This window comes from Megalops cyprinoides, chromosome 21 (assembly GCF_013368585.1).
Source record: "Megalops cyprinoides isolate fMegCyp1 chromosome 21, fMegCyp1.pri, whole genome shotgun sequence".
Taxonomy (NCBI): Eukaryota; Metazoa; Chordata; class Actinopteri; order Elopiformes; family Megalopidae; genus Megalops; species Megalops cyprinoides.
In genome coordinates this window covers 16,825,457-16,957,306 of record NC_050603.1, presented here as the reverse complement: position 1 = coordinate 16,957,306, position 131,850 = coordinate 16,825,457, and the positions used below count along the sequence as shown (strand labels likewise).

General features: G+C 43.3%; 10 protein-coding genes and 1 non-coding gene across 13 annotated transcripts; 5 read left to right on the top strand and 6 right to left on the bottom strand.

The window, feature by feature from the left end:
- Nucleotides 1–11,453: 11,453 nt before the first annotated feature.
- LOC118796542 (palmitoyltransferase ZDHHC3-A-like) lies at nucleotides 11,454–15,587 on the bottom strand. Its single transcript, XM_036555487.1, has 2 exons — nucleotides 15,549–15,587; nucleotides 11,454–11,814 (listed from the first exon to the last, which is right to left on the bottom strand). The coding sequence occupies exons 1-2, from the start codon at nucleotides 15,585–15,587 to the stop codon at nucleotides 11,599–11,601; spliced, it is 255 nt and encodes an 84-aa protein (XP_036411380.1). The 3' UTR covers nucleotides 11,454–11,598.
- LOC118796541 (palmitoyltransferase ZDHHC3-like) lies at nucleotides 13,749–30,738 on the bottom strand. 3 transcript variants are annotated; one of them, XM_036555484.1, is made up of 8 exons: nucleotides 29,982–30,738; nucleotides 28,941–29,011; nucleotides 23,845–24,173; nucleotides 23,021–23,145; nucleotides 21,153–21,249; nucleotides 20,230–20,311; nucleotides 18,815–18,945; nucleotides 13,749–16,247 (listed from the first exon to the last, which is right to left on the bottom strand). In XM_036555484.1, the coding sequence occupies exons 2-8, from the start codon at nucleotides 28,969–28,971 to the stop codon at nucleotides 16,089–16,091; spliced, it is 954 nt and encodes a 317-aa protein (XP_036411377.1). In that variant the 5' UTR covers nucleotides 28,972–29,011; nucleotides 29,982–30,738; the 3' UTR covers nucleotides 13,749–16,088. The 3 variants fall into 3 exon arrangements, with proteins under 3 accessions (XP_036411377.1, XP_036411378.1, XP_036411379.1); XM_036555485.1 differs by lacking the exon at nucleotides 28,941–29,011; XM_036555486.1 differs by lacking the exon at nucleotides 28,941–29,011 and having other exon boundaries at nucleotides 29,991–30,738.
- Nucleotides 30,739–30,788: 50 nt separating this feature from the next.
- Nucleotides 30,789–35,595, top strand: exosc7 (exosome component 7). The gene is made up of 8 exons (XM_036516012.1): nucleotides 30,789–30,887; nucleotides 31,139–31,240; nucleotides 31,578–31,672; nucleotides 32,682–32,847; nucleotides 33,298–33,368; nucleotides 34,120–34,243; nucleotides 34,615–34,770; nucleotides 35,491–35,595. Exons 1-8 carry the CDS (start codon nucleotides 30,831–30,833, stop codon nucleotides 35,593–35,595), a joined length of 876 nt encoding a protein of 291 aa, XP_036371905.1. The 5' UTR covers nucleotides 30,789–30,830.
- A 2,561-nt stretch (nucleotides 35,596–38,156) lies between these two features.
- On the top strand, nucleotides 38,157–41,409 carry LOC118768907 (tetranectin-like). The gene is made up of 3 exons (XM_036515875.1): nucleotides 38,157–38,254; nucleotides 39,106–39,204; nucleotides 40,249–41,409. The coding sequence occupies exons 1-3, from the start codon at nucleotides 38,158–38,160 to the stop codon at nucleotides 40,647–40,649; spliced, it is 597 nt and encodes a 198-aa protein (XP_036371768.1). The 5' UTR covers nucleotide 38,157; the 3' UTR covers nucleotides 40,650–41,409.
- A 200-nt stretch (nucleotides 41,410–41,609) lies between these two features.
- On the bottom strand, nucleotides 41,610–56,073 carry LOC118796230 (CUB domain-containing protein 1-like). Its single transcript, XM_036555026.1, has 11 exons — nucleotides 55,877–56,073; nucleotides 52,396–52,620; nucleotides 51,831–52,187; nucleotides 51,197–51,412; nucleotides 50,278–50,634; nucleotides 49,094–49,462; nucleotides 48,399–48,590; nucleotides 46,935–47,300; nucleotides 45,435–45,791; nucleotides 44,771–44,858; nucleotides 41,610–44,024 (listed from the first exon to the last, which is right to left on the bottom strand). The coding sequence occupies exons 1-11, from the start codon at nucleotides 55,947–55,949 to the stop codon at nucleotides 43,493–43,495; spliced, it is 3,132 nt and encodes a 1,043-aa protein (XP_036410919.1). The 5' UTR covers nucleotides 55,950–56,073; the 3' UTR covers nucleotides 41,610–43,492.
- A 4,776-nt stretch (nucleotides 56,074–60,849) lies between these two features.
- On the bottom strand, nucleotides 60,850–60,922 carry trnar-acg. Its single transcript has one exon. It is a non-coding gene; the product is annotated as a tRNA-Arg (tRNA).
- Nucleotides 60,923–60,989: 67 nt separating this feature from the next.
- LOC118768897 (phosphatidylinositol-3-phosphatase SAC1-B) lies at nucleotides 60,990–79,621 on the top strand. The gene is made up of 20 exons (XM_036515865.1): nucleotides 60,990–61,186; nucleotides 65,519–65,616; nucleotides 66,920–66,994; nucleotides 68,175–68,302; nucleotides 69,569–69,718; nucleotides 70,432–70,491; nucleotides 70,642–70,675; nucleotides 71,263–71,364; nucleotides 71,679–71,764; nucleotides 71,972–72,058; nucleotides 72,410–72,478; nucleotides 72,606–72,685; nucleotides 72,892–72,990; nucleotides 73,379–73,517; nucleotides 73,948–74,017; nucleotides 74,135–74,207; nucleotides 74,390–74,483; nucleotides 75,264–75,356; nucleotides 75,583–75,640; nucleotides 75,887–79,621. Exons 1-20 carry the CDS (start codon nucleotides 61,071–61,073, stop codon nucleotides 76,021–76,023), a joined length of 1,848 nt encoding a protein of 615 aa, XP_036371758.1. The 5' UTR covers nucleotides 60,990–61,070; the 3' UTR covers nucleotides 76,024–79,621.
- A 676-nt stretch (nucleotides 79,622–80,297) lies between these two features.
- LOC118769278 (small nuclear ribonucleoprotein Sm D1-like) lies at nucleotides 80,298–82,932 on the top strand. The gene is made up of 4 exons (XM_036516325.1): nucleotides 80,298–80,405; nucleotides 81,085–81,161; nucleotides 81,479–81,670; nucleotides 82,784–82,932. The coding sequence occupies exons 1-4, from the start codon at nucleotides 80,392–80,394 to the stop codon at nucleotides 82,858–82,860; spliced, it is 360 nt and encodes a 119-aa protein (XP_036372218.1). The 5' UTR covers nucleotides 80,298–80,391; the 3' UTR covers nucleotides 82,861–82,932.
- A 2,007-nt stretch (nucleotides 82,933–84,939) lies between these two features.
- Nucleotides 84,940–94,758, bottom strand: LOC118769186 (sodium- and chloride-dependent transporter XTRP3-like). The gene is made up of 11 exons (XM_036516214.1): nucleotides 94,635–94,758; nucleotides 92,263–92,403; nucleotides 91,203–91,294; nucleotides 89,933–90,160; nucleotides 88,790–88,900; nucleotides 88,357–88,598; nucleotides 87,963–88,125; nucleotides 87,035–87,239; nucleotides 86,398–86,557; nucleotides 85,587–85,752; nucleotides 84,940–85,116 (listed from the first exon to the last, which is right to left on the bottom strand). Exons 1-11 carry the CDS (start codon nucleotides 94,756–94,758, stop codon nucleotides 84,940–84,942), a joined length of 1,809 nt encoding a protein of 602 aa, XP_036372107.1.
- Nucleotides 94,759–97,409: 2,651 nt separating this feature from the next.
- Nucleotides 97,410–99,926, top strand: ggcta (gamma-glutamylcyclotransferase a). The gene is made up of 4 exons (XM_036515867.1): nucleotides 97,410–97,670; nucleotides 98,284–98,429; nucleotides 98,750–98,882; nucleotides 99,217–99,926. Exons 1-4 carry the CDS (start codon nucleotides 97,560–97,562, stop codon nucleotides 99,340–99,342), a joined length of 516 nt encoding a protein of 171 aa, XP_036371760.1. The 5' UTR covers nucleotides 97,410–97,559; the 3' UTR covers nucleotides 99,343–99,926.
- A 941-nt stretch (nucleotides 99,927–100,867) lies between these two features.
- On the bottom strand, nucleotides 100,868–131,454 carry LOC118768929 (E3 ubiquitin-protein ligase znrf2-like). The gene is made up of 5 exons (XM_036515906.1): nucleotides 130,257–131,454; nucleotides 111,096–111,191; nucleotides 103,919–104,024; nucleotides 103,270–103,349; nucleotides 100,868–103,137 (listed from the first exon to the last, which is right to left on the bottom strand). Exons 1-4 carry the CDS (start codon nucleotides 130,684–130,686, stop codon nucleotides 103,292–103,294), a joined length of 690 nt encoding a protein of 229 aa, XP_036371799.1. The 5' UTR covers nucleotides 130,687–131,454; the 3' UTR covers nucleotides 100,868–103,137; nucleotides 103,270–103,291.
- Nucleotides 131,455–131,850: the final 396 nt, after the last annotated feature.

Here is a 131,850-nt window from a genome sequence, read left to right as displayed (position 1 = left end):
AACTCTGGGCAACCATTGTTTCTGATGCCTCTCCTGTCTGTGCATGTGTTCAGAACTATAAGGATGTGCATGCATATGCGTGTTTTATACACATGTATGTGTATGCATGTGTGTAACCAGCAGAACCAAACTGGGCCAACAGATGCACCTCACAAGGTCTAATGTTATCATTGTTAGGAAATTCTGGCATTCAAAGATGACAAAAGGCAGGGTCTCTCCAAGCAGCAGTATAGTGGTTAAGGAGCAAGATGGCTGACCAAAAGGTTGCTGGTTTGATTCCCCATGGGAGCACTGCTGTTGTACCCTTGGGCAAGGCAATTGCTTCAGTAAATATCCAGCTGTGTAAATGGATAACATTGTATTTTAAACCTGTAATTAATGCAAGGTGCTCTGGAGAAGAGCATCTGCTAAATGTCAATAATGTAATTTATTGTACACCAAATGCAGCTATGAGCGAACTGAAAACATGCAGTTAGCTGTGAACATGTATAGACTACTTGTTTACATTTCTTCACTTTTTCTGTGCTGTGCAGCTTCCACACAGCAACACCATCTGGTCCCGTTTTACAGGAGGTTGTCCGAATGATGCATTTAATGAGGCTGTCGCCCCAGAAGGACTCACATTTCACAAGACGTGAACCTCTACGGGTCACGTTCCCCCCAACTCTTTAAGGCTCTCATCTCACGGGGTGTAACCCTTTACAGTGGGGCCTCATGCACGGGCTCACCCCACGGTTACAAGCACCCTGCGTGTGACGTAAAGACACTCTTAAAGGAAACGTTATTATAAGCACACTTCTATTATAAACCACACTTCTGTTATAAAATACATCCAGACTTAGCATCATTTGCCTCTGTGGAAAGCTCTGACGCTGCTTAGAACTCCTGTGGGATCTTGTTGTGGCAGCGCACCAGCACTTGGACAGCTGCAGCTAATGACAGCAATTGAAATGGTATCAATCGATTATACCGCATTGTCTGGGAAGACAGTTTTTGTTTTCGGTCTCCAAACATTGCATGGCGACGCATCTCAGCGGCAGCTAAAGACAACGGCGTCGAGGAGAAAATTGACGAGGGCGTATTTTTGGCCAGGCAGAGCCCAAACTGGAGGGAACGAGCAATGACACAGAGCCATTTGTCCAGGCTTCAGCGCGGAGGGGAGCAGACAAATTATCCTAAAAAATTGAAATGAATCGAGTTGACCGCGAAAGCAGATCAGTATAGCAGATGTCACGTTGCGGTTCTTTTCATTAGTTGATGGTGCTCCCTCGTTCCGTTGGACAGGAGGGATTAACGTGGTGCTCGCACGCCTGCTCTCCTGGCCTGAACCAGCATGGGGATGGTGGGAGCACGGCATTCAGCCAGTAGGAGGAGAGACTGCTGACCTTGATTCGTGGCGCAGTCCTCTCAGAGGTCACGTTTATACAGAGCATCGGAATCAGATTAGGGTCTGTCTTATCATCTGCTTGCTAACATTGCAGATGGCAGAGAGGACACAGACCTAATGTTCAATTTATTTAACTCTCTGTCTTTTAGTAAGCATGATTAGTAGGTTTTTTGTTCTTTATTTATGTGTTATATTGTATACACATTTTTATAACGACATATATAATTGTTCCTTTTTAGATGTGACTAGGGAAAGCAGCCTGAAAACAGCAGTGTCATGACTCACTGGATGGCATGCTCCTGTAGTAATGTGTTTGACCATTAGAGGGCGACACAGCAAGCAAAACAGTTACAGTAAGGTCAACATTGTCCATTTGGTTGTTGTTTTCCAATTTGTTCTTTGGTTCCCTTTCAGTGTGTGCTGTGAAGGTGTGTCTGGAAATGCAAGAATAAGTGATATGTGCTTGCAGGCCCAAGCTACAAGGGTTGTGGAGGATAGGTGTTGCACTGCTGGTGCATGTCTGAGTATCCTATTAAAGTACATCTGTTCACACTGCAGAGAAGCAGTTATCATTATTATTCTTAAAGCAGTGGGATCCCTCATCTTTCTGCTGCAAAAGTTGATACCTGAGCAAAACCTTTTTACCTCATCCAGCCTCAGTTCGGATAGATTGCTCTCCTGTGTCATTCTCAGGCAGATGACACAGAAGTAGATGAATGGCGTAAGGATTGTCCGAGCACATTTCACGTATGCTCATAGTTTACCATCAGCCCAGGCAAATTGTAATTGACTTCCTATTATAAAACAGTCTTCCTGAGGTGTGGACAGCAGGTGACTGTATACCTACAAAGCAGAAAGGACCGAGAAGCTGCACAAGGTAGCATGGCATCTGCTAAGCTCTAGCCTAGATGATGATACAGTCTGGAGGTGAGTCCATTGTGCATGGCTGTGTGATGGGCTGCCACGTGCCAGTGTGGGCTGTTGGGTTCTGTGCTTATCACTGTTCACTTTTGTGCTCTCACTGTGTGAGTGGCTGTGGATAAGAGCATCTGCAAAGTGACTAAATGTGAATGTAATGATGTGCACAGGTCACAGCTGATTACTGCTTGGAGACGGGAATGCGGAGCCAGCCTGGATTAGACGGCTCATGGATCTTCAGTAGAGGGACGAAAATAGTAGATTGGAAAAAAAATCTGATTGGATTTCTGCACCTTCTAAATGACAGTAGCAGAATGGACCAAGACCAAGTTTTATTCTTACTCAGTCCGTACATCCACACATACGTTTCCCCTCCAGTTTGCATGTGCCAAACTGGAAGCGCTTCAGATTGGGTAGAATGAAATTCATTCCTACAAGAGAAAAAATAATAAAAGGCACATTTCAAAGAAGGGTTTCAATTTGTGTCCTAGAGGGAGGCCAGAGTTTTAAGTGAAGTCGATCGCTCTCCACGTCCTCTGTGAAAGACAAGACATCTGGTTAAGGGCCTCTGGTGATGCGGTTTGATCTGATACAGCTTGCTGATGTGTGCACATCATTATTCCCGAGAAGTGCTCTCCAAAATAAACAGCAAATGAGCTCGGGGAGCAGGAGGAGGCGACCTCATGTGAATACTAATGGTCCTCACCTCCGCGCCATGTGGCCGTGATGTTTAATTATCAAAATAGCCAGCAGCAAGATGAATGTGCCCCTTGTGAAAAACTGTTACATGTTAAAACACAAAGACTGGCATATGAGCAACATACCTCAGTACGTGTCAAAATACACTGCACATATTCAAAACCAGTTAAAAGGTTCTACTAGTAAGTAATTGCACGCACATGTTCCAGAATTACTAAATTATGAATTTTGTCTTTGGAAGTGAGGCTGGGGGTTGCCATACTTGAGACTAGTCATATCTTGAGTAGATGTGTTTCGTTTCCATCATTTCCTTGATATATTCCCTCAACAGAAAATCTTTTACAAAAAAGTAATATCTTACATGTTTTTTACTTATTTGATTTCTGTAGCGGAATATCTTATTTGCAGCCATGCGGGTTAAGTACCTGCAGAAGCATATGCCAGCAGTGCCCCATCCATGACTTAAACCTGCAAACCCTGATCAACTTCCCTGACTCTGACCCCGTGGTGCTTCTTGCTCTATGATGCTAATCTCTTGCACTCCACTCCAGCCCCTACTCTAGACTTAAATATCAGTCTTTGCACTGTGTTTGCAGGAAGCAGTTAACCTTATTAATGAGTCAAGATCCATGTCTCTTGGAAAAAGGGCAGTTAAAGTCCTGCAGAATGGATGGCTGGACTTGGAGTTGTACAGTCGGAATTATTGTGACAGTCAAAAAGACCGATGGGCAGAGAGAAACCCCCAGAGAGATCTAAGGACCCAGCGTTGTCTGTTCTCCATGGACTCCTGTCCTTTCAGCAAGAAGACAGGACACCTCATTAGAGTAGCCATTTGTACTGCTTTTGGAATGCGCTCTTCCGACGACAAGAGACCTTGCTTCTCTGCCACAGAGCAGTTGCGCTTTCAGGAAAAGGTGGAGAGCTAATTACCCCAGTGATGTTACTTCGGTTATGATTTCTGAGGCGTCAGTTGAGAGGTTTTTACGCAACAGGAAAAGTCTTGATTGGGTGACGTTTCTAATGGGTGCTTGCTTGGTGCTTGTAACATGATCAGGGTTTATGTAACATGATCAGGTATTGCAGCGGTTAAGGGGCTGGGGCTCAGAACTCGAAGGTAGCAGTTTTAATTCTTTCAGTGGCAGGTTAATGGCTAACTGCCATTCTACCCTTGAGCAAGACACTTAGCTAAACCAGATTGCTTCAGTAAAAATTCCGCTGTACACATTATGGATTAAATGCAAGCTATGTAAGTCATCTTGGATGGCGGCATCTGCCAAGAAAATAAATAATGATAATGAGAGTTCACGGGGAGGTACGGCTGACGAAACAGACTTCCCCGCGACTCACTGATGCCGTGCCAGCAGCCATATTGCCCCTGATTTGCAGTCTCCTCTCATTAAACGGCTGAGGAGCCGGCCGGTACCTGACTGGAAAACATCCCAGGCAAACATTTAAGTGCTTATTACCTTAAAAAATGCGCAGCTCTCTGAATGCTCATTGTGATATAGAACATCCACCTGTTTCCTACCCTATTGGATCTATTGCGCTGTGCCGTATTGAAAGGGAATCTGCTGTATCACATCTCTGTTACTACGTGCTAACATTCTGACTCTTACGATGAAGGACCTTGACAGAGAAGAACAATAGAGACACCTACTGGCTCTGAATCAGATCTGCTCCTTCAGCGCCACATTGGAAATCGGATAGTCTTTAGTGATGACCGAACAAACCTGCCGGCATGGAGGTTTTCCACAGCTGGTAAAGACGTGCGATTGTAGCAGTCCCCCAGGCCACAACCTGATGAATTTACTTCTTAAAGAAATTCATCCACATCTTTACCTTAGCATGTGTACTTATTTTTATGGAGGATTTGCATGTGCACATACACACAAAATGAATGTTTAATTAAGTGCAACAGTACCATGCATAAATATACTACATGTGTAATCAAGAAATATGACAGAAAAACAGGAAAAAACCTGAATTAATAAAAAAATAATTGGCAACCCTCAGGACCTGTTCAATCCCAGTGATAAAACGAGGAGTGTAGTTTGGTGTAGAGGGAGGAGACCGAAAGAGACTAAACTAAACTCTGGATCACCTACCGGACAGTATTCATGTAACCAACCAATACATAGGGTTCACTTAACATTGTTGTTATCTTGTACTCATAACTGAAACACCAACAATTCCAGTTACTGCATTTCAGTTACTTCTAACTGCATCTCAGTCATTTGGCTCTCACAGGTGCATAAATCAACAAGGAAGTAAGAGAACCATTTACTTTTTCTCTCAAGTTGACCTTGCATTTAATATATTTAATGTAACGAACACTTATGATACATCTAATCAGCATGCAGAGGGCGTGACCAGCCTGTGCTACGCCACCCCCCATCACAAGGAGCTGTCTGGCTGAGAGATATAGGAGTGATTTAATGATTTTCCACAGAACTCAAGGACATCTCATTAGTATTGATTCTCCCGCTGTCAGATGTTGGGACAGAAGAGAGAACAGCGGTGGGGGGGGGCTTGCAATTTGGTGATTCTTCATTTTGCCTTCCTGTCCTGTATGCCATTACTGTTGTCAGCAAATCATATCAGTTTTGAGCATCAGATTGCTTATGTCTTGTTTTAAAACAATAATTGTCAGTGCTGGCTGTTCTCTTAATAAAAAAAAACAATGGAGGTCACACCAACAGCCCCCCGTGACTTTTTGGTACAAGCCAAGAGACACAGACAGTGAGACCTGTGAATGTTCTTTGAGTCGCGTGCACCAGTCCAGTCGTACTATCTTATGACTCCTCAGAATGCTGCTCTTTCTTTTACAGGAAGAGCTCCTTCGTGGTAGTAACACAGTAGGCTTGTTCATGCACAGGCTGAGCATGTGTCTGTCCAGCCCTCATAAGTATGGTATAACAGAGCAGCATCAACGCTGACCTCCATCTGACATTCAGACCCACAGAAGCAGGGGCTACTTTCTCCTCATATCGACCCAGAATCTTTTGCAGTATCTGTGGCCGCCAGCAGCTGGCATTTACACCTGCCCCCCACAGGGTTACGACCCCTGCGGCTGTTCTGTGCTTCGGCCCGGGCCAAGTATATCAGAGAGAGGCTTTGGCATTGAAAATGTGCTCCTGAAGCAGGAAGTTCGTCCAAATGCAGCCTTGCTCTCAGAGCATTGTGTTCTGGAGCAAAAAAAGAGGAGGCGGGTTTTGGAGGTGCCATGCAACTCCTAGGAAGTGAGTTTTGTATAGAGGAGCAAGTTACTTTTTTGTCTGCAAAGCACAGCACTTGGCACATATGGCAGCGACGGTCAGGCTGCCATTATGGCTCAAAACAAGACTACATCAGCATCCTGACCTTTGAATTGCATCCTGGGTATTTCCTCACCGTCCGCGTGACACCGAAAGGGGCTCAGAGCATGGGCAGAAGGGAGGGGGTTTAGGCAAACAGATGAAACCACAGCCAGAGGACCGGGTAAGCTAACACCGCAGTTGGAACCTCTTGAATAATTAATACTCTGGGGCTCAGGCGGTTGTAAATAATTGAAATTCTGGTCCATTCCGCGGGACGCGGTCCGCGCCGGCTGTGACGCACGGCGGAGCAAGCTCATCAGGCATCTGTCAGGCCAGAGTGCATGCTGGGAGCCTCTGCTTGCACTGGGCCAGCAGGGGCGACAGGCAGGCTATAAGCATTCACATGCAACTGTGAGTTACACACACAGCACTGAGGGAAGGTGTCCTCTAGAATTGGTCCTCCTCATCCTTTCTAATGCAGTTTATTTCAGCTTCAAAGACTGGGGTTTTGAAATGAGTCACCACCTCCCTCCACTGTAAATTATTCTGTGATCCTTGAAAGGCACTCTGTGCATCCAGTCCACTATTATTATTATTATTATTGTTAGCAGTAGTAGTAGTACATTACGTTACATTCATTTAGCAGATGCTCTTATCCAGAGTGACTTCCAGAACAATAGAACATAAATATATCCATTCAACTTGAATAATAGTACTATCATCATTATTATTTACCTGCGCAAATATTTGCAAACCAAAACAACCTCCATACGATTTATGTGTGCACCAAGGTAGGCCATTGCTTCATTAAAGGCTTAATTAAAGGCTTAAAGGTAATGATGGGAGATAGCATTAGCTGCCTTAAAATGGCATATAACTCATTTAAAAGCCTGTGAAAGTGTTCCTGTGGAAGTGCAGAGAAAGGCTATAACGCTGATGCTGATGCTAATGCAAGAATAAATTGAGCAGTTAACGTTAAAACATCAGATCCATAGTTAATATCGATTTTAATTAACTGTAGATTGATGTAAGTGGTACTCGTTCTGTGGCGGATACAATCTGTGCTCCATGTTTCACAGTCACGCATTATTCTTGGTCTGGAGCGTTAGACAGTCACTGTAAAAAGTGCACGCCATTGAAAGGCAGTCATTGAAAAAGTGCATGTACGTCTTTGCTGTGAAATGGACCCTCCTCTTCCTCTGCCGAAGCCACTGTTGCTGGTTTCAACCTCATATCTTCCGTTTGCACCCTCTCTGTAGCTGCTAAGGGCTGATGCCTCTCTAATCTCAGCTGTAGCGGAAAGTGGCACATCTAATCTTTCCTTTCTCATTCTCCTCAGAGTGACAGTGGTTTTAAATTGGAGTTTAGATTCTACTTTTTTTTTTTGGAAGATGGACATGAATCTTATGGGTTCCAATTACATGTCCATCAAAAAAACTGCACAACCTAGAAGAGAGCCTATGTATGAATAAATTCAACTTGTTCCAGCAATCTATTACAGAGTCTTAACACAAAAAAATTGAACAGCTGTCTGTTCATTCTCCTCTTTCTGCCAGCATTTGCACGAACATATACATGTTAGATTAATACGAGTCTGTGACATCACTGGTCAATTCAAGTGAAGGATGAGCCCTGTCCCATCACAAAGTTACATAACTGTTTAAAATTCCTGAGAAAATGTGAGGCAATGTAAACTCACGACAATAGTTAAGATTCATACAGCCTGGTTCAAATAAAACTGTTAATTTCTAATATTTTGTATTCACATTGCTTATGAGACTGGCTTAGTCTCAGCTCCGGGTGCTGTTGAAGTGAATTTTTGTACAGAGAGAGGTTCTTCTTTGGGGCAGCAAATATGTGATTTTTGCTCAAGCCTTCCTGGGCCAGCTAACCATTGGGGAGACCCATGTGCTCTGGTGGGCGGGAATCTCTGTAACCCTGTCTGATGAGGACCTGATCTGAAGGTCTCTGCTTCCACTCGTGGCAGTGAAAATCAAAAGAATAGCAAAACCAATCTGTCAGATACCATGACAGCACTGAAGGCATGAGGTCAAAGTAGCTGTCGTGTATTAACCAGAAGCCTTTATATTGTGCACAATGCAAATGAAAGGACAATAATTGATTTTAGATATTTCAGACATCCTTCACTTGGTAAAAGGACTTCATCATTCACTGTGGAAATGTCCAAAGTCAAATGATAAAGCCTCCCTTTCTTCCTGGCATTTTAAGACTGAAGAGTGCTAGCCTAAGCAGATTATAAATGTCAATTAATGATATTACAGTGAAATGAGGTCTTTATTGTTGCTGGCCAAATGCAAGGTTTAAAATGAGGTAGCATGAACCAGTAAAAGTCCCATACATGCAGCAATAACCATATTGGCCCAGATAAGGTCATAGCCTTGATATCCTGATGTACCTGTAGATGAACTGACTGCAGATTCAGGGACAATTTCATGAGAATAACCGACCAAGTCAGAGCAGACACTGTAGAAATACCTGTCTGTCTTTCTTCATGGCACTGTGCATTATCCTGATGCATTGGGGTTACGGCTGTGCAGCTGGGCCTGGAGGTAAACTGCCCAGTCAAAATCCTGATAAGTTCCAAGCATCTCAAGAGCTGCTTAGGATCAGACGGGACTCACAACAAAGTAGATCAAACAAAACATCAGCTGTGTTCATCTAAGCCAATAATGAGTTCGGCCAGCAGCAAGTGCTGTACTACTCTACCAGCTGAGGTGATATGACTGATGAGTAATGATATATACTCTATGCACGTTGTATGTTCAGATGATCCGGTCTGACAATTATTTCTCCTGAAAATGACAGAGGCAGGGCCACTTTGGAAGAATGAGAACAAGCTATTTAGCCGAAAGATCGAAGCTTAACTTTATCGCTCCCAATAGCCCAATCTGCAGGAGATCTCCTTAGAAGGTTTTTTGGCAGTGTCTGGGGAATGAGTTATACCCCTTTTGCAGCCATCCAGACCCAGCATTGACCTGCTGGTATTTTCTTATCCTGCCAGTAGGCAGACTACTGATCTATATCTTATCATGCAGATCAAGTGGGAGAGCGTTAGGTGGGGCATTAGTGTTCATTAAATGTGCACCAAATATTTAAAACAACACAGTTTGCAAAGCAGTGAAAGATCTCAAGCTGGCACTATGCAAATTAATTACCCCCCCCTCTTCTGTCCTGCAGAGAGTTTTATACAGAAATGTGATCAGAGGTCAGATGACAGCAGGTCATGTTTCAGTGGGGTTCAGCCTTGAATGGGTTTCCTTGGGGACATAACCGTGTTATATAGAAGCTGGCGGTAATGCCACTAGAATTTCTCCATTAAGATCAGCTCACACTTTCTTGTCAACATATTTTGTATAAAAAATACCATCTCTCTCTTAGGAGGACAGTAAAAATTCCAATTTTCACACCTTCAGCATGTTTTTAGGAAATGCAGAAACTTTGACAGCAGTCTTCCAAGGAGGGAAGTTTGTGTGTGTCTCAACAAGCCTCCTCCTCAAAGGGAATGGCAGTGTGTGGGGCTTAAAAGGCACCAACTGGAGGTTCTGTCAGGACATACAATTCAACAAAATTTTAACAAAATTGTTAAAAAACAAAAGTTTTAAATACACTTACCTGGGATACCTGCTCATGTGCACCTGTTACTAATAGGTGTGCACTGGAAGTAGAATATAAAGTAAAATACAAAGTTTGTCTTTCCTACATGTTTAATTATTTTACATACATCCATTAGATTTTTATAGTCTGTATTTGGTGTCCATAATTATCCATTGAAGATTAAGATGAGGGTTATAAAATGGTGAGTTCCATCCCACACAACATGCCACCAGCTAAAACAAAAGGGAGAGACATTAACCGATAAGGTTAAACAGTTAAAGGTTAAAAGAGCAATGTTGTTCCTTTTTGCGTGGCAATAGCTCTGTTGTCAGCGCCGTGCTTGTGCTTTTTTTTAACGTTTGAGCAAAAGGTTTTTAAATAAACCACCTCTGACAAACATTTGATTAACAGTAATCTGCTGGGCTGCAGCCTGTGAAAATCCCCATCAATCATAGCTTAAATCCCTGCTATTTAATGGCACAGGACTTCTCCAAAAGCTGTTTTTGCCGTGACAAATCCTCCAGCTTAATAACAGATAGATGTTGAACGTCTCTCTAGCGCACTGGAGATGCTACGGCACACTAGAGGGTCCCTGTTCCAACTTCACTGCTTAATGTTGAGGCCGGGCTCACAGAAAGCAAAGTACCGACTAAGGCATTTACTTGAAGGCTTTGTGGTAGTAAATCATATTGAAGGTGGTGTAGTATTAGCAGTTGGTAAAAATATCCAGTGGTTTGTTAGCACTGATGAAAAGGGCACTGAATCGTGAATTGGAATCAAATGCTGAAAATGGCCCCGTCAATCCGAACGTCTCCTGTTGAAGCCTGTGTGTAAAGGGATTATGTCTTCCAGTCAGACTTCGTGATAGCCAAAATAGAACTAAACTAACTAAACTAAAGCTGTAACGATCAGGAACTTACTCTGGGTTCACAGGAACTATTATCAGTATATTCATTTTGACATGGAGAAAGCCCACTAAGTTATTTACTCAAAAGTTGCTCACTAAATTATTTGGTCTGTGTGAATGTATGAACCTGAAAGACTCCTGTGTCTTATATTAAACAAGGCAGAAAGCACAGGCAGAATGCTGCATTGTTCTCTTTATTGCAGAGTACAGCTGACAGAGGACTGATACACCTGCTCCATCTGTCTTTGTCATATGATAAAAAATTGTGCCCTTTACACGTGTCCCTACTCTTACTGTGTCAAACAGATATGGACCTCTTTCGAACTATTAGTTTCCCCAGCCACATTTCTCACAGCAGCTTATATTGTCTAAAACACAAACGATTGATGAGCATCTTTTAGGTATACCTATTTACAAATGGAATGCAAAAACTGAAACCATATATAAGCTTATTCTTAAAAGGCATTGTGTTTGTAGTGCAACCACTACAATAACAACCGACACAAACTTGTTGTGGAGTCGAAAAAAAAACAAAGACCATCGAAGCTTTCAGAAAAATGATGAAGTCACACTTCTAACTGATCCTGTATGGAAGGAACTGCATACAAAATAGTGATGTTCAGCAGCGGGGAGCTTAGGAGGTCCATTCAATATGCACCGTTAACTGAAATGGCCTTTTCCTTGTTACACTTCACACCAGCACTGTGTTGAAGAAACATTCATATGAAGAGCAGTGACAAAGCAAGGCACTGTGGGTAAAGTGTCCTTTCGCGGGCTCAGCACTCCAGGGGGATCTCGATGATGTCGGCGGCGGCGGCGGCGTCCTCCTGCGGGGCAGCGTGGACGCGCGGAGAGGACTTCCTCCTGCAGGTGAGCTCCGGAAAGGGGCTGAGCCAGGCCAAGGAGGGCGGGCCTCCAAACGCCGCCTTCATGCCCTGCCAGCACGGCACCCTCTCCCAGGTGGGCGTCTCGCCCTTCAGACGCTCGATGCCCTGTGGTGACAACAGCCGCCCCCACCCCTCTCCCTGTGAGCTGCGGTCAGGCTGACACGGGAGCTTTTAAATAGCAGGAGCTCGCCAGCGGCTTTAGAAGTTAGCGTGTTTGTGGAGTTTTCATGGCAGGAAATCAACTCGAGAAGTGCTTAGGGGAACCGCAGGGGCGGAGGTTTGCATCAGTTTCCCAAGATTTCCTCACAAAACCATGGAAATCCACAGATTCTGTATTTTGAGCCCCCACAGCTAATCTAACAAAATAGAGCTGATATATGTTTTATAAGGTAGCATTATGGGGAATTCTACAGCTTTTTAAGAGCAGAATACATGCTTTTCAGCTTTATTTCCCCAATGTCACTCATGCCAATCAAGTACATTGGAAAAAAAAATCTTGAATAGCATGCAAGGTTAGTTTGTGAAGACTCCCACAAACATTTATCTAGACAAACATGGACACTTATCATGTTTCAAATCAATCTTCCTTTGGACAAATATTCCAATAACCATTTGCTGGAGTAATTTTCCATACCTGTACAGTAGTAACTGTATTTCTTACCTGATCAAATCTTCCCAGATAGACAAATCAACACGTTCACCCACCTCACCAAACATCTTCAGACAGCCACCCAAACATGCACACCACACAGTAGCTGGCCAGTTAATCTGTTGCACCACTTCAGCGATGGCAGTAACTCAGCCGACTCATTAGCAGTTGTGTGAAATAGCAGGCGTTTGTCCGTTAGTAATCAGAGAGAGCGATGATACTCTCCCGCTCACACACGACCACACCGCATACCAGTAATTAAATCGAATGTGAAGGGGGATTTTAGCGCTTCGCTAATTAGGTCAAGCAGCCCACAAACTGCCGGGCAGCACACACACTGCTACAGCGAGGTCAGCAGCATTAATTAGATGTAACAATGATCTTGCTTTCATTAAAAGGACAACCCTGGCGCTGTAATAGCATATTTAATTTTGTTATTTGCACACTCTCAAGATTGCCTGCCAATGGACTTGAAGTAGCTTTAGAACACAATTCTGATTGAGTTGAAATTCAAAGCTTAAAACGAAGCATAATTGCTATTATTCTAATAATTGATGTCACCACCTTTCTTTTCATTAAACATGATACAGAGAACAAAGCCAAAGGTGAGGGAGGGCTGGGGAAAAGGATGGAAAAGGAGGAAGACACTATTGGAAAAAAGGATTTTATTGCACGTACTTTCAAAGTGAAAGTAACTGAAATGACAGAAGCATTTTGCTGCATCTTGACAGAAATTTGAAATAAGCAGTTATGTTATGAATATGCAGATAGCCGGGGGGAGGGGGGGAGGTTGCAGAGAAAGAGAGAGAAGGCGAATGAGATGGCAATCTGCCCGCATTTTCAAACAGCAGAGAAGCGAGCGCAGAATACACTTCCAGCACTGCCACCAAGGGCTACGGTTCAACAGCTGAGCTACATGAATATACATGATCATTGACATTAGTGTGAGAGGAGCCACAGAAAACTCAGATCTGCGGTGAGTTTGAGATTGCGACACGGAAAGGGAGCTGAGAGAGGGTGAGCGATGGAGAGAGACGCATCTTATACCTGCAAACGCTACTCCATTCGAGCAGGTACTTAAAATTGTTCCATTGTGGAAAACGTGACGCAGGCCAGTTCAAGCCTCTTTACTTCACATTAGATAAAATACAGTGATGCTCAGGACCAGCGCATGACACCCTTACATGTTTATTTCACCCACCTTCAACACAAAAAATACAAAGAACAAACAGAATCATGGTGTCATGGATGCTGTCCAACTGCAACCATCCCTCATCTTTACATCATGGCTTACTGAAACTTACACCATCTACTAGAATATCAGCGTGAAGTGACCACATTTAACCGTTTCATAATCGCAGTGAAGTTTCAGTATGATAGTGTGTTGTGCATGTAGTAAAAAAAAAAAGGCAATCAATTTTTAAACATCTTTAACAGTGCCCCCTGCAGGTCGACTGGTATATTTCAATTTCATCGGTCGATCCATTCATACCCACAGGGGAGTCTGTAAACTATAATCTGTGATCCTCCCTTTTCAAAAAAGATAATTTGGCAACTGCGTGTTCGCAGAAAACATGATCACTTGTCCTTCTGTTCACAATGTCCCAAGGCCCCTCTATCATCAATAACAAGGCTTGTGAATATACAGGGGAAGGTTTGAGTCCTTTGCCTTTTCAACAAATCACATCTAGACACCAGGATGGTAGACAGACAGTACCCTGGTGTGTTTTAGACATGCGGAGACCAATGTGTCTTACCTTCCCATTTGACAACACTTGCTCTTCACTAGTGGCAGTGACATGGCCAAGTTGTGAATGCCCTTTTTCAACACGGCCGACAAAGCTTAAGTAAGACGAATGACCCTGTGCACTTTACCTTCAGGAATCTGTGCTTCTCTGATCATATGAAGTCCAGTACATAGCATTCCTCAGCTCCAGCAAAATGTAATGTGATGCTTTCCCTTTTGTGTTTTATGCCTTATTCCTGAGATGGTACCATGACAACCACAGGTATATATAACTGCAATACGGCAGCCAGTTTGGGCAGATCCAGCAGTGTGACTCATAGCCTCTCTAGCCGGAGAGAAGCATCTTTCATTATCAATATTTGCTTAGCAGAGCACCTGGGCGACTTTCACATATAATGCAGCCGGTCATTTTACTGTGGCAATTCAGGTGAAATACCCTGCTCTGACCTGTGAATAAAAAACACAATTATGTGTTATTTGAACAACTCCTTCATAACTACACAACACTTACACCCCATTTACCTGCACTGATACCCATTGGACATGAGTAGTAATCCCCAGGGTCTAAACCCCAATGCATCTTTCTATTTCTGAGTGCTGAGCGGAGAGGCAGCAGACTGGCTCAGCAGGAGGCAAATGCCTTCCCAGCACCCCGCAACATGGCAGACACTGCAAGCAGTGGAGGGTTATTCCTAACACATGGGGTAACGCAGAACGTTCAAAGTTTGTGTCTGATTTTCCGCCATAAAAGTGTCTGACTCTAAAGCCACAACAAGGTCTGACTCTACAGACACAACAAAATGGCGTGAGTTAATTCAACTGTGAAGAAGCTAACAACCCACCAGAGTTCACTTTACCAACTCTGTCGGTTGATATCAGGGTTAGTTTTGCCTTGTCGAGCCGTACTGCATTTTTGGACGACTGACAAAATTTGTTCTTCACGTTGCCAGCAATCCTGGAATGCTTGTCTAAGCTCCAGCAGCAGTTAATAGGTTTTCCTACAGACTATGAGCTGCAAGTAGTACTGCTCTCTACACACTGCCCCCTACAAGCTCCAACTATAGCTGTTCCTCGTCACCAGCGATATGGCTCAGTATGAGGCTGTTACTGCAGTTGAGGGACTTGTCTTTCCTCCTAGCACTCTGTTCAACCAAACAACGGAATCTACTCGAGCTGCAACCGCTATACCCCTCCCCCAACCAGGGCCACCACACCATGCCAACAAAAGCCTGGGCCAACCCACAGCCACAAACACACCACAGAGCCACTCTGTTCAGTAAATGAATTCTGATGGGTCCAGCCGTTAAATGTTAGATGCTGTTGGGAGTTCTCAGCCAGCTTCTCTTAGGAGACATCCTCATGCACACACAGTAATGTTGGTTGAAAAGCCATGCTCAGAACAGCAGTTATTTATTTTTTTTCAACTGATGTAAAGTGCTTTACCGTTTTAGAGAGCAGAGAGCAAACTGAAATTCCACCCATGCATCTTCTCCCTGACAGGAAATATCCAATGGCAGGAAATACGTTGGGTCCTATAATTGATACATTGCAAGAAAGCTCTCATTTCCCCCTTTCTAGGCCAAATACAAATCTCATTTGTCTGGGCATTCAAGGCTCTAAATAGAGAGCTGTGTTTGCAGTGATTTCACAATTGAATCAGAAAGCACTTTTTTTTAAGACTGAAGGGTTGGAGGGGCATTGATGTGAACAGGAGGAAAAAGTTATTACAGCATCAGGCAAAGAAAAGCAACAAAACAGATTTTTAAACAAGCAGATAAAAAGTCAATTCTTTCTGTCTGCAAGTGCTTACACATAACCAAAAAAAACAACAGGTTTTAAAACAGTCAGAGTAAAATAAAACAGCGTCAGAAGTACAGGCTGCAGCTGCGTCCTGCAGAGTCAGTGAGGGGAGCGCTGCCTGTACGCATCATCAGTCTGCGCCCAAGGGAGGCGGGAGGGGTTTGCAGTGCTGACCTCCGGGTCTCAGACAACGTATTGGTACGGGTCGGCCTTCCCGTGGTCGGGCGTGGAGAACGGGCTGAGCCACGCTATAGAAAAAGGGTGGCCAAACACCACCTTCATGTTCATCCACTTAGATTTTTTAGCCCATCTTCTCTCTTCCTTTTTCAACTGCTCTATCCCCTGAAAATAAGAAACAACCAAGACTTCAGTGTGTAGGAATCACAGGCTTGACAGCATCCTCAGCTTTCCATCCCAGGGTGTAGCACACACCCTAAAACCACTGCTCTTCCAAGGACACCTTCTAAGCTCCATTTAAACGCCTTTAAGAGCCAGCATGCTTTTGTGCTGTCAAAGCAAAATGAAAAGTTGTCCGTTTTCTGGTTTTGGTCACATCTTGATTGGCGTTGATTTGATCTCTTGATTCAACCTCATTACCGTGGCCATCGTGGCCACCTACTGTGGTCCAAACTGCCTAACTGCCCGCCTGTCTTACTTAAAGCATTTGTAGACTGCATAGCACATCACGACTGCAGATCATCTGAGGCCTGACACCACAGCTCACACGACTCCACTTCAACACGTGGCATGCAAAAAATTAATTAGACAGAATGGTTAATGACAGGGCCTCTAAGGCTTCCTGCTGGCATTTGGGATCAATTTTGTTAAACCCTTAAAAATTACACCAGAATTACCTGACTAGGTGTCTACTACCAGCAAGGAAAACTCAGGACATTTTCAATCGTTTTGGCTACTGTTACACCTTTTTTCTGAAAGGTCCAGTCTGATTCACTATTTCACATAAATAACACACCTTATGCCTGTTCTCACCACTGCAACACATACAGCCCTTATGTAGAGGCAACACTATGGTGTGGGCAGACATCAGAGGAGCAATTAGAGGAAAAAATAGGTTAAGAATATGAGAAAGCAGGAGATTAATAAGCATTTAACAGAGAGAGAAACAACAAGTCCATAATCCCAAAGCAAGCACAATGCAAGTGTTAAAAATAGCATGTATGCAGTTAGGCCCCGAACCCATTTATCCTCTGATGAATTTCTCAAGTTGCAGCGTGCGTTGAAAATACATATTGTGCAATCTGTCATTTTCATCCTGATCTAATAGCTACTGGACTTATTTTGGTTATGCATGTTCAAACATAAACAAATAGACAGCACATTGTGAGTCATTTAGAAAGGATGGCCTGAGACCATTATTCTGACAGTTGTCAGAAAAATTGTTCCCATATTTCTAATATCCCGTTCAAAGTACTGAAAAATCCTTCCCCTGGTGGCAATACTGAAAGAAATAAATCTGCCTGATCGAAACACCCCTGTAAAAACAAACATATTCTCAGTATGCCTTAAATCACAATACAAGAATCGTGATAACAAAACACTAGCAGACAAAGACATAGCCTGGACTGTTTTTCCCCCAGATTCCCCCAGATGAGGAAAAGTGATGTCATAATCACATTGTTTCCATCACTCTTCACACTGGTCAGTGCTTCCAGATGCTGTTTTCACCACTGTTCCCTTCCTAAGCCTTAACTGGGCCACGACTATGTATGCCTGGAGTTTTCTTCAATACAAAGACTCCTACCCAAGTCTCCATAACCGGGATACTCAAAAACTAAACAAGGAGTGAACAATGGCAGGAGAAGGCATTAGAGAGGGGGATGACCATGCTGAAACCATCTTTACTTTGACTTGTGTCATCTTATGCCACTTGTGGTTTCATTTACATATGACTCCCGATCTCTTGGTCTGCCAGTGGATTTTCAATATATTGAACAGTCTCTGAGCTACTGGTGAAGCCTGTGATGAATACTTGACCTCAACTCTGTGAAGACACACAATATCAGTCAAAAGTTTGGACAAAGCTGATTAAGATATTGGGAAACATGCATTCAAAGACATTTTAATCTAAGGACATATGCTTAATGCTTAGTTTCTTAGACAAATACAAATAGTGAAGCTGATGCCTGTGTATGAATTTCTTTACAAAAAAATCAATTTCATTAAATATTTTGGTTACTCTGAAGAATCTAAAATACAACATCGTTTTGATTTGTTTAACACTTTTTGGTCACTGCATTTGTATCATTTCATAGTTTTGATGTCCCTACTTTTATTCTAAAATGTGGAAAAGAGTAAAAATAAAGAAAAACCCTTCTATGAGTAGGTGTGTCCAAACCTTTGACTGGTACTGTATATAGGAAAAGGAAAGACTGTATGAGAAAGGGAGAGATTGGAAATACGCCATCATGGGTAATTTTCTCAAGTCCTCTGGTGGCTGAAACACATCAAAATGATGTTGTAATGAAGTGGGGCAGGGAGGGTGCTGGAGATTGCTATAGCTGGATACTGTGACACTCCTCAAGATTAGGATCTGAACACAAAGCGCCACTAACAGGGTTACTAGCTCATTTAGCCTTTGGAAAGGAAAAACTGTGGCGATGCCAGGGTGTGTTTTAGAGTGTAGGATTTCAGCCTGATTGGATTGCGACCATAGCTTCAAAATGCACCTTGATAAGGTTCCCTGTCTGCATGTGTGTGCAGTCATTTGAACGTACAATCAACTCTGTGGAAACACAGGACCAGGCTGCCAGTTAACCCCCCGAACCAGACTCATTCAGAATGAGGAAGCCTTGCCCGTAGAAGCTGTGGAGTCAGAGGTTAGGGGTTGGCGGTCAGGGTGGTCGGGGGTGGACTGTGACTGCTATGAGAGGCGGAGGCTTGTCACTTACTGTTTCATCGGTACAGATGGAATGGACTTGGGTCCCGAACATCACAGATGTGAAAATGAGGAAGAGGAGCCCCTCAAAACACAAGAGGATGAGCAGGATGACAGTCGCTGGAGGCGAGAAGGTACTGCACTCTAGGGAAGTGGGGGGGAGACACAGATGTTTACACTGGGAGTGAGGGAGATGCCAGAGAGCACAGCCAGCCACTCTCACTGCCAGACTGACGCTGGGACATTTAAAACTCAGACCGGCAAAAACCTGGTAATGAGATACGAGTTCCTAATAGACCAGTCGACATGACAACTTAATATGCCGTCTCTCATTTCCAAACATAAGATTTCTCTCAGTCTGAACTGGCCCCAAGGCTACAGCATCAGGCTCCTACAGGTGACTGCATTCAGCATCCTTTTGCCGGGTAACTTATAGGACAGGACACTCTAAATAAGCCAATCAGCTTGACATCTTATCAGATTCCTGGGTGAAAACCAGAACTGACTTATGCTATGATGTTGGCCTTAAGATAGATCACAGGTGAAGGGAAGTACTCATTATCACCAATCAGCACAGCAACAACTGAGCAATGTAATGATCTGCTGCACACATTTTTCCATCCACTTAAAAGTAACATAAACATACAAGTGAGGCTTATATATAAAGCACTCTGCAAAGGATGATGACTGAACTTCTTACTATACACAGTCTCACTGCGGGTGATGCCAACAACGATAGAGACCCTGGGGCACCTTGTCGTTACCTCTGGCTAACCCACAACACCTGTGCATTGAGTCAGAAGTGCTCCCTGCACAACAATGGATGCCTGAGTAGTGTGGGTGTATGATCAAAAGCAAGGAGGAGTCTTGATGTCAAGAGAGTACAACAGCAAAAATCATCAAACACCACCGTCTTCCCTTTGGATGCTGTGCTGTTGGGGATGCATCCTTGATTCTGTGAGAACTGGCCGTCCACTCATCTTAAATTTAAGACATGACAACGTGACGCCCCTGCGGTGGTCTCTGGCAGTGAGATGGGTCATGACCCCTGGGGAGTTATCACTGAGAACGCAGCTTCGCATTTAGGATATGAGAGGTGTACGTAATGCTCAACATGACAAGGTGACTTTAAGTAAAATTTTCCCAGCACAGCTTACTTAAGGGTACACTCTAACCTGTTAGCTAGAATTAAACTGTTTGTCTCTGTCAGTTCACCAAAAAACTGCTTGTCTGATCATAAATCACTGTACTGGTGAACTGGTGGATATAACTCCCTACGCTCACTGCTGGCCTCTTGGTCTCAAATCACATCATAGTCTGGACATGTGGCCATGTTTTTTTTTTTTTTTGAAAGACTGTGGTTTAAACGGCAAATTTATGAAACCATTTCAGTAGAGGCCGACTGTAACAGATGCATTCTTCACTTACTTGTCCAGTCTTCCTCAATGCAGAAGAGGAAATGAAAGACCACCATCACCAGGGCATGCAGTGATATCAGCGCGATGTACATCTGGAACAGAGCAAAGGCCTCATCTTTACAGAGCAGAGGCAATATACACATACTTTATGACTGGGAGAGTCACGCCTTTTCCCAAGTGATAAATAGAGATACAGAGGCATGCACTGGGGTCTGCCGAGCGAGAACTCTGAATGAACACTCAAGGGATCACAAGGGAACATCTCACACAGCATAATTCAAGACATTTTGTGTACTGCAGAGTAGCAGCACATAGTTCTAAAGATTCTAGCCAAATTCCACTTCTCAGACACTGCTGGCTACGGAGTTAGGATGGAAAATTTCACATTGTGTCATACAGTGAATCCGTAGTTACAAATTTAGCATGTGCCAGTTAATTGCTTACTATCAGCCTGTGTAAGTAAATGCAGAAATTCAAATCAGTCTGCATAAAAAGAATTCTTTTGGTGTTGTTCAGAAAGGGCCATACTGCAGATCTGATTGGCACCTGCCCAAGTGCATCCTGGGAAAGGAGATGAGGACACGGTCCCAAGAGTTTACTATGGCGTCAATGAGATCCAATACAGGTAAACAGCTTGTCCCTTGGAATGTAACACCATGGAAGAGTGTGTATACAAATGTGCATACAAACATGAAAAGGTGCGCACATGCATGATAGTATGTGCATCTGTGTGGTACATTTGTATGTATGAGATGTGTATAACACTAAGAGTGCGTTCTGCATGCAGCAGGGTGCATGAGTGCATGTCAAACTATGAAAGAGGGTAAATGCATGTGTGATAGAGCAGATACGCATGGGAGAGCGTCTGCATAGGAGTGTGTTACAGTGGATCCGCAGCAGCAGGAAGTCCAAAGCGCCCTGGCTGGAACTCACTGTGAAGAGTACAAAGTACTTCTGGTTGTTCTCTCCCACACAGTTGTTGACCCAGGGACAGTGGTGGTCCATTTTGCGGATGCAGCGCTTGCAGACACTGTCAAGAGGAGACACAGGTGCACGCACGCACGCACGCACGCACGCACGCACGCACGCACGCACGCACGCACACACACACACACAGAGTCACATTTCAGGCAAGAGGGGAAAATGATAAAGCTGGCTTTCCTTATCGGCTTTCCTTACCAGCACTGCTTCCCTGAAACAGGCGCTGCATGTTGACCTACACGCCTAGCTATTCACAAGAAGAACGAAGCCCAGGTGCATGGTTAATTACTCAAGGGTAATTAACAAAGCTGCACAAAAGAGCAGGGTTGTAGAGGAGGAGAGGGGGAGGTCTCCTTGTATTCACCTTCAGGTACCGATGTCAGGGGAACTTCAGTCTGAGCACACCTACTGAGCCAGGCCAGTCGCTGAGTCACACTATGACTCACAGAGGACAAATATTTTCACTCACAAGGGAGAAAGATCCTGGACTCACCAGCTACCATGAGTACTCTACACCATACATTTTACTCAGGATATAGCCAGGATTTGAGATTTGAGACTTTCAAATCCAAAGACTTCATTTTCTATATTTAAGCTTCATGAGGCTTTGTTCTCCTCACAAACTACATTAACAACTTTAAAATCAATTATATCCAACGCAGTATCCAACAACTCCCCAAACACTGACATTTTGTCCTTCAACTTTTTTGCTTTTTTTGTTTGAGCACATCAGTGACAAGGTCCCCACCAGTGCGAGAGGGATCAGATGACACAGGGCAATGTTGCCAATTTCTCAGTGTAGAGCATAACTGCTGGCAGTGACAATCCGGTCCTGACGAGGTGACACCTTTGCTTAGAGGAGAGGTACAATCTGGGAACACTTGTAAATCAATGGAACATCAATCAAGACCAACCTCAGCAGACCTCTCCGGGCTGCCATAAATATGATATAAGTTACTGTCACCCACTCTTAATTTCTTACATTCACTAGGCCAATGCAGTGTACTCCGCTTACAAGAAGTATGGAGTAAGAATCAACAGCAGAACAATTTGTTTGCTAACTAAATGGAGTGGAATGGCATAAAATCAGTGAAAAAGCCATTAGAATTTGAATACTTTGCACCTCTTATCTCATACTAATTATCAAAGTACCTAATGTATAAAATAATGTATGAGTTATTTTTCAGTTGTACTTTACAGTTAGGTACCTGGCTGCCTGACAACATAGCAGGAATAAGAAAGATGCTTACATTGACAGTGAAGACTATATTGTCTAATGTTCTAGACGTAAAGAGGCCTTGCATCCTGAAAACAAATTTCACTCCAAGGCACCACAGCGCAGTTCATGTTTTAATTTAGGGCGACAATCCAGCTCAAACAGCACATGGTGGCACTCAACCAATTATAACGAGTCATGCTGAACACTCAAATGTTTCATTCCACGTGTGAAAGACGGAGCTTAAGACATTTCTCAATTAAGATAAAAATGTTCACAACATTAAAATCCATTTCAATCCTTCATTTGGAAATGCACTTTTAAGAATCAAGCACAAGCAGAATGCACTGTATCTGTCAAAAATTCTGAAACCCCAATTCCTACCTGACTCAGGAAATCCACAAACCTACTGTAAAAACCAGAACTTAACACTACAACTTAAGTTAAGGGGACTCCTTAAATTCTAATTGATTGAAGTAGAAAAGGCATTCAAGGCTAACAGCCCAGGAAATTGACCATTAGCTTGACAACAGCATGGTCGCCCATTGGATATGCAGACAGCTGCAGTGCAGTGAGCTTAGCTCTCCTGGCTGGCTCTCCATACCTGCAGTGGTGTGCTCGGTCAGGCTTGATGCTGCAGCACTTGGGACACTTGTAGACCACCTGGCCTGGCTTTAACTGCAGGCTCTCAATGAACTCCTTAGTTGCGTTTCCTTTTGGCACCGCACCCTGCAAAAAGCCAAAAAAGGATTCCTCAGTGGCTGCTGACAGTAACAATCTGTAGGACTTGCAAAGATGACTGATCAATCGAAAACGTGAAAATGATTTCACTAGCTAATCAGATTTGCATGCTAAATGAAAATTATCAATAAAATGCAGATCCTTTAAGACAGTTAGGAAATCACCAGGGCTTGGTTTCATATTTGAATCATCCATGTCACTGTCATAGGTGACTGCACAATATGCTTTCTATTAATTAGAACCACACCATCTAGCAGCTTTATCAGAGCTACCTCTGTGTGCCATGCAATTCAATCATCTAAAGTCGACATCAGGTGCAGCTGCATTAATGTATCCTTGGAGACGACAAAACTTATTCAGTTTAATGAGCGATCGCGTTTTTCAAAATATGCTTCTAGAATGTTCACATTTCCATACACGAAAATACACATCTGGCACTACAGGATGGTAATGCAGTGAGTGGGGTGATGACAAGACTTTATTTGATGACAACAAACCAGCCTGACAGAATCACAAACTGAGGATGACACTGGGGATTTAGCAGGCTGCCCACTGACTGAGCATAGTTCAACAAAATCTGGACTGACTATCAATGATTTTATTCATTTTACCCCCACATAACCTTATCTGGGGCAAGGAGTGGCAGAGGTCAGTATTAAATTAAGCAGCACTGAGTGACTGGCTTACGGGGTCAGTGCACATGGCCCTGAAGTGGGAGGCCAGGGCGAGGAAGGCCAGGCCGTTGAAGAGGGCCCCGTTGATGAGGCTGTAGGCCAGGTTCTTGGAGGGCAGGAGCATGACGAAGACCACCACAAACTCGGCGTAGAAGACCAGGAACCAGGTGATGATCCCGCACACGATGCCGCAGCCGTCCCGGATGAACCACATGGTGTCCGGGTCCGTGCGCGGCGGGGGAGGGGCACAGTGCTCGGGCTGCAGGTAGCCGGCTTGCCTCTCGATGTCCCTGCACCGGTGTGCCGGGCTCCCCATCCTACCAAAGGATCTCCATCGGCATGCTGGGAAGGGGGAAAAGAGAGAGAGAAAGTCAGTTCACTGACTTGGGAGACAGGGAGTGAGTACATGGCTCATTACCCTGCGTATATACACACACTAACTGATAAGCACAGGCCAAAATTCCAAGTTTTTCCTGTCATCAGCATTAAAGCAAACCAACTGTGAAAATGTCCAGCTAAATCACAAAGCTAACATGACTGGACTGAGACTACGCGCTGAGTGACAAGTCCAGAGCAAGCGCCAAAGGGATTACGCTATTAACATTTCAGTTTGTGTTTCTGTATTTGAACATTTTTTCCCCCAAACAGAGCACAGACACACAAAAAAGCTCCATTACTCTATTACCACGAGACATCCCTGTACAGCCAATATAAGCAGAAATTGGTAAAATAATGAATGATTCAGAGCTGAAGGGACATACCACAAGGGAGTATTAACAGTATGTTCATTGTTTTGTCTGCAACCCAAAAGAAAATTTAACACATTTCTGCATATCTGTAGGTTTGTAGGTTTACATCTATTTTTGTAAATTCAGTTTGTTCTATCTGATTTTGTGATTCCTAAAATTAATAAACTTTTTTTGCAATCTAGCATGACTAAAAAACCAGATCCAATTGTTTTATCTTGCAAAACAAAAGCTAAAAAATATAAAATTACAATAATTATTAACCTGACTTTCCTAACTTTATTATTGTGAAAACTGTACTAGCATTGATACTAAAACCCACCATAGCCAATAGGTATATTTAAACATGCATCGCGCAAGAGGAGATATTTAGGTATTAAACAATGTGTCAAGCAAAATAAGGTATTCAGGTATTAAACATCAATGTGGTCTTTGCTCTAAAGTCAGTGGCTTTTAATGTGCCAATATAAACATGTTATCTACCTACAGCCCCTTACCTTCACTGATCAACTTCTATGCATTTTAAGCAGTGGTTTTATCAACTTTCTCGTATGTAATCATTTCAAAATCTATTCACTATATTTGCCATGTTTAGTAGGTAGACAGACCCAAGGGTCATAATGGTATTTTGGGTTTTAGACTGTATGATAATTGGTGAAATTTATAACCAATTTAATAAGACCGTATACAGGTGCTATCAACCATAGCTACACCTCACAAAGCCCACCAAAATGCATTAATTCTCACTAATTCTATTTTAACCAAACTATCACAAAATGCAAAAGACTAAATCTGAGGCTAAAGTGTAGATACTAAATCACTAAGATGAGAATGTTAACACATAGCAGATGCTAAAAAAAAAACAATACTAAACGACAACTAATCAGTCATCAGATAGTCCCATTTCTACTCCTTCTGGGTAAATGACATCTAACCATGTTGTCAAACCAATGGCAGCATATGCACCCGCAGCCAACACTATCACTACACATGCCTGTGATGACATGTTGTTGTAATTAACCTATTACAACTGTCATGTCCTTTTTTCGCCAGTCTAAATGGTGCCAAAATCTTCTGCTTCACAAGCTGTAATGTTCAGCTTCTGGTATGCATGTTCGTCAACCAATTCCCTTGATTGGGTTATACAAATAGGGGCTGCGTTTTGAAGAGCCATACGCGAGGGAGACATGCCAATTACTCCACGCACGGCTCACCACATCATCATTAGCTCATAGAATCAGGTCCTCACACTCTGCCATCTGGTCAGACATACAGTGCACCAAAAATACTATACAGTAATCATTTATCCATGATGTTGTATGGGGCACATTCCCAGTAGGCACTAAAATCCCCCTTGGCGGGTTGCCAGGTATGGATATAAACAGGGAAAAACCCTGCCTTAGCTGACTGTTTGCTAGATTACCATGGAAACAGCAATGCTTTGTCTCTCTCTTGCTGTAGCTCCCCAGGGATGGAATGAACTGTCTGCCAACATTAGAAAAGCAATATCTTATCATGATAGTTGGCTGCAGATTATAAGAGACGCACCTCTTTGAATAACTATCTCTGCATTACCCCCACCTTCAAATCTTTCTTCCATTCACACCTGCTGTATCAATCTATTAAATTTATGTTAGTCAAATCTTCCAAATATCCCCTTTTTCCTCTAATAACCCAGAGCCTTAGTCCCTTTCAGATAATTCTCACTGCCTTATTTTAACCTGAATGATAATACATTTGTTTTATATTACTTGTATTTCTGTTACACAGTCCACAATGCTCCTGATGTATAGATTTGTATATTGTATTTATTGGGATTCTCATGCTTTTCAGGTTGTCCTTAAAAAGGATGTGTGCTGTATGACAAAATAAATAATAATAAAAGTCATCGTAATGATAATAATAAGACATGAAAGTCATTTTGATATAAAACAAGATTCAGATCCATAAAACAACACTGTTGCTTGGAGGTACTATTTCAAATAATTATTTCAGACAGGAACAAGAATCTATGCATAGACAGAACTTCGTATAAAAGGGATCAGACTCTAAAGGGACATATGTGGTCTGTATTGGCCTCTTCTGAAAGTGGGAAGGTCTAGTTAGAGCCAATGTGTGCGCCCACAGTATTTTCCACAAATCCTCAGAGTGTCACCAGCTCTGGGCCACCCCTGACCTCCAAACCATGCATGGAAGACTATGCGCTGCCCGGCTTGCTGAGCCTCTCACCGCCGCCATCCAACAGGCCTATCCGTGTTTGACCGTGGGTTCAGGCCAGCGGAGGGATTAGGGCTTCCTGCTGCGCTGTGTGTGAGAGTGTGAGATGGACTGCGCTCTCCAGAGATCTGGCTATCGCTTTCATTGGGCCCAGGGATTACCCTGGCTCGCTGCTCAGAGTTTTGCAGGAGGTCCAGCGCTCGAGGTATCCCATTAATTCCTGGGTCAGGGTGTGACACACCGCTCATCACATGGGCCTCTCTCTGTTGCTGGCCATTTCCCAGAACTCAGGCACTGAGCAGCAGATCCACATGACTGCAGGCAGGAAAGATCCTACTTGACAAACACTGATTAAGAACTTCAAGTAAAGGCTTTGTTTATTTTGTCTGTTCTTTTTACCATTCAACCATTTTTACCTTTTAACCATTCCTCTCTGTATCAGAGACAGCCACACTTTGACTGCCACACACAGACTTAGACAAGATAAATCAGGAGGAAGGAACTACCTTTTGACACAAACCTGACTTTCCAATCAAACAAACCCTAATAAAACTGGGCCTAACCTAAGGATGTGAAGCTATATGATGAGAACTGCTCGGAATAAACTCCACCCCATCCATCGTCGGGGGAAATGCCAACGGTCTATATATGCAGAAGCTTGATTAAATAAATAATACAAAAATGTATTTATTGTAATTCAGGTAAAACTACTTTAAGAAGAAATGCAATGTAAATACCTCATGTAAAGTCAATTTACTGTTAGTTAAGAGGAGTGACAGTCCCTTCTGGACAAATATAACTGACTCTACCCAACATTTACTTTAAAGACACACTGTCAAGACACATTAAAGACTACAATGTCCAAGTAACATTGTAAGAAGGACTTGAGTTGGTGTGGTCTACCTCCCTTAGCACCACTAAGTACTATAGAAGTCTGGCACTCACACAATGGTTCATCTATTACTTTAAATTTAAATTAGTATCATCTGCACACTTTCTAAAACTAAGCAGATGCTTTTTAAATAAACACCACAGCTTTTCAGTAAACATATATTTTGTTAATAAAACTGTAGCCTTTAGAATGAGTTCTGACATAATGTAAGAGGATCCAATGCAATAAAATTAGGCCTAGTTGTCAAACAAAAACAAGCTGCATACTGTACAGCACTGAAAATGTAGAACATTTGCATTTACAGTCTGGATATGAAAATGATGGGGCAGAACTCTTTCCATTTGAATGCGAGGCCTACAATCAAAGGAAAAATAGTTCTGAGGAACTCAGTTCAAAACTCAATCCAAGTAGGCCAAAAACAACTTCAAAATGGCTGAAAAGTACAAATACATACTCATTTTTCTCAAACAGCCATTAATCCAGTTTATTTATGCCTAGTCCTAGGACACATTACTGGACTGCATATTTACTTGATGAATTTTATGGAGCAATATGATGAAGGAACTGAGGCACTGCTATTAGAAAATTGACTGCTTGGATTACACTGGATTACAATCACATTCGGTCTCATCAGCAAACCAGAAAAACACATCAGCTCCAATAATGGGACAGAGATTAACAAAGGGCACTACAAACTATTCTATTTCCCCTTGAATGTTCAGCCAACCATGACTGATGACAGCTATAATACAAACTGCCTATTTTATATACAACTCTGAGGATGACATCTCAGGTTATAGTAAGGTGTCAGATACTGCCATGTTAATTTCTCCTTTGTGATTTCGAATTACACATAATTAATTAACCACACAGGGCTATAAAAGGTGGACCTAATAAGAAGACACACCTAACTGAAAGCCTCCTGCAAATATCAGTTCATTACATATCATTATTTCATAACCAGTGCTAGAAGCATTGTCCACTCCTACACAGCCCCATAAAGTAAGGAAGAGGTCTTTAGCAGGAGTTGAGCTATCACTGCTCATTAAGAATATCATCAGTGATTTGTTACAAAAGAGGGAACATTACAAGAGGCACTGTTCTTGAGAAAGTACCAATGGCTGGTTTAGGCACGGACTCTATGTTAAATAACATTAACAGATAGCTGTCTTTCTTCACGGCACCGTCCCTTGCAGTTTTTACACTGAATACTAACAAAGAGCGATGTTTAACACAGCAACGGAGGTAAGGTACCTGATTCAATGGGAAAACAGCAATGTCTCATTTGGGATCCAAACCCTCAGGCTTCTGACTCCTGCGCTGGTCTGTCTCAACAATATCAAAGGCATGCTCAACGACTGTACCAACAGGCCAATAAAACTACTATAAACAAAACTTAATATACTTCAGTATGCTGTATAACAGATTATATAAATAAACTATACATATATACATGTTTGTGTGTGTTTCCTTAGTGGCTATTTTGTTGACAGAGTCTTTTTGCTTTTATTTCATAAGCCAATAGCTGGTATTTTTCAGTTTGTCTTTAATTTGTAAAGAGAGCTCATGGTTTAGACTTTTATTGTTTGGTAATAGACGATAAGGTGATTTTAGATTTTAAAATCAGAATTGCAACCCTAGCTATATTACGTTACCTGTCGAAGGCTAACGTTGTATAGCTAGCTAATCTATAACATCATTTCCATATTTCTACGGTGATGATCTTGCGTTATTTGAATTTATCTAAATCGACATACTGTGTCGCTAACTAGCTGGCAATATCTGCGGTCTTATTATTATAGCTAGCGTTAGCTAGGTAGCTAGCTATTATGTTACCAGATACAGTGTCAGTAGCTAAAGAACTTATGAATGGATGAATACGCTTGTATTCAGTCAAGTAAGCTATCATGCTAATTAACCACGTAAAAAAGCACTGACAGCTAGTTACTAGATGACATTTGATGGCTGGTTATGTTTCACTTTTCATGATTCATGCTGGTGTCTCCAAAGCCTTTTAGATAGCTATATCTCACTAGAATATGTGTTGTTATGGTAATTAGTTATATCATAGAACAATAAAATGTGGCTAGTATTAGGTGAGAACCTAACCTTGGCCTGATCGTAATAAAGTAGCTAGTTAGCAAACCAGCTGCAAGAACTAACTTTAGCGAACACTCTCCTCAAGGCTGCCACCGCCTAGCAAGTGACAAAGCACACAGCTATCCAAGTTACCCAGCACGGTAAATGAACTAAATATGGAACTTTGTGTAACCCAACTTGCAAATGTTAACTTACGTTTATCACCTTCGACAATGATTTGCGGATCACCCTCTTGCTTGGACGATGGTAGTTGGACGAGTTCTCCGTTGGCGGGTCTATCGACGCGCACCCACAGCCTCCACCTCCCTTCCCAAATTCACCATCCACGCTCTTCCTCCCGAATAGGATAAACGGAACTGCAGTTATGGATAAATGATTTCGATTTCGTTACAGCCCGTTTATCTGCGTTATCCAAACTATGTACCTAACAATGTCTTCCGCACAGTTGCAACCCCGTGTGCTTCCTCGTCCTGTTGTTCGCCTTGACCTGTCCTACCAACAGTCTGGAAAAGTCCGTCCTACCAAAAAACAATGAGGAGAACAAGGAAGTCTCCTAGGTGTATTCCCGAGCAAACTTCCTGCACGCTAGTGATGCTCGGGCAGATACACACAGCAGTTCAGATGGCCGACTATTAGCGTAATATGTATGAACTGCAGTATACAATGTGTACAAGAACTCCACACAACTATTGTTAAACAGTGTCCACGTTATGGAAATGTCTCTTGCGTGGTAGCTTTGGTAGCTAGCTAGCTTTAGCTACTCTAGTCTAGTACTCCAACGCTAAGTTTTAAAAGGCACGTCTAATAATTCATTGCAACTGGCTCTTGATATCAAATACAGTTCTTAACCAAACATCAAGCTCTCTATTTAACGTATTTTACATAAAGTAATAGCGACTAAATGAACCATAAAATGTGTACCGCATTGCACAACACGGTTGGTTACATTCACGTCACCATTTGTCATCATATTTGTGTCGCTGTTTGATGATGTAAGCAGTTCTCAAACGAAGTCCATTGCATGTGCGGTGGTGTACCAGAAACATGGCTACAGTACAAGTAAGTGAAGCGGAGAAAGTTTACATCATGCACGGTGTGCGGGTAAGTGTTCCAATATCCTTAATATTTGGTTTTGAGCTTTTGCTCATCAAATTTGTTTGCATCCGCGTGCTGTCGTAGTAGCTAGCTAGCGAGGTGCGGCTAACAAACATTCTAGATACATGTGCACTAGGAGAAAATGTATTAGCTGTAGTCGGCGGTGCAGCAAATTAGATTATTAATCGTAGCTGATCGACAAGAATTTTATTCACGGCTAACTTGTACAGGCTATTTTAAATTTGTCCATGTATTAGGACGATCTACGTGTTGATGGAAGGGGATGCGAGGATTACAGGCACATGGAGATCGAAACCGATGTAGTATCAAATACAGACGGATCAGCCAAAGTGACATTGGTAAGTGTTTTTTTGCATATAGCACAGATCAGGATTTCCAAATATGGTGTCACAAGTGTGAACTGGATACAAATTAGGTATCTGGGCTATATGTATTCATTGTCACAAGTCGAGGGATACAGTGATACAGTCGGCAATTGAATGTCATCACATCATATGTTTGCAGAGCATCATTATCTGATACCCTGTAGATTTATTGGGACAACTGGGACGAAGGGTCTGCCTTAAAGTTACAGCAGTAATCTACCTGGGACTGGCATCTATGACCCCAGAATGTGATTTCACCTCCACTGTCTCCTGAAAGCTTTGATATTTTGGCCGACCCGTGTTTCTTCAGGGGCACACAGATATCCTTGTGGGAATTAAGGCAGAGATTGGGAAGCCAAGGCCAATGGTCCCTGAAGAAGGATATTTGGAGTTTTTTGTTGATTGGTAAGTCATTTTACCTATCCACAGCAATAGTACAGCAGTACGTAAAGTCCTGACATATTTGGTGGACCACAAATCTTATAACTGTTGCCTATGTTTAACTGTTCTTCAACTTGAAAGTAACACATTCTGATATATCTCAACCAATGAGTTTGTTTTAACTCAAGCTGTGCAATCCAAGCAGCATATCATAATGTCATAATAAACAGAAATGTAGCATTTTCACAGCATTGCCAATGAGGAACTGAATTTGGCTCGTTTGTCACTACTGTGTCAGAACTATTCTGCTCTGCTGTATGGCTTTCTCAAGGGACTTGACACGCCAAGGGCCAGACAGTGAACCAAATTGATTGAAATTATCTTTTGAAGTACAAAATATACAGCCTGTCCTTCATCAAGACAAGGAATTTATCAGTGGTTCACATCAATGTATTTCTACGCCTCAGGTAAAATTTATAAGAGCTACAATGAAGTGGTACGTGCGTGCTGTATCACCTGGTCAGGAAACAGAGAAATCAATTCACCCAGGTCTGCACTAGATGGCAATCATGTTCCACAGAGCCATGCATGTTAATATAAAGCCTCCATGCCATCTTCTGTGGGTTTCTCTCTGTTGTTTTTGCCTTTGGAAAATAACCAGGTTTTGCATTTCATGTACTCCATCTTCTCAATGGTAACAGAGGAGCTAAGCTTCCCAAATTGAGGAAGCAAGGAAGGACCCTGTTATCTAACTTGGAGAAGTGATAATGAAAGTTGTTTTGTTATGAGATTATCAACAGCCAGCCTCCAGATCAGTATTTTTCTACACTGGCAGAAGATATTTGTCCTTGCCTATCACATTGCTGGTTTTATGTCAGATACCACCTGTAGATTTCATGCATGCCCATGGCAGCATAAGCAGAAAATCTTGCACGGGAAATTTATGTCACTGTGTCTTTGTGTCAGTCTCTGCTAGTGGTGTGTGCTGCTCTGGGTCTTCAGTGATGCTCCATGTCCTTATTTCAAACTACAGCTCAGCGAATGCAACTCCAGAGTTCGAGGGCCGGGGCGGGGAGGAGCTGGGGACAGAACTGAGCAACACCCTGTACAAGGTGTTCAACAACAGAAACAGCATCGACCTGAAAGCGCTCTGCATTAGCCCAGGGGAGCACTGCTGGGTGCTGTATGTTGACGTTTTGGTGAGTGACTCGGTGAACGCGTCTCGCAACCGGTTATGGCACAGAGGCAGTCCTATAACTGCCAGTGCATACTAACATCAGTTCTCAGTCAAGCAAGCTGCAAAGTTTATGTGAGGTCCTGTACTCAGATCTTCAATTGCCACCCAACAGACTGGGATTCTTGCTTCTAAGAAAGAATTTTATTCACCCGTGCAACATAGATTGGTATATTATTTGCACTCATGCCATATTGTTAATCACATAATCTTTATACTTAATTTCAGAGTAACTTTGAGTGTGGATCGTGTTGTGTCAGTCAACAGGGCTTGAAGATCCTAGTGGGATGGACTTAACTCATGTGTTTATAAACAATGGCACATTCTGTAATTGGAAAATTGAACGTTATTTGGAAAAAAACAGACGTTAGGTAAGTGCCTGGAACTTACACAGTGCTGTTGTTTGTGTTCTCAGCTGCTTCAGTGTGATGGAAACCTGTTTGATGCCATCTCTGTGGCGATTAAGGCAGCACTCTTCAATACGCGGTAAGTCTATCACAATGCATTTGGGAGCACTGGAAATGCATTTTCCCTCATCTAATTGAATGCATGCATACCCTTCACAGCAAGATTGAATGTAGCCTTTTACTTTGTCTTTCTATACTGGAGAAAGTCCTGCCACAAATTAATTAGACAGTAGAGGGTGGAATGTAGTTTAAAACGGATTATAGTTTGTCATGGATTCCCGTAAGTTGATGCTAGTGTAGATGCTAATCAGGAAACTGGAGATGACACTGTTGGAACGTAAACTGATGAGCAGGGGTTTGAAGGCAGTGATTTTATGCTAAAGTTAATTTTCGCATTGCCATAGCCGTGAACTAGGGTTTAGCTTTGTTGTTAATCAAGGATTTTTCAAAACACAAATTTTTGTTTTAATCAAAAATTTTCGAATTGACTTCTAGGTGAAGTGATTTTCGCCATTGCTTTTTAAAACTGATAATAAAGATCATGTAATAACACATGTAGTCACCAGCTTGGTGGCCTCGCTGTCATTATGAGAAAGAAATTATTGTATTTGCTGCTATGGATATAAGCTAAAAACTTTTTTTTTACAGCAAGCACATGAGTTCACTTGAAATGAATGAAAAGGTCTGTTTTGAAAGCACCGAGGAAGAAATTTACTCTGAAAACCTTCAGTAATAACACTGATGTTCTGCCAGAGGTGACGGGTTCCTCTCCTTCAGTTCCCTTCCACACATGTGTCAGCTGAGTTCTCATTTCCATCTGTCCCAAACAGAATCCCGAAAGTGCACATCTCGGAGGACGAGGAAGGGGGCAAGGAGATCGAGCTGTCGGACGACCCGTACGACTGCGTGAGGCTGAACGTGGAGAACATGCCCTGCATCGTGACTCTGTGCAAGGTGGGACCGCGCCACCTGCAAATGGAAACATGTCAGATGACTTAGTGACTGGCAGGACTAGGACTAGTTGTTGCCAAAGCAATACCTAATGAGGATTGTGGTTTTAGTAAGTAGGAAACTTATGTTTGGCTCTGTGTGTGTATGTGTCTCTATGTGTCTCTATGTGTCTGCATGTGTATGTGTGTGTGTGTGTGTGTGTGTGTGTGTGTGTGTGTATGTGTGTGTATGTGTGTGTATGTGTGTGTATGTGTGTGTGTGTGTGTGTGTGTATGTGTCTGCATGTGTATGTGTGTGTGTGTGTGTGTGTGTCTCTGTGTGTCTGCATGTGTGTGTGTGTGTGTGTGTGTGTGTGTGTGTGTGTGTGTATGAAGGTGGGTCACCGGCACGTGGTGGACGCGACACTGCAGGAGAAGGCCTGCTCGGTGGCCAGCCTGCTGATCTCTGTCACACAACGGGGGACAGTCACCTGCGTCCGGAAAGTGGGAGGGGGCAGCCTGGACCCGGAGAGCATCTTCGAGATGACAGAGGTTAGCTGATAATGCCATGTGTTACCATCTCTCTGTTTCAACTGCATTAGTGCTGTTATTGAAGGGCAACAGCATTGCCTTATCCAAAAGCAGAGTGTTAAGTTAGATCATATTAGAAGCAGACCTGGGTAAAATGCGTAAGTATCTCAGTATCTGTATTTTAAATTACAACTTTGTCTGTGAATACATCATGGATTTCAAAAAATCCATAATCAATAATAATAATAATAATAATAATAAATAGTAAATCAGTAAAATAATAATAAATAGTATCAGTAAAATAATAATAAATAGTAAAAAAAAAATAATAAATCCAAAATACTTTGCTAATACATCAGTATTGCAGCTAAATGTTAAATTTAGAAGTATGTGAATTTAAATTTAACATTAAATGTACTTTTCTAGCACTATCATTATGTTGTATTACATTACATAGATGAGCTTTATTAAGGGCAGTTTGCATGCAGTAGCTTGCATTTGGCATAGCGTCCATAGCTGGATATTTATTGAAGCAATTCAGACTGAATACCTTGATCAGTGCCCCAACAGAACTTAATGGTTACAAAGCCAGTTCCCTTGTCACCTCTCCACACTGATAGCAGTAGCTGTAGTTGTAGTGACCGGCGTCACAGTGACTGAGACCGTGTGCCCTTTCCATGTGCCCTAACAGTGGGTAGGTGGGTGTGTCCGATGCTGATGTTTTCCGTTTCATCTCCTCAGACTGGGAAACGGGTCGGGAAGGCCCTCCACGCCCCCCTCATGGAGCTACTGCAGAAGGAAGAGAGTCTGGGCAAGAAGAGACAGAAAGTGGGCTTCTTGGGATGATCTTGCCTTCGGCTGCTTTTGTATTATGTGACTTTTGTAATAAAGTTGTTTTTTTTTTCATTAGAATTGCAGCCGGTCTGATTTTATATGGTTCTGTCTGTCTGTTATGATGTGGAAATGACACATCAATCTCACTAAAATGCACAAGATTGTCTTAGACGTTTTAGCGGGTAAAGAGAGCTCATACAATCGGAATTTGCGTAAAACGGATGCTGTAATTTTAAACTTTGTTCTGACCCTAATTTCAGAGCACAGGCTAATTTTTCATGGGAATATATGTTCCTTGTCAGGTCAAGTGGAAGTGGTGTTTACAGAAGCCCTGAAGAGGCTGTTGACAAAAGCCAAAAGAATTATTCATAATGACACCTTTGTTGAATGGCGACTGGCCTTCCTGTGTTTTGCACCTCCAGAGCAATCCTGTCTATTTCATTCTTAATTTTGGGAAAAATGCTTTTGTTTTCTTTCCCAGGAAATGATATGCCTGTGTGAAATTGTTTTTGTTTACTTGAGATGGATGAAAAGAGTGAGGAAAAGGCCAAAAATGTTGTTTATGCAGCAGTGGCCACTCCATACCCATCTGTATAAACCAGACCAATGGGTAAGCGAACCTTTCAGTGTTTAATTTGTAGGGTTATAACGGTAGTGCTGTAATTGAGAAAGCTTGTCCTTTAGTATTTTTAAGAAGTTGGCCACGAAAAAACATAATTCAATGTCTTTATCTTTGAAATTTTAGGTAATCGTATTCCATCTTGGGTGTCTAAAATCAAACCCAGGAGAATTTTTCAGGGATGGAGAGAGAAGTAAAGAGCATGGCATGAGTCATCCAGATCAGTTAAAGATGTTCAATGGCTCAATGTTCTGCACGGACACATAGCAGATATGCTCTGAAACAACTGGAGAAATGAAACTGATTTTTTTAGGAAGGGAGCATGTCAGATCATGACATGTATAGTGGAATTTCCCTTGGCCTGAGCAAAAAAAAAAAAAAAGAGTCAAAACAGCAGTAGACCAGTGTCGGAAAGAGTAGCCCTGTGGTCCATGATAATGGCATCCCGCCACATTTGGTGGGTGTGTGGTTTTCACAGAAAGAACAGGAGGGTAATGGAACTGTTGAAAGTACTCTGCTGCCCTCTGCTGGTGAATGGTATGCCCCTTCTTGTGGTCTTGGTTGGTCCTGACAGACCTGCCACGTTTCAGCTGAAGAGCATCCAGCTGAGGGCCGAGGACCAGATGTGAGGCTGGACCACTTCCACTCTTTAACAACCTCTGGGCAGGATCAGTCCAGATGAAAGGAAAAGCACTGTGTCCCTCTGAATATAAGACTTCTCATTCTTCACACACAGCTTTGTAAGAAACCTTTCTGAAGACGTTCAGACAAAGGCACCTGTCTGGGCATTGAGTCTTTGGAGAGTTCAAAAGGTGCTGAAGGTGAATAACCAGAATTTAGCTGGAACAGATCTAGAGTCTGGCAACATGCTGTCAGATTTGTCTTGGAGCCACAGTGCCAGTTTTGTTCTCTCCAATAGTAGAGTGTTCAGAGGTGTTCTCTGAGAACTCCTTGAAAATAGATTTCAGAATGATTGTTTTGTTTCTCTGAACACTGGCCTGCCCAGTCTTTCAAAAGGACTGTATTATTTCTGTTTTTATTCCCTCCAGTTGGATTTAATAACTAGATGAGGGAGTGGCTCTTAGTCAAAATAGCATACATTTCTGATTAAAAGATTGGGAAAATGAGAAATTCCAGAAACATCCACTCACAGTCTCAGAGTCTTCTAGTTCTGTGTCCTCCACTCTCCAAATAGTCTGAAAGCTGCAATGCACTGTATGAAGATGTAAAGCCAGTGCATGGCTGGTAGCAAATGCAGACTGTTTCGTGCCTAATTGGAACTCACCTTTTCATACCCTTCTTAAGTTAAAAGAACAGGTGAAGGATTTTCATACAAACATTCATATTTCATACATTCAGTTCTTGTGCTGCACATGGGAGAAGACTCAACAACACTATGGATATGTGTCAGGGTCTGCAAATGAACGATTCACAGCATATCTGCAACAATACATACATGGACAATTCCTGCTTGTCTTTACAAATTATACCATATAACACCACAGGCGCTGCTTTATGAAACATGATTAAAGGAAGTAATTCGATTTTAGATATTTTTAGATAAGTATGAAGTAAATTAAAATTCCCAAAGCAGTGAAACACCATCAGGAAACACAGGTCTCAAGCTATCTTAATGAGAGTTAAAACGCAGCAACACACACAAATGAAAACATGGAGGAGAACAAAAAGACAGGGGAATCTCAAAGACATGAAGCTTCACCTGGATTTCAGCGCCCTTATTTTTCAACTTACTTACCTTGTAAAATAGATTGTCTGGCAGCAGATGAGGTCATACATACAACTTTTTTTTTTTGTTTGTTTGAAATTGAATTCCCAAAATTTGGATGGGTCCCGCGAGCAGGAGTTTCTGATTACAGTGTTTTTCCACTTTGTGGGAATTGAGAGAGATAAATTGCCGTGCGCGGCGGCGCGAGAGTGCAGTCCCAGACTTCACCATGGATCTCAGAGGAGCGCGCCTCCTGCTTTGCCTTCTCTTCCTCGTCCACTCCTCAATCCAGCAGACTCCCCCGAAGAAGAAAAACGTGAAAAAAGGTAGGAGCCATGCTTGTGCTTCCCTTTTTCACTGACAATTATGATCAAAATGGATGCTTTCACACGCAACAGTGCATGTGATTGCTGGCCAAGTAAACAATGCAGGATCATGCAGATCAGTTTGATTTTACCCTGATTTACTGTGGTCTAACCCATCCTTAATGTAAAAGGTCTGAAGGAAGGTGCATCTTGGGCTATTTTCTGAGAAAAAAAATCACTAGTTCACTCTGCTGTCATCATTACGGATTGAATTATTAGGAGCTTTAAGTTATTTTTTAAATTGCAGAGTAACAGATTTTATTAATTTGTGTCAAAAAATCATACCTGCCGAGAGAGTTCGGGCTGCATGTTCTGAGCAAGGACGAAGCAATTGGCTAGTACAATGTCGGTTTATACATTCTTGGTCTAACCAAATACTTTCCCCAATGTTTAATGTTTTTTTCAGGGAGAAAAACACTATTAGACTTTAAAAAAATCTCTAAATGTGCACTTGATATGTGCCATGACGGGTCTATTGTGTTTGCTCAGGCCATAGCTGTTAACAAAAAAAAGAATCAGATTCAGACAGTGAACAATTGATACACCCATATTATGAACAGGATTTATATTTAAAGTGACTTGGAAGAAAAATGTTGAATGCTTGTGGTTCTGAGGTGGACCAGAATTCATGCAAGGAAGTGCTGACATTATGAGCTTTAGCAAGAACGCTTTCCTCCGCACTCCACCTCCCCAAACAATTTTCTGGAGAGCTTTCAGCCACCGCGGCGGAGAGCTCGGCACAGAACATTCCAGCAGGTCATTCTGGGGGAACTCCAACTTCTCATTCACCTTTCCGTTTGACCAAAATCCAGACTCGGGGAGCACTGCTGCCATTGAGGAGCTGCAGAAGCAGATCGATGACATCGTGCAAGAGCTGACGCTGCTGAAGGAGCAGCAGGCCCTGCAGACAGGTGAGACCCCGTGCATCACATGACAGACTCACGCCAGAGGGTCTTCCTCCACTGCTGAGAAGACCACCCCCGTCACTGTCCACACAACAAGGGTGAAGGAAACCTGAACTGTGTTGTGATTCTAACTATTTGATCATGAAAGTTACCAGGGCTTATCATTTCACTTCTGATGCATGACACATTTGCACAGGTGGGTCGTATTCAGCACAGAGATTGTATCTCTCTGACAATTGCTGCCCAAAACCATGGATGAATATTGGAGTACCCATCACTCAAGACTGCAGCTGTAATCAGCCAGTGAGCAGGGAGGTTGTATTGCTTATTTGTTTCTTAGTGCTCACCATAGTCCTTGCAGCCCACATACACTGAGTGTCGGCCGACGCCCCAGCTGCCGTTTGCTGCCGTTGCCAGGGGGATGTGGGCGGCGGCTTGTGTTCCCGTCCCACGGAGGGTTATCCTTATGTAATCCCGCCATGTGGGCCGCATCTGCCCCTTTGAAGTGAAATCCTGAGGAGTAACGTAGGGTCTGCTCTGGTCTGGACAGCACATAGTAGGGCTTACAGTGGTGTGCCAGGGTCTGACTGTGGTCTGGGCAGAAGATGTGTACCAGGAACATTTGGTTGTCTTGGCTTGGTTACAGCTCACAGCCTTTTCTGTGCCAGAACTGAAACAAGTGGCCTTTGATACATTTTGAAACGTAGAAGCTCTGTTATGGGTGGCATTGATTCTGAGTATTTGCATGTTCACAGTGCTGGTACATATGGCGATGGGCCAAGGAAGAACTCTCTCCGCCTGATACAGTATGATTTCTTGTGCTGTGGGTTGTGCCCTCTATTAGGGAAAACCTGAAAACAGTTTTTTTGACTGAAAACAGCACAATATTGGTATCCTTTTGAGAACCATGATAGTTCAGATAGCACGCTAAAAATTGGTTCAAATATGTTTTCTTGTACTACTTATTTATTCATATTTGAATAAATAATAAATACTTTGGTTTAGAATTTTTAGTTTCAGATCTTATGATCCTTTCTGGTCTCCTCCCAGTTTGCCTTAAGGGAATGAAGATCCACGGCAAGTGTTTTCTCGTGGACAAAGTGAAGAAGCGCTACCATGCGGCCAGCGACGACTGCATCGCGAAGGGGGGCACCCTCAGCACGCCCCTGACGGCCGACGAAAACGAGCAGCTGTACGACTACGTGCGCAAGAGCATCGGGCCGAACGAGCAGGTCTGGCTGGGCATAAACGACATGACGACCGAGGGGAACTGGGTCGACCAGACGGGCTCCACCCTGCGCTACAAGAACTGGGAGTCGGGGGTCACCCACCAGCCGGACGGCGGCCGCTCCGAGAACTGCGCTGTCCTCTCCGGCGCGGCCAAAGGGAAGTGGTCGGATGAGAACTGCCGCGGCGAGAAAGCGTCCGTCTGCGAGTTCAACATCGTATAAGCGCACCATGCTCCGCAGCTGCCGGTGTAGCGCAATTTCATGCTACATTTCACATTCTCAGAGACAAAATGCACATGTTCGCCCAGAGCGCCGTCCATCTGCTCAGTAGTCAAAATTAGGAACTTTAACAATCTTGAAAGAAATTATTATATGAATAGATCTGTACAATATAAAGACGACTGTACTATATTAAATACCATTGTATTAAATGGTTGTACAAAAATTGGGAGGAAGACAGCACTACACCGGCAATCATAATCCTTTACTACCCTTTGATGTCATACACCACACTTAACTCTAATCTGCGGTTTCTACGCTGAACGCTTCAAAGATGACTATGCAAATCGCTCATTTTGTCTTCCTTTAGCATCGAACATTAATATTTTCCTCATATGATTATTTGAATTCTACGAGGACAGCATCGTAATCATCAAAGCAGCCTCAAATCAAGTTAAGACTGCTGGCTCCCTAACCTAACCAATATTAGCGAGTCCATATTTCTGTAATTTAATCGGCGTATGTTTTTAAAATTAAAACGAAAAAAACAGGGCTGTAAGTCTATTGACACTGAGGTAATGTCGAAAAAACTGGATTAAACTGGGTCAAATCTCATTGAACCATAATTTGTTGCAAAAATCAGCGAGGATTTCATCATATCCAGGTACACTGAAAGTTGTACGTTGTTGAACAACGTCCTAAACTGGCTAATTTCTAACAATCCCCCACCCCCTTCATTGATAAAATGAGGATTATTTCAGTTAGCTAGCCTTGTATACTTGTTTTCTAAACAAAACAACTCTGTCTAGCCTGATATAACTCATCAAAAGTATTACTCATTTCAAAAATGAAATAAAACTCATTTGAAAAAAAAAACTTTCATTTTATTAAGAGTGTCTAAGCGATTACTGCATGGCAAGTGAAAAAACTTAAGCTTTGCACCTCAGGGGACATTGTGTTCTGTAGTTTTCAAGCTCCAGATGAAAACTCTAAATATATTCCATATAACATGTTGGTTGAAAAAAAATCCCATCTGGCAGTTACTCAGCCCAAACCCTAGCTTTCATAAACAGAAAACCTTTTATTAGATGTGACAGTATTTTTGAAATAAAAGCACATGCAGCTGTGAAAATGAAAAAAAAAAAAAGTCTTGAAAAAGCATTCTCATGATTTTAAAAAATAAAATTATAGCTTGATGGCCTTTGGAAAAACATCAACAGTCCCCACAAATACACACAGGTTTCCAAACATGTTTTAACAAGAATTACTGCTCTGTCTGAATCCTTTCATAAATAAGAATCCCAATACGAAAACACATGGTACACCCTGAATAAATAGAAATTCTCAGCTACACAAATGAACATAATCCAGTTTTTCAACATTCCAATGAATCAGATAAACTGAGGAACAGGGTGACGCAAGCTTACTACTATCTGAAAATCTGACATTGTATTTAAAGAATACAAATCACGGGTAAACAACAGCAGATCAGAGAATCCAGTCAATGACTTGAAGGAACCTCACACATTCACTGACAAAAGCATTAATCCATGGTGTGTGTCTAGTTACCCATATCTGAGGATTCTCAAAGTTGCACTTCCCTGATGGGTGACATGGTTAAGGCAATCAGATAAAACTGTGCAGTGTGTGCACTGCCGCCTGCAGGTTTGTAGAAACCAATTCAGTTCTTGAGGAAGAAAATCACCAAACATCCAGAGGAGCCATCCGACGGTATTGCACAGAATACCCATGATGTATTGTTCACATACAATGGTGTCACTCAGATACTGTATATTCACCAGGCAGTTAACTCCACGTGCTTCACATTTGAAGTCCCATCTCTCTCACTGTTGAGGCTATGAGCATTCTGATTTGCTGGCTCGTTATGAAATGAATATTTTTCTAGAGGTGCGGTCTTCTAGAGCACGGGCAGACAGCAGAGAAGCACAGATGGTGTTGGAACCTCCTGTTTCCACTCTGACCCTTCAGAATAAGCAAGGAAGTACAGAGAGCACAAGGAACATAGGCGCTGAATTGCATGTTATTATAGACTGTCTGCAGTGCTTGGCTTGGACCCACACGTTCGGCTGCCAGCTCTGACTGTCATATAAAAAACGGTACCTGCACATCAACCATCATCCTAAACTCTGTATTAATATACAAAACTTTTACATATTGTGAAACATACATTATTATATACATCAATTCAACTTTAGACATTAATATGATTTTAAAACTGAGAGTCAGGGGAGCAAAAGACATGAACAATTTTAAGAAAAAAATATAAAACCAACAGCACAAGTGGTGTTTAAACTTTTGGCACTTGATCATTAAAATATGCTTAGCTGACACCAAAAGGTTTAGTACATGATGGCAAAGATTTCACTTTTCTGAATTTGCTCGGTTTCTGCAATACATTCATACAACGGGTGTTGAAAGAAATCTATTTTCATGAAATGGAAGATGCCACTGAAGCCCATATCACTGATATTAAAACCATGAGCTATATTAAAATACTACACAAACCTAAGACCTGCCTCATTCAAAAAGACAGAATACCATGAAGATTTCTAAGTCATTTGTCCAGGACATTTGGCTTGGTTTAAAAAGGAAATAAAACTATTAGGACACCTGGGTCCAATAAGAAGATGCCGTAGAGGTAGGCTTCATTCAGCAGGCTTTTCCTAGTTCACACACTGGTTTCCCCTTTCCCATCAATACTGTACCGTTTAATCCCGAGGCAGGCATGGACCTCTCGTTCTTTTCAATGCCTGAGGGGACCTGGAGCGGAGGGAGGTGCTCCACAGTTAGTAACAGCCATGTTTGTCCCGTGACCACGCCCCTCTCTACACACCCTCCTCCTCCTCCTCCTCATCGCCGTCATCCCACTCCTCGTCCTCCTCCACAGCCGATACTGGCTCTACTGCTGAGAGGCGCAGCGGGGTGATGTCTCCGTTGCTCTTGAACGTGTTCAGCTCGTTGCCCACCATGCGGGTGTCCACAAAGGCCAGGCTGTCCTGGCGGCCCAGAGGGGTGCGGGGACGGGGCGGGTCGGCGGCCTGGGACGGGTCGAGGAAGGGCCGGTAGATGCCGACCTCCGCATCAAGGGCCGCCTTCTCGCCCATGGAAGGGTTGTCTGTGGGCCCGGCGAAGGTCCGGTACGCGTCCACCTGGGGCCCCTGGTACTGACCCTGCAGCGGCCCCGGATAGCCCTGGTCCTGCAGCAGGTGGCCGTACACCATGGTGTCCTCGATGGAGGCGTAGACGTGGGACTCGTTGTTCGCCCGGGATTTGGGGAAGGGACTGTCGCCCGGGAGGAAGATGTTCCCTTTTGGGATGTAGATGGACGCCTGCTGGTCTGCCTTCTGTTTTTTCTTCCTGTTTGACGCAATGGTCACATGCAGAAACATCACAGCTTGATTAACAAACTCCCTAAGGAAACTGCCTTCCAGCGGACTCTCATTCCTAACTGTCTCCCTCTAAATTAATAGATTGAAACTTCACTCTCTCTTGCTTTCACTACACTGTCTCCTAAAAACACACTATAAACACCACTTCTGCATTCCCCTTACTCTGCCATTTCTCATTTATGGCCTTTTTCTCCTAAGAAGCCATTACATTCCCCTTGGGGACAGTTTATCAGCTAATATTTTTATTCTAATCTGCAGTTGACTCCATACACATTTACAGTTTAATTTTCATTTTATTTTTAGGTCATGCAGTTCTTCATATATTTATTTTTTCTCTAGACTTTGTGGTGCTGAAAATACAACTGTGAACAAATTGTGAGTCACCCAGCGTAAGTGCTTGTGCTAAGTGAAAACAGCAGCAACAGCTGCAACAGCAAGATCAGCAGCATCAGCTGCAGCAGCAAAAGCAACAGCAACAGTCCCTAACAGCAACAGCAACACCAACAGCAGTAGCAACAGCATTAAAAAGACCAGTAAGCAGCAACAACAGCAGTAGCAACAGCATTAAAAAGACCAGTAAGCAGCAACAACGGCAGGAGTGGCAGTAGAGGCAACAGCAGATGCTTCAAAACCGGCAACAAAAACAACAGAAAAAGCAACAGTGAAGCAGACATCCCACTGCTCCGTGGCAAGTAGTAACGTGGCAGGGCCTACCTGACAACCACACACACGACAATCAGCATAATGATCATCAGTAGCAGCAAGGCGCCCACCGTCCCCAGAATGATGCTCAGGAGGTGGCCTGTGGAGAGTAGCAGGACACGCCCATTAGTGACAGTCCATTACAGCAAGGGACAGAGGGGGCACAGTCAATGACAACACTGCACTTCAAGAAGCGATGCTGGCTGCTCTATCTGCAGAAAGATCTGGTTCACTTCTCTTGGAAAATGATGACAACCAGGAGAAGGACATTATTGCCCAAATGTTGCTGGCTCGATTCCCCAGAAGGGTACTGTATAGTTACACTATTATAGTTGATAATACTATACAATGAAATTACAATGATATTGCACTATAGTTCTGGACTGACAATGGCAATGGCATAAGTTCATAATGATACTGTGTACTTCTACCTTAATGACCATTATAATGGCAGTCAGTGAGCGTGTAATACTCCTGTGTAATTTATCTATAATAGTACATTGTATAATGGTGCTATTATGACAATAAGGATAAGGTAAATGTATAACAACACCGTCCAATTATACTTGAATGACCAGGAGGGAGCGAAGTAATATTGATCTTATATACTGCAATTCTGATAATGGCACTGTGTGATTGAGGTGTGCTGGTGATGGAGACAGCAGTGTGCTCTCACTCCTCCTTTTCTGCAGGGTGATAGTGGTCAGCAAGCTGAAGTGGCCCTCCTCAGGCAGGCAGTTGGACGTGTTGAGGAAGAAGCTCTGTGGGACGGTCAGCTTGCTCTCCCTCTCCTCGTCCTCCCGGCGGCTGAACATCTCCTCCAGTGACCCCAGGGTCTGCACCTTGATGGAGGTGTGGCGCTCGGCGCACTTGGGCTGGCTGACATTGGTGAACACCAGCTCGGCCTGGTACTCAGGGGGTAGCATCACGATCCATGAGGCGGTGGAGGAGGGCTTCATGCCGCCGGGCCAGTTCGGGCTGCTCACTACAGCCGAGGTCCCCACCGTTGGGGTGACAGTCAAAATGTAGCTCTCTGTTCGGGGGGGGGGGGGGGGGAATAAGCATGTCAGCACTAGTAATTATCCCTAGCAATGACAAATAAGTTAAGGATAGATTTCTAAAGAGATATGAGCTGAGAGAGGATATCATCTTCACGGAATGTTAAGACCAAATTGTCTGGCAGATCTAACCTCAAAGGACTGATTGCACAAAAAAAAAACATGTTGGATAACACAGCAAAAATACTGGCCCATTTAATTTATAATTGAACTATTCCATCTTCCTTTCGTAATCTTTCACTGCAGCCACATTATACTGACACCACTCCACAAATGGCCTTGAGTATCACGTCCATGCAGTGCCCCCTAGTGGCTCATATAAATCAAGGCTAAAGACTGTTGAACTGAACAAAACACAACATTCACATTACGTTCCATCACTGAACACATGGAATTTTGGGACCAAGGAGAAACCAAAACAGAACAGATTAACTGTTCAAGATGCTCTTTCACAATGACAGATAAAATACTCTGAAACACCACGACTAACTGGTGATTTCATGCAAAAATCAACTAAATTCCGTATTGTAACACCCCTTTTAATCAAATAGCCTTTAAACGTGCCTGAGTTCTGTGGATATTCATGATCAAACCAAGAAAATAAGAAGAAAGACAAAGAAAGAGGGAAAACTCTTTATCACGTTGCTGCATGCCATTGCTATGACAAATAAGTTTTTGCCCTCAGTGCGCACAAAAGAGTTTCAACAGTCAGAATGTTTACCAAAGATTTCCTTTTCAAAAACAGTGAATTGAGAATCTTATTAATATCCTAATCCTGAACATAAGAAGACTTAATGCTTATTCCACCTGAAGCACAGGTCACATATCACTGCCTTAATCCCAGGAGAAGAACAGAATCAGACGGCCCTTTTACGTGAATCCGATTACATAGCAAAATATAGCAAACCTTTTTAATCCTGATGCATCTTTTGAAACAGCAACCTGAGGCTGACATTTAATATGCATTAATGCAAGTCTCCGAAGAACAAAAAGCTCATAGTCAGCCACATTTCCCATTACTGTTTTGTATGTTAAACTTATGCCCACGCTGAAGTTGTTCTTACACATTTGTTCATTACAGTATTACAACGTCCTATAGCATTGTTACATTCCCCTACCCTTGATCTCTCTGCTGAAAGAGATGTTGAAGAATGTCTCCTCTGATAGGCTGCGGGCCTTGGTGGGTGTGGCAACGACGGTGACGTTCGAATGGATCTGGACTTTACTGATGGCGCCCCCGGCGCAGAACTCTCCGAAGGGGACCCCGCCGTCCTCGGCGACGCGCACGGTGAAGCGGCGTGTGCACAGCTGGCCGGGCAGCGACTGCCGGAGGCTGCCAGCAGAGGGCAGCAGCTCCACGGTGCCGTCCTCAGGGACCCGCAGCTGCCAGGTCATGCTCTGCATCGGCATGGGCAGACACGCTTCCAGGGTGGGGAGAGAGAGCTGGGACATGCCCACCGGACACGCCTCCCACGGCCGGCATTCTGTGATTTGTCAACAGAGACAACATGCGAGAGCGTTACCGGGGGGGAAGAGCCAGTGCTGGACATGGGCTATTACTGAATGGTACCCACATGACTTAACATGATAACAACATGACATAATTTAAAACCTTTGCAATTAGGACATCTTGGTTTCAGATCCGAGTACCACATCTTTCAAATTATCAGGTGAACGTGTCTCCACTTTGAGGTTCCTGTCCTACTGCTTCCTCAGCCAGCAAGTACCTGCCATCCGTTCAACCTGACTTTGCAGTTCCTGCTTCTCACTAATATAGCAGCCAACTGCCAAACTCTGGAATTTGGCAGCAGTGTCTCATTCAACACTTAATCAGTCACAATTTTATCTAACACTATATTATTAACTCTGTATACTATTAAATGACAATTCTTTACATCAGAAGTCAGACAGGGGGACAAATAAATATAGCTATAGCCAACTTCATGCTATCTGAATCACTTCTGGCATCTGTCCTGGAACCCAGACGATTTTATTGCCAGATCAATCTTCCACTGATGAGCAAGTTCTTAAACGGAATGATTTTATTTCATCACTCAGATACAAAGCACATTAACTGACATTCCACAGTAAATAGGCAGTGTAATGTCATTTCTAAAGCTCTACGATCCATTATCAGCAATATCAGCACAATCCAAAACGGCTCGCCCCTTGTTTGATCTTTACAGGCCTGGCTTTCCAATTTTGGATTAGTGATCCTTAAAGCCCATTTTATAATGCGGTGATATACTGCAGTACTACTATTTGTACAGTACCTCAGTGTACTGTACACATAGTATTCCACTGATGCACATCATTGGTGAGTTACTGGAGTCTGTCATTATGCTTTTGACTCCATAATACAGATTACCCAGGGTTCTGACTAGTGATGCAGGCTACCTACAGCTTTGACGCAATGGTTTACATCACCTATAGCTTTGAGTAAGCGGTGTGGGTTACCTATGGCTTTGCCCACATGGTTCATGATATCACTGGTTCTGTGTAAACCTTGCAGTGCAGGTTACCTATGGTTTTGACTCAGCAGTTGAGGTCCCATATGGGTTTGAGTCAGCGGCTCAGATTACCTATGGTTTTGCTGACAGTCATGAACAGGTCCTCACTGGAACAATCCTGGAAGGACAGGTTGGGTTTCATCCCCGACAGCAAAGTGACTGTCTCCTGGAGGACTCCATTCACCTTCATCTCACATGAAGGGTTCCTTGTCTCAATACGGATGCTCAGGCCCTCCTCATTTTGCAGATCCAGCGTGCACAGCACTGGAAATAAAACCATTACACACAATGCATTTTCACTCATGTTCTTCCTCACTCAAACTTAATGGATTATCAATACACAACTTCCTTATCTGGTGATTTACCGTGCGACAACAAAGAAAAGCAGTAACTACTCTTCAAAGCAAGAACTTTGTATGTGTAAACTGGAGATTATGTTTAGGGGTTTTATGACTGGAACTAGAATGTTCAACCATTATACTTTTATTGGAGCTGGTTCACATTTGATCTACTAGGTTAAATAAAGATGAAATTACATAAACAATAAACAAAAAACAAATTATCCATTGATTTAGTCAATAATTATCAAATGTGAAAAATGAACACTCTGAGATTGCTCACTCTTGCTCACTTGTTCAAATGAAAAGAAATCCTTGACTATCCTCGGTATCAGGCCGACACTGGCACTGCGCTGGAAGTTGCTTCGGATAAGAGCGTCTGCTAAATGACTATAATCTAATGTAAAGTAATGAAAATGCACCCTGTACCTGGGTGGCTGCTCCTGAACACAGACACCTGGAAGTTGAGCGAGAGCCCCGGCCGGTTCCCCCGCCGGTCCGTCTCGCAGTTGATGAGGCTCAGGCCGAAGCCACGCTGCAGGTTGGCGGGTTGCACGGCGCTCAGCTCCTTCCCCATGGAGAACTTCCCGCCCTCGCGCTCGTACTCCACCGTCACGTCCTTCTTCAGACACTCCGGCTCCGTGTACTTGAGGAACTGCACTGTGGCGTTGTGCTTCGGCGGGACCGTGAAGTTCCACATCATCAGGTCGTCATCCGGGAAACGGCCTGGGTAGTTCGCGGAAAAGAACTGCGGGGCCGAAGACTCGGGAGGCAGCGTGACTTTGACTATAGCAAGTTCTGGGGGAGTGGGAGGTCAAAAAAAAGACAACTACAGTCAAATGATTCCAAAAAGGTCATGAACAGGGTATTGCCAGAGAATTACTCATATCCCTATTTTTTTATTAAAACACCCATGAAAATGCAGCAGACACTATATACTCTAAACCTCAGCACCAAATCCAAACAAAATCCACATATTCAAATCAATAAAACAGGAGAGGTTTACAGAGGTTTATAAGGTAAAAACTGGTAAAATTAGTGTACAAATTAGTGTGTTATAACTGATATTTCTGACAGCATTTTTTGATTTTTATTCTCAGTTTAAATCACGTAATTTCTTTTCTCTTCATGAATTGTGTACAAATTGCACATTTATGGCCTCAGAAGGACAGTGTACTATCTGAACTGATGTTTCATTTCTCTCTGTACACAAACAGGCTATTGAATATTCTGTAATTATACACTCACTAAATAATTAAGTTGATATTTCACTCCGTTAGGGCACATAAACTGCATTCATGTAATATTTAGCTGACATATTTAAAACTAAGACCCATTTCAAAAACACTATGTTGAAATCATCCAAGTCTAACCAAATGTGAATTCTTCCTGGACATTTGCTCTTGAAAAGCCAGGGAAATAATGAAACCCAGAGGCTGATGCACTGATACCCTCCATTACTGGCAGTAAGGGCCATTGCAGTAGATTATTGTTGTAACACACTAAATTATAGTACACTGAAAACTGCACTGTTGGCAGCTCATCTCCACTGCTCTTTTATTGCTGAACTGGTACTTTCTGAGTAACCCGTCAGTCCCCCCCCCCCCGCTCACTTTTGATCTGTGGCCCAACGGAGACCTTGAACATTGCTGGATCCGGCTGGCTCTCTCCCGGGACCTTCAGGGCCAGCCGGCCCCTGTACAGCACTTGGACCACGCTGATGGTGCCGTTTTGGCAGAAGGTCCCAATATTGAGGGGCCCAGTGCGCAGGTACGTGGTGATGGAGTATGTTTGTTCGTCCGGACAGCTCTCAGATGGTAGGATCTGCCTCATTCCCAGCCCAGAGAAGTCCACCTGGAATGCTCTGGTGGGCGGAACCTTCAAGTCCCACGTAAAAGTCCTGTTGAATTCTGGGAAGAGGGAGAAGCCCCCTTGCACTATGTCTCCGATGCAGGTTGTCTCATCACAATCTGAGGAGGCAAACCCATGAGAAATTCAGGATCATGTACAGTCCTATATGGTTCAGTGCTAAGCAAACTGAGGGAGTCATGGTGCTAAAACTTTACACGATACATGTATATTCTTCTTTAACCCATTTATTGGACTGAATCTGGGTTGGCTTTAATGGCAGTGACGCAAGACTCAAAACTCCTGACCTGAAGAACATGAGTGCATTAAGAAAGAATTTGGAATACCCAATGCTTTTTACCCTATTTTTCCCCAATGTGGAATGCCTGACCCTCAGTGATTAATCCTGGAGGGCAGGGTTTGCTGGTACGTAATCCAATGGACAAACCCCTGGCTGACCTATCCAACCCTACACCCCTGGCAGAATAAAGCCAATTTGTTCCGCCACTGTGGTCTCCCAGTCACTGTCGGCTGATGACACGGCTGGGATCGATACCCAGGAAGCAGGGCTCATTCTGAGCATGAAACAAGCATTTTTACCAGCTGAGCCACTCAGCAGTCAAGAGTTCAGTATCTTAACCAGTGCTGCACTCTTTTGCTCCACCAGTCTCCCTGTTGTCTCACCAATCTCCCTGTTGACCTCTACTCTGAAGATGTCCTGTGGGCGTGTGCAGGAGAATTCCACAGACACATTGTGGGTGTCCCTCAGGATCAGGCTGGAAGAGCACTGGGGGGCTTTGGAGCCCTCGGTGGAGCAGACAGTGCAGTCTGGCCCTGCGGTATCCCTCTTGATGGTGATGATGGTGCCAGTGTCAGGGGCGACAGGAATCATCCGGCCTTCTGCAGAAGACAAGAAATCACAAGGATGCCATTTCCCTCAGAAATGCTGCCACAGGCTAAAGAGACCAGCCCATGTTTAGATCTGTCCAATTTCTGAGGAAACCGAAGTGACTATTATGAAGGGGCAGCTAGCAATAGACGAGCTTGGAAGGCAATATTGAAAACTGATGTGCTTGTCTCCTTAGCCTCTGACAATCAATCTGTCTTCCTTGTACAGATTTTGATAAAAGTGCGTGAGTACCAGGACTGTACTTTTCAAATATAGGTAATCCCTAGTGCTCACCTGGTAAATCAAACCCCACCCTTACTTTCAACTGTAATTCCAGATAAGATGCACGTGATTAAGAGAATTAATAAGCTTCAATAGTATGTGTCAACGTAATTAGAAATGAGACCCTGAATAAGTACACAGGCTTACTTTTCTTCACAGGAAGGGGAGCGATCTGGAATATGGTTGGGTCCACGTTTTCGTTCCCTGGCACCTGCAGGGACACTAAAGCCTGGTGGGGCAGATTTATGTGGGACACGGGGCCCTTCCTGCAGAATGCGTCAGTGTGGTCATCTTCATCGGGCTGGGAACTGACCACAGTGTAGCGGTACCCATCCGGACAGGGCTCTAACGATGTGACCTCCTTTAGCCCGTCTCCAGGGAAGGTCAGACCCAAACGGGCCTCCACGGGACCAATCACATTCCAAACGAAGGTCCTGTTGAAGTCCATGAACAGAGAGGGCTGGATCTCACCGACGGCAGGGTTGCAGTCTTCTTTGGTGCATTCTGTAATTAAACACCAATTGTTTCAATTTAAACCATCAAAATCTGCTTCACCATGTTCCAGTGAAGCCATTACATAAGCAAAATATGGATTCAAAGGTATTCACTGCTATATATCTATACAAGGCTATACATCATCCAAGCCTGACATGTTTTACGAGGGTAACAGTGGTAATAAGCTGGAGGGACACACTCGTATCACTGGTCTCACCAATTTTCTTGTGGATGCTGATGGTGAAGGCTTCTTGAGGAAGACTGGAGCAGTTGAAGAGGAGGTTGACATCTTCGTCTGGCTCAAGGGTCAGAGAGGAAGAGCAGACCTCCTCAGAGGCACCGTCACCCCCGACCCTGCAGACACGGCACTCCTCCACAGGAAGGGAAGTTTCCAGGGTCACAGTGGTGCCCACATCAGGGTGGACAGCCATCTGTAGGCATTCTAAAGGGAAAGAGCAGGGGAAAAGGGTTAAAGTCATGGGTAGCCACTTGTCTACCTGGCAAAAAACAGGGGTCTGAAGCACAGTGCAATCAAAAGAGACAAAGGACTTTCAGGGAAAATAAAGCTTTTTGTCATTTTTATAAATCTGACCATGGTGCAAATGCTGAGGGTAGACAGATGGAATACAGTGTAAGGGTTAGGTTATACTTTCTAAATTCACCTGAGCGCTGTCTTACTCTACATAGAAATGAAAATTAAAATTTCTAAAATGTTCAAATGAAAATGGAACTCAACCAGAAGACAGGTAATGTCTTTTTAATTTGTATCAAATATTTTAGAGATTAGTGGAAGTCATTTCTTTTGGGGCCATAATCAATCTAGCGTCCTTAAATGGTGGACCTTAAATTAGTTATAAAGAAAGTAAGTAAAGAAAGTCAAAAATTTCAAGACATTTTAACTGGGAAAGTGAAGTCACGCTTTTTTAATCAATTCATTTACACTAATTTGCATATCATACTAAAATGATCTTTATTAGTGGAAAAATGTAAATTCTCTTTGCAATTTACAAATTTTTTATTTTACAAATCCACTGACAGAATTGGTGAATTTAATTTGGCTCGTTTATTGGTTATAGTGTCTCTGTGTCAACGTAAAATGCTATACAAGCATTCAATCAGGAATTCTTGTTGGCTGTGCAGAATGCAAATGATGCATTCTGTGTGACCTCCTGAAAAATTATATTGCGTATTCTGTAAATTCCAAAAAGAAAATCACACATTCATCTGCTCACTATGAACTATGATTAAAAATGAAGTCATTAGCAAGACTGTCATATTATTTAACAGCATGTTAGAAAGTTGGATCTCAATGCACAAATTGCAGTTGAACCCCAGAGTCCAAAATGACTAGTCAACCATTTTAAAATGGATGTATCATATCAGGTATTTGAAAGAATGAGCAGACAGCATTGGGATCGGTAAACTGTAACACATTCCAAAGATATCAAGCTGAAAATTAGGAGACATACATCAATGTTCTACTGTAAGAAGTGTCAGCCACCGCTGACTCAGTTGGGAATCTTTCAAATTATGAAAGGTGCTAATGTTTTACAAAGAGGTGTTCCCAAGCCACAGTTCCATTTCCCTTTCTAACCCGTGGTATCTGTTCAAACAATTGCAAAAAAGGTTCCCAGGGAAGATACATTACATTTATTCCTGAGCGCACCCGCACGGCTCAAGTGTCACACAGCACTACAAATAGGGGAAGATTACAGGATGGTCTCATAATTCATGGTTGATAAATTTAGATTTCATTTTGGTAAATGCAATTACTATGTCATATACCAGACACCTCTACCCAGGCTGACTTACAGCAAAAGAAACAGGATTGTTTTTTAAGCTATGCAAAGGAATACAATACATGAAGTGCACTCGCAACATAAACCATAACATAATGGAACGGGATCAATCCCAAGGCCACCACAACTTCCCCTCAACTGACATCCGTAACTAGGGCTTCACCACAACTGTTTCCCTCAGGTATGTTAAATGAACTGGATTACCTGACAAAATCCCTGTCATCTGACATAGATAAGCAGCTGTGAGTAGCTTTAGCCACCATTTCACGTCAGAACAGTATATGAACAATAATGGAATAACTCACACACTCACGTGACTTACCTGCCCTAACGTGAGCCACACCGATTTCGCAAAGGTACTTCTTCTCTCGCAACACAAGCTGCGAGGCTGTGCGCTCAGCCTACACTTTTGGCCGAAGTTATTAAAAAATGACAGTTTGGACAACTTACTGCTACTAGACTGGGGTGTTAAATACTGTTCCTAGAGTACTGCAAATCACCAATCACAGCCAAAATTGACGAAATTTGACCACTGCACCAAGCTGTGTGATTGTTCACAGTTCAAAGCATGCTGAAGAATATAGTGGACTGCAGGCTTGCAAACACAAAGGCTGTTCAGTTTGGTGGACTCTCAAACACCTAACATTACAGAAAACAAACTCTGATTTCCCCATGGCAGCAACCTGTCAGCACAAATGTTCCAACACACAACCACAGCCCCATACCACAATCCTAAAACTAGGTTAGAAAGCCTTAAATTAACACAGTCAACCTGGTGGTTTCACATTTCCATGTAAACAATCAGTTGTACAGCACTACACAAATCTAAGATTTAGACACACTTCCTATAGTTTCGATTACAACGTATGTTGCCCATGGCCATATTTGGTCAACTGAAAAGAGGCTCTTTAGTATAATGTTATTTAGAATTGGAATAATCAACTAAATAAATAAATAAATAAATAAATAAATAAATAAATCCAAGACTCAAAAAAGTGGTAATGGGTTGTTACACTTGCTCCTCCTGATCTACGGATCAGTCCTTGCACCTCTTAAGCAATTGGGCTGTGCCCTTTTTTCCCCACATCAGTCAAATGTCTTTGCTCCTAACATTTCCATGAGCTATTGTGCAATACTTATGTCGTCATTTGTATCAGTGCTACACTCTTACAAGTAAATATTCCACACGCCTTTGCAGCAGACGGACATTGCCAACGGACATTGAACAAGTGGTGTGAATAGGCCTACACTACAAGCACACAGTGAGTGAAAAATTCGAGAGTAAACAGCACGCCCCTTTGTTCATCTGATTGGCGCGATTAAAACCCGCTTATCATTATGTACTGTGCAAGCAGTGTCCAGCCAAATTAATTCATTGTTTAATTCTAGCTCTCCCATTAGCTCGGTTATTACATGGAGCGATGTTGGGCCGTTGACGTGCAGTATTACCAGTACACAGCTGGACTAGCAACCTGTAATGCCTTCATATGCCCGTACATCGACAGACTGAAATAAATTACATTTTTAAAAATTCGTTCATGTATTTCCTATGGTGCAAGTAAATCATCATTAAGCATGCAGGCAACAGGCTTGCTATATGCACCGTGTGCGCAAAATGAACCGACACTCTACATTCTGAATTATTGAACCATTTAAATTAACAACTGACCACAGAATATTGTTTTCGCAATACATTTTCAGATCAATCAATTTTTCACAAATCTCTGTAAACCATTTTGCAAACATTTACTGTGAAGCATAACTATGAATTTTAAACTCTACACGTAATTAGGTATTTTGGATGCATTCATGAAAAATATGTAAACTTGCTAGAATTGGTCACTTGCTAGAATTGGTGAACTTTGAATACTGTGACGGCAGCCATTATATTTTACTCACCTGAGATATCTGAAACCAGTAACAAGAATATTCCAAGCAGTGGACGAGCCCAGACCATTGACGAAAACCGCATATTGGTCCTGATTTCAACAAACTCCTCAGAGAAAATCCTAAAATGACCGGTGAATCGGCCTTGCGGACACAGTTCAATAGTTTGACATCATGGAAATCGCCACATGAAAGTATTTCGTTGAGCAAGCCGTTCCTCGCACTTCCTGATTCTCTCCGCTTCGTACAGGTTACCTGTAAGAGAAGGGCGTGCCCCGCAACCTGTCCAAACTTGAAATAAATTGCAGTTTGATTGTGGTGATGTGCGCTCCCTTTGCGTTATGACCGCAACAGAAACATGGCAATGCTATTTATTACGACATATAAATGACATCAAAATTCTATGGTCACGGGAAAAAAAGAAGGTCGATTAATCTGCTCTTGAAACCTAGTAAAGCGCTGACGCATCCCCCTCTTCCGGTATTGTCTCAGTTGAAGCTTGAAAGCCGCCGCGATCCGGTTTTCTTTGCATTAACGGTCAATTTATGCAAAGTCGATCGTTTTGATTAATATGTAACAATGTAAACGTGTCCTCGTTCGTGTATACAGTATCAGCCTAGCGAAGTGCAGAAGAGATTAACGTACTTGCAAATATGTGGCACCTCCTAATGATAACATACTGAAAAAGTTACATATTCATTGTTATTTTTACGAAAAGTGGCGTTTGAGATTAGATTCATAGCATTTACGATTAAATTCAATCAGCGCTGTCAAATGTATTGGTTCTTTGCACAACAAACAGGGCGCATTTCTCTTTTTTTTCCTTATCAGTGTACGCTTGTCAACGATTGGCTGACACTTCAAATAGGAGAGTTCCTATTGTGAAAACAAAAGGAACAAGTATAAATTACGAATGTTCATTCATGCAATAAATGTCAGTCTTACTTGTGCCACCTTCTTACGTGCGGAAAATTACACGTCGCTGTTATTTCGTCGTGGTTTGTAATATTTTTAATATAAAGAGAGCAAAGGGGTGGATTCAATCAACAGGCTCTGTCTTGTCATACAGGTTCTGTAAGCCATTGGGGAAAAAATAAATAAATCGATACAACATATATTATTTTTATACTTAGGAACACCTCTACCCCTGAACCTGTCTTACTGTAGAAAGAACTTATCCGAAAAGACATACATTATACGCTTCAGTAGAGTAAATCTCCTCGTTGGTTATCCGCATTAAAATTTGATCCACAAATACCTCACTCCAGAGAACGGATTTCCACAATACGAAAGCCAAAATATCCTGGAAATATGACAATTGTGCTTGTGCAAATTGTTGACTAATCTTCAATAGCAAGCCGTGGGCACAATGGCATTTTCTCCATTTCTGGAATATTTTATTTTATTATTTATTCTTTTATTATAATTTACTCCCCAGGGAATCACCAACCAAGCAGTTACATATGTTCAGTTATAAAGGAAACGACACAACGCTAACTATTCCCTGCATAGCTGAGTTCTTTCCCCTTTCAGCAAAGAGGGGCAACTGTCCCTCCTTTTCCCACAGTGCACTGCAAGAGACACTCTCGCTGGAATGTACGGACATTAGGCATGACTAGCGCTTGCATTTGACTCTTTCTGATCAAACTTCCTGCCTCCACATGTCCCTCTGATGTCAGCATTCCGAAGACTGTAACAAGTGGGCCGTAGGGCTCAGGCTCTCTGCTCTCTCTCACACATACACTTTTATCTTCACATTTAAACAACTGAACAGCAGATAGTGACAAACCTTTATATCAAGCATAAATTGGGTATGAATAAATTAAGCACATTCAAGAATCTGACATGAAAAATCTTTGCCCAGTCCAGGGAGTTCTTAAATGATCAACTGTGATTCTAGTGCATCTATGTAACCAGGTCATCCAATACATACATTACTGTATTTATACATTATATATACATATATATTAGCCTCCACTGCACTCAGAAACAAAACAAAACTTTAAAACATCAGTTAAAAACAAGACAATATTTGTTGGGAAAATATAATTATGTATAAAAAGTGAGGATGAAAGTAATATGTTTTTTGTTAAAGCTAGCCAATAAATATACATCCAGTAATGCTTAGAGTTAACATGGACAATCATAGACATGAAAGGCCTTGTCAGAATAGTGATTGCGCATTAAAAAGGATAAAGTTAGATTGATATGTAATCTGTTACTGCCAGAAACCTCTTTTGGGTATTTTTATGAAGAGTATGCAATCACAAGTATATTGATAAGATCCAATCAGAAGCCAGGGAAAAAATAAACATGCAAAGCTCCTTTCATGTTGACATCGCAGTATAAAACACTGCCTTAATTAAAAAAAAAAAAAAAGATTAAGATCATTTTTAAAATGATTTGTGTGAGTCCCACTACCACGAGAGCTATCAGAAATTGGTTTGAAAGTCACAACTAGAACATTGTTAGAGTGGAAAGCAGCTCTACTTGAATCAAAAGCTTTAGAGCACGTAATTGTAATGGCAACACTTCAGTTGACTGCTGTTAAATGAACCGTGCGGATTTTAATTTTTTTCCGCTCAGTGTCTAAATACTGCAATGATGACACTTACCCATGCGATGGCAGCAACACTCCATGCAATAGTCGATCAAGCAGGGTTTCCCTCAAGTAGTGCTGAGCGACAGGCTGCACCTATGCCTGATTTTAAAACATGTTGCATTCCATTTAAGAGCATGTGAAAGCCACAGCAGTAGCTGTCTGCTCTGCATCAGTTTGCATAATGCTTTGTGCATTTAATATATTATGTGCATTTGGATGTATCTTCATGAAATGCACTGCCTTATGTGTTTTAATACTAAGCTATAGTGTTTGTAATCATATAAATGTCATAAATACTTCATTTGGCTGAAGTAAGAGATTTTATCTGAGACAGAGAATTGAATACGTTTAATTAGACCTGAGTAGGTTAGGATCTTGGAGAATATTTTTTCCACATCCGCAAATCTGGGACACCAGCTAATAATACATTTTCAGCCTTAACATAAGGCTTAGACCACACCCCTGAAATATGCTTATATGATCATTGTGACTGATCTGTTTTGTATGGTTTTTAATCAGGGAGAAACTTGAACTGTTTCTCGCATATTCTGGGAGTGTCTGGTCATTGCTGGAATTTGAAAGGCTGCAACATATGAGTAACCAAGCCGTATAACCTAACCAGCATAAATGAAATTGATCATATTCTAACCAACTAATAACATATGAAGATGGTGCAAATCAAATGTGAAGAGAAATGGTTTGCACACATGTACATATGTTCAATGTATGTAATATGGCTGCCAGATCATTTAAGGAATCATATTTTAGTATACTTTTCAAAGGGGTGCCAATACATAATATGTGAAGGCTGTTTGAATAACATATCAGGAGGAATTAATTTCAAGGAACATGGAATACTGTCCACATAGAATATGGATGCCATGGCACACTATGACCCAGGCAACTTACAATTGTGGCATTGTTAATAAAGTTTTGTGCTATTATGACTTTTTACCCCAAGACTTGAAAGTTGTGTGAGTGGGACACCAAGAGAAATGGCCCTGACAATACTATTATATATTTCATAGACCATGGTGTGGTCACAGGATCAAACTACATGACACATATAAAGGTTGTGCAATGGTGGGAATTGCATGTAATGGGCATACGCTATCTAATGGCCTGTAATAATATGAAACTGAATGGTGAAGCAATATGACAATTGAAAGTGTACACACAGAGAATTCCACACCCCTCATTTTCTTTTCCAAGGAGACTTATCAGTTAAATATGCAATTAAATATTTAAAGTCAAGGCATAAGGGTGACACAGGGATCAGAATCTCTAACCATTTTAATGTTTTTGCTCAGAAACCAACAAAAGAAAATTTTAAGTAAACTGCAAAATATGAATGTATTTGCAAATACAAAGTAGTTGTTAAGGTGAGAGAAACTGAATATTTAACTCTAGGCCTAGCCAGATCTGGCTACTTAATTGTGTCACTTGTTGTGTATGGGTTTCAACTAATTGATACACTTCCTGACGTGACCAAATATTTGTATGTCTTACATTCCACCTCTGTTAACATGTTGGCAGTAAATGTGTTTCGCTACCGCCATTTATTTACTAACCTGTTGAATTTGCTTATTTTGAGTAATGATACAAGGCTATTTCTCTCAACTGGAAACTGTATGTGAACAACAAACCATTCACGACAGCAAATAAAGCAGTCTAGGACAGATGGAGCTTTTAGAGTTTTTGTTTGTGCATAGGCCCAAGTCTTAACATGTCATTTAATAATAAACGATCTGATGAATATTTTAAAGCAGCGTTTGTACTCTTGGAATCCGAATCGACAATAGTCGATTCCAACTATTCCATTCCAAAAATCACCTCTTGCAATAATGACAAGAGCGCCTACTACTGGTGAAAAGATATTAGATAATAAAGCCTTTGCAGACACTCCAATCTACGGCAACTGCTTGCGTTTCTTAAACATTAATAAGGCAGTCTTATCCATTTGCATTATTAACGCAATACACCTTCAGCATCTTGCTCAATACAAATTGGGCCAAAAAATCTGCCACTTGCGACACGCCTTTCTCTTTTGCTAACTAGTCCGCTTGCTATAGAACATGCTGTACTCCAGTTTTTTTTTTTTTTTTTTTTTTACAAGGAAGTGAAGTTGCTCGATCTTTAAATAATCGCACTTCCACCCAGGAGCAAAACAGCAATATGGGGGAAGATCTGTAGGTATAAATGAGACTTTAAACGATTTTTAAATTGGGCAGTAGCCTGACTAACTTTTGCAAACGTTACATATCGGCTTATTCACGCGGAGACGCTTTTTATTTGTCTGAAGACATTAGTTCGGTTGAATGACTTAAAAACAAATCAAGTCGAAATAACCTGCAGTCAAACACTAATAAGTCTTTAAAAGAATCGAGCCAGCCAGGAGTCGAACCTAGAATCTTCTGATCCGTAGTCAGACGCGTTATCCATTGCGCCACTGGCCCTCTGAGTAAGTGAAGAAGGGCGAAACATTTTATTCTATGGTAATTTGTAAAGCCGATGTTATGCAATTTTGTCTATTGATTTGTAATGAACTCGGTATTCGTCAACAACGTGAACACGTTAAACAACTTATAGCATGATCGGGCTGACATGTTTAGCCATCCTGTTAGATCCGTCCCCCCTTCTCTCGGCTTATTGCTGACACGTCACGGAGGTCACGGAGACACAGGAGCAAAGATGGCGACCGCCTACGAGAGCTTCAATTTGTGAGTATGATATTTCACCTTTCATGTTTACGGTAAAACAATTTTACAGCGAATTCAAGTACAAAACATTGTTGTTACTATTAGTCAGTGCGTCCGTGGATGCTATCTTTTCCTGCTGTTTAGGCAGACAGTGAGACACCGCTGGCGATTGTCCGCACTCTTAGCGCTAGCTACTGTCATTACCATCGGCTTTGGTTCCTACTTAAATGTTAGCTTGGTAGTTGTTGCAGGCTAACTTAGTAGGAAGTGATGCTCATTGGCTGCTAGTCATATTATTAGCTATCTAAGTGAATTAACCGTGACTTAGGTAGCGTGCAAAAGTGTCCGTAGTTAGGTAACTGTGTCCGCAAGTATTCCTCCAGAACTGAGATCGTACTGTCAGCTGTGTTTTTGATTGAATCAACTTGCTGCATTGTCGTCATTTTGAAATGTTCGGGAAAACATCGCCAATCACGAGGTGGTTTCCTGTGGCTAGCGATAGCTCGTTTGATCGGCAGTCTGCTGTAGCCACTGAGTTCTGTATGATCGTGGAAAATATTTTCCCGAGTTGAATTTGGCAAGTGGCAATTATGTGTCGTGGTAAACGTGGTATATTGAAGGCAAAAAGGGGTAACCACAGTTAGTTGTCAGGTGTGTAGTATTGACCATAGTAAGCTAGATGCACGGAGCTGCGTTTACAGGCGAACTGTAGCGTTAATGGCTGCCAAGAATAATGCAATTAGACGACACCTGTAAAATAATACAAGAGAAAATATGTTGTATTTGTGGAGGCGAGGGTACAGTGGCAAAACTGAAGAAATTTAGGTTATGTGATGACAGGCTGTATTTTCATGTGACATTGTCCCAGACGACGCATTTGGACAGTCGTATAGGAACACTTCATACTGAGAATTTAGAATGACAGTTTGTCTTTCTTCAGTGACTAACGTTACATACAGTAGAGAAGTTGGTGGTTGTGACACAAATGACATGTCAGGTCTGGAAACAACCCAAAAGTAGTCGAGCCGGATGGGGGAGGTGTGGAATGGCAAACGCTGCACATTGTTTCAGGGACAGGTAACGTGACCAGTACTCTTAAACCGGCCTTTTCACTGGGTGGTTATTAGCGCAGTAGTTTATGTGAGGGGTGGGTTGAGGTATTTGGTCTTGCGTTATGTTAAATCTCAGGTTTACATAAGAGATTATCTCCTGTTGCCTGTTTTTGTTTGGGTAGTACATGGCCCCAATGCCAGCTGACGTTGTCATATGTGCCTTGCGTGATTTTACACTTCTGGCCAGCTGCATGTTAGCAAGTCAGATTAAATGCCTTGCTCAGCAGCTGCAGCTCTTATTAGCTGTAGTCCACTTACCTAACAGTCTCTTCATACTGCTGCCTCAGTGGAATTGATGGGCTATGTTAGGAAGGAAGTCATGCAATATGAAAGCAGTGCCTATTGATTCTGTCCACCATCTTCATTGCATGTTTGTTGAACAGTATTTTTCTGATATTCTCTGTCTGTATTATTTGTAAATGTTGTTGGTCAGAAGAACTGGGTAGGCTTTGTATTTCCTCAAACCACAATTCTGTGTTAATTCCTCTCAACAAAATCAGCTTTGCAGGCATTGTTCCGCTGATTATAGTTGTATCACACAGGGACTGAGGGAGCAGAGCCTTAAGTGGAACACACCATTTAGCCTGATTGCGTTTTCACTCCTTGTGCCAGGGTATCCGGTACAGCTTGCCGGACGAGAACAACCACACTGGCGGCATCCCCTCAGAGCTGACGTTGCCTTTGAATTTGGGTGCATGTTTTTTTTGAGAAGCCAGCCCTGCTCGGTGGTGGCGGCTCTGCCAGGCCCCGCCAAAGAGAGTTCGCCCGAGCCATGCTCGATGCAGCTGTCTCCAGCTGGCCCCTTTGCCTGCGTTGCGGGGTTTCTTGGAAAAAAAAGAACGTATTGTGAAACTGGAGGTAATCAGCTCCAAACGCTGGGTCTGTTGTGAAATGCACGAGACCTTAAGCCGCTGCAGCGCCCGCATGTGTGTGTGTGACGTCACGCCAAGAGCACCATTAGCCAAAGGGGGCTTCGCTTTCCACCTGCGGTCTGTGCCAGGAGTGAGCCTGCCCGCTGTCCCAGTGGCCTTTGTTAGTTGCCCGAAATGAACTTTCCATTGCCCCTGCCAGGGCGGCTGTTGATAGGGGGAATTAAAGTATGTCTTCACTGGGTCCCTTTTGACCAATATCGTGAGTTACACTGAGGGGGGAAATGTCTTTGAAAGCTGCTTCCGCAGTGAGAAGAAACATCGTTCTTATATAAGGAGATGCTTCACTAGTTATACCATTAAAACCGTTAGGCCTAGATTACAAAATGGCTTTTGTTCAATGCCACATTGCACGAAATGTCAGGCTTAAATCGACAAGTTGGTTTTGCTCTGCGGGGTTGCTGACTGCACAAGGCATTTCTGCTTTCAACAGATCTGCTCCTCAGATCTGCTTATGAGAGAAAGGAGCTCTGCGATACATTTTTAAGCGTCCCTTTCCAGGCAAATCTGGCTGATTTGCTGGCAGGGAATTCATAAGGTGCAGCGAATTCTATTCTGTTTTTTTGGGGGGTGAATGTGAGGATTAGTCTCGAGGAGAGGCGTACCGCAGCGAATCCTAATTCTCGCAGACAGCCCTGGAGCTGACACAAAAGCCTCCCCTCCAATCGGCTGCTTTATATTCCTGAGAAATGAATCGGGAGTCTTTCTGCATACTTTGATTCTGCATACTCTCATAAGGCCGCTGCCGCTTCCGAGTAACTTTCTCAGTCTGGCTGGGGGCTTTGTTTGCATTTAGTTTTGTTCCGCCGGATAGCTTCATCCAGCTTGAGTGTCTCAGACAGGAGATATGCTCACTGTGTCAGGAGGAATATTAAAGGATCAGTAAAGCTTTGGGAATGGTCCAGTGTTCTCCGATTTGCCTGTGCTTTAATTCATGGCACAACAGCAGCATATACGCTTAGGTAAAGTATTAAAACTGTTCATTGAGAATCAACAGCAGGGTAACCTTGACTGGTCAAATTCAAACTGACGTGTTATCAAAAATCCCAGTGTTTTATTTATGAGGGCCGTGGCTGTTACATTGTGTCTCTGTGCCAACATTGCACAAGGCTGGTGATTTTGGGGTGTGTCCATGGGTTGGCTTGTGAGGCTTCTGATGGATTCGTAACACAGTATGATTGAAGTTGGCACTGAAAATGACAGGCACAGCAGCAAGCCTGATGATCACTCAAAAGTGGACAAACAGTTAAACAGTTCAACAGTGGGACCACTATAAAAGATACCATTGGCTATAATGGAATGTGACTCCAGTTTTTTTTTTTTTTTTAATTAAACCCAGTGACTTGACCACTGGTGTGGATTGCATGTCGGAGATGATTCAGCATTTCAGTGCTGTAACCCCCAGAAGCCCAGAAGCTCCTCTCCATTAAGCCTGAAGCAGCCCGCCCCCGCTATACTGCTGTGTCTCGGCAGCCAGGTCCACATCATCATCCTTTTCAGCGGCGTTATTGTTATGCTGGTGCTTTGCTGTCATCACCTTGTCATTATGCAGTTTCTTCGCGTGAATACTGAGTACGGGTGCAGTTGAGGAGGTGAGGTGAACTGCCGCGCTCTGCTCCGATTCTCGCTCTGTTTAAACTAGCGCTCGTCGCTCCACCTGCTAGTGGGAAGGTGCAGGTTTAATGTAGCAGAGCCTCGGTAAATGCAGACAGATTGGGTGTAATGAGGTGCCCCGCGCTGTCAGCCTCGTCACAGAGGGATGCATTGACGCTGGCTGCTGTCAGAGGCGATGCGGGGAATGGCGGTAGATATGTGGCTGACAGCTGGAACAGCTGTGTTCCGAAAACGTGTTCCTCCACCGGCGCTCTTTCTGGTCAGGAGGTTCTTTGTAAGGACTCGTCACCATGAGTCACTCTCTCACCTTTGTAATGAATGACAACTCCTGTTGAGTGCTCTGCAACACCTCGGAGGTTACCTCCGAATGGTAAAAAGCAAAGTTAAATGCCAGATGTGCTCTCCGAATAATTAGTAGGGTATGTATTCATCTCATGGCCTAAAAAAGATCATGGATTACTGTTGATTTCTTGGTCTTTTCATTTCCATGAAAGCGGATTTTGAAATGGCCGTGTAACATTTAAAGAGCGCAGTAGCTGGGGAGCTGATTTATCATATCAAGCCTTTAATGTTAAGAGCCATGTGAGTAATTGCTGAAGGATGTGATTTAAAGAGACAGGCTCTAGCTGAGAGACTGGGGGGGGGGCTGCAGTATAATATGGTTTGTTGTTCTGAAGAGTTGCCCTCCCCTCCCACAGGCACACCACCCCGGAGAAGTTCTTCATCGAGGCCTGTGACAATGGCGCCAGTGATGTCCTGGCCATCGACAGGGTGTCCACAGAGATGACTCTCACAGGTAAGACTGGGCCGTGGCAGTGCATTTTGGGTAGTTAACCAAATCAGGAAGAGGCTGTGCCCTGTGTGCAGGGCAAGCAGTAAAACGACCTAGAGTATAATAGAAATAGCCAGTCAAATCGAGCTGTCTATGTATGCAAATAAGTAGATAGGCTCATCATTGTATTCGTGTTCACCACACAGTCCATTATTGCCTGCATTTGCTTGGACTGATGCATTCATTCTTCTCATATAATATGACAAAGTCTGAACCCCCTGCTTCTGGTCTAAACCCAGTTTATTCAGCATGTCTTTTTATACACTACCCTCATTAACTGTGTAGACATGACAGAACTATTCACGATAAGGGGGAAGGCTTCTTTACAAAGGCATGGATGGGGGATTTACAGTGAATAAAGGTTTCACGCACGATTAGCACCCTTCTGCCCAACAAATAGTGATCCGTGTTTCCCGCTAAGGAGCTACTTTGTATTAGATTCAGCTATAAGGAATGTGGGGTTTGTTGTGTTTTTAATGGCATGGAGCAGGGCAGAAAGCACAATGGGCCTTACCACAAACAGGCTGCACATGGGCACTGCCCTCAGCAAACATCAGCCCTGACAGATGAGCACTTCCCTGGAGTATGGTACAGCTTTACGGTGGCTTCCTTAGCACTCTTTAGCCTGTATCAAACAGGCCAGTACACAGCACATTGTCATCGCAGAATCATCTGGGACCTTAGTGTCATTCTGAACTTCAGTCCACACACTAACTATTTTATGATTTTGTAGCTCGGTGAAAAATAAGAGCAGTAAATACAATATGCATTTGTGTATGTGGTTCTTAAGTGGGGAAAATATTAGGCAATAGCAAAAATGCCTTTCTGTGTAGGACGCAGCTATTATTGCTTGGAATTTGTTTTTTTATGCTTCTTCTGAATCTCTTGAAATGGCCGGGCTTGAACTACTGCATGAATTATTTGGCAGCTTAGATTTTCCAAGTATAACTCTACAAGAATGCATGCTTTTTAAAAACTCTTGATTAAACTCCTGATTTATGGAGTGTGGGCAAAAATGAAAAATCAACAGTTTTTGACCAGACAACTGCCCACATATTAAAACTGTCAAAAATTTTGTCTTTTTTGTATTTCAGCATGCTATATGTATTGAATTGGAGCTCTAGATTTATTTGGCATCATTCATTTGGCATTCATTTGGGAAATGACAGCATGGTCCAGATGCTAAGCACGAGTAGCCGTCTGTAGATGTAGCTCTGCAGTGAGAGATAGTGACAAGGATGTTGTCCGCATTGTCATGTGTCCTCAGGGAGGAAGGATGTCCCTCCGTCAGCGGTCACCAGGCCCATCTCTGGAATCATGGGAACAATTCGGCTGGTGGCAGGTACGTGTGTCCCAGAACTTCGGTTTGTCGCATGGGCCCAACTCCGCAGCATAGGGGGCGGGGGTCATCAAACAGCACGTGAATGACCCGGTACAGGCCACACATTAAATGAACCTGAGGCTGTGTGCCTGCATTTGGACTTTTCTGCAGTGGTTTTAGGGTTATGGAATTCCACTTGAGAGCTACATTAACTAAAAAAGGAGATGGCCATAATTGTTTTAATGTACCATGGACAAACTGTTCATCTACTCAGGTGAGTGTGTGTTATGATACAGTTTCCTGAAGCAGTTTAGGTTTAGTCACCATGCTGACGGGGGCGGCAGGAACGCTGCACCTGGCCATCGATCCACAAACCTTTGGGTTATGATCCCAGATCCTTACCACATACTGTACTGCATTAACTCTTAACAGGACTTCCACTCCTCTAAAATGACAGCATAAAATGTACTCTAAGTGAACGAAGTGATAAGAAATAAAATGAGCATTATTGGAGATGCTGGTAGCAAAATCCCTTCTGTAGGCATCCACAGGAAGTACTGCAAAAGCCTGCACTGTAAATGTCTATAAAACTTCAAATCTAAAGTATGAAATAAAATATTGACGCAGTGACAGAGCCTTAGCACTGGTGGTGGTTAATTATGGCTGATTTGTGGATGAGTAATACACTGGCCCTCTGTGTTTATGGAAAACAGCCTTGTTCAGCCTTTAGGGGTTTTCTGTGAGGAAAAACAGAGGGGTATTGTGGGCCTTTCCAGTGGTAGCAGCAACACAGCACATCACTGTAAATCATAAACCGAGGGCTTTGTTAGTTGAGCGGTCACAGCTGAAAGCCCAGAATCTTTAAATCACGTCACGGGTGCTGCTGGGAAGCTCGGAGTGGACCTGGAGAAACACCAGTAATGGGGAGTCTATGAGGAAATGGAACCCAGGGAAAGTGATTGGTTGTGCATACCAATCATCTCTAAGTTGGCCTTGTAAGGGCCATTGGCTTGGTGTATGCTTGGTATGTCCATTTGAATGCAAGCCCTGGGTCTCATTTCAGAATCCCTGTAGACCATCCAGACAACTTAAATATAAATTCTGACTAGATTCGATTTAGCGCTAATGATTAAGACAAAAGCCCAAGGTGTCTTGAGCGCTCTGTGTCTTAATTGTCAGTTGTGACCCCACCCCCCCACAGGGATGTACCTCATCGTCATCACTAAGAAACGGAAGGTGGGCGACCTTTTCGGCCACGCCGTGTGGAAGGCGGTCGACTTTGACGTGATCTCCTACAAGAAAACCGTTCTGCACTTGACGGACACCCAGGTACCACCGCGGCCCCTAAATAGCATCCTGCAATGCTTGAGGAAAGTTTGGTTTCAGGTCTTTCCTCTCTAGAATCCTTTTCAGTAGCATACAGCAGTTCCCTGTTGATGGATACTCTTCCAGATACTTTACAGTCTAGAGCAAGTCTGTGGGTTTATGCGTCTGATGGCAGCTGTCTTTCTCTGCATGGTTTCCCAGGGCTCTCCTTTCATGCGGATTAAGAATTCACCGTCACTCTCCTCTCTCAGGATAGCAGGATGAACTCTGGTTTCACATCAACACTCCTGTGTGCATTATTAATCAAAGCTGACATTTTAGAGCCTGCTATGGAAGGAGAGGTCTTGGCTGTACCCTCACACATTGCACATTGGAATAAGGCCTTACCAGTTTTAATAACCCACTGCACATGTGACTTCATGTGGAAGGCAAAACCATGTGTTTACCAGCATGCATTACATGGGTTACTTTCAGCACCTACCAATGTTCCTGAATAATTAAAACACTGGGACGCATCTATTGAACAGCTGTGTTTGGATTAACTTTTGAACCATCTCCTTTGAGTCAGGGATGTGAAAAATAATCACGCATAACTAATTGAAAATGTCACCCAGTTAGCCTTAATTTTCTCTGTTTGCTGTTGATTGGAATTCATTGCAAACTCTCCAGACAACATGTTTTGATCTGTTTTACGTCTGTTTAATGAGGTGCTTTGATTAAGAGAGCTGATTGAGATGCTGAGGTAGTTACCATTCTAGAGACGGGAGGGGTGGAGTAAAGGAAAAGCAGGGAGCTAAAGAGCCAAGATCATGTTGTTTTGGGTTATATGGTACACTGCAAAGAGGGATGGGAAGATAGGAAGGCCTGGGATTGGCTGGGAGGTTAGTTCAGGAGGAGAGGGAGGCCCTGTACACACAGGAAGTGCAAGGGAACAGGCAGATAGTTTCTTTCAGCGGTGACACAGAGCAGGGCGTGCCGTACCAGGCCAGGGCCGAAGCAAAGGTACGGCACACTGCCAAAAGAAGAGCATGGTGTTCTACTTTCCTACACCGTCACTTTCCAGATGCGGGTTGAACTGGAAGTTTCCACCGATGACATTGCCAGTTACATAAAGTACATTGCAGAGTCAGGTGGGACGGCATAATTTTCCAGGTTTAACACAAATAAACCGTGTATAAAAATACATGTTCTTATGCCTTGCATATGTTCTCCCGGTGCTCGTTGGCTTGCAGCGAACCACTCACATTCCAGTACTTTCCCCCATCCCAGATGCAGGACAACAAGACCTTTCTGTCCATGATCAACAACGTGCTGACCACAGACGGCTTCTACTTCGCCACCGACTACGACCTGACCCACACCCTGCAGCGGCTCTCCAACACCAGCCCTGACTTCCAGGAGATGAGCCTGCTGGAGCGGGTGAGCGAGGGAGGGAGCGGGGGGGGCAGGCAGGCACGCAGGGCGGGGGAGTCTGCGAGGCCGGCCGGGCAGCTCGACCAGGGTCTGCTCTCTCCAGGCAGGCAGCAGAGCTTAGAATGACGTGATCCATAATGGAGGCCTGTCCAACAGCAGTGTCATGTTATCCAGCCTGCTAACACCCCCCTCCCCAACTGACTGAGTAAAGCAGACGCAGGCTATACCCACCACACTGCCTTTAGTGTCTGTGTGCATACACACACACACACAGACTACACGCCTACTTTAGTGTGAGTGCACTTCCACACATACACGCTCAAGCTAATCTCACCACACCTCCTTTACACACACACACACACACACACACACTTACACACACACACGCATAGACTAATCCCTACATGCACAGTACCTGACAGCTCATTAGACAGTGTTTTCCTGAGGCCTGAGCTGCCCTAGCACGCCCACGCCTGACTGTCTTATCCCTGCAAGAGTCATCAGCTCTGTTGAAGGATAATCAGAGAACACTGAGCCTCGTCAGGTCAGAGACAGCCTCGTGGCACTGTGAAGGAAGTCTGTAGTGGTGATCTCAACTCAGTCCCCTCCAACTGCTGTTTATTTTCCTCAGTAGTTTGTTCACTCACTTTGATTGTCTGGGAACTGATTGGAGGAACTGTACCAGCTTGGTTGTGACGGGTTGTTTTTGCTCTTTGTAGGCAGATCAGAGATTTGTATGGAACGGGAATCTCTTGAGAGAATTCATTGCACAACCAGAGGTAAGGATTAAAATGTGAGCAAGTAAATAAAGCAAATAATTAAATAATAATGAACTCAAGTGCAGTGCATAGGAGACAGTTATTTACTCATACTGAACCGCAAAAACATATTTTTCTGAATCTGAGCATTGCTTGTTCTTTCCCCGACAGCTCCACAAGTTTGTATTCCCAGTCATCCATGGATGTATCCTTTCTGTGTGTGTGTGTGTGTGTGTGTATGCACGCATGCGCGCGCGCTCAAACTAGTATGCATTGGGAGTACAATTTCTAGTTCCTGAAAAGACATTACATTGCATTGTGTGTTAATATTTGTTAATTCATAGTGAGAGGGAGGCCGGCTGAGGACCAGTTGTGATTGAACAGTCTGCAACAGGCCTCCCCCCTGCCTGCCTGTGCAGTTGGCTAGTTCAGTCCCTACATGGCAGCAGAGGTTTCTGTGTAACCATAAAATAATCTGCATGCGGGACAGAAGTAGGAAAGTGGAAAATAAGATTAGTAATTGAAAGTAAACTGTAATGGAATTTACACAATATCTCATGTCGATTAGATCTGCATATATAGAGAAAGACAAGATTAGGATTTGATTTAATAAGATATGCTGTGGACCACACCAGTAACAACTGTTGCTCTTTTACTTAATTGAATAATGTATACTGATTATATATACAGTTAAAACCGTAGCTCTGTTTAGTTTCTTGTATATTTTATGACTGGCTTTCTAAACCTAAGTGCATTCCCGTTTGGTAAAGCCCTTAACTCCCCCTCATTCAGTCATTGTAATGAAGTCCTGCTGTATTAATGGGAAGATCTTTGACTGGATCGTTATCTCCAGAAGGAGCTGCTTCCGGGCGGGGGTGCGGTACTACGTGAGAGGTGCGTGCGTGAACGGGGCAATGGCAAGCAAGTAACGGCTAGTCAACGGGATTTGGGAGCAGGGCATTATGGGTCTGAGCTCTGGGAGTGAGGGTGCGGTGCACAGCAGTGAGAGAAGTGCGCTGGAGTAGAGATGAGTGCTTTGACAGTTGAACCCCGGGGGCATATGGGGAAGGTGTAAGGCTCTGGAAGCCGTAGGTTTGAATGCCAGTCGGACACTGCTTTTGCGCCCTCCAGAAGGGCCCTCTGCTGCAGTGTCTCTGGTAATTATCGCAGACAATGTTCACGCCTCACTGCTGGTGTTACCTCCGTAGGCATTGACTCGGAGGGCCACGCTGCTAACTTTGTGGAGACGGAGCAGATTGTCCAGTACAATGGAGGGAAGGCATCATTTGTACAGGTGAGTTCTCCCCAGGCCCAGGGATCACAGCTGTAGAGATCGGAAGATGCAGCAGCATTTAAATGATTAATAGTGTCTCCTTCATAAATGGCAGAGATAATGTTTTGGGCTGATGGCAGTCATCTGAGGTGAGTAACCCTCCGTGATGCTGTTCTCTCTCTCTCTCTCTCTCTCTCTCTCTCTCTCGTTCACTGCCTCTTTCCTTAGACTCGAGGGTCCATGCCCTTCTTCTGGTCCCAGAGGCCCAACTTGAAGTACAAGCCCAAGCCACAGATCAGCAAAACCACCAATCACGTGAGGCTTTTCAGTTTTCATTTAAAGTTTCCACCAATCACACATGGTTAGCTTATCTTTATCTACAACTCTTACAATTGTCCAAAGTGTCACTATATCTTGAGAGATATTGCCTAGGTTTAGTATCCTTTATTAAAGAAGGAGAAAATATCAGTAGAACATTCTGTTTTTACCCAAAATTCTCACTATGAACAATTATAGTATGGAATGTTCTAAATCATATCAGCGATTGCAGTTTTGTTCAGTTCTTGGCCCCAGACCTACTTTTTGTAACTGTACAGTTGGTTATCTATTCAGAACAGCTCTGGGATTCTTGTCTGCTGGTTAATGCTGATATTTTCTTTTCAACAGTTGGATGGCTTCCAGAGACACTTTGACTCCCAGATCATCACCTATGGAAAGCAAGTCATTCTAAACTTGGTGAGTGTTTTTTTTTTTTTTTAAACATCTGTTCACTGGCTGAGAGTGTGCATTTTAAAGAGGGCTGGGAGCTGTATGGTTATTTTGGGAATGAGTATAATTCCTGGCTGTGCTCCTCTTTCACCAGGTCAACCAGAAGGGGTCAGAGAAGCCCCTGGAGCAGGCTTTTGCTAAAATGGTGTCCAACCTGGGAAATGGCATGGTCAAGTAAGTGTCGCACTTCAGGTGGAAATTTCAGGTGTAACGATACAACTAGGCGTTGCTGCATCTCAGCATTCACAGTGACCACACTTTGTAGATGTGTAAGAATTTAAAGTGCTCCCAGAAACAACCATGTGAATGACTTTATTTGGATAGCAGCTGCACCGACAGACTGTGAATGTCCCCCGTTTACCGGCCCTGTACCCTGACAGGTACATAGCGTTTGACTTCCACAAGGAGTGCAGTCGGATGAGGTGGGACAGGCTCCAGATCTTGGTGGACGCCGTCTCGAAGATGCAGGACGAATTTGGGTACATATTCACTCACTTCCTGTTGACAGCTCAGGAATAAGAGTTGCTACATGTGTGCATATGTCTGCTTGATTTTTGTTTTGATGTGAGTGAGGGGAGTTTTATACTGGCAAATGTAAAGAGATATTCTTGTGTCTGTATTCTGTCAGACGTCCCTCTGTCTCCCTGCCTCTGCTCGTGTTCCAAACTTCCTCGTAATCTTCCCTCAACAGCACTGATCTCTGATCAGTGGACTGCATCTGAGCAGTTTGCTTTGTGCTTATAGCACTAATCAGAGAACAGTGTTGCAGAGCGGGCAGAGGGAGTGAGGGAACCGTGTGGAATGTGGACATTCTCTGCCTGTGCAGCCACTTCCTACCTGAGTCACATGACCCCTCCCTCCCCGCAGCTACTTCCTGGTGGACTCGGACGGGAAGGTGCAGATGCAGCAGGAGGGCACGTTCCGCAGTAACTGCATGGACTGCCTGGACCGGACCAACGTCATCCAGAGCCTGCTGGCCCGCCGGTCGCTGCAGTCCCAGCTGCAGGTCAGCCATCTCAGACACCTCCTCATATCGATTGAGCTCTTGGTGTTGTATCTTTTTCATGTCTCATTGGTCTGGACGTTTAGAAGAGAAATCAAGGCAGGACTATCAGCTGTGTGAGATCCTTTTGTTGAGCACAGATGTTTAAATCGTACAACTACATCTGCAGTCTGGAAGGTGTTTCACATTTGAATTGATATTCTGGCATCCTGCATATTGATCATTGGCTCAGTTTTATTGTCGGACCACAACAGGAGGTTAGGAAGGCCATGCTGATCCAGTCAGAAGCCAAAAACAGACAGGAATCTCAAATTCACGTCTATTCTTGATGCCTTCTTAGCCCAAAGGGGCCAGTAGTAGAAGTATCCAGCTGCTGTTCATGCGCTGTGCACCTCCCTCCATCTTGGCTCAATGTCACTCCCTGTTTCCACAGAGGCTGGGTGTCCTGCACGTGGGCCAGCGCATTGAAGAGCAGGCCGATTTTGAGAAGATCTACAAGAACGGTAAGCCCCTTACCTTCCACTCATGGGAGTGTCGCCTGCCAAACGCCCAATCAGAGAGGCTGGACTTACCCCTTCACCAGCGCTGCTCTGACTGTGGGTCTCTCTCTGTCTCACCAGCATGGGCTGACAATGCCAATGCGTGCGCCAAGCAGTATGCAGGCACAGGAGCTTTGAAGACTGATTTCACCAGGTGAGAGACCATCCTGCCCATTTATCGCAGTCCGCCAGCACCCAACATACAGACAAAAAAGCAGAAAGGGTATGATGTACAGAGACCATGCCAAAGACCTCACTATTTGCAGGGTAGGGGGCGGGGTCTGATGGTGGTGATTGACAGCGTGATGTCACTGAGGCTGGTCTCTCCTCTCTCAGGACAGGGAAGAGGACCCAGTGGGGGCTGGTGATGGACGGCTGGAACTCCATGATCAGATACTACAAAAATAACTTCTCTGATGGCTTCAGACAGGTGCGTTTATGTGTGTATGCTTCCCCACCTGATAACTTGTCGTCTGTCCTCAGGCGGAATCAAAGAAAACCAAGAGTGAGTGGGTTCAGCTACAAAGCGATTCATTTAAAAATACACAGATACCAGAAGGGAACTACAATCAACAGAGCAGTTAGAGGCAAGACAAACAAGGAAGTTGTAATAAGAGTATTTATTCCAAACTTAACATCTGACTATATCAACATTAAATCAATAATTGGAGGCATAATCAGAATTGCATCATTGTTGATAAAAACAAAAATAAAATTAAGTGTAAAGATGCTTGTACAACTGGTAATGGCACTCCAAGACCACACCATCAGCTGAGACTCTCAGTGTATGTACACAGTGACCTAAAGGTGAGGTGTTTTTATTTTGCTATGGTGGAGCTGCAGACAAGTCTTTTTTATAGTAAAACAATAAAGGAAGGGAGTGTTAAGGAAAGAAACGTTAAGACTTTCTCAACACCAGGATGAAAACAGTATAACATGCTTGAGCTGACCCCAAAGAATGTGAGAATCCCAAAATTTGTTTTCATCCTTCCTAGGTCTGAATCCTTATATCTTCCTTATGTTGCCATTGCCACTGGCACCAGGGCAGCCCTAGGCTATATTTGGATAGCTCTCAGCTGTGAGTTAGAGATTCTGCTCTGTGTGTGCTTGGTCAGCCCTAGGCCATGAGTGCTCTTGTTTGCCCTGGGCTGGTGGTGGTGAGAGTTTGCTCAGTCTGCGTTTGGTCTCTCTCTGTATGCGTGGTTTGCAGGACTCCATCGATCTCTTCCTGGGGAACTACGCTGTAGACGAGGCAGACGGACCCACACCGCTCCATGTCCAGAAAGACTGGAAGTTCCTCACGGTCAGTCCTGACGCTGCCCCCTGCTGGGAGTATGAGGGAGGAGCGGGAGTGACTGGTCTTTCTCCAGACACTGAGCTCCTACTGTTCATACCACCAGCAGCTGTGGACGTCTGAATGCACTTCAGCAAACAAACAGCCTGTCTTTACAGATAGTGGTTTGTAATGTGTGCATTCCCTGGATTGTGTGAGTGATTTTAATTATTTTCTTTTTTCCCGGTACCATTAGCTGCCTATCATCATGGTGGTTGCATTCTCCATGTGTATCATCTGCCTCCTCATGGCTGGTAAGTGGACCATTTATTAGTATGAGTTTTTTACAGTTCTTCTTGGAGGTTATGCCACTTTGATAAACCTTGATCACTGCCAGTACTGAATGTTTCAGCATATACTGAAACTTTTTTGCTACGTGCTCCATATGAAGTGGTAATACTGTGTGAAGACAGCTTCTTCATAACGCGAACTTTGCCTCAGTGGCTCCATCCTATCCCTAATGTAACATGGCATTGGTGACACTCTGCCTTCTGTGCCAGGTGACACGTGGACGGAGACGCTGGCCTACGTGCTGTTCTGGGGCTCAGCGAGCGTGGGCACGGCCGCCGTCATCCTGTTCAACGGCCACGAGTTCGTGGATGCGCCCAAGCTGGTGCAGAAGGAAAAGATGGACTGAATGTGTGTGTGTGGAAAGCAGCTCGGTCCTGCAGACTCTTCCTCTTCCACCTCCTCCTCCTCTTCCTCCTCCTCCCAACTGCACCAGGCCTGGAGTCTGTACTGACCTGCTCTCCACACTGTCCTCACACTCGAGTTTTCTGTTCCAGAGCTGCTGTCTCTCCACCAGGGAGCACACGGACCCCGCGCCGACGGTCCCTTCCACGCCGCTGCTCATCCGCATCCCACAATTCCTTGCTCTCGTCCGGCACCGGGCCTGGTGTCTGTACTGACCAACTCCCTGCACTGCTGTTAGTTTCCAATCCCACGATTCCTTGCCCACATCTATGGGTCTGGTGTCTCTTCCAGCCTGCTCTCCTCTCGTATGTCTATCCCAGAGGCCCTTTCACTCTAACAGGGAGCACCTCATTTGTCTCCAGTATTTGTCACTATTGTCAGAGGGGTCTGTGTGTTTATTGTCTTTGGTGAGCAGTAGGAAGAGGGGCGTTCTTTCTTAGAAGAGGTGTTTCTTATTGTCTCTTTAGGGGAGGAAGAAGGCACCTGTACAGGGAAGCAGTCCCGGTCTGCCTGCTCTGTCTGTTCAGGAGATTTTTTTGAAAACTTCGGACTCAGATGAGGCTCACATGAGTTTCTCTTAGTCTACCTTATGAATTGCTGTCACAGAATGCTTTTACACCAGTGTAGATTTCATACAAGGTTACCATTACATGCACTAATAAACAGAACACATCGCTTTGATCATGTCTACAATGCTGTATAGTCTCGTTGTGGTTGAGGAGTCCACAGGGAACAGCCTGGCACATACAGTATTTAGAAGAATTAGAATTTTAGAAGTGTTTACAGTATAATGTCAATTTTTTATTTTTAGTCTTCCTCCTGATTTCAGCAAACCTGAAAATATTCATATTTAATGGTGTACAAAAATCATGAAAACAGATCATTCCTCTCTCTCATGAGCCCACCTTCACATAAAGATTACCAAGGGACTCCTGGAGAAACCAGTCATTTCCCTCACATTTTTTAAGCAGGACTGTTTGAGAGAAATCGCACAAGAGTGGTGGAGCCTTCAAGATAATACAAGGTTAAATTAGGACCACTTCAACACTTCAATCAGAACTAATGGTGGTGTCGCTTTGCCATTTTTCCTCCACTACGCAACAGCGCCCCCTCTGGCAGAGTGGTGGTTTGCTTGTTAGTTTTGAATTAGCTCCTCCCAGTTTCCGCTCCCTGCTGTCTAAACTCTGCTCTGACTACACACCATTGTGGAGCCCTATTGTACATGTTTGCCCAGCAGTGTGGGAACAGGGCGGACTTGCTGAGGGTTGTATTTTATTGGAATTCACTTGTACTATGTTTCTCATTCTGACACTTTCAGGAAGGATTCAGACCAATCAGAATGTAGAATATTTTACTATGCCTTTCTCATGTTGTTGCTCTGCTATCGATTTAGTGGTCCAAAGTGCGATACTGTACATAATGCAGTGCTGAGTGCATCCATCATGCTGTACTATAGTTGCCATGTTTTACGGTCTTTGGTATAAGGATGATGTCACTGACTTGGCTGCTTTAGCTAGTTTTAACCCTTTAGTGCACATAGTTGCAGTGTACTTCTGCATTTACAGAGAATACTTTTATTCTTTGTAAGAAAAAAAAGCAGTTTACCATTATTTGCAATAAAAAAAAACATGCTCTGTTAATAGATAAAGATTTTCTTGAAGCCACATTTTAGGCTTGACTGCTTTGCTAAGCAAGAAAAAAAGTGATGAATTCTCAACCAACTTAAGCTTGTCTACTGTGCAAACTCTATGTATAAATGAGACCTGTAAAGTGTACATTTTAGGTAATCTATGTATCATATACATTTCCTTGTAATTATGTACTGTATATTTTACATTGGGATCTGTATGCAGAATAGTTGTCAATGCAAATCATGTACAAGCAAAGATGGTAAGGTTGGTGCTCAAGCCACCTATTTAGATGACTTGTAATTTGGTGACATCCAGATGGCATGGAAAAGATGAATAGATTACTTGTGTTTCCTTCATTCCTGTTGACAACTTTACTGCATTTGAATTAGATTTTTTTCAGATTGTTTACTATAGTTAAATATGACTTCAATTATATAAATCTCCATGCTGGGAAGAAATTAAAGCAAGCAAGATACTTCCTTCCTCTCAGTTAGTTTTATTTTGCATTGTAACTCTCACCAGTATTTTCTCCGTTTTTGAAAATGCAATAATAATAGTTTGCTTGGCATGATGGGTCTGTCTGTATTTTTTCTGAAATCATTTTGAATGGTATTTAAGAGGAAGGATTTTTTTCTTTACGTTTCTTTGAGTAAGTCATACTGAGATCACTGTGTGAATCAGCATCCATTCCAGTGTTATTTGCATCCAGTTATTCAGTTCTCCCCAGTCCAGACTATTACACAGGTGTTCAGAGTGAGACTTATTGTACTGATTCCCCTCCTCCCTCCGCACATACGCCCCTGACCTAGATATTCACATTTTGCTTAAAAGGCACCTAGCGCTGGCTTTATGAGAAAGTAAAAACAAATTATGAAAGTACTGGCTTGGTCATACCAAGGATTTATAAATCAGCCTTATACTGGCCATTGGCTTTGTGTGTGTGCTCACATCCAGCTGAACACTTTCTCTGGGGGCTGATTACAAAATACTGATTTTTGTCCTTTCTTATCTTTGTCCTTACTCTGAATTTTGTCCTGAGTCAATTTCAGGTTCCAATATACATAACATACCATGTGTCTAATATGAAAAGACCTGATGATTGAAAACTGTCCTGGGTGCCATTTAACACTATATTAAAAGGGTTTATATAAAATGGTGGGCTGCATTCCAACAGTCTTCATATGATTGGTTTAGTATGGCATAATGTGTGTATAAAATAATAATGATAAAATGGGTGTAAACTTACATATACAGACTAGATAAAAGAAAATGATGTAACTGTTTTAATGATACCAGCTTGCTGGTTGTTACACACATTTTTGTTATTCTGAACGACTCATCATGAATGATTTAAGAAAAGGGCATTTGAAATTAAGCCTGAAATCTTTGTCTTGTTTTGTTTTATTTATAATTTTTTCTCATTATTTACATTCTGCAATAGATGGTCATAGAGGGGGATAACAATCGGGGGATGAAATACTGGGATAATGGGTAATATCTTTAATGAGTTTTATGTCTTGATTTTTTTTCTGTACATTCCTTCATTCTGAACTAAATTCTTGTCATGCAGACTCCACATATCCACTTATGTTGACTGGAGTGTCTGTTGCTATGGCCGTTGCTTAATTGCAGAACTCACTTTTCATTGCTGTTTGTCTTAAAAGCAAAGAAATACCTTGATAAAGGAGGGCTCGTGAAAAACATTCCAATGGTCCAGGTTTGTTGCATCTCTCCCCTGTTCTTATTTAAATGACAGTAGTTACAGTGTGAGACTTATTCTATTCTAGGTGTAACCCAAAAAAAAAAAAAAAAAATTGTTAGGAAACCATTTTCTCTGGTACTGTTGGTTCTGTCACCGGTGTGATGTATACACATGGAGGTGTCAACATTACTGAAAAATCTTTCTCTTTCCAGTCCACTGTTGTTCCATGTTTGAGGTGATTTGCTAATGGTTTATTTTATTTCGAACTGAATAAACTTGGATGAAAAACTAACCAAAGGAGTTTATTGCCTGTGTTGCTTCAGAGGAATTGCAGGCAGTTACAAATAGACACATTGATTTTCTTGTCATTCCTTGAATTTCTGACCCATGAAAGATACTTAAACCATTTGGTAGATGTTGTTTGTTGCCATTACGTTTGTCTGCAAATAGTAGTCTTATACATTTTATTTTTGTATCTATTAATAAATCTGTTCAAAATACATTATTGTTATAGACTAATCAAAGTACATGTATAAACAAGCGTGGCAGGAGAAGTAATTTTCCAGGATCCATTACCCAAAACCACTACAATGTGGCACTCATACCAATGCACCAAGCAGATCTGTTGCTTTAACGTTTTTGTCCCAACGTTTGGTACTTATTTCATTATTTAGCCATATAAACAATTGTTTTTTTGTTGACATTATTGTCAATATGTGTCACCTCCGCATATTACTAACCTCAGACACACGGCAGCTTCAAACTTTCATATCTTTGAGCACGGTTGTATTCCTCCAATGTTATCACGGCCCTGTGATGGCGCTGTTAGCGAGTGAAGCGAAACTGTCGTTTTTTAAATTTCCGGGTTAAAAGGCAACCTGTCCTGAGAGCGGCGTATCCGTGTCGTTTGAACGATAGCTAGCCTAGCTAATTTTTCCTGGATTTGGTGGGGGATTTCTTTTTGTAGTCTGCTGCCAAAATGAAACTCGTACGGTAAGGAATGTTCAAAACGTATCTTTCATCGATATGTTCCAACGAATATTGAAGGAGCAAGTATGTTATGAAGGATGGAACTAGATTGGGTATTGCCGGCTAGATTTGCGCTAGGATTGCAAGGAGGCGGGAATTGAATGAATGGAGTGTTTTCATATTAGCTAGCCGGTTTATAGTCTGTAGACTCGTTCATGAAAACGGAGTTTCTGATTCGGCTAGGTACAATGTCTCCCTAGCTAAGCAACTAATGATGAGTTAAAATTGTGAGTTAAAACGGTAATCGTCACTAAAATCTGTAGGAAGGCTGCATATTTGTTAATGTGCAGTGCAGATGAGCTAACGTTAGATCGATGGCAGTTTCCCCCCACACCATTATCAAAAGGGTCGCTTACCACTTTGCCAATAACAATAGCTACTGAGTCATATGTAGCCACCTAGCTGTTGCATTGAGGATTCGTCCACCCCTCCTAAAACCTAACTCCGCTCAGTGAAACCCGTCTGGTCGATCAGCTGTTTTAAAGCTGTCTGATGATGTGGCTCCGTAGGGAGAAGGGGAGTGCAACTTTTATCTAAGCGCTATGCATCGTTACTTTACAGCGTACACTAGAAGTTATGATATGATGTCTCAATTAATTCACTTGACGTTAATTTGTTTTTAATTACATTATCCCCTGTGCAGATTTTTGATGAAATTGAGCCATGAGACGGTTACCGTTGAGCTGAAGAACGGCACCCAGGTTCACGGCACCATCACAGGTGAGACACATCTGGCCTGCACACTTTAAATGCACAAAAATACCTTCTTTGGGTCAAAACAGATCAACAGTCTGCCAGCTTCATTGATCTTAGGTGCCCACTTCAAAGTCACACATTCTTTGACATAAACTGCTCACTGATGTTTACTTTGCAGTTTTGAGTAATAAAGGCGAGTTATAGATTTTGATGAAGCAAAGGGTGTAGATCAGAGTCAGTGGTTTGTTCTGGAAACCCACACCTTTAGTGATGGTGATGGTACATGTCAAATGTCTGACAGTCTATGATGCTGATGCTCTGTGTGTGTGTGTGTCCTGCAGGTGTGGATGTCTGCATGAACACGCATCTCAAAGCTGTGAAGATGACACTGAAGAACAGGGAGCCCATCCAGCTGGAGTCCCTCAGTATCCGTGGCAACAACATCCGCTACTTCATCCTCCCCGACAGCCTGCCCCTGGACACCCTGCTGGTGGACATCGAGCCCAAAATCAAGTCCAAGAAGAGGGAAGCAGGTAGGAGCTCTGTAGGGTCTGGGCAACAGTGCAGGCTTGTAAGGCTTACCAGATGCTTTCATAGTACGTCCCAAGGACTGTGGGCTCTGGTGTGACATCACCATGTGGCCTCACTGTAAAGACTTACTCAAAGGTGGTGAATCTGCTGTGGTTGCGGATGTTTAAGGACATGTTGGTGCAGGATATTCTGAGCAGCTTCTCTGATCAGAACATCATGTGGATATCTTGTCCCTGTCAGTGTGGCCTCCATATCAGCCAATCCACACACCACAGAGTCAGCAAAACAGCAGAGTTGTGCTGCCTTTATGGTGGAGGTGCTGGTTGAGTGATGTATTACATGTAAGTGGTACCACTTGCTCTGGTTTGGGCTCCTCGACTGGCCACATGGTTGTCAGCCATGACACTAAATGTCACCCTGGCATTGTACAGAACCTGCAGCTTTGGACATTTTCAAATTTAGTGTGTCAGGATTCACACCCATGGAAGTAGCGGTCACAAAATGAATAGCATAGTATGCCTACGATTTCTTCATATGGAGAAAATCTGTGCAACAGAATTAGACAATGCATATTTTGAAGGCCTAGTTCAAGTTTTCATAGTAAATGGAGACATCTTGAAAGAGCACTCAAGGCTGATTTGTAAAGAATTATGCATCTTAATGATTCTTTAACATGGTTATGCAATGGATTACACATGTAAGTGTCAAAGTGTTTGAGCTACCAAGCACACTTCAGGTTAACCCTGGATTCATAAATACCTTTTTAGGTCAATCTAACCATTTACCTGGCTTCTGTTTTCTCAGAAATCACTCGCGGTGCCTTTTGAACGCTGCCATTGTTTAGACTTTGTATGCAGTTTTTATCCCAATCATTTATTCATTTACATTTATTCATTTGGCAGACGCTTTTTTCCAATGTGAATTACAAGTGAGGTAGAGAGCAACACAAGCAAAAAATCATGACTCCCATTGATTTACTTGTAATTAAGGCTGGATAAAAATAGTACCTTTCCCAGCTGGAGCATTCCAAGATTGTTAAACTTGACTGCAGGAGGTGTGATTTCAGCATACCCAGAGAAGACAGGTGTATTAACCCTTGTCTCTGTCTCTCTCAGTGGCAGGGCGAGGCCGGGGAAGGGGAAGAGGCAGAGGGCGTGGCAGAGGACGAGGAAGAGGCGGTCCAAGGAGATAAACCCCTCCCACTGCCACATCATCATCAGGGCCTGCTGTTTGTACAGTTTTTTTGGTTTGTTTTTGTATTATGTCATGGAAATATTTTGACAACCTTTGTTTTCATTTTTCAATTTTCTATAATAAACAATAACAAAGGATGATCTTTGTTTTGTGTGGTTGAATATATGATGAAACATTTTACATGGAAAATGCATGCAGCTGTTTTTTTTTTTGTCAATTTCTGTATTAACTACCTTTGCAAGTTCCATACATGTGAATAATTCAGATAATTGAGTTCTGAGGTTGCAATGCATCAGAGCCTTTTGTCTGATTGTCCTGAAGGTGAATACTTAATTTTCTTGCTGGCCCCATTCTCGTTTAAATCAATCTTCAAGCTGTTGGCCACTGGCATACAGGACCAGACCCAGTCAGACAATACAAAATTAGAGTGGCGTTTTTGTGCAGTCAGCGTATTTCTTTGGTCATGATCAAATGTACAGCTTGTCTTTACAGTTCAATAATGAGTGACACAAGCAGCTGAAATGATCAGCAATGGGTCTTGCTCAGTGATGAGCATAGTACAAATAGTACACATAACCAACCATTAATAATGAAAAGGCAGAACGATTTTATTTTTGCAACAAAAGAAACATGAAATTACTATTGGTTGAAAAGCTGTAATTCCATCATCTTGGAGAGACGGGCAGATATGCTCTTCTTTCGTAGTTCCAGCCCAAAACATTCAGGCCAAGATGTTCAGCGTTCAGGTCGTGGTGACATTGATGTTTCGTTTCAGTAAGTTTGTGTGGTTGTCCCTTTACTAATCTACAAGTGTTTACTTTAAAACTCCAGTCAGAGCAAACCTGCTCTGACTTGGTCAAGGTTAGTGTATTTATAGTGTTACTGGAATAATGGACTCTGGCAAGATGTGTGTCAGCCTTTGCTCAAAGGAGGTTGTGAATGTGTAAATGATGCATTATCTACGTGTGTGGCTGGAGAAATTTATCTGATCAAGGCAAGGTGAAAGTGGGGGTCTGTTGAATGTGAATTGAAGGCCAGGATTTGCAGTACTGTACAGTATGTTCTGCAGAGGCACATTTTAATAACTTACTATTCACATTTTGGTGATTTATATCTAACAGATGTATGAAGAAAAAACATAAGTGGTCAAAGAAAAGGATCAGCTGAACCTGGATGTGGATTTTCCTATAACCCATTTAAAGTTGTCGGAAGTTTAACTCCATATATGCCAGCTGCTGTATCTGAGTGTTTACAATCCATCCATTTTCTTTCAACTCAAAAAAGACTGATCAGAGTTTGCAATTTTGAAGTTTGAAACAATGAAACAGGTAACTAACATGAGATATTAAACTTAATGCCCAAATTTGAAAAATTACTTTAAATTTGTGTGAAACTGACAACATGAATTCTTTTTTGTTTGTTTCATTATGCCGGGGGTGGTGTAACATGAACAAAATGGAAACACTAGCATCAGGACTGTGATGGCACCAGCACCAAAGAATTTTCCCTTGCCTTGATGTAGTAGGTGTTAATGAAACCTGTTAACTCGGTACAGGACAGTCTGTTTGGAATGAATGCTATGTTGAACAAAATTGTTTTAATGTCAGTCTGGTCCATGGCAGTAAAGTGCAGTACCTGAAAGTGTATGCGTTTCAAACTGTAGGAACCTGTAGTTGTAGATTCGTTCAAACAAGAATAAACATGGGAAAGAAATACCCAACTCAAAGATGATATAAAAACTGAATTATTAATTCAGCTCATACAGTATTACAAAATGAATTCCAGCAATAGAACTTGAAATTGATAAAAAGGCCTATGTGGAATCTGACAACGACAGAAATCTTAAAAGTACAAAACCAAATTGGCACTCAACCTATCAAAAGTGGTGACAGATCAGCAGTGGTGTGCACTGTGTGTGCTTTTCCATAGGGGTGTATGTATGTGTGTGTGCGCGTGTGTGTGCGTACGTGTGTGTTGCTGTATTCAGAGGTCTCGCTGCGGTTTGGCTTTTGGATCGTGCCGCACACAGGCGTATCCTACCAATCAGGAATGAGAGTCTCTTGGCTCCTCCCCTCTCTCAGAAGACCTCTTCGGAGGTCAGAGGGCAGCTGACGACGCTTTCTTTGGGCTCCTGCTGCTTCCTGCTGCAGTAGGTGTAGAGGGCAGTCAGGGGGATGCAGCAGACGGAGGACAGCAGCAGGAGCACGATGACCACCTGCGCGCTCACGGGGTACACCCTGGGCACCGACCTGCCCTGTTTTCCCAGGTGGAGAGAGGAAAGGAGAACCGCTTAGGTCTGCGAGGTAGGACACACTGTTGCTGTAATCTGCACTTTCCACTGCCAATTTGCTGGCAAGTAGATAGTTGGATAGCTATTCCTGTAGGTTGCTAAAGCCACACCCTCAACATTAACCCTTTCGTACGTGACTTATGTTATGCTGTGTAGCGTGTGTGTTACGTTACATGATTAGTTGTGTTTTCATTAGCGTTATTGAGCTTGTTGTAGTTTTCACCTCCGCATTTGCTATACTTTGTAACATTAAATCACTCACTGTTTCCTCAAAGCTAATGTTAGCTGGAATTTATCCAATCTAGCGTTCTAATCACACCGGTTTGACTGTACGCTCAAAAGGGCCAATCACACCGGTGTGGCCGTACACGTGAAAGGGTTAAAAGCTCAAATGATCCAGAGGGCACCATGAAGAAGAGGAAGTGGGGCGTTACCAGGTCTTTGTCCCAGGCCTGGTAAGTGGGCGTTCCGCCCATGATGTAGCTGGAAATGTAGAACACGAACAGCCCGATGATGATGAGCGGGCTGACGCCCGCCCACACGATCTTCCAGTACCAGCAGGGTCGGTGGCCAATCATGTGCTCGATATCTTTATCGAACCTGTCACGGACAGAGTGGGACATGTGGATTCGCTCTATGGTCCACGAATGAAAAGTGAAAAAGGGTTGACCACATGGTCATACATTAAATAGGGAATTGTGTAACCTGCCGATGCTTAGCAATTTTGTTTAGGACTATATTTTCAAGGAAAAGCCAGCTTCATGTCTGCAGTTATCAATAAGTAATGAGAGTATCTTATTGTTTTGCGTCCAACGTCAAGGAAACAGCCTAGATCAGTGTTAGCTGACAGTATACAGTACCAGTCACACCTACTCACAGAAGGGTTTTCTTTATTTTTACTATTTTCCCCATTTTTGCAATAATAGTAAAGACATCAAAACTATGAAAGAACATAAATGGAATTATACAGTGACCAAAAATGTGAAAAAAGTGAGCAAATCAAACTCTCTTACATTTTAGACTCTTCAAAGTAGCCAGATATTTTTTAAAATCAAATTTTTTTGAAAGAAATTCATACATAGGCATCAAATTCACAATTTATGTTTGTCTAAGAAACAAATTTCAAGCATTGCAGCATAAGTCTTTAGATCAAAATGCAAGTTTCCCACTATCTTAATCAGGTGTGTCCAAACTTTTGAGTGGTACATGTGTATCTCTTGTTCTCACTCTTTCTCACACACATACCTTTTCAGCCCATAGATGTAACAAACGCTGATGATCTCAATGAGCACGATGAGGAGTAGGGAGAAGGTACAGGCGTAGTCATTGAATATGGCGAACCAGTAGTTTCCTGAGCGGGTGGTGAAGCCCAGGCCGAGAAGCAGACAGAGGAGACACACTAAACCTGCCGAGCCAGCCAGGAGATACCCAAAAGCGGAGAGATAGATGTTGTTTTTTTCCCACAGTCAAATCAGCAGCCAGAACAAAAGCACAATTAATTCAACTGTAACCGTATGTTCCAGGCAACACTATGGTCAACTTTAAGCAGACAAAAGTTCTTTGTGACCAGATCAGATAGGATAGTTCTCACAGTATTGCCAGGCATCTAGAGCATACCAGTATGACATTACATTACATTCATTTAACAGATGCTCTTATCCAGAGCGACTTCCAGCACAAAAGAACAGAGGTGTATCCATTCAATTTGAATGAGCAACAGTGTCAGACCAGGCTAACAACACTCCCAGACCAGTGAGTGTGAGCATAACACTATTCAAGCCCTACCACAAGTTAACTGAACTGAACTGAACTGAATTCGTGACATCATTAATGTGTGAAGTGCTTGACGGGACTCGCGGCCTGGGCTTGTTCATGAGCTCACCGTTGAGGGTCTCCTTGTTGAAGTGGCGGGACAGGAACTTGGAGTCGCGCAGCGGGGTGGTGATGCCCGTGACATTTCCCAGCATGCTCCCCACCCCCAGCATCAGCAGCATGAAGAAGTAGAGCACGGACCAGAGCTGGGACAGCGGCATGTTCTTAATGGCCTCGCTGTACACGATGAAGGCCAGGCCCGTGCCTTCCACAGCCTGGGGACAGAGGCCACCCGGCCTCATTAACTAAGCAAAGCTAAGCTTCTCTAGTTCTCTGTTTAATTCATTAATGCCAACTTGAAATGTATGTTCCAAGGCTTCAAAATTCCCCCGCAAATAACATTTGTAATATATGGTGTGTTTAACTCCTTGTAACTGTACATTTTTTAACATGTGTCTTGTTCTAGGGACATGCAAAGTGTTATTCTGGAATTTACTTTTTTTTAAATAACATCTTACAGCTGGACACAGGCACCTGCTTAATATCAAATAACAACAACATTATTATTAATAACAAGAAGAAAAAGAATAATATAATTGATCAGAAAGTGCTTAAGGTGTTTGCTTGGCTATTACATGAACTGTACGAGTCTGTTGGTGTAGACATTACGTCTGTGCATAAAACTGGTCTCGATATTCACATTGCCATTAACTTATGGTCTCATTTGACTTTTGGTCTGATAATGCTACCCTACCAGATGGTTACATGCCTCTGTGTTCCTATGGTTATGAATGACTCAGCAACTTGTCCAAACATTCTGCATGTAGTCCACATTAGCAACATGGAAAAGCATATCAATGCCCTGTGGGCTACAACCCTACAGAATTCTACTGCAAATAGGTAATATCATAGAGTGAGTTAGGCTTTGTGTTGTACAGTTTTTTACGGACCAATTAGTGTAGCTCAGAATAAATGAGTGTGGCCGTGTTGGCCAGTACCGTGTCTAGCTCAGACTCCAGGCTGCAGTTCTCTAAGTTGTGGGACAAGGCAGCGAATGTGTCTGGGTGTGTGCTGTTCAGCTCCGCCATCCACTGTCTGACGTTGTCCGTGGTGATGGCGTCCTCTGCCATACTCAAGGTTTTTAAGAGCAGCAGTCTCATCCTGCAGAGGTCAAAGGTCAATCATGTGACTGTCCAATACACACAGGCTTCATTGATCACACTGCCCAAGCCACTAGCAGACACTCCTAAGGGTAACAGAGAATTAATTGATTACATAAAATAATACTACTGAGGTGCAAATTCAAAAGAAAAAGTACAACAGGGAAATGAAGGATGTTCATATGGCCAAAATTAAGGAAATCTATTAAGGCATTTTGACTGCCGCAATCACCTTTCAAGGCAGTTCTCATAGTTGAAGGTGGCCTTGAAGCCGTAGATGGAGAAGGTGACAATGCTGGCGAAGACGGACGTGCCGCTGTTGATGAGGGACACTATAATGGCCTGCTGCTCAAAGTTATTGTTGTACTGGTTGTAGCTGGCGAAGGCTATAAGGGAGCCAAAGCCCAGCCCCAGGGAGTAGAAGATCTGAGTGGCAGCGTTGATCCACGCCATGGGGTTAGCCAGCTCCTCCAACTGAGAGAGAGGGTGCACACACACACACACACGCACACACACACACAGAGGCATACACACACAAAAAGCACGGACACACACATGAACATACATGCATCCATTTCTTTTCTGTGGCGTGATTTAGTGTCAGAGCTAGGACATGTTTGCAGCCTAATATCACAAAAGAGTGTGTGTAAAGGCTATGTATTTACCTTGGGTGTGAACATGTACTTGATGCCATTAACTGCCCCATGCAGAGTGACACCTCGGATCAGGTAGATGGACAGAACCAGGTAGGGAAAGGTAGCAGTAAAATACACCACCTGTAACACAGGGTTTCCCTGTTTTAAGGCAATCAGAGGCTACCTGAAACTGAAACTAGTCTTCACCAAGACTGCAATAACACCTCTGAATAACCCTGTCGTCATATTTACATCAGAGACTCAAGAGGATATGAAATGATCCAGCTGGAGATAAAGCAGTGATGGCTGGTGAGCCTTAAATAGCGGAGGCAGACATTTTACCTTTAGAGAGACCATTTCCCTCAAGTCTTTTCCGTTTATTTAATTCGATCAACAAGTGGTCTCAAATAGCCAAATGCCTTTCTCTTAATTGTATCTCAGGCAGTGGTGTTTATTTAAATGGATAATTCACCCTGTAATTGCATATTGCACAAACTTTAAGTACAACAGCAGTACAACAAACTGAGCTTCTGAAGAAAAACAACTTCCCTATCAGATACAATTACGAGAAAGGAAATTAGCTGTCAACGGGTACCTATTTTCAGCCAATTCTTTGCTTTACTATTAAACAAAGGAACCCTAGCTGACAGAAACAATCAGTTTAAAGAGAAGGTCTCAGTTTCCTCTGTTTCAGGCTCACAAGCCATCACTGATACAGTGCCAGTCAAAGGCATGGACACACCTACTTATAGAATGTTTTTTCTTAATTTTTATTATTTTCCACATTTTAGAATACTAGTAAAGACATCAACAGTATTTCAACAGTATGAAATGGAAATTATATCAAATGGAATTATGCAGTGAGGAAAAAAGTGTTAAATCAAAACTGTCTTATATTTTAGATTCATCAAAGTAGCCAAAAATATTTTTTAAAAATAGGAAATTCATACACAGGCATCAACTTCACTATTTATATTTGTCTAAGAAACAAATTTCAAGCATTGAAGCGTAAGTCTTTAGATCAAAATATCTCTGAATGCATATTTCCCATTTTCTTAATCAGGTGTGTCCAAACTTTTGACTTTTGACACTCTATGTGACGATATATATGTGATAGTGTATGGAAATGTGAATCTCTTCACTGAAGAGATATTCACTCCAGAGATGAAGTACCTTCCCTGTGGACCGAACCCCCCGTATGATGCAGAGGTAGACCAGCATCCACGCCAGCAGGAGGCAGAGGGCCTGGCCTGTATGCATGCCCCCGCTCTCCTCGATGGAGGAAGTGATGTTGAGGGTCTCTCGGTACCAGAAGTACTGTGTGGGCGTGCCCCGCTCACACTCCTCCAAATGGCCCGTCAGGTTGGCATACACAGGACACTCGGCCCAGGGCAGAACAGCCTGAGAAGACAAGTGTACGGGGAGTGATGCTTCACCATGCCCAGAAAGTGGGCGCAGCAATAGGAGACTCTACTTTAAACCAAAGGTTTAAAGCTTCATACCAGAGAGTGATTAGAGCTCCAGCTACAATGGATTTCATGAAGCCTGAAGTCTCCGATCGATAGGAACTGTGCCCTGTCTCAGCATGGTCACGGCTCGCAGGTACACACCATGCTGCACCTCCCTTTCCCAACAATTAGCGCTGCGCCCCCCAGCTTTGTCCCAGAGCCCACACTGAGCATGTGGCTTTGGTTCCAACCTGAACTCTTAGACATTTAAGCTTGATTGAGCTGTTAACTCAACAGTGACCTGGATTTGTCACCACCTTGGCAGGCAAGCGCAATTAGTCCTTGGCAGAAGAAATGTGCTCTGAGGTTGTTATTCTTGCTGAAGATACCACTAAGTCAATTTCAGTCATTTGGTCATTTTGTTCCACATAAACAAAGTCACAAACAATCATTATTGTTTGGCCTAATTGATTAAGATAACTTAATTAAGATTCATTTTTTCCAGGTGACTATTTAGACCTAGAGTAATCAGTAGTGTGAGATGAATAGCCATAGTACTGTGTAGAGACACATGTAAAAACAAGGGACAAGTGCAAGTTTTTCATATTTAAAGCAGCTGACAGATGATTCTGTGCAGAGGGACAGCATGAAATGTAGCACTCTGAGTTTGTAGCACTCTGAAATGGGTTCGAATCTAAACCGTGACACCAGTTTAAAGCTTTTAATAAAACTTGAGTCTTAAAAAGGAAATCAACAAACATAATGACCTAGATAAGGGTGTCTGCTGAACTCTGAATTACAATATGATAACGATAATTATAAGAAGAACTTTCCAGGATTTGTAAGGTGATCAAAGGTCTTTGGTGACGGTTTGAGTGTTGAGTTCTTAAAGTCATGACGCACTTAACACGGAACCAAAGTGAACGTGCTGACGAAGACACAGAGGACGTTCTGCGCGCGCTGTGAACGTAGGCACGCTGGTGAGTTCAGCCTACCTGAAAGGAGTGGAAGAGGTACCAGAAGGCCCAGGCGATAATCACGTTGTAGTACACGCACAGGTACACCGACGTCACCACGCTCGCGATGCCTGGGGACGAGAGGTACAACCGTTCTTCTCTTCAGCGTCTCACGGCACATGTGCCTTCCCAGAAGGCACTGCAACAGTATTGTTGAATTAACGTGCAGACCATTTAAAATGCTTTATGGAATGGAATGATGGAATGATGAGGCCCTTTCAGGACCACTGACTATGAATGATGGGCTGTGAAGGACAAAAAGAGAGACGACTGACTACCCGACACTTCTCACACTGCAAACACACGTATGTAGAGAGCAGTAACAGTGCCTCGTTTTCACTCATTAGCAGTAGAGTCATTAAGCCCGTTTTAAAGGGATCCCTTTGGACTTTACAGCCAAACACTGGCAAAGGAAAGTGCTGTGCAATGCATACCCTTAGAGGAAGAGTTGTGAACATTCAGAGGCCTGCTGCGAATGCTAATTTGAGCGTTCGCTGTTGAACTCTGGCACTTGGCAGCTCTGGTGGGAAAGTTACGTTGTACGGAAAGGCTCCGTGACAGTGCGCTTTCTTAAGGCATGTTTTATTTGGTCTTTCACAGAATGGAGGAAGCTGGGACAAAAGGAAGGCAAAAAGTAGCACTCTTTTGAACATGTGATGTGTGCAGTGGTAAAAGATAGGAATGGCTTCGTAGAAATCGTCAATTTATGGGGGTTGTAAAAACGTCAGAGCTATAGCAATGTGCTCTGTGTCGCTGCCGGTGTCTTGGTCAATCTGCTTGTGTGTGCATGTGTGTGTATAGTTGTATCAGTGTATATAGGCATATCTCTCTAACTCCTTGTGGTTTTTTGCAGTTATATATTTTTCTGCATCTATCTGTGTTGGGTATGTGTCTGTAAAAATGACTGCATGCAGATCTCTCTATCCTTAAATCTGTAGTAGTCATGCATCTTTCTCTCTGCTTCTACGTGTTGTGCTGCATGTTTCTCTGTATCCTTATTCCTGTATCTGTGAGTCTAGGTGTGCATGTCTGCCCTCACCCACTCCTCCCAGGTAGGGGCTGATGGCTGCCCAGGCCCCGATGCTGCCCAGCCGCATCTTCTGCCCGATCGCCAACTCCATGTAGAAGAGGGGCACGCCCTCCAGCACCAGCATGACCAGGTAAGGGATCAGGAAGCTACCTGTGGGGCAGCCGGGTTCCAACAGTCACCACACACTGTCTTCCAGTCAAATTCATCTTCTATGGGCGCTTCCTTTCAGCATTTTACTGACAATATTAGCTTAGTTTTTGCCACACAATGAAGTTAGCTACTTTATGTTGAAAAAAATCTGATATTATGTTACTGTTGCATCTCATACACAAAACCTATACTTAAGATGACAAACTCATTAGAAGTGTTGTTTTTTTATTATTTTATAAGTGTTTGCAATGTGCACAATATGTGACAATTACGAATAAATATAAAGAAAAGAACACACTCATGTTGCATTGCTAAATCCAACAGGAGTGGGCAAGAGGTATCATTCCCACTGTGTGTTAACAGGTTAATATTAATATTTAGCAATAATGGCAATCAGGAAAGCAGCACATCTATTGGGCATTGAATGAAACCTTAACTTCTCTGGAAAAAACAAAAACTCTAAAGTCAGCAATTATTTTTCCCTCCTACAGTTTCGTGATAGAGGCCACACAACAGGTGTCCTTGTGTTCTGTCATGTTCCATTTCCCAGGGTTCTCTGAAGTACCCTCACGGCAATTACTGCAAACAGGGGCCCGTTGACAGGCCTACCGGGGCGTCTGGAACACCAGACCTGCCAAATTTTCACCCTAACAGACAGAATGTTGGACAGGGTCAAAATCTGGCTTTTCACAGGCCAACAACCTAATCTAAGGGCCATTTTTGTTCCGACTACCCACAGGAAACTCAGCCACAACATAATAACCATCAATTAAGCTAGCAAGTCTGCAGGAGTTTCCCATGTGTTTCCAGCAGCTTTTTTCTTCGATCTGACTTGATGAATTTGAGCTAAATTAAGACTGCAGAAACGGCTGATTAAATCGGATAAGGATTCATTTAAATTGCTGATGGCATTCAGAAATGCTGCTTTCCAGTAAAAGCCCAAAGGCTTCCAGTTATTTAGTTAACATTCTTTTTCAGGGGAAACATTTAACTACAACTCATAAACATTGCCAAAGCATATTCTTTCTTCCTTTTCATATCATTCTACAGTTATCATAGTATAGTTGTAACCAACTGCAGATTAAACTGATAAACTAAATTGTATGGTAGCATATAGTGATTCTGTTGGTCTATCAACTCTCAATCTCCCTGCACCACTTCCGCATTAAATTATTTCTTTTCAAAGACTTTGATTTTGCTCCAGTTTTATTGTATCTACATATTTCTTATGCATACTGGTAGCATTATGAATAATGTCCATATGTCAGATATCAACAAGTCTTCCACATATTTGGGAAATAATTGTGTTTATTTGCAGTGTTACAAGGGAATTGTCAATAGCAATTTCTGGCCATATCCCTCAGATACCTCGGTGGCAAAAAGCAGTTACATTCAGAGGACTGACTGAACTTAACTTTGGGTTTCTACGTGTAAAAATATAATTAAAAGGCACACACCTGTGGGAAAAGGTGAAACAATGGCAATGTGTGGCCTGATGGTGGCACGATTACAGCCAGAGGAGGAACTGTAAGTTCTTTGGGGACTATGGGGTAAAGTGGTTCATGCTGTGGACTAAAAATGGTGTGAGTTCAAAGGCAGACTGGATCACTGTGGGCGTACCTTTGAGTGAGGCAGTTTGCTGCACTTGCTCTAGTAAAAAGCCACTGTGCATGTGAAACTGCAAGTTAACACTTCACCTTAAATGGACAATATGCCAACTGCAAGTAAGTAGGAATTACATAAATTGTAACTGCAAGCACACATTGTGCAACTACAATGTAAATGAACATGCAAGTAACAGCATAAAAAGTTAGGTGTGGGGATAGGTTTAGGGCTGGACTGGAATAAGCGGTAGGATTAACAAGATATGTCATCACTGTAAAAGCAAACATGTTCTGTGCAACAATGCACACACACAACACACAAATGTATAGTACGACACAGCACCACTGTATGCATGATGTAATTTATACTGTACTTACAAAGGTGTATTGTCTGGCTATGTAAACCTAGGAAGATTCGTAGAACATCTTGGTGGCACCTCGGTCGTTTTCAAGACTGACTACAAAGTACAGCAATGCCTTATGTTTTAGAACTCAGTTATGTCATTTTTTCTTTTCACCCTTTAGGATGGAATTCGCAGGAAAGCTTGGAAATCTGGCAGCACTCGTTGCCTGCCCGCTTGGCAGTATAAGAGCGTACCTTTGCTGTGAGGGAAAAAGATTTCTTACCTCCTCCATGCATCTGACAGAGGTAGGGGAAACGCCACACGTTGCCCAGCCCCACCGCGTAAGACACGCAGGCCAGGACGAACTGCATTGGGTTGTCCCACGACGGTCTGCCATCCTTCTCCATCACTGGATTCAGGAGATCAAGAGTCAAGGGCACGCTCAATAACCACTCAGGCTCCAGCCGCTGAAGAAGGAGCTGTTCCTTATGAGGACTATGCAGATTCAAAGCTATAATCCTATTAAAAGGACATTGTGAATATAATGCAGACGGGCTGGTGAGACAAGAGCCGGGCTGACCGCGGGTCGTGTGGCGTTTAAAAGCATGCGTCTATTCAAATGTAGTCCCCTTCCAGAAGGGGGAGTGTCCCTTTTTTTAATTGGAAGGGCAAAGTGAATATTTAACAATAAGAAGGTGACTACTGAGCTGCTACTGCTCAAATAAGTGATCGCTTTGTGTGATGTAACAGTCACATAGGGGTTTTTTTTCCCAAATGCATCCAACAAAAAAGACAATGTTTGAATCCTTAGAAAATACATCATTATCTGCAACTGAGAGTCCTGAGACCCTGTTGAGATCTGAACTGAAGCAGAAAACCCTGAAGTAAATTCTTCACTGTCCCCACAGAGGGGCCACTGCTGAGGCAGATATGTCCTCTTTTGAAGAGGCCAATGAATTAGCCAGTGTTTCCAGCTGATCAAATCATCATAAGTAACCTAAACTGCTAAAAACAGCATTAGCCGGATGTGCAATCTTTCTGGAAGAGGGGGAGAGGACCTGCTGTACTACATATTATATCCTGGCTCAGAGTGCGTGGGAACACATACTCCAACCTTGAGGTTCCCCATATGTCAGAGAGTGAAAAAAAAATCCATAAGTGATGCTCCCCTACGGAACCATTACCCCACGCCCCCTCCCCTTCCCCCTACTGCGACCAAGACTGGCCTCTTTGTAGCCTCTGCTTGTGTTTCAAATAGCCGCTTTAGTACTGCATGTCTGAGGTTTTACAGTGATTTATGGTAGGCTCTCACTGGATGAATGACTGTGTGCTTTACAGTGGCTCATGAAACACTCTCAACACACTTCTGGGGTTCTGAAGGCCTGTGTGACCCATGTTGCAAGATCCTGGCCAGAATTTTCCCCAAAATCTGACCATAAAAATCCACCATATGAAAAATGTTTCCCCCGTTTTTAAAGTAAGTACATCAAGGTGATCTGGAGAAGAGACATAACAAGCCTTTAATGCAAATCAGATTGTATTTTCCTATTTTTTTCAGCTGACACAATCAATTACCCACTTCAGTAACAGAGACATAGTTCGTTTCTGCTGGATATGCTGCCTTTGAGTGTATAACTGACATTCAGCGCATGAAACGTCAGTGAAAATATGAAATGAAATACGTTGTTCCTTACCTCACATCGTGTAAGGTAAGCATACTGAAAGACAAGGAGGAAAAACTCCCATTTCCCTCCACATTTTTTTTCATGCTCTTGACATCAACACACGATAATCCCCCTCTCTGATGCAGCAGGGAAGAATGGACAGGTGGCTGTCCTGAAACATTTAAGCATTTTTGAATGTTAACATGTATTAAAATGAAGGTTCTCCATCTCGCTTAAATGTCTTTCTGCCACCAAACCCCTGACTGTACTCTGAAGCTACGCTGAATCTTGGCCACCATGCTTTTTTTGGTATGAGACTGGCGCGCAAAATTGATTGAAATTAAAATCTCACACACTAAGACATATCTTACTTTATTCAGCTATAAAATAAGCAGACCATACAACTTCGTTATGTATTTTGAGCCTGAAATTATGCGTTTAATTCATTGCCTGTCAGAGCTAAAACAATAAAACATCTCTACGTCTAGTTAGCTTACTGCCTGGCTAGTTAGCCATCTTTCACCAAACGCAAGTCCCCTTTCCCATGTTGATTTCCTGTCACTTAACTTAGGCCGTTAGCCTACTGTAATTTCACACAAATACCTACTTACATGTAATGTTTAAGTAACAACTTAATCATGCAATGTTCGGGTTTAAACAGAATAACTAGTCAATTAGCCACACTTAGCACACAGGGTTAGCTAACCAAACTGAAATAATTTCCTGCGGGTACACGTGGTGCAACTGATTTATAGAACCATATCTCAGGCAAAGGTGTTTTAACCAAATGTGGATTTTGGTAAACAATTTATATAATAATGATACATGATTCATAATGATGAATTTACAAAATATTTTCTTACTAGATAGTTAATAATAATAATTCTTATTTATCAAATGCCCATGGAGCTAAAAAAAAAAAAGTAATACAACCATAAGTACTTAGCTACCTAGCTTCCTACCTCCCATCTTTAAAAGCTAAACTCTTCCCGTAGCTGTATTGTAGATGGTAACTGCGGCGTTTGTCGCCCTCTGCTGTTACTCAACCCGTTCTACTTCGGTGCTGTAGAAAACCCATCCCACCAGATAGGAACGTCTTAACGTCACTTCCTATCAGTCCCATTGGCCGTCATGCTGGATGGAACGTTGATTCCTACATATTACTGATCAACTGAGGTGTTCTAAATGAATGACACCAGCCAATCCACTTCAATTCAGATCAGTGAACCTGAGCAAAAATCGGCACAGCACTGCGTCCTAAAAGCCATTGGCCGTTACGTATCACAAGATATAATATTTTCTTCTTCGTGTAATTAAGGTAGTGCGACGTCACTTTACTACTTAAGTAACAGCAAAGGCGCACAAATAAAATGAACATTAGATTATCTAGCGTGATGGCCCCGTCTAGGTTGCATAGTAGGGTCAGTACACAGTAGTATTTTTTAAAAATTATCTTATTTTAACGAGGTAACTATCTGCATTAGATAGCTAGCCTGGTAGCTAGCTGGACAGTGAGGTTACAACATTGTATCCATTGTGCAAACATGGCAAACTCAGGGTACTTCATGTACTTTGCTTTTGGAAGTAATTTGTTGAAGGAAAGACTGCAGTTGAAGAATCCGTCGGCGACATTTCATTGCATCGGCAGATTAAAGGTGAATGTAGCTAATGTTTGCAAGCTAACTGCACATGTATGAGAATGTCTAATATTAGCCAACCAGAACATTGACGTTACTGTAGCTGAGAGTTTGAAGCCTTCTTTTATTATTTCTCATCTAGAGCCAGAGAGTTCAATGCAGTTGTGAGCTGGGTAGTCAGAAAGGTCAACTGAAATAAAGAAGCCAATCGGAGCAGCTCTATCCTGGCCGCGTCCACCGACACTCCGGCTTTTTATCTCTACTGCTTTGTCTCACCCGATCCGTGTAGTTAAGAACACCCTCGCATATTGTGTGATACAACTGGATGTGGCCAGCTAGATGACTCTGTCACGAAGTATTTCCCATCCCATTCTTTGAACACGTAACTAGCCAGCGTGTTAGCTACCTTGTCTTTTGACTGGTAGGACTTCAAAAGACAACATACATGAGTTGTGTCATATTCTACCCAAACTTGAAATTCATTTATCACTGAATTGATGTCAGTGATATCATGACGCTCTCTGTTAAAATTTTAAATGTTGCATCTTTCTGATCCTCGTATTGTGAGATTACTCAAAACAGGTTTTCTATGTGTAACCTAAGGAACCGGTAACACCCTTTTTGTGTACAGGATTATGTCCTCAATTTTGGATTTCAAGGAGCGCGACTGGACAATAGGTGGCATGGTGGCGTGGCCACCATAGAAGAGAGCGTAGGGAATGATGTCTGGGGAGTCGTCTGGAAGATGAGCAATGACAATCTCGCCAGTTTAGATAAGTAAGCGACGCTTCTTTGTTTGGTGCTATCGCTCATTAAATATTCAGTTCATATATGAGAACAGCATCAGTAACATTATACGTGACGTAAGCCGTCAGTTCCCAAGCGAGGTGGGGAAAGGCACATTTTGTACGCTGGCAACACACAGCGTTATTTTCGTCCTGTTTTCAGGGTATGCTTCAGTAAAAAGTGAAACCGAGAGAGTAATAATTAACTGGGATATGCTGTGCTTTCACTGATTTCAGAGTACTTTTCTGTGTTTACAAATCATTATTTTGACAACTGTTCATGCATGTTCTTGCCGTTCTTGGCGTTTGGAGGCAGGAGGGTGTGGACATCGGCATGTATCGCCCCCTGGAAGTGAAAGTGGACACAGACGAAGGAGAGGTCCTCTGTCGCACGTATCAGATGAACGATTTCTCGGCCACCCTCCCGTCCCCTCAGTATAAGGAGGTGAGAGGTGACAGCGCCCGGGAACAAACACGTGGTTCACATTACATAAGGCTTAGTCGAAGGTTGCTTACTTTTTAGTGAAATCGCTAGGCACCATTGTTAAACATTACTGCCATGAGAAGGAGAAGCCTGAACTGTTCAGATATTTACCTGCAAGCTTCACTCGAAGTTATTTGTGGGATATAAACAAATGGAGGGTAGAAACCAGAAGTATAAACATGTTCTTAGGATGAGTGAAGGCACATTAATTCTTGAACGAATGGAGACACAGAATTATACTTAAAGTCCCACTTTCATTCTTGATGTTCCTCACATTCATGTTTTATTTTTTAAGGTTGTATGCCTTGGAGCCCAACAGAATGGCTTACCTTTGAATTACATCAAGAAACTGCAAGCGGTGGAGACAAACAGCTACAGTGGGCCTTCCATCTTAGATGATATCAAAGAGACAATGAAGTAGTGGTGGGAAAGACTGTGTGACTGCAAAGTGCTTGAGACTAGACTGGGTCATTTGGAAGGGAGTGAGGGCAGAGTACATCTCCATGCGTCTCGAGAAAACCACCTTTGTGGTTCTGAGTGACGTTGATACAGGATCTCTGTAGAAGCTAGGCCTCACAGTGCAATCTCAGCGTGCTACACAAGGTACTTTGTAGACAGCGTTCAAATCCTCTGCTTGTTGAAGGGAATTGAGTATAATTTTCTCTCTATTTGCAATTTTTGATGAAATAAATGGTAAAAGAGTAACAGTGAAATTGCAAGGATGTATTTAGGCCAGATGTAAACATGTTGTCTTTGATTGACTTATGTCTTATGCACTATCTGAACCAGTCAGATGCAACTCTTTAATCATGTGTGTAGAGCAAAGCAGCTCAAAAAATGCTATGAGAAAGTGTCAGTACAGCACTTGATCACTTTTTGATCACAATGTTGAACCATTTCCTTTTTATAATGTGAAATGTGAACAGAAGGGCAGCAGGAAACTTTTACGGATGTCTATCATGTAAAATGTTATTTTAATATGGTGATGTAGACTAAAAAGTTAAGAAGGCCTGTAATCACTCTGATGTCATTTCAAACCATAAATGATTTAAATTTAAAAGTACTTGTGTGTGTTGTACTGTTATTCTATGATGGATCATGTGTGCAAGTTGCATCTGTGTTGGTATGGTCTAGCGTTGTAGTTTGGATATGTTTTCATTTTATAGAGCCCATACAGAAATTAGACAGACAAATGTCTAAAGCTCATGTTCTGCCTTCCCCATCTTATGTTTTATTTTTCTTATGTCTCATTTTTGGATACTTACAGGTCCACTGTCAGGATGAGGGTCCTGTCAGTGGCCAGCTGTCAAGTAACTCAGACAAGGTCCCTGTCTCATGCCATTGCATGTCTGGTGTAAGGCACATGCTGTGTTGAAATATTCAGGGTGGTGAACTCTGTTTCAGCCTTTCCAAAACCCAAGATACATACTCAGAAGTCAGAACATCAAAAGAAAAAATAGACTGGCTGCCGCACATCTTTCACCAAATTATGTAGTGGTTTTACATCATGGTATGCCGGAATAGTCTAGAACAGGTATTTTTGAATATTCATCAGCCGGCTATGCTCTGTTATCTTCAGCTGCAGGTGATATTATGTGGTTCCACCTAATGGAAAGGTTTACTGTCCCTCTGCAGTTTATTAGGTAATTCCTATGCTGAAGTCCCACTGACAAACTCCTGCTGTGCTCTTAACGGAAGATTATGGGATGATGAAATACATGAATCAAACCAATGTATCTGGAAAACACACATACAGAAGTCTGAATGGTGGAGAGATGGTTTTCTTGTCTCCATTTTTCAGTAGCCTAAACAAAGAAACCAAAGCCTATTGTTACAGTTCTATGACCAGTCAGGAGTACATATTGAAACAACAATCAGATTCATTTCACCACCTGCACACAATCATGTCCACTTTCACACTACACACACAAAAACCTCTCCCTGCACACACCTTCAAAAGATTTTCTTTTAATTTAATAGTTCTGTACATATATGTATTTTTTTTACACAAATGGAATGTTATAACACATATATACCTTAATCATCTGTTTAAAAGAGAATTCTTGATCATCTAGTTAGATACAGTCAGCCTGTCAAAATAGTTCTACATCTCAGCGCCAACACACTGAAAAGAAAATCTCCCTCCATATTGCTCAGTCAAGTTCAAACTCTCACCTTCAGGAAAGATTGCCCACACAATTCATTTCCTGTCATACAGCAGGTACAGCTTTCCATAAAAACATGACAGAAAGACCATGTCCATCCTTTCTTTCCTGACACTTGAATTTCTAACAGCAATAAATCTGTCCTCGAGAGGCCTGCCTTTAAGAGCACCTAAAGTGGTTCTCTGAAAAACACGAACCCGTGAAAAGTGTTTGGTGGGACATTCAAAGCATCTGTAGAACACCCTTGAGGGCCATCTACTTTGTGTGTGCTTGGCAGATCCAGCCACACATTTTCCCCAGAGTTCAACGCTGAAATGTTAATCGCCTTTACAAAGACACCTTAAAATTCGTGGTAAGTTCCAATTAGATGTGTAAATTGTACAATAATAGTATGAGATCAAATATTGATAGTTGTTCAAAAAAAAAGACCAGGTGTCAGTTACATGACCGGAGTACAACTGAGCCACATTGTTTCAACATTTAAACCTACTTAGCTACTGCTATTCAGTTGAAGTTATTGTCTATTTTCCCTGCGAGGTGGTTTTGGATAGATACAATAGATGCTATCCAGCTGGCTCAGATGCGGCAAATGCACAAGCAGCAATTATTCATAAATATCTGGAGGAAAACAAAGTTGACACATTTAGCTGGTAAAAATATGTATTCAAAATGTATATTAAATTTAGTAATAAAGGGGTTCAGCCATAATACTTCTCCTTTGGACTAGGATAGCTCCACAGCAGGTCTCCCTCTATGTGGATATAATGTATTGGGGGGGCTTGGCCTGCTCTATATGTCACAGAAGAGTATGGCATGATAACACACCAGGGCTGCATCAGACACTCAGCTTATCTAGTTGCTCCAATGCAGCAGACCCCAATCTGCTCCTATGCTTCTTCTAAAAGCCATTCCATAACCTTAATGAACACCTATCCTCTTTGCGTGATTTGATCAAGGAAACGGTTCATTTTTAACCACAGGCAATTACATAAATGATAGTAATTAATAATAATAATGATCGTCATCATCATCCATATCACCACTAATGATAATGACAGTCTACAATATTGACGTAATTCCCTGTAACTATCCCCAGGGTAAGATTCACCCATGCCTCATGTTTCAGACGAATATCGCTCCACACCACATAGATATGAGACACATTCTGGGATTGAGGGGAGCATTAACTTTTTTGTTTTCAGGAGAGTGAGCCCTTCGCTTACACAGAAAGGGGAGGAGCCCTGAGAAGAGGGAGGGGCCTGCTGCTATCACACCCCACCCCACCCAGACACACCTCAGGGTTCTAGCGACATTCTCAGGTAGAACACTCAGCTTTCACATTCCCTGCCACCACAAGGGGGTGCCGGTCTACGCCTCTGACACAACACAGATCCCTTCCCATGTGGGGAGAAGTAGAAGGTAACCTATTCTACCAATCACAGTGAGCAAGCTTCTCGTCACATGACCAGGAGGCTGTGCACTGACAGATCATTTCTGATTGGGCTGTGAAGGCACTGGTAGAGACAGCTTGTGAGGGGTCAGGCCCTTGCTTGAGAGGGCCATGGTACCATCAGACCCCGTCAAGACAGCAGAGGGAGTCCGATTTTTGAACGGGGGGGTTGAGTGTGGAAAAAGACGCCACGAGTGTTGGTTATGTCAGGGATGCAGCTGAAAAGCTCTAATCTGCACACCCTCACCTGAACAGACAGTGGTGCAGAAAAGGCGGGGTTCTCAAGTCCTGACCAGGTAAGCGCAGCTGGGGAAATAACGATGCTAGAGGCTGCCACGTTCACATCAGATCACTGGCAGAGCATGTGTCCAAGCCCGCGTAAATGCGCAGAGGCGATTCCCTGAAGATTTGATTTGATGCATTTTTTTGTTTTTTGGTGAGCCCCGAGCACAGAGGGGGCGCAGTCCTGTTGGCGCTCAGGCTGGTCATGTCTCTACAGGCCCTGCATCCTCTTCAGCAGCGGTAATGAGACAGAGAGAATTCACATTGCTGTCGGTTGTCATTGGAGCAGACTGATTTCCTTACCAAGGGAATTAGAAACCTAAATGGGGAAAACACAAAGCAACATCAAGACGGCTCTTCACAGAACTATCATGTAAATGTATATGGAAAATACATTTGCTTATTAAAATACTTCAGCATGAGGATTCAAGTAGTGAGTAGTACATGTTACCTGTGCAAGAAAGGGGAACCATTTAATCTGAGGGATGTTCGGGACACGATCTGTTCACCTCAAACCACTCATCTATACAGCTACAGGGGGAAAGAAATGCATTTAAATAAACAAGCAGAAAAAGACTCCACTAATATCTATCAATACAAAGAAAACTGTTTATGTGAGTTATATTGTGAGGCCCAAAGGTGTATTAACATATTACCTTATTATCATTAAGGTGTGCATGATTGTGACAATGATTAAGGAGTCAGCAGTGTGGTGTAGTGGTAAGGAGAAGGGCTGGTAACTGAAAAGTTACTGGTTTGATTCCCTGCTGGGGCACTGCTGTTGCACTCATGAACAAAGTACTTAACCAACAATTTCCAGCTGTCTAGATGGATAAAATTGGAAGCTATGTAAACCTATGCCAAATAACAATAATGTAATGTAATGTGTGTGCTAGAGAGGGTTTATTGGCATTATACAGGTGATTCATGCCCACTGCTGTCTTGCATGAGCTTGACAGAAGCTAAAAAAGGCAGAAAGAACTCTTTGCAATGTACCATAGTACTGCTTATCTGCCTCATTTAATATGTAATTGTTCATATTTATGTCTCTTTGTCCGAGTGAGAACCATAGATGCACATTGATGTGAGAACATTCTTACCCCTTGTGGTATATGCAGAGGCAGGGCAGGCGTGCTATGGTGTCTCCCTGCATCAGCTCCTCCAGGCATATTGCACACTCCCCAGAATCCTTAGCCAGGACATCCTCTGAGGAGAGAAGACAAGTGTCACCAGGATACAGTCAAACTCCCTCTTCAGGTCATCGCTACAGAGGCTCTCAAAGCTGTACTGGCACAGGCAGTGATACTCACTCAATACTAAATCCAGGAACAGGGTGCCCCTGGAGGAGGTGCCCTCAGTAAACTATTGATGGGAGGAATGATTTATTAACCTCATAAGCCATAGCAACCTCATAGTTATAACCTCATACAGACTTGCCATGTACTGTCAATCATCGACATCACTGACATCCCAAACAACTGAATTCCCTTTGCTCCCCAAAGAAAAACATTCTGACTGGTTCAGGTGACTCAATGATAGCATCTTAGCTCCACCCACTGGAGAGTGCCTGTGAAGCCTCATTCTTCTATAGCTGCCCCACTGTCTACCAAGTTATCAAGCGGTGAACTGTAGATTAACCTGGAACATCTTGCATTTCTCATAGTTCTGTTCGCACTGAGTTATCGGAAAAGCAGAGTCCCATGGGCCCTGTTTTCTCTTGACGCTGAACACAAATTATTCAGTCAGGATTTGTCAGCTCTTTATCATTCCAACAAAAACAGGTGTACAGAATTCACCACATCACCCCATCACCACATCATGTTTGTGTCTGAGTTTTCCATGCAGTCATGCAGCCACGCTTTCTAATTAGTGGCGTTAAAATGCCACATGGGGGTGCTCTTGGTTCTATATACTGCATTGTTATTTGAAAATCTAGACTTAATAATCATTCGTGTTGCACGCTGCTGTTATGCTAGTGATGGGAGAGCACATTGAAAGAGAAAAAAAATCAGGCACAGACAGTCAATTTACCAAAGCCCTAGAGTATCTAAGGTTTGATTCTTTTATTCATCTTCTGTGAAGATCAAGGAGCTTTGTGGCAATCAATACTAGTCTTAATTCTTCTTTAGAATGAAAGGCTTTACTTGTAAGTACCACAGCATTAAAGGTGTACGGTGAATATTTAGGAGGCTGTGATCAAGTTCACTGTATGTCTAATGGGGTGAGGAGGTTCCTATGTTTTCTATATGAAGTCATGTGTCCAATTCTGTCCAATTCCCTGCCCAGCCCACCTGGCTGCCCAATAAGAGCTAAGATTCTCCTGGAATGACAAACTCATGCTCCTCCTTGAAGTTGGTGCTGTCCATAAATGAAACTTCCGCTTGCCACAGTCCAGCACTCTGTTTTCCCCGACCACAACAAGCCCTACTAAAATGAGATGTTTCCTGGCTTGCCTGCCATCAATCATATCCCCTGTAATACTTCAATCAGAGAAGGGATCTGCTCAGGGGAAATGAAATTACTTTGATAAGGAAAGGAAAGGAGCTCCCAAGTGGCTCAGTCGGCTAAGGCTATTGTGGCGAACATTTCCGGCAAATGAGCTCAGTCTCGAACCTGACTCTGAGCTGTGTCATTCCTGATGGTGATCAAGAGTCCACAGCAGAGGACACGACTGGCCTCACTCCACCAAGGTTCCCTCACTGCACCCTGACACCCTGACGCTTGTCAGGCACCAATCCTCCATCCGCTGTTTTTCCCCCTTGGTGCACTATGCCCCAGAATTACTGCTTGAATGCAGAGGATGCCACAGAGGGACGAGCCCAATATGCAAATGGAGCTTCCAAATGAGGAAGAAAAGAGGGAAATAACCTATGACCTTCTGGCACAGCGGCAGACATGAGCGAGCTGAACTAAAGCAGTTAAGCCAACCCCGGCAGGACTCTATTTATGGTGGGATGGCCTGCGCTATGGGGAATGTGATTTCCACACAGCTCAGAGTCTGGTCTCTGGTTTCTGTGCCGTGTACTGATTTATCATGATCCCCAGGCAGTCCCAACCACACAAGTGAATCTTTTTTTCTGAAACCGAGTGTTTTAATCAGTGGAGCAGGAGTCGTGTGACAAATTAATGATGTACGACTGGCACTCTGCGGAGGGGGGTGGGGAGGGGTAGGGGGGAGTATGGGAGAGAGAGACAGAAAGACTGATATGGCGTGAAGCAGACACGATGACATCGGCACATTTTGCACAGGGATTTCCCGCTGGCCTATTAGGTAATGCAGCAAAGTCACGGGAGCAAAGGAAGGGGGGGACGGGGGGGGGGGGGGGGGGGGGTGGGACTGCGGGGATTTCAGGTCTTTTTTCTGCGGTGGCATCTGAGCGCTGTGATCCCTTAAGCCTCTGTCCAGAAGCAAGTGCTTCTGGGAGTTCAGCGTCCACAACTGGACTGAATACAGACAGAGACTTGGGGAGGTGTGCTGGAAACCCCACAGACCTCTAATCCTGCTGACAGCCTGTTTCAGGCAGAGCGCCTGTGGTCAAAAAGTACTCTCACTCAGACGGCAAACAAAACAGACCCTCTTATAGAGGTGAAGGACACCAGAAATTCAGCTTGGGTATCCTTTGTCATTTGAGCTCCCTTGTTTGGTTGAGAATGCATGCCCCAAGAATCCCCTCTAGTCCCTATATGTGTATGAACTGTTTTTAAGAAGGACAAGGGAGACAGAGACAGAGAGAGACAGAGAGAGAGAGAGAGAGAGAGAGAGAGAGAGAGAGAGAGAGAGAAGGGAGAGAGACATTTGGGGCAGACCCCTTCTGATATTCCCCCAGTCAAATCTGTCTTTGGCCTGTATGTTTTAGGCAGAGAGGGATATGTAGTGGGAGGATATGGTACAATATTGTACAAAGACACTAGATTACATTCATTTCACAAAACACTGGAGCACATCCATCTCATCAATCCGTCCAAGGGCTGAATCTCCACTTGTTTCATAACATAAAATGAGAATCCTCCTTGCCACAGAAAATCGAGTTCGAGAGCCAAGAAAACATCTGGCAGACCTCATACTGTGATTGGCACTACATTACCCAGATAAATTTGCTTCACAGATAATCAAATGAAATATTTTATCTCAGCGCTAGTTTATCGGGAGGCAAGCTGCCTCTTGCCATTTGTATTTTGCTGAGACAGGAGACAGCCTCCAGCTCCCTATCTGATTCATTTCGGATAGAGCTGCTAACTTGAATGATAATGCAGCCCCAACATTTTCTATGCAAATGTCACACAAATGCCAGCCTTTGTATTTGTTCAACAAAAGCAAGCCTTGGTGCTAATCAAACCTAAAGTAAGGAAGTAAAACTCCTCACGACTCTCAGGTGCCTTGTATTGATTCATCGCGCAGAGGAAGCCACTGATCGACACTGGTCACACCGTTCAGTGAGTGCCAGGCGTCAGCAGACGAACCAGGCCAGCTCTATCTCAGATGTCATCTGACGGTGAGATATCAAGCATGCCTTCAGCAATTACAGGCAGGTCAGGGGGGTTTCTGTGAAGGAGATTCTCATCATTCTGAGGCTGCGGCTACGTTTACAAAAAATGATTTCCCTTTACGAGTTCCTCCAACTTTTGAGAAGGCTAAAAAGAGACACAGAATGTCTCGTGGTCAGCAGTTACGCGTTGTGGGGGACATTTTAGAGAGAAGAGCGAGCGTTCTGGGAACTGTGGTCCTCCCCTCCCCGCCCCCCTTTCGGAGCACAGCTAGTACTGAAATGACAGTGCGCTGCCTCTGATGCTGAGCTCTGGTTTTGCAGTGCAGCCCTCTCTCACACCCCCAGGTCAATGTCAGCCAGCGCCATGATGGTGGATTTAGATCTGCTGCGCCATCTCGGTCAGCGGATTAGTGGGCTCTTATGACATTTGATGCAAATTCTGCCGGGTGATAATTTGTGCTTGAGTAAGCTCCATATCTGCAAAGCTGTCAAACATTTTTTTTTTATTGTAGAGGGCAGTGCTTCTCAAGTACACACCCATGTGCTTTTGACATTAAAAGTGGAGCTTTTTTTAAAAATTGATCAGGCTTACAGTGGGTGGGACTGAATTTCTTCACTGTTCTGAGCAACAGAATAGTAATGTGGTGGCCACATACTTGCCATTTGCCAACTCTGAACAATAACAACGAAAAAATTCAATGTACAGAAATGCTATGTTACTTGCATATGCACAACATATTTTGACATGCAAACACTCTAAGATATACAGCTTCATGATAGTTATTTCTAGCAGGCTGGCAGTGATACAAGGTAGCACGGAAGACAGCTAGTGAATTTGGGTAGCTAAGCTTGCAAGGAAATTCAGCAAGCTAGCTAATGAGAACAGGTGCATATATGATCATACAGCACTGCAAGTGTTACTCAATTACTTTTTCAATTACGTTTATCAATTAAATAATTAGCTCAGTAACTATACAACACATTATCTAATATGAATGACAGGAATGCAGTCTGCATATCCCACACCTACACATCAGTGAGAGTTTGAAGGCCTCTACAGAAATAACCTGTGTGGTATACACAGCTAGTAATCCTAAGAATGAATGTGGGACTTAAATGTATTCAGTCTATGGTAGATCCCACACAACGCCCATAGTCTAGTTCCGCAATGTATTGCGACATGTTACAGAGTTGTTCTGCTGGAAATATTTTACAATCTTTCCATGTCAATTTGATCAATGGCCTCTCTCGCTCTGGGCTCAGCCTCCCTCTAATCCGGCCTGTGAGTGTGTGTGACTGCGCTGCTCTCATTCAGTTCTGGCACCAGCTGGGGTTGCTGTCACAGTGCATTGTGGGCCATGGACAAGCTGGGCCACAGTCCCGAACATGCCCTTCTCTGTTCCAGCTAGCCGCTCGTGGGGGCCATTCAGCTGTTGCGTCCTGCATATAATCTGCTGGAGGGAGGAGATCCATCAATGAGAGGAATTCTACAGGGGAGAGCTCAGACAACCTGCAGGTCACTGCTGTGTTCCTTTAGAATGTAGCAGAGCACATCACTATAAAGCAGATCCTATAGTCCAAGCTATAGGTCTAAAACAGAGCTGTGTTCCTATAGGCCAAGGGAGAGCTCTTCATTAGAGTTGTGTTCATTAGAATCACATTCCTACTGACTGAGCTCTTCATTAAATCTGTGTTCCTATAGGCCAAGGGAAAGCTCCTCATTACAACCATGCTCCTGTAGGCTGAGAGAGAGCTCTTCAGCAGAGTTTTGTTTCTGAGGGAATCACAAAGTCACGTTGAGGTTCAGAACACTGTGTTCCTTAGCAATTTCACTGTGTATATACACACATACATCAGAGAGATCCACCTTGCTTGAGCAGTTCTTTTAAGACCAAAAACATTGATTACCTTGGACATAATTGAAGCCAATTAAAAATACAGGGGCATTCCACAAACCAATTCTGCTTTCAGTGGCCTGCCTTCAGTTTAATGTGACTGTCTATGACCTAATGATTCAGCCTTCAAGACAGAGTATACCTGTTCAGCATAATTACTCTCACCAGTAAGGTCATTAATCGCTATAATTTCATCAATCAGAGCCTATTATGACCTTAATTAGATTACTGTTGAAATGTCCATCTCTGTAGCACGCCCAGTCTTTATCGTGAATGCGAGTCCAAACACAGTCATAGTGTGGACTTGGCTCGGGCAGCCTCTTCCTCTGTCTCGAGATCAAGCTCAAACATTCTTCTCCTTGCCAATAAACAAACAGCACGGACTCCAACAATGAAACAGCCTCCAACCAAACTGGGCAATTTTTCAAAGGAGACTGCAGGACCTTGAGACTGCTTTGTATGCAAACAAAAGGCTTTCTTTTTCCCCTCCACATTTCTTATCTGCCAGCCCTGACTGCCTGCCCCTTTCCCTGACTATAGAGATGCACACGGCCACAGCTGAGCGTTTTCAGAACTGGACTGGACTGTGACAGATCCCTGCAGATTTAAAGGGCTTGCCTCAAGCTCAAGCTCCCAGACTGCCAGGAGAATACCCAGCAGCAGCTTGCAGGCTGAGGTCCTGAGGCTAGATTCCCTCCCTCAGAGGTATGAAATTTTCCTGTCCTGTACAATGATTTAACATGGCTACCAGTAAAGTGGGATGCAGTGAGAAGCTAAGGAGTGTAATTTTGCCCAATTTTCCTGAGAAAACTTGGGGCCCCGCGGAATACTTGAGCACACTCGAGTGACACTGTGTTGAGAGAGAGAGAGGTGGTTCAGTGCGCGGCGGCTTTGCCTGGTGGTGGCTGGCTGAATCACGCGATCAATCACTCCGCTGGAAGCCCGTGCAAACCTGTCAGTCACTTTCCCGAAAGCTGCCGTGGAGCTGTGACTCACTTCCGCGGCCGGCCGGAGTGCTGCTGACGGAGCGCGGCGGGCGGAGCTGGTCGGCGAGCCCCTGACCGGAGCCACAGAGCGCACTCAGATCATGCTGCCAGCCTCACGCTTGCATCGCCACATTCCACACGGACGCAATAACAAGCAGCGGCTCTACAGAACCGCAGGGACATCATGGAGGTAACAGACCACAGAGGAACCAGCGGTGCCGTGATGTAATCTACTGCTTACCACAGCTGGATGATATACAGGCAGGCAGGCGTTTTATGGCCACGTTGTTTACGACAATGCACATTTACGGCGTTTATAAAAATGCCACCATTGACACAAAATCCAGATTAACGGGAGAGACACCGAGAGAGAGAGAGAGACACCGAGAGAGAGAGAAAGAGAGGGAGAAGAGAGTGTGAGAGAGACTGGAGTAAGAATGAGAGCAAGTAAAACAGCTGGAGCACAGTAAAGCAAAGGAATCTTAAAGGGCAACAGTTTTTTCCCCATCTGGGATCTTTCTTTGAGTTTGTTGTGTTCTCTGTCTTATTTTAATTTGTTGTTTTCATTCTGTGAACATGTGGGGGGTGGGGGGTGTGGGGGGGGGCTGAAGATATTTATTTTATGCTTTCAGTGTGTGCACCACCCCCCCTTCACCCAGCTAAAAACCAGCTGTCAGAAGACCACCTCTTGTTCTCACTTGTACAAATACTTAAACCATATGAATCTCTTTTGAATATTCAAATTGTTCCCGTGTTTATCTATCTTTTCTGGTAAAATAAAATTATTGCCTGTGTTCAGGAACATAACTCCTGCTTATGACATTGTGCCTATAAGAGTTCTGCAGTAGAAACTCTTCTCTCTCTTTATGGAATGGTTGCAGTAGGTGAGGACGTGCAGCGAGATTTTACCATTATACGTGACCCTCGGCTTGGTTAAACACATCACAAGATGCAAGTCCATTTCATCCGAGGCGATGAATTTAGAACATACAGGGCACTTGAAACCTACAAGGAGAGAAAAGAGGAGAAACATTTTAGAGAAACCTGAGTACCACATCTTTGACTCTTGATCATGAGAATGTGAAAAATGCAGGAATTATCTTGTTATTAAGTGAATAATGTGAAAGGGAAAAAAATTATGAATATTAATTCATTCAACACCTCTGGCCTTTGCAGATGTAATGGTTTACGTTCATCTTTTTCTGTGTCTGTGTTGGGCAGGAGAGTGCTCCTCTGACAGGGGAGGAGCTTCTGTAAATGGGCATTACCAGACAAGACTCCAGACTCCACCCACTGCCAGCTCGTTAAACCATAGTCTTCGCTGACAAATCATGCATACTCATATCACATCTCTTATTGTGCAACACCTTTCTTACCAAAACCACCTCAGTTTCGACTGATCAAAATCTTACTCTGAACCTGCCCTTGCAAGCTCTGACTAACTCTGGTTCAGTCCTGTCAGCTCCAGTTCTGGGGATGATCGTTGGGGCTCGGCTGGGCCTCCCTACACCGTGGGCCTTCACTGAGGCTCCTTATTAACACTTCACCCAGTGTTTCCTCTCACAGACCGGCCTCACAGTGTCACAGCACAGCGGGAATGACAGCACTTCTTGCACCTTGTTTCATCAGCTCACACAGCAAGGGCAAACAGACTCTTTCTGTTGGCTGAAGAGCGGTCTTTTCTGTGTTCTGCCTTTGTGCTGGATAAGGACTTTATTTACATGCTCAAAAATGAAAAAAGGGAAGCTGAGGTGTTAAAAAAAAAAATCATATCTGCAAGTACAATGAGAATCCAAACCCTGCAAAAAAGCAGAGTGCAGAAGGACTCACGTCCTGATGTCCTTTGTCTGAAGTAATGGCAGAACATTGCAGAACTGTATGTCTTCTATCTCCTAACACCCCACGCTGTCTTCCTCCTATAACCTTCCCACATTGACATAAATGAAACTGGAGGAACGCTCTAGAATACTAGTTAGTATCCCATGGTAATAAGACAAGTTGAAATTAAATATATTCGAAGGGGGCAGCATGTGCCTTAGACTAAATTAAAATTAAATGGGATAAATAGGTAAGGCAACACAGCCCACTCGACCCGACTGCTCCGTTTAGACATCTGCAGGTAGTCGGCACACACACGTATGGATGCGCATGCACACACGCAGGCGCACACACACACACACACACACACACACCAAGTCTGCACTCATGCAAGAGACAAAGCACTAAGTGCAAACTCGATACCAGCACTCCAACTGCCCTCTGACTCAAGCTCAATAGTCAGAGATTTTGCCTCCAGCAGTTCTGGTATTGGTCACCCGAAACTGCTGCTGAACATGTCTAAACCGCTGAACACAAAGAACAGAAAGAAATTCAACCCTGCCAACTGGTATCGCCCCTTCGTGCTTGTATTTTATGACTTGCACTTTGCATTCATTGCCTTGTCACTCTTTGCATTTAATGCCTCACATTTATTGGAATTGAATAGCGCTGCAGATCACTCTGAAGGGGGACAACTGCTAGCAGAAAAATGACTCTGTTCTGATTCAGTGTTTAGGACCAGTCCAGAAGACCTGAAATGGATCAATAAGAAGCCTGCTGGGAGATCAATACCAGGCATAAAACAGAGGGCAGTGCAAAACAAAAACCGAAAAAAGAGAGCCGCTCTTTTCTATGTTTATCACACATTTCTACTCCTTAAATCGGTTTTCATTACAGAGAATTGCTGCCTTTTCAAGATTTCTCCCTCAGACAGACACACTCACCAAGACGACCTTGAAGAGGTTAATTTGCTGGTGCGTGGAACAGAAAAGTTGAATACAGTACAGTATGTTTTGGCTACATGTGACCACGTTAGCTGAGAATCTTAGCCTTTGTTTTCTGAGAGCATGCTGGCTAATTTCTTCATCCTGTTCCTACACAGAATGGATGCGAAGGGAAAGGAAAATTGAAGGAAGCCTCAGACACTGGAGTGAAAAAATGAAAAAGCCCATATCTTTCTCAAATTCTTACTCTGCAGTGTTATGTCAGAATGAAGACTTTCAATAACCTTGTGCACAAAGCAATAACCGCTTTCAGATTTTAACAGCATTTCCATTTCCATTATTCCAGATAGGCTTACAGCAGAACAAAAACATCACAACTAAAATGTGTTTAAGAGCCAAAAAGTATTTTTACATGTAATGAGCACCAATCATTCAACAGGGGTACCTTTTTAGATGACTACCTTCCTGTCATGCTGAAAAGCATCAAAATTCAAAACTTCATGCTTTGTTGACAAAACCAAATAGTCTGAGAACCTACTTTCTGACACAACAAAAATCCTCAAATAATGATTTTAGCAGAATTACTACTACTGAAAAGGAAGACTGCAATGATAGATGAAATCCACATAGCAAGCCATAGATACTTTCACTACAGACAGTGAATCTACTAAAAATAGAACCAGCAGTCAGTGACTCATTTAGGCTTCTGCTTTTAGGCTAGGTTGGGTGAGGCACATCGCTCACTGCCTTTCAGATACTAAAACAAACTCTCTACTGTCTGCCCTACGGCCCCAGGCTGAATGCAAAAGCCAGCAGGAGGTCCTTTCCATCTTTCAGTCTGAATCATTAATGCTGAACAGAACCGGGCATATGGAGGACACCTGTTCGCTGTGCAGCACCCAGCGAGCATGCAATGTTTTCCAAGCATTGCTGGAAAATTATTGCAATTGTACGGCATGTCCGTAATGTTATGGCGGCACTGCGGGGTGCCGGAGCCCCGGCCCTCTTTAGGGACGTCACCTCAGATCAGCCTAATCGCCCGAAGAGACGGGTGATGACAGGGTAATGCAGGTCTCAGGTCTCCCGGGTCAAAGCCTAATGCTCCTCGAGACTCATCCTCCCTGTCGCCCCTACATCTTTCCACACCTCAGGATTTCCTTTAGGTGGTTCAGATGGGGTTGCCACAAGTGCAAAATTAAAATGACAGCACCTTCCATCGTAGGTACTTATGCATATAGTAAATAGTGCATTACATTCAATGTTGCGCAATGAATAAAGCATAAAACAAGGGATGTGAAACATGAAACACTCATATTCAGAAGACCCAGAGTGGTTCCTGTATTACACAGGCCTGCCTGTGTAGCACAAGCCTAATCTCAATGTGCCCAGCAAATGGGCAGCCCTATGACCAGGAAGTGTTTGATTTTCATTCTGAAACCCCAAAGAGAAAAGGCACAATGAGATGGAGAACTGATGCAAGAATCATTAAAAGGTGTTTGATTCGTTTGGTTGATTCATTGGTCAGTGATTGTTCAGTTTATTTCTGCTATTACGCGCCCAGCTGATAACATTCCCTGAGCTGGGCACGGTTTTGCTTCCATCTGAAAGCACCAGCAGAGGAGCATGGGACGGACTAAAGACAGACTGTTTGCGCAGTTTGTGACAGTCTGCTAAAGAGGATGAGAGGGACTCAGCCAGCTGGTCACTCACACTAATAGACTGTGGCTTGTAGCTTAAAGCCCAGCACACACAGAGTACACAATTAACCAGGGTGCAGCTCCAGCAGCTACTGCGAGTGCATGGATGTTTGTAGGCTAGTCATTGTTCAAAGCCAAAAAACATTTAAACAGTAACTAGCTTTGGTACAAACTACACATAACTGGTCCATCTCCTGGTCAGTCACTGCTGGGTCATCCCTTATGGAGTTATCAGACCATGGACACTGGGGATGGAACTTAACCCTTTCATTCCAAAAATAGAAAAAAGTGTTTTTTTCCCACTTAGAACTCCTATTTCCTGGACTAGCCTACAAAATTTTGTCTGGGAATCTAAATTTTAATTGTGGATTAAAAACTTATCTTTATGTTTGGCCTTATAGTCAGACTGAGGAGGATGGTGGCGATTGGCTGCAGACAGTTTCTGGTGCTAAGAATGGTTCTTTTTGTTGTCTCAATTTTTGCAGGATTGCCATTTGTTTTCAGCAAGTTCCTGCTCTGAGGGACACAGCCTTCATGGTCAAGGCTCCTAACCTTACTGTTCGCCTGCTTTTGTGCGCTGCCATCTTTGCTGAGGCTACACCTCCCCATGACACACTGCACCTGCATTGCCTCATCATTCTATTCCTACCACTATCCTCTCTCTCTCTCTTTCTCTCTCTCTCTGTCCTTTATGCCACCTGAGCAACAAGTACTCCTGCAGCTCCGCCCCCGGAGCTCACTGTGCAATCCCTGTGGCCTCTAAACTGCCACAAGATACAATGAAATGTAAGATATTTCACGCCGCTGCCCTGTTAACATTTCACTGTTTTCTAGGAGTCACTTGGCCACCTTTTCCTGGGGTTCAGGGAATAATTTTCCAGTTTTCTCCAATTGGCTCCATGTTCTTTGATTGTGTCTGGAAAAACACACTGTGCTTAATGTATTGTAACAATTTCCATTGTAGAAATGCCCTATAACAAATAAAATTAACTGACTGGTTTGAACATTAAAGGAAAATTTCCCCAAATGTTTGTTCTAAGGTTGACCCAAACCCCAGTTCAACCTTTTATTTCTACATGTCAAATGCACAGAGCTACCATTTCTCCCATTGGCAGATACTTGCGGAGCTCTTGGTTTACCAAGGGGGATCAACTGACTGATTTCACTTGGTTCAGCCTTCTAGCTTCAAACACAGTCACCACTGCAAACAAAGCTGAAGTGTGCACAGGTTTACTTTTAAAAAAGCACTTCAGACGCATTGTGTCCGTGACACAAATTTCGCAAGGAAAGCCCCCAGACCAGTGTGTAAACTTCTTTGGTTTGCAGAATAAAACTACAGCATTCAACAACCTCTTCAGGCAGAATGCCAAGCCAAACTTTATTAAAGCGGTAATGTCTCGGTGAGGTGACGGCAGCTTCACTGTGAGTGATGAGCTCCTGTGTGAGGCGATGAAAAATCTCATACAGAGACACAGCATCTTCAGCAGGCTGCCTGTGAAATCCCACCATGCCACTGATGTGTCAAAACCATAATTAAATCACAGCCACAGAAAGATCTATTTTCAGAGTTCAGCAACAAATGTGCAATCCCCTTTTTCCTGCTAAAGGCAATGAATTTAGTGGGACTGATATTGAGAGCAGGAAGGAGGAAATTGCGTAAACCAGCCTAACACTGTGTTTAAATCAAGGGTTTGCAAGGGGTGGTCTGCAAACACCACAGGGGACTGTGGAGCCATTGCAGGAGGTCTTTAGAAAGTTCAAATAACCAGGAATCAGGCAGCCCCCATGTTAGGTTGATCCACTCAACACTAGTCTGTGTTTATGACATCTCTTCATGTCCTGTCATACCCATACCATCATACAGTGCATGTCACATTACTGAATATTTATACTGTGCTTTAAATGTAAGCAAATGTAAATGCCCAGTACAAACATTTATACAGTATTCATATGTCATGAATATTTTACTTCATACCATATTTATCTAGCCTGCGTTCAGCAATGTAATCCCTGCTTACACCCATTGCTTCTGTGGGAAAGTAGGTTTCAGTTCAGTTCAGATTCACTTTATCACAGTGTTCCCAGGAACACATTGTATTGTAAATGCCGGGACCGCCTGTTCACAGCGCAAACACTTCAACTGAAAAAGGTGATTCCAGGTAATGTAACTGAAAGGATTACGCCTAATTGTAGGCTACATACTGGAAACTCCTGCGGAAGATTTGGCAAGGCCCCATGTGACTAACGCAGTACAGTAGAAGAAACGCTGCGGGGACTTCCAACCGATCCAACGGTTTTCTGAATAGCTTCATTTCATTCCCCTTAATATTTCCCCGATAACATCACCCAAAACAAAGCGGTGACATTTTGGGGGAAGGACAGGGGGAAGTGGGCACGATAATCAACGGGAACATTTTCACAAAGGCCAAGTCAGATGGAGAAAAACAGAGCCTTTGACCCCCGCACATTTTTTTTGTTTTTTTTTTTACTTCAGAAATAGCTCGCTCGCCTCAAGGCAAATGGCTCAGGCTTTGGCCATGAAAACGAACAGAGCCACACCCAGTTTTTGCTTCATGAATGGCTTTTGCTAAATGTCAGAAAACAATTGTGTTTTAAGTGAAGTACTTGCACATTATTCCTCTGTACTTCATGTTATAATTGTACGGTCGATGTTACTGCTGTCATTCATGTCATCAACATCTTGAGGAGCTTGTCTGTTTTTCTATCACAGTGGGTTATTTGCCTTTGGAGCCAACAATGTTATTCAGCTCCACACCCACAGTTGCCCGCCGAGAAAGGATGTTAAGTCAGCATAACCAGTTTGTCCCCTATTCACCGTTCACATTGTAGGCTCAGCAACATCTGTTGCTCTACCCCTCGATGGGCACAAATCCCTAACTTGCCTTTTCGTCACATACCCTCCACTGGTGGAATGATCAGGTCCCTGTGAAACAGGACTGACTTTGCAATGACCATTTCGGAGATTCTGGAAATGTGTCTCTTCAAAATTCGGTTCATATCGTGAACAGTTTTTAAGACTTAGATTATCCAATGCTGTAATTATTTGCCATTTTTATGCCTACTCAAGTATCCTATAAAATATTATAATTGTGACACAAGACAGTCATAGCCCTAAAGACACATTAAATCATGTGGCAATAGAATGATCCCAAAAGTAATCCTCAGAAGGGCAGAATCACTCACCACCCCCTGATTCCAGCTAAAAACACAACTGTCAGGTAGTCTAACCAGCAGTTTCAAGTAGTCTACATATCACTGTTGGGCAGGTTCATTGTGTTGTCAGTGAACACTGCCCACTGTGTGGTACCTTGCAGACACTATAATTTATGGTAAAAACGGCTTTATAGATCATTGTTATTATGGGCTCTATTACAACTTTAGCAAAATGTAAATGCCTGCTCTTACAGATAATGGATAGGCAGCATGTTTTTACCGTTGTGTCCTTTTCATACTATCTTTAAGCCTGATGTCTGTTTGCTTTCAATCTGTCTGCTCTGTACCTGTGGAGTTGTTGCTCCTGTAATAGGCATTTAACACAGTATGCCACGTTAGGCCTGCACATTACTTGGGATTAGAGTGACGGCAAAATAAATAAACAATAATAACACTGAAAAGATGCCCACTAATGAATGGATAACTATGCTTTATCCCAAATACACGGTGCTTGGCCAGATACACATTTCCCAGATACACGGCCTTGATGACCCCAGTGAAAAACACAGCCAAGAGTTTAGTCCTACTACGCTTAAACCATGCTAGATTATACTTACCTCAGCAGGACCAGAACAGGCCAGGACTGCTGGCTGCTCTTCAACCAGTCCAGAAAAACACAGCTACAACTTTCCACTCAGCTTAGCAATGACTCTGGCCACTCAAACTACACTCTTACACAACTTTCTGCTTGGTCCAATGTGAGACTTCACTGAAAAAACACACTAGCTACACTGTCCATGGAGAAGCCATTCTTTTTATCTTAAAAAATCTGCTGACCTCAGTATTGGAGATCTGCATCTCAACTTCACAGCTGTGCATACCACTGTACAAACTTCAGCACTGCTGTACTCCACCAAAAGAAATGACAAGGATATGTCTCCTCAATCCCTGCCCCCGAACACCTGCTACCTACAGGATTTGATGTTTATTTTACATGTAGTATTGTGTATTTTGGATTATGTGTTATAGCAACTAGTGTACTTGGCTTCCATTGTTTCATCAGGCTGCACAAGTTAACGTGAGGTACGGCTTGAATGGTGTTATGCTCACACTCACTGGTCTGTGTGTGTTGTCAGCCTGGTCTGACACTGTTAAAAGCATGTAATGTAATGTAAGATATAGCAAGGCAAATTCTTCTGGATCTGTGGAATTGCGGTCAAGAAATACATTTACAACAACATCAAGAAAACTTTGAAGAATTCCATGCCTGACTCTGTCAGATCACTGGAGCCCCATTTGGAGCTGAACACAACATCATTTTAGCACAGCAGTGAGCGCTCTGCTCCTTCTACCTTCTCTTCATTGACAATGGTGAGTCAGTGAGAGTGAGGGGGCGGGGTATCAATCAAACAGATGCAGGGCAAGCGCTCGCCGCCCACACACGCCACACACCGAGCGTGCGGCAAAATCCAATTACATCAGGAGCAATCACCGAGCCTGACGGGAGACAGCACGTTAAGAGACAGGCTGGCCTCGGTGGTCTGCTGGAGGAAGGGACGGACGCAGTCGGGGGGGGAAGGGTGGTTAGAGAGAGGAACCCGTGTTTACTGTGACAGAGCGCTAATTTGATTAACGAGAAGTGAGCTTAATGGTCTGCTTCATGTAGCCACAGAGGAGAACGGGACTTGCTCGAGAAGTCCCACAGGAACCATCCTCCTCCACTGAAAAGAGCCACAGTGCATTACATCAGCAGATCAGAGGCTGGTGTCCCATTCAGTTACATTAGGCAACGCTACTGTTCCCATCAAGAGCTATGCTTAACTAAAAGAAACCATGCTGTAATGAGCTCACTTATGACTTTATATTAGAGCAGCAGGTGGCACTGACAGATAAAATACATGAGAGTCCTACAGCTACCTCTTCCAATCATGAAAAATATGTAAAAGTGGAGGCAACTTAAGCCAGTGCTAACCACTGAGATAACCAAAGGGTTATTTGGTTAGCTCTTTATGAATGAAGCCTCTTGACAGAGCATACTTGCTTTTAATTAGACAACAGGGCCTTGTACATACTCACATGTTAAGGTTCAAAATGTATGCAGTTTTTGTGCACTCGCTGTTGTTCTATGTTTGTAAACACACCTGGGCATTGGTTTCAAGTCACTACAAGTCTTCGATGAAGTGGTTCACTCTCCCAATATAGGATATGGTTGGAAGTTGGAGTTGGAAGAGGAGTGCGGGGTTACAGGCGTTTAAGTGCAAAAATGTGTTTTAGATCGATTCATGTGTCGATGTCATGTCGATTCAGTGTCTTAAGATAGCGTTCTGTGAATCTCTCTCTCTCTCTGTCTCTCTCTCTTTGTCTCTCTCTCTCTGTCTCTCTCTCTCTGTCTCTCTCTCTCTGTCTCTCTCTCTCTGTCTCTCTCTCTCTGTCTCTCTCTCTCTCTCTGTGTGTGTGTGTGTGTGTGTGTCTTAACGTAATGTTCTCTGAATCTCTCTCTCTGGTTTAACACAATGTGCCCTGAATCGAAATCAACGGGCCAACACACTCCAGCACTACAGCCAAAACCACTTCACAGTATGAGCAAAATCAGCCACATGGACTCTCTTTTCACCAGACTCCGACTGATAAAATTAACACGCATGCTACACATGACACAAAACCAACAGCAAAGACAGGGAAGTGACTTCAGTTCGCGTACCTGCTCTATCTGCGGCAGCTTGGATTAAACAAAGATTAGAAGGAAAAAGCAGGTCAGCCAACATCCGGGAAAGAACAAGACTCCGACATGACACGGGATTAGCTCATCAAGGCAGATTGAGTTACACCAGGGAGACAGCAGAAGGCAGCGCATGGATACCGTCTCCATCAGAACCCTCTCCATGGCTGTGGGAGAGTGCAGCGGGACAACACACACCGAGTGAAGGGAGACATGGGAGAATGATGGAGAAAAAGACCCAGTGGCAGTCATATATAACTCTGCACACTATTCCTCCAGGATGACAAATGATTCATTGCTGCGCAACAAGCAAGCTATTCTCTGTGGGGTTCTGAGATTTTAAAATTAACATAACTGAACAATACTGATAAAAAAAAAATCTTTCTCAGCACATCCATACAACCAATGAATACCATCCATACAAACCAACTAAACTTTTCTGAGCAATGTCACTTCCAGGATTTGAACCTACGCCTCTCCTGGAAGCCCAGGGTCCTGACTCTGACTCCAGGCTGTAGCCCTGAATATGACAGAGCAGTGCTGCTGCCCTGCGGGGGATTGGTCCGGTTCCCAGCATCATCGGAGACACCGGGAGGCCGCCCCGGGCTATCTGAGTAATTCAGTAATGCTGACGTGCTGTGTTATTTCACTGGCTCGACCGAGATTAACTTTGACCCAAACAACCCTCCGCCCCTCCTTCTCCTGCTCCCTGTCCTCCGCTCCAGAGAAACACTGCTGTGCTCCATCGTTCAGACTGAGTGAAGCCCTGCAGCCGCCGCAATGACACACACACACACACACACACACACACACACTGGCGAGGGGGAATCCTTAGGTTTAACTCGCAGCAGCCAGTCAAAGAACATTCCGTTCCCTGGAAAAAACGAGATAGATTAGGGCACGGCAAACACTCTCTCCGTTTCCCTCTCCCTCTGTGTCACAGGGAGCGAGAGAGACACAGACGGGGGAAGAGACAGAGAGGGAGAGAAAGAGAGAGGAGGGGAGGAAGCGAGAGAGAGAGAGCGGAAAGGAGAGAAAGTCTAAAAGGCAGGAGGCAGGAGGCAGAGAGCGAGGGTAGAGGGAGAGGGAGTGAAAGGCAGACAGAGAGAGCGGAGAGCACTGTGGAGCAGGACCTCGACCTGTTACCGACAAACAGCAACAAGTGTCGCGTCACGAGACACTGACATTAGGTGATGCACCGGTCAAGACATTTATAGGAACCAACACATAATATCTCCAAGATGTTCCCAAACAGTCTTTAGTGAAGTACTGGAACAGACGCACTTATATGTTCCAAAACATTACTGCCGTTCCGTACACGGTTTCAGGAATAAACTTGATCTCTCATCAACGCAGAGGCTCTAAATCATTCAACTATTTTTACTGAGGCAATGAGCGGGAAGCCTTAGCGCTTGTAGTGAAATGAAGCCCAGCTGAGGCTGGCGCTATTTTTAGTGTGCTTTTACATGCCTGAGAGTATGTGTTGCGGCTTACAGACGTGCCACATGTACGGCTTAAAGCCATGACAGTGGGTCTTCCATGTGACGGCTCAGCTTTGCAACATGATTTCCATTTTATTTTTGGGAAACTAATTTCATTAATACAGAAGAAAAAAACAGAAATGCACTGCTGAAAACCAAGAACAACGTAGACCTACATTCAAACATCATACCATATGCTGTTTTTATTTCTTCTATTATAGACTAACCGCTGCTATCTGCCTTAACCCATGACTTCATACAGAAGTGAACAAGAAAATCTAAACTATCCCTGTGTCCGATACCATAAATAAATGCATCTACAGCACAGCATATTAATTGCTCATGTGAATGACTGGAATTAAATACAAACAATTATATACTAAATGAGGCACAGAGTTGTACTGCACACAGTGTGTGTTTTTAAATAAAATTCTTCTTTAGCCCCTGCCAAATTTAGGCTAGACAGCTAGACACATGAATCACCCGAACAATCTTGGCACGCCCTTTGTAACACGCACCTTAATCGTGATAAAAATCATACTTTAAAGCACCTCAAGACCTTGCTGTATCAGGCACATGCACACTGGCGTTCTGTAGGCAGTTTGTGAGGCTCCAGCCTGGCCCTCCCAGGCAGCTCCCTGCTGTTAAACCACTCTGTTTACAGGCTGCGGGTGAGCAACACGTCGAGCCTCCCCCACACTAAAAATAAACAAGCAGAGAGAGACCAGACCAGAGCATACAGTTCAACTTCTACAACAAATGTGCAATAAACAAGTAATAAACGAACAATCTTCACCAGCAGTGTATCGATGGTATCTGAATTAGCATATATACATGGTGCAAGTTTTCCCTCTGAGGTTCAGCGCATTGCTTCAGGAGCACGGACTCATTCAAGGCAAAAACACCTCACACAAAGCATTTGTTTGTGCAACATCAGCTGGTCATGCTGTTAAGGAAGAAAGCGTCTCTGTGGCTGCTATCTGCAGAAGATGCCAACCTGTTGATAGCCTTAAATGGCCACAGTGCACCAGCAAAATGTGTCTTATTCTGTGTGTGAAAGGGAGAGCATTTCTACGCTGTGCCTCTTCATTTTGTACCCACCAATTCCTCTCACTCAGTGGATGAAAGAAATGTTGAAATGATGAAATGTTACATTATTGTCATTCAACAGGATGTTCTTATCCAGAACAACCTACATAGGTTACAATTTTTACATTATCCATTTAGACAGCGGAATATTTTACTGAGGCAACTGCCCAAGTACCTTGCCCAAGGGTACAACATCAGCACTCCAGCGGGGAATCGAACCAGCAACCTTTCAGTTACGAGCACCAATCCTTACTGCAATGCTACATTGCTACCCTCATTGGCTGGCATCAAAATAAGCGTCATGTGACCGATGCAGAGAGAGAAAACGGGAGAACGTGAGCTGCGGGAGGGGAGGCCGGTCTTGAGAGTCTTGAAGAGGAGCGGCAGCTGGGAGGGCGACGCGCTGTTGACACAAGACAGCAAACACAGCTTGTGACCTTCTCCTGACCGGCATTTCACTCTGGTGCTGCGGTGCCCCCCCTGACCTCAAGACGGGCATGACCAGACGCCACACACACACATGCACACATACTGCACCCCAGGCCACAGCTGGACCCCCCTGTCCCACCCTGACCCCCTGTTCAAGCCAGTGAGGCTTGACCCCGCTCATCAGATCCAGACATTGAGGATTTCAGGAGGCACACTGTGACCCCCCCTTCGCATTCTTACACTCTCTGGCTACTGGGGAACTGCTCCACTGCTCAGACAAACACACTTCCTACTAAGACTATTTCAACAGTCCACTAAGGTGGCTGGGGGCTCTCAGCCCTCATATAAGCATTGGTGCAGATATTTTTGTTTTCTGTAACAGTCAGAGACTAACAGCTTAACAATGACCATTATCATGTATTTATGTGCATACATGAGACACTGTTTGAAGTAAAATGAGTGCAATGAAAAATGCAGCATGGCTCTTCTAAGTCAGCGAGCTCCACCGCAGCCTCACCTACTCCCTGTTGGCTCTGCAACAGCCTTGAAACAGACGGGGCCTTTAAATCACCACTCCCTGTTCCCCCCGTCTGACTGTCTCCCAGCTGCAATCGCTCACCTGAGCGGGGCTTTATGGAGCACTGAGTTTGATGAAAAGCGTGTATGACTCAGCGCGAACCCGGGGGTTAACGCGCGCCGATCGGGCCTGTGCGCAGATGTTCTGGCGTCTCACATGACGGTGGGCGGGGGGAGGGGGAGGGGGCTCACAGGGGGACGGCGGCGGCCGACAATGTGCACCTCACGTTAATTACGGGATCCGGTTTCATTAGCGCCGGCAACCCCCTCGCCAAACCTCTGTCATCACCGCCGTAGCTCATAAAGCTACAGCGGCTTTCACAAAAGTGATGCACTGGTGCTGAATTAATGAGAGAGGTGGACAAGGGTCGTAATGGGAATCAATCAAAGCCTGGCACATAAAAGAAAAGCAAACAACTACAAAACCCCACTATCTGTCAGCGTGTGTCACGCTTTTTAATGCAACTGAAATAGAAATCATAGACAGAAACCTCTCCTGAATCACCACTTGCAGCTGCCTCTGCAGGTCCTCTGCACCACGCCCGCATTACTCGAAAGGTGTGCTTTTCATGACTATCAATTTTAATTACGCATTCATTTGTGCCAGGCACTTAACAGGCAACGCTTTTCCTCCTGAGGGCCAATCAATGCTCAGGGACTGCGGGAGGGAGGGGGGAAAGGGGAATGGGAGGATGTTGTGTGGCAACGGGCAGGTGAGGCACGCTGCCAGTGCCGCAGGTATCTCACCGCAAGACCCAGCACGCCGTGCGCAACGCAAAGCATCTCACCCTCTCTCTCTCCTCCCATCTACCCAGCATGCCTCAGTCACCACACTCTCACTGGCTTCCTACCTGCCACACCACCGCTGTCACAAGGCACGTCGCTCTCACTTCCTCACTCCTTCTCCTCCTATCATCCCTCCATCTTTCACCCCTTTTTACTACTTTGCGGTCAAGTCTTTGACCGAGGTCTTGGTGAACAGAGAGATCAGAGAACTCTCATCTACATTTTCCTATGATTTGAATGACAAATTTAAAGAGGAGTTTTTGGTGGGGTTTATTTTAGCCTTGTTTTTGTGTTCATTTCAGTGACTGGAGAGCCAGCTCACCACATGTTAAACACTTGCTTAACTCTGAAAGTGAAAAATGAACAGAACTTTAGCCAGTTCATACAATATGATGACAAAACCCTATTGTCATGAATTATGTCTGCAGAACACTGCAATGAGGTATCAGCATAAAAGGTGAACAGAGTGCTGATGATTCTTTAACACAAGAGTTCTGATGTATAGGGATCCATTCCTGCATTACCTCATCTAGAGTTGCAGAAGATGAAAGAGAAAAAGAAAAACATGCAATTAATCCCACATTGGGCTGCGGAGAATCTTTCCATTTTCTCAACAATTTAAATTAATGATGATGTTCCTTTCTCAGCTTGCATACCTCTCTTTCCTCACTAAGGGGGAAAGCTGATTGAAAATCCAATCTATCTCCTCAACATACAAAACTAATTTGAGGCAGCTTTCTCTTTCACAACTTAACAGCATTTTCTATTTCATCTTGAGGCACTAAAGCGCTCACATGATGGTGGAAATGATTGTCTAGGTAAATGCGTTTTTAACTGTGGACTCTGATCACTGCTGCAACAGGCTTGATAACCATAACGCATTTACATTCTTGGCTTATATTTAAAGAACGCATGCGAGGGAGTCACAAGATAGAAGCAGCTGCCGCATGACAGTCAGACTGAGGGGTCTTCTGCATGGAGCTGTCAACCCATCCCCTTTGGACCAACATTTCCCACAATTCCAAACGATAAGGGCTCACAATCCAACAGCTGCTGCAAGGTTTGTGGTACATCTGCACTGCTGGGCTTGGCCTAAATGATACATGTATTTACTTAACAATTCATGTTTACCTTCCCAAAAAATTGCCACAAAGCCCCACCCAGTCATGTCACTTTAGCATCAGCTGGGTAGTAAATACACAAGCAAACGGAAGCCATTTTGGGCGTCTGCAAGACATAGTGCTAAAATTATACTAGCCTACATGCAGGCTAAACACTGTCGAAATGTGTCCACTTCCCCTCCCACTCCAAGGAATGACTGAAATGCATTTTCACTTGTATTTCAACCGTTCTCTGTACATCCACAGCAAAAGACCAAAGTTGTAAAAAGAGAGTGGAGGATGATGAAGGTGATCATAGTGATGAAGATGAGAAGGATAACGATGGCCACAAAGACAGTGGTGATCATCGTGTGCATTCACTGGCTTGGTGCACGTCTTTAAGGGGATCCGGTCTGATGGATGATGGTGATCCTAACTGAGGATTTGGCCTTATCAGTAGCTCTGGGCACTCCGTGTGTGGGCCTCAGAGAGGGCTGACAGCCAGATGTTTCCCCTGGGGCAGGAATCAGACACTCTCAGCCCTGCGGTATGCCCCTTCATCAAGCTACTCTCCGAGAGCCAACCAATGCGTCGGCTGACAGGAGTGTAATTGATGAAGGTGATGATGAGGACGTTCCTTCAGCAGTAGATGATTAAAGCGTCTTCGATTTCTCTATTTTCCCTGTTGGCTCAGAGCTGCCAAGCTTTCTCATCTATAATCTCTCTCTCTCTCTCTCACACACACACACACACACACACACACACACACACACACACACACACACACACACACACACACACACACACTTTTGTATGTATTCTGGGGGATTCCCTGAACAGAGGTCTTCTTGTGGTGTTGAACTGTGTCACTGCAGCACACTGTGCTCTCCACGTAGCAACCTCCATTCACTATCAGAGCTCCAGATCAACCACGTGGAAGTAAACTGTGGACAGTCTGGATAATCAGCAGCACGCTCCAGCAAAACATACAAAAAGAAAAATCAGGAGGACCTTGTCTTTCCTCAATAACCACACCCTCTACCCCGTACTAAGAAAGTCTAATGTCTGTCACTACCTGGTACTTCAGTCCTTCTGAGGTCAGGGGTAACACAAGCAATATGATTCATACAGCCAGCAGGTCCCCAAGAGATTCCACTGCCCAAGGGTGATATTCTGACGTAAAATCTGACCATTCAACAAAGGGGCAGGCAGTCGTCCCCCTCTGTATTTGAAAAGGAAATGAAACAGACACTCGCAGCACACAGAGACCTGGAGGGGCAGTGATGATTTGAACTGGTCGAGGTCACTGAAGGGTACACTGGTCAGAACAAGAGCTCTCCCACTGGTTCCGTTTCAATTGCTTGCATTTTCAATGACTGAAGTGATTACATTGACTATGCTCTTGAATGGCTTGTAAAATAAAAACAAAGCTGGCAGGAAGCATAGAGAATATTTGGTGGTGTAGCATGGCTGAGGCCTGTAAGCCAGTAACAGTGGGTTTCTTATGGACAACACCCAACACACAGCTACTGAAAGCTAAATTAACGGAACCCTTTGAGGTGTCATGCTAGAGGAAGTGGGCTTGTGGTCATATTGTTAGGTCTAAATACTGGATGGGCTACTGTTGTTCGTACTCAGCCTAGATTGTTTCAATTAGCTACCCAGACATATACTGTATACCTGCTTAATATTCTATGCACATCACCTCAGGTAAAGCTGTCTACTAAGCAAATATGCTGAGATTATGTAAGATAATACTGATGTAGAGAGGGAATGAAAATTAAATTTCCATAATAACCAGCCTTTATGAACCATAAATAGGTTTTCACCCTGTCCAAATATGAAAAGTGTTATGGATCTCCTTATCTACTAACCTACATGTACATGGACTTCTGCTCTACTTTGAGAAACAGGTTAGAGCCCCTAGGGAAGCAAAAAGCATGTGACACGGTAAATTATCTGTTTATTATCTGGGCCTTATCTTGTTTGGGTTATAGTTTAAGAATGAAGATGGGCTACAGACAAACCATAATGCACACCTAACTTCCCTATATTTCCTTCTCTGTTTCCATGGTTGGCTTTTAGTTGAAAGGTTATTATGCTGATAAATAAAATTTGGCATGTCCCCGCAACATGAGAGAATAACTGCTTGATGTACAACTCAATTCCATGCAATTAAAGTCCAGAATGTTTAAAATTGGACAAAGCTGTCAGGGTCATCTATTGCATCCCCATCTGTATTGCCAATTTAACAACAGCCACCAGATCTAGTGCTTTTCAAATATGCTGATGGTAATAAATACATGCTTCAGGCAATATTTTCAGTCTCTACAACTGTTGACATATTTCGCTGTGGATTTTTTTTTCCCCCCCACACACCAAATTAATCTTCCTTCCAGCATAAGTATCTGCATTATTCAAGTTTCATGACAGTTACAACAACGGTCAAAGCTGTTCCTCTCCTGTTCAGAAACACAGCACATTAATGCGCTGTTACATTTATGCAACAATTCAATCTCAGCACAAAGCTGTTCTTCCCTTTGAAAAATATATAAGCGAATATTAGGTTTGGCTCATAGACTAAGCCCACTGAAAGTAAGGAAAACTCAGGCAAGGTCAACAGACAAACCCCAAGTCACACTCAATATGGTTTACAGAGGCTAGGGTACTGCTGTGCTAAATCTAGAGTCTACCATCAGTACCTTTATTTAACAACACTGTGTTTTGCTGACTGAATTCACCCTGTCATGCAAGTACCCGAGCACAGTATGTTTTCATTTGTTAAGCAAAGTTATGAGCAAACTGCTCTGTGGGCTGACAGAATCAGGCATTTCGGTCTCTCTCTTTTGCATGGTACATACTTCAACTACAGTCTGCATACACTGACATGCTTGTTACATGAAACTAGGTTAATTCAGTATGCAATGTTCGGTAAAGTTGCAAGATGCATCATACTGTAGGTGCTGTTTCCTTAGGACAGTGCTACCACTGTGCAACTATCCCCTGGGGTAATTTGGAGGAGTTTGGATTAGTGCAAAGTGTTAAAGATTCACTGAAACTGTATTACTGTTTTACCAGGAGTATGGTTCCTAGAACCCACCCATGCAGACAGGAGGCCTACGTGTAAGCGATAAGGCGTTTAGTCACCATGGACACAACTGTAACAGACAAAATCACCAATTCCATCACCTGTCCATATTGGTGAACAGTTACATAAAAGAAAAGTAAATATATTTCTTTCTTTAGATCAATGTTAAATAATCGTTCAATGCTACGGACAACCAGATATCGAAGAGCATACCACTCACTATATAAGTGCTCCGTCAGCTGAACTACGCAATTCAGAAAAATCCTACTCTAATCTAAAAAATAACACAAACAACAGATTCCACCAACACTTACAACTGAAGCACTAATTGACAGCCGATAGTGAAGGTATTAGTCTCATTCACCTGTTCCGCATTCATTCATAACCTCAATGGGCGTAAATAATGTAGCCTATTAATGATTGTTGGATCAACAGATACAAACGATTCTGCTCCATAAACATATGTCAGCTGTCACTCAAGATTGAGAGGCTCAATATCTAACGATCTCTCAAACTAGATTTCAATATCCAGCTATTTATAGGATATTGTTTCCAAGTTTAATCGGAATATTTGGAATCTCTTGCGGCAAAACCAAAACTGTCGATAATTAACAAACAAGAAAACAATAAAATAAAAACAATAAAACTCGCACTGAGGTACCGACTTCAGAGTTAGCAAGTCAGTCAATTTCTCCTCGAACACTCACTTCCAACCCAACAAGTGGTCCACGTCCAACCCTCACCTGTCCACAGTAGTACTTTTCACTAAATTCTAGTCTTGCTAGATAGTTACAATACCGTTTGTCTTTACAGATATAAGCATTTATTGGTTAGCTAACTCCTATTTGTCTATCTCTGCGCGTAATGTAAATGTATTCCCTGCAATTTATCTCCAAGGAGAGTAGCTAGTTAGCTGGCTATTTCCTTGAAAGTGCGAATCGGTAACACCTGTACAATAATATAGGCCAATCATGGTGCACTTTGATCCCTTCAATAAAACTGAAAGCAACCATTAGATGTCAGCTAGTCTACTCTTGTAAATTGAGTTCGTTAGAAACCGTTTTATAGCTGTTGTCCCAATTCTACGCAAAATACTGCAACTTTAGCTAAGTGAGTCTGACCTGAGAACAAAAGACAATCGCTTGTGGCCTCACCGTGCAATGTCTTACCTCCAAAGAGATGGGGTGATATGTGAGCAGGTAACGAGCCGATCAGCAGCCGGGGAGCCCCCTGCCCTCTGCTCGACGTGTCACTTTCGCCGGTCGTCTCTTCTGGGGTGCTGCTGCCGGACTCGTGCGAGCTGTAGGTTCCACCGCTGTTGCCAACGTTGCTGAAGCCAGACTGGTGGAGTGATTGGGGCCTCGTCCCCGAACCCCCTCCGCTGCCCCCGGTGTATCTCGTTCTGTGGCCGAGATGCTGGGTCGCGGCCGACGTGGCTCCCGCGGCCCCGTGAGACGAGGCACCGTAAGCATGGTACCTCATAGCCATGGCGGCAGTTCTGCTGTTACCGTTACTGGCGGTAGTATTAGAGGGCACATCCGAGCCCGAATAAGCTCTGGTCCGGCCACTGGCGGCTGGGCTACTCTGATTTGCCCCCATTTTTGTAGCCCGATGCCAATATCTCCACCGATTACTTGCTGTCAATATCACTCCAGCTGTCCAACTGAAAAGTTTTGCCGTGCGTGATTTAAAGGGCACGGGACGCGAGGAGCAGAATTCCAAACACTCTCCACAAAAACAACGTGGGAAAAAGGAAAGTCATAACTGAACTCCCATACTCAGCCAACATAAAAAAAGATGACCAAAACAAACCGACAACCAGTGGAAACAATGTTACATGCGAGAACAAACGAAATCTAACAACACTTTAAAGTGTTAAATATGTGTCACGACGATACTCCACGTGTACGAGTTGTACTTCAGCTCTTGCAGCCTTTCGGGTAAAAGTTGATCGTTTTGTCTCAACGTTAATTCGCTTTGGTTTTCTTAGAAACGTCTTCTCCGCCATACCTCGTCTTTTAGTGAGAAAGTGAAATGGCAGTCCTTACAATTCCTTCCTGCGCGACTACAGGCATACAAACTGTCACAGGGGGGTGGAAGCTTTGATGTGTTGAGAGGACCGGAGGGAGATGGTGTGCGAAAGAAAAAAAAAAACGACAAAACTGTTGAGAAAGAAGTAAGTCCGCTTGTGCAGCCCAGGACTTGCGGACCGGTTGTCGACTGGAAGGCATTGACTACCCTCCCTCTCTTCGTGCGTCAGGTGACGTCAGCGATAGAGGGACACGAACGCAGCAACATCAACAATAACACTGGCGACTGTAGAGGTAGATCCTATAATCTCTGATTATGTGCATGGAGACATTCAGATGTCATTGTGCTGCAAGTCTGCTGTATCATATGAACCCTCCTCTCAAAATTGCATTCAGTCTTTCGACAATTTGCCCCCTCCTCTCGACATGTCTTGTTGCTGGCAATGCTAAAACGCCTATGAACTGCATTTTACTCTTCACAGTGGTTCTGTCGTGGTGTAATCCGTTGTGTTGCTTGTCAGATATCGAGGCTAACAACGCGCCATTTAAAAGCGTGAAAAAACTTTTAAATGCGTCAGCTGCAGTTAAACTGAATGGTGTGCAATAATTGCAAGCAAGCGTTGCACTGCGATGTATTCTCCCAAATTCTACATAAAAGCTGCGGGATACAATGTTTTATTGTAAACATGCTACATTAAGCAAAATGCATCTATATATGTCGGATGGCACGATT

Excerpts from the sequence above, each read along its gene's own strand:
- LOC118796542 (XM_036555487.1), bottom strand. The coding sequence starts at position 15,587 with ATGGGTGGAATTTCAGTTTGCTCTCTGCTCTCTAAAACG. Across the intron at positions 11,815-15,548 it reads GCTCTCTGCTCTCTAAAACG|GGCATCGAGCGTCTGAAGGG; the intron begins GTAAAGCACTTT and ends TTGTCACCACAG.
- LOC118796541 (XM_036555484.1), bottom strand. The coding sequence starts at position 28,971 with ATGAGACATTGCTGTTTTCCCATTGAATCAG. Across the intron at positions 21,250-23,020 it reads GACCGAGCACACCACTGCAG|TGTCTGCAAGCGCTGCATCC; the intron begins GTATGGAGAGCC and ends TCCTCTTGACAG. Across the intron at positions 16,248-18,814 it reads CCATCTGTACCGATGAAACA|GGGATAGAGCAGTTGAAAAA; the intron begins GTAAGTGACAAG and ends TCTTATTTTCAG.
- exosc7 (XM_036516012.1), top strand. The coding sequence starts at position 30,831 with ATGGCTACAGTACAAGTAAGTGAAGCGGAGAAAGTTTACATCATGCAC. Across the intron at positions 31,241-31,577 it reads GATCAGCCAAAGTGACATTG|GGGCACACAGATATCCTTGT; the intron begins GTAAGTGTTTTT and ends GTGTTTCTTCAG. Across the intron at positions 32,848-33,297 it reads TGCTGTATGTTGACGTTTTG|CTGCTTCAGTGTGATGGAAA; the intron begins GTGAGTGACTCG and ends TTGTGTTCTCAG.
- LOC118768907 (XM_036515875.1), top strand. The coding sequence starts at position 38,158 with ATGGATCTCAGAGGAGCGCGCCTCCTGCTTTGCCTTCTCTTCCTCGTC. Across the intron at positions 38,255-39,105 it reads GAAGAAAAACGTGAAAAAAG|ACTCGGGGAGCACTGCTGCC; the intron begins GTAGGAGCCATG and ends ACCAAAATCCAG. Across the intron at positions 39,205-40,248 it reads GCAGCAGGCCCTGCAGACAG|TTTGCCTTAAGGGAATGAAG; the intron begins GTGAGACCCCGT and ends GTCTCCTCCCAG.
- LOC118796230 (XM_036555026.1), bottom strand. The coding sequence starts at position 55,949 with ATGCGGTTTTCGTCAATGGTCTGGGCTCGTCCACTGCTTGGAATATTC. Across the intron at positions 52,621-55,876 it reads ACTGGTTTCAGATATCTCAG|AATGCCTACAGATGGCTGTC; the intron begins GTGAGTAAAATA and ends CTTTCCCTTTAG. Across the intron at positions 48,591-49,093 it reads GTTCAGGAGCAGCCACCCAG|TGCTGTGCACGCTGGATCTG; the intron begins GTACAGGGTGCA and ends TTTTATTTCCAG.
- LOC118768897 (XM_036515865.1), top strand. The coding sequence starts at position 61,071 with ATGTTTAGCCATCCTGTTAGATCCGTCCCCCCTTCTCTCGGCTTATTG. Across the intron at positions 65,617-66,919 it reads CACAGAGATGACTCTCACAG|GGAGGAAGGATGTCCCTCCG; the intron begins GTAAGACTGGGC and ends ATGTGTCCTCAG. Across the intron at positions 71,365-71,678 it reads GGTGCGGTACTACGTGAGAG|GCATTGACTCGGAGGGCCAC; the intron begins GTGCGTGCGTGA and ends TTACCTCCGTAG.
- LOC118769278 (XM_036516325.1), top strand. Across the intron at positions 81,162-81,478 it reads GGTTCACGGCACCATCACAG|GTGTGGATGTCTGCATGAAC; the intron begins GTGAGACACATC and ends TGTGTCCTGCAG. Across the intron at positions 81,671-82,783 it reads GTCCAAGAAGAGGGAAGCAG|TGGCAGGGCGAGGCCGGGGA; the intron begins GTAGGAGCTCTG and ends TGTCTCTCTCAG.
- LOC118769186 (XM_036516214.1), bottom strand. The coding sequence starts at position 94,758 with ATGGAGAAGGATGGCAGACCGTCGTGGGACAACCCAATGCAGTTCGTC. Across the intron at positions 88,599-88,789 it reads AGTACATGTTCACACCCAAG|TTGGAGGAGCTGGCTAACCC; the intron begins GTAAATACATAG and ends CCTCTCTCTCAG. Across the intron at positions 85,753-86,397 it reads TACATCTATGGGCTGAAAAG|GTTCGATAAAGATATCGAGC; the intron begins GTATGTGTGTGA and ends TGTCCGTGACAG.
- ggcta (XM_036515867.1), top strand. The coding sequence starts at position 97,560 with ATGGCAAACTCAGGGTACTTCATGTACTTTGCTTTTGGAAGTAATTTG. Across the intron at positions 97,671-98,283 it reads ATTGCATCGGCAGATTAAAG|GATTATGTCCTCAATTTTGG; the intron begins GTGAATGTAGCT and ends TTTTGTGTACAG. Across the intron at positions 98,430-98,749 it reads AATCTCGCCAGTTTAGATAA|GCAGGAGGGTGTGGACATCG; the intron begins GTAAGCGACGCT and ends TGGCGTTTGGAG.
- LOC118768929 (XM_036515906.1), bottom strand. The coding sequence starts at position 130,686 with ATGGGGGCAAATCAGAGTAGCCCAGCCGCCAGTGGCCGGACCAGAGCT. Across the intron at positions 111,192-130,256 it reads ATCACCCCATCTCTTTGGAG|GTTTCAAGTGCCCTGTATGT; the intron begins GTAAGACATTGC and ends CTCTCCTTGTAG. Across the intron at positions 104,025-111,095 it reads GCCGAGGGTCACGTATAATG|AGGATGTCCTGGCTAAGGAT; the intron begins GTAAAATCTCGC and ends TTCTCTCCTCAG.